Below are 144179 nucleotides of genomic sequence, written 5' to 3'. Positions count from 1 at the left end.
AAGAAGCAAAAAGCCCTTCTTATTCTGGGAACATGCAATGCTAATATATGCTGCAATGAAAGAAAAATCTTGACTTTTCACATGAGATGTAATGGTTTTCTGGTTATACATTGGAACTGAACCCAGTTTCTGACCCTCTGCCAGCTGTATGTAATCCATGGACAGCATTGTGTCATTCCTGGTTATTTATTGTTCAGGTCATAGTGTGTTGCTTTCTGCATAATTACTGATGAACATAACATGAAGCTGTGTGTGGCTTTCCCTGCTCACAGACTGCAGAGGTAGTACAGTTCTGTTCACGTGCACAATGCTGCAATGGCTCGTTTGCTGTTAGCCAGTCTTGACATTTAGCGTCGCCTTGGTGATTTTCTGGGTTCTGCAAAGTTAGCCTGAGTTTATAAAACATTGTCTTGGAAGTGGAAAAATTAATTTTGTGAAAAAAACTACCTGCTAAATCAACCTTTATTCCTTCTTGTTGCTCTCTCCTGATCCAAATCTGCTTTCCAGATTCAGCTGATAGGCAGAAGAGTTTGCTGAATAGCAGCAAATACATCTCAGCCGATGAATTGTTCGCAAATTGGGTGCTTTGATGATCTGTGGTGGGTGATGGGCTGCCAGAATCTCAATGCTGCTCCTAGAAGAAGCGGCTACAGGCTTTAAACTGGAGAATGCTATCAGATTATAGCAGGTGACTGGTGCAGAGGATAAGTCTGTCTCAAATACATGAAGGGTATTGGTTTTTTACAGTTATTGGAGTTATATTTTGTGCTATACTAGGTCCCAACAAGCCCACAGGCTGGGTTTTGTGAGTAGCAGCACTGTGTGAAGAAGTAGCCAAAGATAATACCTGTGCTTGAGAAGTGGCATGGAGGATATGGTAAGAGTAAGGAGAGGTGCAGCCTGAGAACTAAGTGGTCTAGGTAGTACCTGAAACTTCACCAATAAATTGGCAATTAAGCATTTGACAGTAAATGATAAAAGCTGGTGTTTTAGAGGACCAAAAGCTCTGTGCTGTTTGACCCAGCCCTGTGGAAGATGGACAAGCCCCTGTGCAGCCAGCAGGTCCTTGTCCAGCCACTGCCTGTCCTGGGGACCAACAGGAGGTAAAAGAGCTTGTCTTGGACCTTCTCCTTTTCTCCTCAGCTCCTCCAACCTGTCATTCCCGATTCTCAAGACACCTCATTATGTGGACCCTCCAGTCTGGGCTTCTCTGAGCTGCACTAGCAGCTCCAAAAGGGCCACAGCCCCCCTGACGATGAGCTACAGTGTCGCGTATTAGGGGAGACCTGGGCACTGTGGTCAAGCCTTAGCTCTGCAGAGCAAAATATGGTGACTTGTCACATGAAAAAAATATACAATATCTCTTTGTCTTTTAAATAATATATATTAATTAAGAAGCTTTTGGTATTGAAATCACCATCCCCATCTTATTCCCATAAACCAGTTCTCTGTGCCTCGTCCCCCACTAGGCAGAGCTCCCCAACTTGGAGCATGCTTAATTTCCCAGGGAACCTTTTGTACATGTCCTAATCACATGCATTAGTGGAATAATAAAAACTGCTGTTAGCCTGTTTCAGGGGCTGTTGGTGTCCAGAGCAAACTCCCCAGTGTGCTGCAGAATAAACAACAGGGCCCTCAATAACACTGATGTGATTCTCTGGCTGTTCAGTGGGATTTCACCTCAACAGGACCATTCACATGCTATCTCCTGGCCATGTTTACATTAAGTGACTGTCCCTCCAGCCCCCTTGTCCTTCCTCAGAGAATCTTATCCATTTGTTAGGCTTTTCACTTGGAACCATTCAACCTTGCTGCTTTGATTTTGTAACAGGACAAACTCCAAGTCCTAGCAGGAAAAACAAGATTGCATGGCTAATGATTTGTGAGCTTAGCCTGAATGCAATTTACTGCAGAAATTCCAGCCTATGAGACTTTGTGACCTGCTAATAAAGCACTTTTGGCAGAGGCTGTACAAATACAAAGGATTTCATAGCCTCTGATTCCGGGTTCATATCACTCTCCCAACTTGCAGGAACGCTGCTTTAATGTACAGTTTAAAAATCTAGTGACAACTGTTGGAATGAGGCAGGGTTTCACCCCCGTTTGAGTTCACTTGTGAGGTGTAAGGGATGCTCATTTCTTTATTTTACAAATTGTCTGCTTGTAGCCAGAGTCCAAAGATGCCTCACAAGTGGAATGCGATCCTGCCCTTATCAAGCACTAAGTAATAATAAGCATCATTACATAGTAATGCCGGACTAATCAACGTTAGGAACTGTGACTCAGCTTCATCTCAGTTTGGTTCCCTGGGCAGGGAACACGGGGCAACGGTGCACTGTGTCACATGAAGGTAATCTGCTGTGGCAATCCATTGGATTAGGCATTTCCTCAAGAGTCTCTGGGCTTCTGACTGGCTCTTTCCCTTCATCTTTGACCTTGGGCATGTCAGTATGCTTGGAAAGAGGAGATAATCATTCTTCTTTGTGAAGAGAAGAGCCTTGAGAGTCTCATAGTCATTGTTTTAAGTTGTTTTTAAGACCCTAACCATGGTCAGGGTCTGGGCACCCTGATGCTGAGTACCTAAATGGTGGTCCCTCTCCTGACCTCCTCGTCTGGTGAAGTTCCCACAGGCACCAGGAGAAAAAAGCAGACCTACAGCCAAAGACTGAAAATCATCAGCTGTCTTCTCCGCTTCTTTATACTGCTGAAAATCTGAGGGCTGACCTGGGATCACGGCTTTGTTTATTTGCTGAGATTCAGAGGCCAGCTTCATTTTACTGATTGCAGAGAGCCTCTCCTCTCATTCATGGACACTGTCCACTCCCAGATTTTTAGATGGGATGATGAGGAAATGTCTGGTTATCTATTTCTTTGTCAGAGTCAGAAACCTCTTCCAAACACAGCATTAGCTGACACAGGCAGACTGCTAGCTAGACAAACACTGGTCTGCATGTCGCGTTCGAGTAAATACCTGCATTTGATTCCAAAGGGCTCCATTGATTAAAACCGGCTCCCCCCGCAGACCCGGGAAACAATCGTCACAATAGGACACTGAGCCATTAAACATTACTACACAAAAATGCTGCTGGATCCTTTCATGTTTGTTGCTGTTCTTATTATTGTTGAGATCTGGAAAATTACCCATCAATCACTCCTTAAGCTGCTCATGGAAGTTTTGCTGAACACAGGGTCTGCGTTTGCTGCTGAATTTGTTAATACTTGCTCCTGAAAAAGAAATAAAGCCACAGAAAGCCTATTGCACTTCCATTAGGTTGTCTCAATAGCTATTATTTCCAGGCTCTTTCAAATGCACTAGTACTGGCATATGAGATAAGACACATGATTTTGGTTTCTTTATTATAACATTTCCTACAGATGTCATTTTTTGAGCACTTTGGGTAGATTTGCATGATGTCCATATTAGTTAACTATTTAAGCCTTTTGTTGCTAGGCCATATAGCAAATATCTTTATAAAAGCCTAAGAATAGAGTGCAGGTTGGATCAGACCAGGTGTTTACCTATCCCAGTATCTTCTCTTCAGCAGTGGTTCAGAGTGGATGTAATGTATAGAGAAAAGTATACGAACAAGCCAAACAGCCAGAGATAACTCCTTGGTATATTCTTTTAGCCTCAAGCAATTTGTGGCCTAAGCATAAATCCACTGCAGTTGAGACGGTTTTCGTCTATAAAATTGAAAACCAGAATAAAGTGGAAAGACATCTATCCTTGGAGTAATAGGGTTATTAAAGCTTTTATTTAGCCTGTGGCATGCATAGCATATGACGCCTGTGGAACGTAGCAGAAAAGTATTCAGGGACTCTATGTGGCAAACAAAACGCCTTTGGGACAAGGCAGGTAACTCAGGAGTCAGATCTAAGGCATGGGACTGCTGATCTTTTAGGCCTCGATCTTGCAGTGTGGGTAGCAGGTAAGATAATTATTGGGAATGACAGGTAATACTAAAGGACACTCCACCTGCTAATCGCAGAATGAGAAACTGGGACTGCAGTCCCTGCTGGTGTACAAAACCCAGGGAGGCTATCTCAGAGAGCCAGGGAAAGGAGGGTTTGGCCACACAAGGAGGACAGTCATGCCTGGGAGAGGATAAGGGCAAGCATTCACAAAGACGTATGAAACCGGCTTGGAGAAACTAAAAACGATTGAAGGGAACAGGGAGACAGTGGCAGGAGAGCTGGCATGCATTTTCCCAGGCAGTTTTACACACATGGCGTTTCCACCTCCAGCATTCACGATGAGCTGAATAGTGCTGGAGTGGCTGAACGGTTAAATCTGGAGATGGAAAAAGCCCTGCAGTTGTTGGAGTTTGGATCAAAGGGAGATGTTTGCTTTAGAGTCTTGAGATTTGATTTTCTCAGTTCTGAGTTAAATCCCAAAGCAGAAGCTGCTTATTTCCTTGTTTAGATGTGGCCAAAAACTTACAATAACAGCCGCTCCTACAAGAGTTTGGCGTATGATTTTGTGGGACTTACGAGAGCAGTGACTCTTGTGAGATTTCCATCATTTTGTGGAAGGATCTCTTAGATCAACTTTTATGATAATAACAGTGTTGAATCCGAACCTGAATTTTACGCTAGATTTGGTTCCAGATCTTTCAGTCATTCTAAAATTAACTTCCCTTTTCAGCTCACACGTACGTACAGGGAGGAAAGCGGAGGAATAAAAAGCCATCATAAAATGTTTGCTAATGAAGGGAATGAAGCACCTGTGATCTCACACGTATTATTTCTATTTTCAAAGACGAATGCAAAGTCCATTGGGTGGAATTTAAACCGCTGTCGCTGAGCTAACTGTAGGAACACGGCGTTACTATGGAAAATTCCTGATTAAAGTCTGCAAAGAATTTCCTATGCAGAGGCTGTTTATTAATAGGTACCTTAGCCTCGCATCTGACATTGACAATTCTGCCCTTTAAATGCATCATTTTGCAAGCAGCGTGATAAAATGCCGCACTACTTTTTTTTTCTATGAAGAGAGAGCCTGTCCCAGCCCTCCCCCTCAGGCCTCCACCAGCTGTAACTGCTACGGTTTGCTTTGCTAAGCACAGCAACAAAAACTGCAACCATGAAATTATTTTAACAAGACCATAAAAAAAAAAAGGCAACAACAACAACAACAACAATTTGCCCAAGCGATGCTTGGAAAAAAAATAAACTCTCTCTAAACTAATTAAACTGTACTATGTGTCCTTGTGCAGTTCCTGGTGTTTTTCTGGTTCACTCAGTTTCAATAGATGCACAAGGACCGGAGCCAGAGCTCCTGAGTGACTAGTTCAGAACAAAAGCAGGTCTCCTGAGTATTCTTGAGCAGCCAGCAAATTGAGGGAAAGTTATTTTGGGTTAATCAATGTACTTCAGTTGCAATCACATTTAGCTTCTAATAGAGGAGCCTGCAAACAAGGAATTACTGTTCTGAGCTCAGCTATGGATGGGACTGGAAAGTGTTACTGGCTAAACTGTGCTCTTCTCAATGCCTTCCCTCCCTCCCCCCAGCTTTTTTCTTTTGCGTCCTGAATTTGGTTTGGCAGTTTTACGTGTCCTCTCCATTTGCATTTCCCCCCCTGTTTATTTATTTATTTATTATTGGCACCGGGAGCATGGGAAATTATTGGCAGCTGCTTAAAAGTCCCCGCAGGGGAGAATTCTTACCATGTTCTAGCCAGGCCTACCGTATGGAGCTAGAGCAATTGTGATCAGTGCTCAGCTTCCCAGCAGTAAATCCCTGATTTATGCAGGTTTATGTTTATGAGGGTTGGCAGTCGAAATCACTGAGGTGTGGCGAAGCAGGGGGATGGGAACCTCCAGCATCCTGGAGACAGGCAGGATGCAGTAGAAGTTCTTTGGATCAGACTCCCAGCTGAGTTTAACAGTCTATACTTAGGTGTGTAAATATAAAATTATTTCTTTTGACAATCACTCCTCCTCTTGAGGATCCTGAATGTTGGAAAAGGTGACTTTTTGCAAACCTGGCCTTTTGCAAATCTGGCTGCTGGGTATGAGGTGTGAAGTGCTCGCAGAGACCACCTGGGTAAGGGTCCCAGTGCAAGGGGTGCTGCCGGGCACTGCAGTCTTGCCTGCCTTCTGCACCAGTTTTGGGGCATCAGTTCCGCTGCAGTGCCTAGACCAGCCCTACCAAGGCTTTCTGGCCCTGTGACCAGAAGCTTTCATAGGTATTTACAGCCCTGAAAGCCATCATCTGTTAAATGGACTCCTAAATTATTGCTCCTGCTGCAGTGTTTTATTCATTCAGCCACTCCTTACCATTCACGTATGTGCTATTACGCTACAAAAATGCCAGGAGTCCAGGCACTCAGGCTGTGCTGGAAGAACCAGTTCAATAGATCCATATCTATCAGTTCAAGCAGAGCTATTGCTCTCAGCGCAATCCCCAAATCCAACTCCTCCGTCCTTTTGGATTGCAGACTCTCCTACCCCAGTGAGGATCCTGCCTGTTCACATGCCAATAAGCCCCCCAATACTGAAGTTTCATTCACCCTTTCAGAACTTGGTCGGTTAAAAGGTTGAGATGCCCAAACCCCACTGAATTCATGCAGGAGTTTGGGGTTCCTGAAGCACAGGCAAATGGTCTGTGTGTTCCCTAATCTCTTGCAATTAAAGGTTTATCTGGACAGACAAAAATCCAGGCAGCTTCCCAGACAAGTTTGGATGTTTTACATCCCATCTATCCTCCTGGTAAGATACATACCAGTATATATCACCTTAAAGTTTTCGCTTCATGAGGTTGCCCTTCAGGCCAACAGAATACTGTTACTGGGGAGCCTTCTTGAATTAAAACATGTTTTCTTTCTGGTTTGCACAAGCCTGTGCCCTAGTCCAGCATTATTGTGCAACACAGTGTTCAGACACCTGGCTGTGCCTCCTTCCCAACCTGTGCCTCCTTCCCAACCTGTGCCTCCTTCCCAACCTATGCCTCCCCAAACGGATTGGTGAGCTGTCTTGCAATGGTCCGTCTCTCTCTGAACGGAAGAGGTGGGTCTAAACCATGATTTCACCTCCAGATACCAATGAACTCTGGATCTAAATCCCAGTTTTGCAGCTTTAGGTACCAGGATGACATAAGCACAGTGTGCAGAGTCCCGCTGCCCACCGGCCTGATCGGGACAGGGTTCCCTGTTAGGTATGTGCTCCTACAGGAGACCTTTAATCTGACTGCAGTCAGGTTTAAGGGATGTACTGTATCACAGCCACAGATCTGTGAGCCTGGCAGCACTCAGCCCAAGGAGAGTTAAACCTCCAAACTTGTGCGTTGAGACTCACAGTCTCGCAGAGGTAAGCGAACACGAGCACATCCAGATCTGCTTTTGTTGTCGTTCGTACTCTAAGGATGGGTAGGAACTTCTGTGGGTGAGGCCTTCTGTTTCAGAGACTTACAGTCCATCTGCTCTGGAATTACATGTGAACATTTTCTAGTTCAGCTCCTTCTGTTAATTTTTGTTTTGAGGGGCTGTTTAAAAATGTCTTTATCTGGGTTTGCTTGTGCCATGCTTGCAGGATTTTTGGGTGGAAGCCATGTCTTGGAATCCCATGACTTTCTCAGGCATGTTTTTCAGTGCTTACCGTGCTCTGCAAGGGTTGTCTCTGCTGCTGTTATTTTTTTGGCTCTGAAATAATTATTTTTATCTTTTTTCCATCCTTTTCCTTTAGCATCTTTTCTTAGAGCAGTTCTCTTCTAGCTTCCTTGATTAAATATATATTCAGGCATCCTGCTTTCTGGAGTTGCATCTGAACCAAGATTGTAGACCTGAGTGCTAAATGTCAGGCTGAGACAAAACACTACTTTGTCTTTGGCATTCACATTTTCTGAGACTGTTTTGTTGAGAACACATCAAAATGCAAAACAGAGACCTGGACCTGTAAGTGTGAAAACTTGCTTACTTAATTGCAGGTGGTTTTGAAGGGCTGTTTATAAACACTTGAAAACTGAATGTTACAAGAGTTGCTCTGATTTGTTGTGCCAAGTAACAAACTTTGAAAAGGCTCAGTGATTGAGCAAAACTAAGGGTTTTGGCATGGAGATCAAGCTTTAGTACCTCTAGGCAATTGTATAAGACCAAATCGGTTTGGCCTGAAGTTCACCCCCTTGGTTTTGGGGTTTTACACTACTCACACTGAAATACTCGATCTGTCAAAGCAGTGTCAAGCCTTAAACATTCAAAGCACTTCACAGGGTGTTAACCACACCAGCCCATACCTTTAACGCAGCAGGAAATTTGCACAACCAACCCCAAATGCTCTACGCACAGATTTGAAAGCAGGAAAACTTAAGAGTCTAATTTGAACTGGGAGATGAGAGGAATCGACTGCAGAGAGCAATCGCACGTGCTCAAATGCTGCCTCTTAAGTGAGCGCATGTCGTGCTGGCTGGAACAAAGAAGTGCCAGTGTCAGGCGGGACTCTGCTCCCAGCTCTGCCAGTGACTCACTGGGTGACCGTGGGACAAGTCACTTCACCTCTTTGAGCTACAGCTTTTCTATCCGTAATGTGCTAGCGTGAAGCTTAAATAATCAGTGCCAACAAAGCTCTCCTAGAGCCTCAATGAAAAATGCTTCCTGAATGTGAAGCGTTATTACTGCTGTGCCAGAGCGGTGCAGTGGTTTTGTACGTGGTCCAGGAGGCAGGAAGGGCGAGCAGAGGTGTCTGTCCTGCCTGTGACCTTGCAGTTTCTCACTTTTGGCGATTTAGGTCAGGTTCCTCTTTTCCTCTTCTTCGCATTATCTTTGCACAGTTGTCTGAGAGTCTTACTACAATGGGCATTTATTTTATTCCAATAAGTAGCTCTAATTAAATTAAGCTGCTTCTATGACCAACAGGTCAAATATTTCAACTACAATTGACATTTACATTCTTATTGTGTCTTCCTTATTGGATTAAGTCTTGATCAAGGAAAATCATTTACTGGGGCAGCATCCATAGAGGGACAAAACAACATTCTGAAGCCTGTTCTCTGCTTGTCTGGTTTGAAAGGCATTGCAAACTGTAGGGTGATACAGAGCTGTTTTCTACAGCTGTTTGCCAACTTGCTGGCCAGTGGTCAACACTAATTTTTCTTGACTGAAAGCTGTTAGCATTCAGGTATATTTTTTTATAGGCTTGTATGTTCTGACTGCGTCATGGATGTTTATGATTTTAGCTCCTCTGTTCTCTCCAAGAATGTCCTATTTCATTGGCAGTTTTCACAGAGGCCAAGGGGAGACCGTGTCTTGACAATAAATTCTCTTCACAAACTAGGAGGGACTTGCAAGGTCAGAGCTGAAATATATATTACATATATTGTATGATGTTTATTTTTATGTGTAATACTTACATATCTTCTAAGTGTTAAAAAATCAAGACTTGGTTCTGCAGCCCCCAGCTTCTCCCTGCAAAAGAAAAAGACTCCTGGTTAAAAAATGTCATGAGCTCTTGCTTCTCTCTCTTTTTCTTTTTTTTTAATAGGGATGTTTGGGCTGAGTTTAAAAAAGAAATTATTTAACTTCTGATTTATGAGGCTTAAGGGTCATGTTTTTAAGCTTTTCTTTGCAGTCATGAGACCTAGGAAAAAATGAAAGCTAAGACTTTCAGTTAATGAGAAGAGTCCAGGAGTTTAGACTTCATGAAAAATACCAAATTCCACAAGGCTTGCAGGAAAATTGCTAGTGTTGTCAACCCCAGCCGTCCCCCAGGGAGGGTTGTTAGGAAACACTGCCTGGGCTTCTACTCCTAATACGTAAGGATCTTTTAGGGGAACAAAGAGAGCTGGCTTTGTAACTCCCAGGGCAGCAGTACACCCCAAACCTTTCTGTCTCTCTGCAAATGAGGTTGTATTACTCACTGCAGTGTTATAATCCCATCCTAGGGAGAGCGCAGGTTCTCAACTAGATTATAGGCTGGCACCGGTCCAGAGACAAAAATTTTTCTGATCCCGAGGGAGGAATTTAAAGCTCTTGGCCCTGCTGTGCGCATCCACTGCCTGACAAGGTGTTTATCTCTTGGTCTCCCGCAAGCCTTCTCCATCCCCTGGCTTTGTGGCAGGAAGCAGGGCTGGTGCCCCTGCCGCAGCTCCAAAGCCTGTTTCCTGGCTGGCCCCTGAGATACCACTTTTGCTCCTTCACCAAAACTTTTCTGACCATTATCAGGGTTCAGTATCAGTTCTCCCAAATGGCACCAGGAATAACTCTGAGCAGATGAACACCTGCACACCCCAAGGCACCACCACCCTCATTACAGCTCAAGGGCAGAAGCAACACCCCATGGCAGGGATGCTGATGTGACAAACGATGTCTGCCTGCGCAGGCAGCTCTTCATTTCTATGGTAACACTGTTCCTCCTCCTGTTTATGTTCATCCGCATGTGCACACACAAGTCTGGGTTGTTTATCCCCATCCACACCAACAATTACACCATTCTCAGCCCTTCACCAGTTAGCCCAAGGAATTAAAAGTGTCCCTTCTCTTGCCATATTTTAAAGTCCTGTAGCAAAGAGGAAATATGAACACTTGGGCCATGGGATTTCACTGAATTATTAATCGTGGGAACAAAGGAGCAGGAGGTTTCCTCGCCAGAAGTAGGGCAAGCAGAGAGCGGCTTCTCCTTGGGACTATGCAGGAGGAAAAGGTGATGGCTCTGCTACTAATGGACTGGTTTAGCCAGCTTTTGATTGTTTTGGATACACTCAGGGATGCTGCAATGACTCAGACAAAATTGCTGCTTTGTCTGAGAGACACGTTTACTTCTCAGGGTAATGAGTTGATCTCCGCTCTGATTAGATTTCACTGCAGTACTCAGTTACCAGTGGGTGTTGGCAGGAATGGGAGTGGTGGAAGGTTTAGCTCAAAGGAGAGAACAGAGAGGAACCTGCTATGCAAAGGGATATTTTTTTTTTTTAAAAAAGGCATTAATTGCAGCGTAAGCTGATCATACATAATAGCAACCTCTTTCCACCTTCGCTCAGACAGTTTCTTCAGCTTGAAGCAGACTGATCTCTGGCAGCTCTGGAGATCAGCAGGAAGCAAAGGTGATTTACAGCCCTACCAACACCTCCTTCTGCCCTCCCACTCCAGCTGCGCGGGCAGACGCATGGGTCCTCCCGGGGGATGTGGGGGGGTGTGGGGGGTGTGTGTGTGAAATTCCCAGCACAGAGGGTGCAGAAAGGCTCTCCCCATGGCTCACACCCTGCGAAGGCGGCGTGTGGGGTGCGTGCCTGCCTCTGAGCACAAAAAAATCTCGGGAAGCTTGGGACGGGGTCAAGTTGAAGCACATCCATCTGCAGCTGGGAGAGGAGCCCGGCAGAGCTCACCCCAAGCTCCAGCCGCCGAAAGCCCCGGTGAATGTCACTGCTTCTCTGTATTCATCTTAAATATTATGATTCATTACGGTACATGGGAGAACTTTGTTTCAGGCAAACATGACATAAGAGTACAGCTGGGTGAATAATACCGGTGACATTTTCTATGGCAATTAATTAAAACTGAAATTCCAGTTTGATCCGGCCCTCTTCAAAGGCCTTCTCCAGGCATTCCCACACAGCTAAGTAGTCCTTGCACCGGTATGGGTGGAAATACTGAGCTCACGTATGCAAGTACCTGTGGAGGAGCAAACTTTATATGGGCTCACCGTGAGCTTTCACGGTGGGAAAACTCCACGGCAGTTTTATTTCTCACATTACAGAGCAGGAATGAATTCCAGCCAGATACTTGAATATCAAATAATGATTAGAGGGTAAAAAATAAATAGCTTGTCAAATGATTTTGAATAATAGAGAAAAACGCTGCCCACCCACGGGCTGTTTCAAATGGAGGTAGAAAAGATCTTTGCTTGCCACGGTCTCTTGCAGCCCATGTGTGACAGGGCAGCACTTCTGCGGGGTGCTCATAGATGGGTTTGCCAGCTCAGGGAGAAACCAGGACGGCCTAATCAGACCCTAGTATTGGAGCCCAAATTGTTGGTCGCTGCCAACTCCCACATGACACCCAAATTAGCTCCCCCTTGGCCCACATGTGTTGCAAGGTCCTCTCCTCTCCCCTGAACCCTTCACGCCATAGCTGGGTTGTTCACTCTTTCCTGCCCATGTGCTGTGCTGGGCTGCTACTGCCTGCTGCATGCAGTGAGGCAGAAAATAGGAGTGGAGCAGGAGGGTGCTGAGCTCCATGCCCTGCTGTGGTGATGCCTGTCTCTGCCAAGGGGTCCCTCTGGTCCTGCCTCGGGGCTCCTGTTTGGAGCCGTGGTCTGTTCTAGCAGCAGTGTAACCGCACAGGTGCACAGCCCTCCTGCCATCTGTCCCAAACTTGCCTGATGATAAATAATTGATCGCAAATGCTTTGCAAAGCAGCCTTGTGCCTCTGGTAGCTCCTCGCTCCGACACACATCTCTGAAAAGGGTCCTCTTCCCATCCCTCCCAGAAAACATCTGGTGACAGCACTCAGTCTTTCCTAAGCCTTCAGGAAACTTTTGGTCAAGGAGATCGGTGTCTCCTTGCTTCGCTCACCACCAACGGCCAGGTCAGCTCTCCACTGCTGTGTCAGTATAATACTTTCCACACCAACCTCCGCAGCCTCTGAGAGGTCAGGTCTGAGCATGAGTCACACAGTGCTGGCTAGTGCCATCACTGCGGGTTGGAAATGATATTTAGTCTCTTGGGCTTTCTGAGACGCATATATTTTAGTCTCAGACCCTGCAGGATATGGGGATCTGTTTCCTGGCTCATCACTTGGGCTGGAGCATCTCTCACCCTGGGCTCCCCCTTCTCTGGGGTATCCCAGAGAAATGACTGCTTTTGTACCCAAGTTCAGTCCTATCTGTCATGTCTGCTAGGCTGTAGAGTACTTAGATCCCTTCTATGTTTTGCCTTGCTCTTCCATTTTTAAACCATTTCTACACTACACCCCCATCTTTTTTTCCTAGAGCCTCTCTTGTGCTGGTAGGTACCTTCAAGGCTGCCCTCTCCCCTTCCACATTCTTCCTCAAAATCCTCCTTAGCCCAGGATTGCACCGAAAACCTCAGCAGTGGTTTGGCAGCTGACACGCTATCCGGATAGCCAGGCTTGTTTCCACGTGGTCTTTGCAGGGAGCAGGGTGAGATGGTTTGCCTCCACCCCAGCTGCTCCTTCTGGCAAGAACAGAAGATTTGGCAAAAAAACCCCAAACCAAACCAAAACAAAACCCAAAAAACCGAAAACCCATTTTGGTTAATTTTGAAAAAGGCACAGAAATGTCCAGACCATTTCACTTGACATTTCAAACATGGCTTTTTTTTTAATCCTTGTTTTGATTCAGGCTGACTCTTCATTTAAAAATGTTCTGGAGTTTCGTTATTACAAAGTCCAGCAGGAAACATTTTTGTCCAGTGCCAAGCTGCCTCTTTTTAACTTCTAAAATCTTGGACAAACAAAATTACACATTCATGTTTACAGAATTGCCAGCAAACTGAAAACTCATTTGCTCTCATGCTCCCTTGCCTGGTCTGTCTGTACCCACTTGTTCCTCTCATTCGTACCTCGCCACATTATTGTTGGAAAATGCTGATACACCACTTAGCGCAATGGAGCCTCTTTCATTACTAAGGCCCATTGGGCACTGCTGTATTACAATAATAATATGAAATGGTTTGAGCCACTTCCCTCTGAAGTCAGTAGATGTCCAGCATAGTGTTTCTTTCCCTTTCAAGTCACACGATAGAAGATGTCAGAAATCCTCTCTTTACTGTGGCTTTTCTACACCTGTGCTGCCCAGTGCTTCAGCACAGAGCTCATTAGCTGCTACCAGAGAGATGAATGCTGACCAGGGAAAGGGCTGAGTGCCAACCTGTCAGATGGAAATGGTTTCCAATAATTCTCCAGAGGGTATTTTCTGGGAGCATGTAGTTGTTTGCACCATGGTACACTCATTTCAGCCTGTATCTGCAATAGTACGTCACCATACCAAATCTTGCTACTGACTCCTCTGCACCAATGGGAATTTCTTCTTTAGCATTTATTTAAAAGTGCATCTATCAAGCTCTAGCTCTGAAGCCCAGTGAAAAAGAAAACAAGAAGTTTTACTAGGGTCAGGGCAGCAGAGATGATCCCTTTCTATCACAAAATGCATCTGAGTTAGGGGTTCCCCCAAGCTCAGTATTGCTGTGACTGGGTAAGCTGTATGAGCACCATGCCTTCAGCTGAGGACATGTTTCTCGTGGTAGGGAGAGCATTTTCTCCCTCTCCCCCTCTCTCTGCATGTTTTCCCTCAGCAGTGATAAACCCAACCACCAGCCCTTCCCAAGCGAGTTTTGTGTGTGAGCGCAGGGGATGTGTTTATTCGCCTGCGGAGTAACAAACCTGCGACTTAATCAGGCTTCTATTTCTTTCATTGCCCGAGGAAACCTGCAAACCTTAAATAGCTTTTCTGGTCTTGTTCTTTACATTCTAGAGGAGATTTTTACAAATCACTGAGCATTTTGCTTTCATGGGCAGGTTAGTTCATGTTGCAGTATTACCAGCTATTGCTGTTATGGCAAAGGATCAATAGCATTTTCCACTGCGAATGTGCCTCCCCTCTTTCTTCCCCAGCCCCCCCCCCCCCCCCCCCCGGCCTTTTTAACTTTGTGGACTTTGGCTGCAAGGCAAGCGGTTCCCTTCACTTTGGGAAGCAGCATCTTCTCCCACATAGAAAATCAGTTTAGCTTGGGATTTTCAGTGCAGCGTAAGATGTGTAGGTGCACAAACCCCAAAATTAGATTAATCTAAATCCCAAAGCAGCTTTGAAAAATCTCTGTTGAGGTCCCTTTTATCACTAGGGGACTTAAAAGCAAAATAAGTTGGTGATGACTTGAGATGTCTGATTTAATATCTAGAATGTTTTAGTTCCTTGGCTTTTTATGTATTTTGGTGGAGTGGATGGATGCCTCAGTAACAACTGGGTTAACCACTCAGTCTGCCAAGACAGCTGACAACAGGGTTCAGACCTACGGTGAAGTTTGGACAACAGTGTGAGAACTTGGTGGCACTGAAGTTGATGTGAAGGCCTGGGTCTGAAAGAAAGCAAAACTGGGGGAGAGCAGGCAAAGTGTATCACGTGGTTCTCTTTCGCATTACCGTGTCCACAGATGGACAGGAGACGTGTCAGAAGCTGTCGCTGCCTCTCTTCTGCTGGTCACAGACATGAGTGGGTCAGACCTCTGCCAGGCTGAGGCAGAGCAGGGTGCCCTTGTGGGCCGCCAAGTCGGATGCAGAAGTGCAAAGCAGCAGGAGGTGTTCTAGGCAAGGACTAAGGCATAAAAGCTTATTATGTGGGTACGGCCAGAGGCAGGTGAGGGAGAGCATTACTTTTCCTGGCATAAGTGTTTTGACAGCTGTGGGAGCTGGGAACTGGAAGAGCAGGTAGAGCTGTGTAGGACTAAGGGCTGGAGCGGTGGTACCTCGGCAGGGCTAAGCCAGCCCCTGCTGCCAGCAGTTCTGTTTTACTGCCCAAAACTTCCTACCCAACCCCCCGTCCTCACCCTGCATCTTCCACCTTCTTTTCCATAAGCACTGCATGAGAAGGGCATGAACATGAGGGCATAATCGGTCGGAGGCTGTGGAGCAACAGGAGGAACAATGTGAATGGCTTTGAACAGGTAATACCGGCAGCGTCGTGGCAGAAAGAAGTTTGCTACAGGCAAGTCACAAGGTGATTTGTCTTTGGGTTAGTTTCCTCAATGTGGGAATAGAGGAAGGGCTAAAATTGAACATACAGCAGAAGAAATGACAAGCCTTCGATGTAATGTTGAGTCAAAGACTGAGTCAAGAAGGAAACCAAGGCTCAGGCTGGTAGAGGAGGGATGTTAGTACTTTCTGCAAAAGAAAATGTGAGAAGAGAAGGTTTGGGGGAAAAGATGGAGCACATACTTGGTTGCATGGCATGTGAGGACAGTTGTCCTGTGCTATGACTGTGTGTTACCCAGTGAGGCAAGCTCTGGTCTGTCTCAGGGTGAGGTACATCTTGTTGCTGAGATGGGTAAAAACCACCACTGTCCTAACATGGAGCTCAGGGCTCAAAAGAGAGAGAGGCAAAACCAGAATCTCACCACTGAGCATGTCCAAACACAGTCGCTCACAAAGAGCTTTCCAAGTAGCTCAGAAAGTTATTCCCAGAGGCAATATTCCTCAGGGGACTGTCACAACACACTCACTCACTCGCTGAATTCACTTGCACATAATAACAGGTGAGGAATGCACAGAGTAACATTTTTTTCTGAAGATAACTGAGAAAAGGTGAGTTGTTTCAGTGGGGATCTGCAGTTTTTTACCCAAATCAACAGAACCAACAACAGGAACTGAATTGGGACCATCCTGGTTTGAAAGATGGGTCCTGGGAACAGGAACAGGTACCTAACCAAACTGGAAATCATTACAGTACAGGCTTGCATGTGTATGGTTTAAAGAAGGCATTCAGGTCAGTCTCCACCCAGGAGGGATCCAAGCACACTCTGTACTGGGAAGGGAAAAGTCTGAGCCAACTATGTAATCATTCTCCACCTTATCGTTGCCCCAACATGACTAATGAGCTAGGGACAGTCTGGAGGGAATGAGGAACATGGAAGCAACAGCAAAAACAAAGTAGGTGTTTGCAACACCGCTTGTTCTGAACAAGTGCACTGAAATTATGCGGCAATCCTTCCTGCAAAGCAGAGGAAATGGCTCTAGATTATGTGTTAGATGATTTTTTTTACTTTCTCCCTCAAATTAGCAGTTGTTTTTTTCCAATTTGGGGATGGGGGGAGAGTGGAGGAGTTGTTATTTTATATTTCAACTTTGATCTGATCTTGTCTCAAGACTTCATTTCAAATTCTTCTGGCAGACCCTAGAAATCACAATGAGATTAGTTTTATAACCGGAGTTGCTGGTTATGTACATCATGTGCTTACTACATACATATGGCCCTGTTGCTTATTGCTTTGAAAACCAGGTCTGAACTAGGTAGATTTGTGTGAGCAATCTGCAGGGCAGGGACATGCTATGTCTGCCAGGCGTCAGTGCTCCTCATCTTTCTTTTCAAGTGGTAGAACCCACAGGTCAGGGGTGAAGATCCTCCTATCCAGTTATTTATAAAGTGTCTTTTGACAGAGCTGTGAGTGAAGGAGAACTTGGCTGTATTGTCAGTGACCAGAACAAAAAAGCTCTTGCTTTCAGGAACACTAAATTAACTGCAAAATAAATAAATGAAATGAAGAGCTCGCACTTGTTATTGTGCTGCAGGCATCATTTATTAGATGCTGCTGTACTGCGGAGTCCTTATCTCTCCCTCCAGATAGTGTAAATCAGAACTCCTGTTGCTGACACCCCGAGAGTGTTCTCATCTGTCAGAGATTTAGCTGCCCTTTTCTTGTATGTTTTCCTACAGAGTGATTTTTTATTTTTACTTTAACCCTCAGCATACTCATCATTCATGGCTTACACACTCAGGGAATAAAGGGCTAAGGAGGGATGCTCCAAGGTCTTTTGTTGCTATTGATAAACGTTTCTTTCTGTCCTTAGTGAGAGGATCTCTGTCAAAGGCAGATGCTTTAGCCATGCTAAATACATGGTGCTTTATGCACTGTGAGAGTCAGGGCTCACAGACTGGTTTCTCCCTCTCTTCCCCATCCAGCTGCAGTCGTCAGGCTTCACCCCCCCTGCACTGTGGCTTTCAGTATTATTCCTTTAATGGGCTTAATGATTTTTCCGCTTCTGAAACATGAATCAAATATACAAATTACTCTTGAAGGTACTCAGAAAAAGCTGTGATTTAATTTAACTCCAGTGACTTCTCTCACCAAGAATCAGTGGTACCTCAGCCAGAGGCAGGAGAAGCAGATCCCATGTGGAGGGGTGATCCATCTCAGCAGGCAGTAGATTTGGTGGTTCATCACTGCTTTACCTCGTTTAAATACACTTTCCATTAATCCTGATGACTTACTGTGGAGATGGGGCCAAAAAATCTACTTTTAATTAGTTAATGGCTCTCAGACTAGAGTAGGGCTCTAGGAAATATGTTATCTTCTCTGCCCAGTGGATCCCTCCCCGATAGTAAGGAGGAGGAGTGGAGAAGTCCCTTACTTATACAGCATGGACTTTATGTGATAACTCTGCTTTTTGGTAATATTATTTAAATACTTGTGTGGGTACATACTTTTATGACCTTTCTCATCCTTCTTCCCTTGTGTCTCTCTTGTCAGTGGGTCCCTTGGCCTTATTAAACTTTATGTCTTTCTCTAACGTCACTCCAGTGCTCTTCCCTCCCTTAGCCATCATGCCTATGCCATCCATAACTTCTCTGTGAAAACTGCCAACAAGGAAACAGTTGAGTTTTCAGGAAAAAAAATTATAGTGCCTTCTTTCCAATAAGACTGTATGTTAACTATTTGGGTAAAAACCCCCAGATTTTGTTTGCAGCAAAGATGTGGTTTTAATTCGATTCTTCCTTTCAGCAAAGGTCCTGAGTAAACCAAAATGCTGTATCTATTTTTACCCATTTTTAATCTGTCTGTGAAACAGAGATGTTCTCAGATTCTACTGTCCAATCAGAAGAATAGAAATAAACTTTATGAAGAGCTCAAACAAATTAAAATAAATGTAACACATTCACAAACAATCTGACTTGTGGTATAGACATTTAAAAGTGTAAATCGATCATATGGTTTTGGGTTGGTGATCAAGGACTATGAAAAATTAAATGGTGCCTAGCTCTATTACAAGTGTTATGACAGCTAAGTTACATACATGAATGCTAAAAGGAGGTTTGTTTGTATACACTGTATATACATGTACATATATACACATCACTTTAAATATGAGTAGAAGTGTACATTGTATGTGTGTACTACATACATTCTGGACTGAGATATTCTGTTCCCATCTTAGTGCAAATGAACAGTGTCAAAAAATCTGTTTTTCATTCTTGAATCTTTCAGAGACAGATTCAAACAGCTGTTTTGTGCCCAGAAAATATTAGTCTCAGGAAATGGAGGGTCACCAAATCCAATTCCCTTTTATGGTGATTTTGATCCAGCTGTATTTAGCTTTCAAAGTTTCTTAACAATCCAAACAAAGCACCTATCATTTTAGGAGAACTTCAGAAAGCAGCTCTGAAGCCTCCTAGCAACAACTGCTTAATTATCTCTGCAGGTTGGTGTTCTTGTTTTAAGCATCAGTAAAGCAATCTGTCACCAACCCGAACACTCAGTGCTGTAATTCCTGGGCCAGTTTCTGGTGCTCAGCAGGAGTTGACTGTTGCAACACATTTTGCACAGAGAGCAGAGTTTGGCTTGAAGATCTACAGAACCTTGGATGAATTTCAGCCCACAGCCTACAGTAGTAGTTGACTCTGGGACAAGCTACGTACACCTCAGGAAAGCTGCCAGAATTAAGTTAAGGCTGCACAAGAAGAAATAAGCCAGTGGGTTTTTACTGGCCCGATAGGTCAATGTTCCACTTTTACCATCCTGAAGAACCATTTATTACAATGCCCAACCACAACAGCAGAAAGATAGCTTATTATTTCAGGTGCTAGCAGATGACCTGGGGACACCTGAATTGCTTTGCTACAGATTTATTGGGTGAACTGTGTCCAAGTCACCCAATTGGGTGAGGTACTAAAAGGTGGTTAGATGCTTGAATACTGTTGATACCAAGACAAATTAGATTCCTGGTTCTTGTTTAGGTGCCCACCTAATCTGCCTCCACTCCTACTTGTCAAATGTGTCCTGCTCCATTTCCTTGCTCATTTTTCATCAGGTGCCAGGTATAAAGGACGGTGAGGCTGAGGCACCTGCTTCAGTGGTAAACAGCCATTTAGAGGATGTGTGTACTTTCCCTGATAGGTCTAAATTGATATAGCAGGAGATCACAAAACCACAGGTTAAATTGGGCTGGCTTATAGAAGATTGGGATATAGCTACTTTTCCTTACTAATTTTGTCTTGTACTGTAGAATCTGGTTTGTTTTTTTTTTCTTTCAAAAGTATGCTTTTAATGCTATGGTTAAAAGATTATTTTCAGAATGCAGATTAATTACATGCAGTGCAATTGGCCCAGGTACGGTGAGAACTTGAAAAACTTCTGAGAGGCATGCTTATGGAATAGCGAGTATACATAGAAAAAGTACCAGGACACCAACCTCAGGGATGGTGCAAGTACACTGCAAGAGGGGACCTGCCTTTACTATATAAAATTGCGTTGACACTGAAGCTCAGGAAAGGTATTTGTAAACCTGTCAGTATGGTCTGGCTCGTATGATTAAATACTAGTCAGTGTGTCTTGCTGTCACATTAAAGTTCGGCATTTACTGATAATTGTTGATTTCCGTATGTTGTTGAATTAGCTATATTCTGCAGCTGAAAACATGGATAAAAGTGGAGGAATGATTCAGATGCAAAAGTCATCAGAGTCAGCTGTCTGTAATACAACCTGGAAACACAATACAGCTTAGAAATGGGCTTGTGTGGCCCAAAGGATATAGATAGAATCTTTTATCTCTGTCGGATATAGGCCAGAGCAGCAAAGTTCAGATCTAGTTTTGGATCACTGAACTAGTTCAATAATATCCAGCAGGAAAGTGACCCCACCAGATACCCTGTCTGTTTTGGGGGTTTTGGAGATCTGCTTCTCTTGCACACTTCTACCCCCATTAGACCAAGTTACAACAGTGTAAAGTGTAGAACTAGGTCTAGACCTACCATCCACAGAACTGGGGGACGCAAACCGGAAAACCTCAGAGAACGTCTTCTGCCTTTTTAGTAGGTGGACTTTAGACTGCAGAAATGGAAGACTCAGTTCTGTTACCGAAATATTTAATTGTTGTATTTTTTTTTAATTCTAGTGGCTTTTAGGGCACCAATATGTTGTGGCGTACAAACACAGGGGAAGAAATGACCCGAAGAAACCAGAGGGGAGGGAAGGGTTAGAATGAGCTGAAAGATCCTCCAAGGTAGAGAAGACGCCGAGGTATGCAAGACAGGTGGTTAGTGTAAGGGAGTAATACATGAGACTGTGGTGGAGGACACTTGAAATTCCCAACTGTAGGACTGCAGATAAGGGACATTTCATGTTTCTGATGGGGTTTTTTTTGCTCCTCTCCCTTTACATGGCACACCTTCCATTCGTTTTTCAGAATTTCAATTGTAAACTTCAAATTCTCCTCATCCTGCCTTTATCTTATTTACATCCAGGAGATTCTGTGCTTCTCTGAGGGCTGACATGACCTGGCTTAAACTGGAGCTGCCCTGAGGATGATTTTATATTTAGCAGCTTCTTATGAGCTGCTCTCATTTGAAGCAGCCCAGACTGCTTGATACAGTATTTACTGGTGAAATCTCTCTCTTGCCTCTCCCGATCGCAGTGTAATGATAAGCCTGAGCTTGAGAAGGGGCCAGGGCCCTACCCAAAGTGTGCCTGCGTAGCAGAGCCTTGCAGGGCACAGTTTCTAGCCCCTTTATGCCATCAGAATAACCCACAAGATCTGTGGTGAGGGATGAAATTCTGTCCCACAAAATCTGTTGCCAGGAGAGCACAGCTATCAGCTTGTATCATTCAGAATATACCTGTATAAAAGGCCTAACCAAGTGTAACCTCTGATATTCTCCCCTCGTATGCTGGGGTTTTTTCTCCGCATTTATTACAAGTTGGCCCCTTCTTAGAGTGGTGTATTGATTTGGAGGCCTTAAGAGAAAGAGGTCTTCTGCAGGAGTGATACAAATGCAAAATCACCTGGCTTCTCCCATCCTTTGGGTGTCAGGTTTTTAACAGGGAGCTTTCAGGAATCTGCTTCTCAGTTTTTACACAAAGCTTCTGGCTTTAGTATCCAGGTGCTCTGATATGACCATTGCTTCCCATGCCAAGTCCTTGTGATAGCAATGGGGTGAAGCTCTGACCTGCAGCTTTCCTCTTTCCAATGGAAGAGTCAGCAGTGAAGGTTCACAGGACTGTGAAAGACCCACAGCTCTCCCTCCAGATGCCCCGCTGGGCTCCAGTCTGCAGCAGACAGGCCCTTTTAGAATGGTCCCTATTTCCAGCCTGCGATGCTTTCCAGTATGACAGCGTGTGGGCGGGAAGCGGTGTATCAGATGGAGCACTGTCTCAGCTCTCAACATCGTGAGCCTGCAGAATAAAGAAATGACACAATATTGCTTCCATGGAGAGCAGCCTTTCCTGGAACATTTGACTGAAGCAGTGACATGGTAACACAGACTCTGGTCTCGCTAGATTGTGTTCCTGGAAAAGCCGTTCAATTATTGATAAGGGTCACACTGACATCACCAAAAGACAACGAGGCTCTTGCTTGTCTTTAATAATCTCTTACTCAGCAGATCTTTCACTTACAGCTCAGCAGAATCGGCATTGCAGACACATCAGCTGAAATACAATATGCATGCTGGAAAGACAGACAGGTGACTGCCCAGCTTTTTCATTTGCAAACTAGAAAGGAATACAGAGGCGGCACCCCAGGTCAATTCTGCTCTGCAAAATGCTAACTGCCATTATGGAGTTGGCACTACTAGGTTTTCTTTCCTGCTGATAACGTTTGTTCATTGTTCAGAGCTGCTCTTGAGTTCCTCCTCCCCCACTTATCACATATGCTGGAAAGGAGGATTTCCCAATAAAGGTAAAGAGAACGGACTGATACTAATGCTCCAGATCTAATTCAATTTAACAAGCACTACTCTAGCTAGTAAAGCTGCTGCTGTTTTGTTCAAAGTATAGTGCTGACAGCTTATGCAGGGAGGAGCATTAACCCCATCTGTTCCTTGTACAAGGTTTAATATTCCAAGATAACTTTTTTAATTAGTGAGAAAGCTTTAAGCCTAAATGTCCCTTTGAGACCTGGGACTGTCTTGGGTTTGTTTCTGTGAAGGTGCCCTACAGAATCAGCACCAAGGAGGAAGCAGGGTGAAGTTCTGGAGGACCCTCATGAGATTCTGGCACTCTTAAAACTGAACCCATAGCGAGTTTGGACCAGAAGTTGAATTGCCACCTAAAATAAATGCATGTGAAGAGTCCCTTTTTAAACTTGTTTTATTGTTCATAAACATTTCTGAGTCTCCTGGTAGTGGCTGCTGTTCACCTAAGTAATGGGATCACTAGCCGCCTGTGAAGTAAGGAGGTTAATGATTGAGACTCATTAGAAAATGGAAGAGAGAGACTCTCGTATCAGCAGATCTGAATGTCAGGCAGGGCTTCCCATCAGTCTGAAAACATGAGACCTGTAACTTCCCAGAAATTCCAGGCAGTGCTGCAAAATCAAAACCATGCACCAGAGCCATGCCTGGGGAAGGGCCAGCCCGGTCATGGAGTTTCACTTCAGCACTTCCATTTTGTCTGAGGTCTCTGCAGCTTCAGAAGCTGTCAAACCAACTGCTTTTCCACTTCCATGCAGCTTTAACAGCAAGAGGTACGTGCGTGTCTAAGGAACCTGTTTACTGTGCAAAGGTAAACAGTCAGATTCCATTTTCACAATTACTTCTGTGTTAGAGGTAGATGCAAACACTGGGTTGCCAGCGCTACTGCGTCACAGATGCAAACAGTTTTCATCAGGGTGAAAGCCCGGATGATACCACCATGGCAACCAATTTTAAATAGAAACAATAGGCCAGCTCCTTTGCTGAAATAAAGGCACAGGACCCGAGGATCTGGTTCCATATTCCTACGACAGACAGTACAATTTCTGAGCATTCATATTTTCTGTGTGTTTATTGCTTCTTTCCTTAGAGCATCTCAACATGCTGTTTGCAATTTATATGCAGTAAATACTAACGGAATGAAGCCATCTCTGCGGGGCTAGCAGCAGTCAGAAAACATCATGGTGGATAAAGGACGTTCTTGCCAACTTCTTTATCTTTCCAGTTACAGAATCTTTAAGACCCATGCAGAGAAGTCAGTCCAGTTTTTCCCTTGAAAATCTCAAAAAAATAAACAACACAGCATTACCGTTGGAAAGATAAAGTGCTGAATCATGCCTCCCACGCTTTAGAACTTGTGTTCCACTGAGTCTAATTATTTCACACTTGCTACATATATCTCTGAGCAGTCTCTTCCAAGAATATTCATGGTGAGGGTTGAAAAAAAAGTTCTGATGAACAGTCTAACATGGGGACAATAGTTCTGATCAAGCTCACTGGAACCTAATGTTGACTTATCTCGTAGGAATGGGATTTTATTTGGCCCCAAACAACCTCAAGCAAACTTGAAATTGCCATGAGAACAGTACGGTCAATGTGCAGCTGACAGCGTATAGAAAGCGCAAGAAAATGTTGAACATATTTTTAAGCATTTTAACCAGTCTCTTTTGTGTACCTGAAACAAAGTGAAAATATGTTGAAATCCCACCAGATTTCTCTCTCCATTGTTGCAGCCAGCATGGCCTTAACAGAGTCAGTGGGTGTAGAAATAGGAAACTACTTTTTGCTTTTGCCTGGGTATTGGGGATGGGAAGTTACTATTAAAAAAAAAATAAATTACTAACCTACAGCAAATTCAGGAAGGGTATGTATCAAGTACTCCACAGCTCTTAATTCTGAGAAGGAACTTCAGTGCTCTGGCATTGTTTTCCCTTGTGCCATTCTTATCTGACAGGTAGTATCAGTTGCCAGAAACGATGTGGGTTTATTCTGTACTTTGTATTCTAATATAAATGGAGCTGAATACTTGTCATAGTCCTTTGGGCAGGGCTCCTTACTGCTGCAGAGTTTAATATTGAGATTGGCAACACTAAGTTAGCTGATGTAATCCATTCCATTACAGATATTTACAGCACACCATATTACAATACAAAGGCAGAGCTTTAGAGACTAGAAAGTGTGTGACAAGCCAAAAAAGCCAACCCATTCAAAATTGAGGCTGACACTGCAGGGGTCTATTCCCTGCACTGTACATTCACAAAAATTTCTTTTAATGCCATTAGGAGGAGCATATGTGATGCAAAATTCAGATCAGGCATAAAGCAAACGGCAACTCCACTGATGGCAAACAAATTCACTGTTATACACACCACATCTGACTGTAGATCTGTCTTTAACATTAGCCAGTGACTCATGATCACCAGCATGTATTGTCCAAAGTCACTCCTAGGTTTCCCCATTCTTTGGCCAAACATCACAAGCCTTGGCTTATGGTTACGCAGGGGGAAGGAGCAGCATAGAGGAGTGTTTGTTCCTCTTTCTAGCAGCCTCTTTACACTCCTGCAGTAGCCCAGGAGCTGATACAGTGATCTGTGAGTTATTACAAGTCAGAAAACTATGTGCAGCTTATTTATGCTTTCAAAGTCCTGGATATTTCCTTCTTGAATTTCTTGCTTACCTCTAAGTCTCATCAAGCCTCATCAAGCAGCTCTTTCATATTCGAGGGTAGAAGCTGAGTGACTCCCTACATGTTTAAGAGCTCATTTCTTTCCTACAGCTCTCCTGGAGGATCTTCGGCGTCTATTGTGCAGAATCAGCACTTTTATTAGTCTTAATGGAGCCTCTTCTTGTGGAAGACACTGGAGAGGCTTCGCATGTAACTGAGGAATTTCTATTACAGACCATCGAGGAGATATACACTCCACACTGCCTGGTGCTTGTGATTTGAAGTGAAAAAAATACTGATAATGTGGTATGAATGCAGTGCTGTGTTTCCGATACAGATGGGCCCAACCCAAGAGCTTGTTTCCCTGAATTTCTTAAAGTTCAAGGGAGGTTGGAGCCAAAGTGCTTAACTGAACAGTCTAATTTTGTGTTTAGCTTTGTCATGGAAGTGGCAAAATTGGCTATATGAAACAAATGTTGTTGGCCATACCATTAAATCAGTTTCTTGCCTTTTGCAATGGCTTCTCAGTGCTGTTGGTAAAAATAATGTTGCTTTTGCAGCATATCATGTAAAGTGATTTCAGCTGCTTTCTTTCCATTCCTGACCTCTGCAATGCTTGCATTTTAGACAGTTTTATACACTTATTGATTACCTGATGTACTGTTCTAATTTCTAGGAAGTAAGAACATAGCCCTTAAATCATCCAGACTCTTTGAAATGTTTTAATTTCCTCAAGTAAATAGAGCTTATGTTGCCAGGAATCTTAAACATATGATACACGGATCTGATTCCACTTTTACACAGGTCTTGTATAACTCCATTCACTGCAGTGAAATTACTCCTGATTAGCATTGAGAATCAGGTCCAGAATACAGGGAGGAGAGTGGGTTAATGCCATTTTTTCTGACATTGAGTGCTTTAAAAGCACTCTGAGACTGTAACCCATTACCATTTCTCAGTAAGTGCCCTCTGAGAGGATTGGGAAGGATTGAAGAGTTTTTAACCAGTAAGTCACTTTGGGTCTTTCACAAAACAGTAGAGATTTAGCCATTTCTAGCTACTGGCTATTTGGCGATTATGTATAGTTGGTAAGCTGGTGGTCTCAGCCACCGGTGGACATGTGTCCACAACTACTGCTATCGAATTAGCTCCCTTGCTGGCAATCTGGAAAGAGTGTGAATGGAGCATGGGTCTGGTTCTCTTCCCAGGCTTTGCAAATTTTCCTGTCAACCAGGAAGGAAAGTGTTTTACAAAAATGCTTTACAAAAGTGTATTATTTGCCTCATCCAGAATTGTCATGCTCCAGCACCTAAATACGAAGGCTGATATTCTCTAACAGCCCCGTCAAACTCCCACACTGTAGATGACTGCTAGAAGTTATAAGCACTCCCAAAATAGGGCTGGATTTTCACAGTGATAATTGAGAGCCATAACTTTCCATCAGGGAGGCTCTGTAGGTGGGAGCAACAGCAGAGACAGTAGTATCAACAGAGTCGAGGCTTTTTACCAGCATGTTACCTAATTTTATTATAGTATATATACCGTAATCCTATCAATGTACAGCCTTTCTTTAGAGGATGTCTCCTGTACACAGTTATGGACCCATCTTTTGCCAGTGTGAAAAGAACCCTAGGGGAGCTAAGAAAAAGACTTTGTCCTTATGACTGCCCTAAGCCCTGGTTCAGGAAAATGTTCATATTCAGGACTGTGCTTAAGCTTTATGGACATTGTTGAATTGTGCTGGCTTCAGTGAACTGATGACTAGAAAAAAATGTTCATGCAGGGTTTTGTTTTCCTTCAAAAGAACTGAAAAGGTTACTTAGTGCTACCACTACTAAGGAAAACCTTAAACCACCACCAACCACTCATTAGCTCAGGTCTGATGTAAATATTAGAATATTGAAATGCAAGTTAAATAACGAGAAGCTAAACAGAGCAATATTCTCAGTCACTGTAAGCAATAATTGTTGTTCTTCTGGGACTACATGGCCAGAAAGACTGAATCAAAGAACACTTATAGGTCACATTCTTATCTGGTACACCACCACCTCAATCAAATAACACCAGAGTTGCATTGAGGCAATTGCTGTTGAGATCAGAATCTGCATATAGATGTTCTATCTCTCAAGTTCTAAAAGTAGTGTTATATTTCAAGTCAAAGAGAAAAGAGAGAACAAATAACACAATTTATTACTGCAGATTATTTTTATGCCTGTGTGCTCCATTTAAGAGAATAATCTGTAAATTACTTATTATCAAGAAAAGTTATTTGTTTGCACTAATCAAGCCTTAAACTTGGAGGCATAATACGGAACTAATTATTTTTAACTAACTAATCAACATGTTTCATTCATAAGTTGGGATTTATCAATATAGCACATGAAAGGAGAGAACATATTATTATTTCAATTTAGATAATATGCAAAAAGCACTGTGTTTGTAATGACCTGCTTTCACTGAATATAATCAAGCTCCAAAGCTCTATTACAGGCTGGAAATAGCAGCAGCTTACTTTAATGAGATTTCTGGCTCTGGGCCCCAGCTGTTCTACGCAAGGCTCTCCCTTTGCTCTATGACCTACCAATATGTGCTGTCATCAGTAATGAGACAGGACCTATTTCCTAACATGGGGAAAAACTGGAAAGCATGAGTTCATTCTACGCTGTTGGTGGAAACACACCCTCTTTCCCCTGCAAAGCAGAAGGAGGGGAACACTGAATATCCAACATCCCCCCCTCCTTTGCCAGTGGAAATATGACATGAAACCCATAAGGTAGAGAACTCAAAGGTAAGACCGAAACTCTCTTCTTAACTCATCCCCTTAGCACATAGAAAACCAATATTCATTAGGCACATACAGAATATGTCTCTCCCCTGTGAAGTACCCCAGCAGAGGACTTTACATTATCTGCAAGGCATGGGGAAGGGGGAACAGTAGCAGTCTCAGGCTCTGAATTTTATGGATTTTGTGGAATTATGCTCATCTCAGAGCCGTGCTGGGAATGTGCCAGGAGCCAAAGAGCTGCACTTAATTTGCCTAAAATGGAGCAGATTACCACTGCTCTCCTTTTTAATAATGGAGATGCAGCCTGGAGACTACAGATTCCAGCAAGCAATGCTCCAAAACGAGCCAAGCAGCCCAGGCGCTGCGCTGGAGACAGAGCATTGCACACTGGGACCCAGCCCTGAGGTCTGGGTCCTGCAATGCTGCAGTAAGGGGTACTGTGACTCCAGAGTGGAAAAAAAAAGACCTATCTCTGAATTGGACTCTTAATATTGTTCTCTTTGCCTTTTTATTGTTATATCCCACACTTTTCAGAAATTCTATTCTTGAAAATGTTTGCTTAGCTAACATTTGGGGGGTTTTATGCTATTTTTATCCTTAAGCTGTCACTTGGATTCATTAACACTTTGCACGTGAATCTGTTATTTTTAGGACACGAAGCCAGTGTTTTTTCCCCTGAATAGCATTGTTAAGTATTTCAGGAATCTAAAATCCACAAACTATTTCTGTGCCCTGAATATAAACCTCTTTGGAAAAAGCCAATGAACATTTTAGTCAGAAAATTGGAAGGTGTGTGCTTAATGCACTTTGAAATTAAATGATTTGGTGCTTTTCAATTTGTCTTTTTGCCCTTCCCAAATACCCAAAGGCACTAGCCCACTTTGTAAATGAATAGGCTATGAAATCTTATTTTGAGAAATGAAGGTGTCACCGTGTTGCAGTAAAAATGATACTTAGCACCAGTGCACTTTGTAAGCCCTGACTAATTGGCCCTTGCAACAGCCCTGATGCATTCCTCTATTAATAGCAATTAAATAACCAGTTATTTTATTTTAGAAGTGGAAAAAAAACCCCAAATCCAAGAGATTGAGAAGCTAAGTCTCCATAGCGTAAACAGCTTCTTTCCCATTAAATGCACTGAACGACTACTGCCTTCCAGATGCCTCCTGGACAACTGGTGGGTGCCCGTGGACAGGCTGTCCTGGCACGCCTGGGGCTGGCTCACCCACTGTGCTCAGGCTCAGCCTCCCAAATATTTGGAGAAGGGCACCCTGGCTGTGCCCGAGGCCGTGCTTCCAGGCTAACTGCGTTCAGGGCAGAGGAGCCTGTCTTGAAAGGGGTTTGGGGCAGCCCTTAGCATACAGACCAGGCGCCAGAGAGGCGTCTCCCTCTTGCTTCCCCCAAGGACGCAATGCTGTGACGCAGTTGTGATCAACGTTTAGGAACTTTCAGCTTCAGAAATCCCATCTTAGCACAGAGATACGCAAGGCTCTCTGTGAAAGCCTGCAGTGGGCAGACAAATACCCCTCCTGTGCTTTTTTCCTTCTACAATTTCAGAAATAAAATTAGAAAGTTAGTTTTCCAATTTGCATTTTAAAGCTCCGTATCTGTGCGGAATTTTTTGTCCAGCTTGAGGAAGCAGTATCCTTAAATGAAAAAAGAAAAACGCATTTTCAAAGGCTACATCGCCAGATTTTGAAGTACAGTGATAAGAACACCACCGCTGTCACAACACTACTATTTCCTCATCTAAATTATTTATGTATTTTTTGTATTTTACATGAGCCATGGAAGCTAGAGGCATTTTTGCAGTGTCAGGTCATTCTAAAGTACATTCCATACAAAGAATAGGGCTGGAAAATACAGTTGTACGTAATATTGTTCATTAATATTACATAATTACTGCACACAAAATAGTTCTCTGGGCAGTGATAAGGATTTTTTTCATAAAGACTAAAGACTCCAAGGCAATGTATTCCATTAGGGTGTTGCTTAACGTATGAGAGTATATCAATATATAGTACCTTCATCCAGTTGCAGAAAAATTATGAAGCCAGCTTAGCCAAATGAAGCCATTAGCATGTATAATGTGTTTTACACAAGAGTTAAATGGTTTACTGGGTTTATAAAATCGTACTTTGATATTGCAATGATCAAGCTGAGATATGATCTAGCAAACAACAGTTGCAGCTGCATCAGCACAAAAATGAACTGTTGGATTTTATCTGCGGCCTAGAGAACATTTTCTGCAGTCTTTGAAAATTGCTCTGAAATTAAAAAAAATTCTCTACGTGTAGGCTAATATTAGGTACTGACAGCTTGCCTGGAGTTTTTAGCTTAGCCTTCCTGGAGCAATTATTTAGGATAAAATGTTGATGCAGCTTTTCAGGTCTGTTCGTTGCCTTTACTACCATTGAACATGAGCAAGTCCTGTGTCTTACGTGCTACATTAGACCTAAAGTAATGTGGAGGAACACCTGAGTGACTAATAATCCCATAAATGATCCCTTTGAATTTTAGTACAGCCCACTGCACCCTTCCTAAAGTCCTTATGATGCAAGTATAGAGTTAATTTTTCCTTTTAATTTGATTTACTGAATTGTGTTAATATGCCGTAGACTGTTGTATGGACAAGACACGACAACCGTTAATATAAAACTAGAGATCTGGACATCCTGACAAGGCTTTTGACATTCAAGAAAACATTAGGCTTTGTTACAATTTTTGATACATAAGATCTCATTGATAATTTTGGTCCTAGAGAAAAGATTCTTATCCTCTTTCTGCTCCTTTTTTTTAAGGCAGAGGATGACTTTAAATGTACGGCTGTGGGACCTGAATTCTCAGTTTCCCCACCAACAGTGTTAAATAGGTGCATCAGTCTGATGTTTCTGTACTCGGCAATGTGTGCAGTGTTAACCTTTGAAGTTCATGTGTTGAGTCACCGAGGGTTCACCTTTCTTTCCAGATGACACCGTGACAGCTGCAATCAGCAGATGCATGAGAGATGACAGTCCTTTGATTTTTAAAAAAGAGGGTTGCTGGCAAGGCATTTTCCATAAGGAGTTCCTTCTAAGCTCTGTAAGTCATTTCATTTCTTAGCTCAATAGGACCTTGATTTGATAACACTCAGGGTATATATCACAAACCGCACATCTGTTCTCCCGGAGTCTCCTAGGATGAGCGCTGTGACCGAGATGGAGAGGCTTCTTCTTGGGGATTCCATTTTTTTCAGGTTTAGTTTATCTGTGAGCTAATTCTAGTAAATTATTGTTAATGATTCCACATCTTATGGGTCATATGACCTTACCAACGCTATGTGGTCTAGCTGACAAAATTGTTCTGTTTTGCCCTGAAGATTTTCCCCTTTGCTGTGTTTCATTGGGTGTGTAACACTGAAAGGTTGAATGGGTGCTACACCAGACCCAAGCAAACCACAGATCTCCAGATTGTTTCTGGCTGAGTAAAAGTGAGCAAACAGATTTCTCCACACCAGTTCAGCCATCCTCAATTTCTCCTGTGACCTGAGTCACAGTCAAGCACTTATTGGGTGACGTGTTACGGTGAGACTGTCAGAATAAAAGCAGGCTAAGAAATCTAATCCTCAGAGGAGAGCAGTATGTTCCCACTTGTGATTTAGTCTCACAGTGAAGAGGTTGTCAAGGGGTTTGCGATCCTGGAGATTGATTCTGGGGGGGAGCCTGCTTAGTGCACAGTGCCACTGGCAATGATCAGCTAAAGCTGCCTAATGATGTCAGCTGGAGTGGCCAGGGGAATCCTCTCTTGTATGGTAGCCAGAAGAGTTAAATTGCTTCTAGAAATGAATCCATTAGGTGCCAATAGTGATTAGTGTAAGGTACCATAATGACGAAAAGTACTTCAAGTGTAATTCCGTCTGAAATCCCTTTCAGGTGAAAGGTGTTAGATACATCACGACTGAGCTGCAGGTGGATGTGGCAGCACATCTGGGCACTGAATCGCACCGCTGTACGTGAGCAAATGCTACTGAGAAAACTCTCCCCCTTCCTTCCCATTGAAAATATCCTTGGATATTTATTGTTGAGGTAAAGGGAAATTTAGGATTAAAATTCTAAATTAGTTAGATTCACATTATTTAGATGCCTAAGTGGTGGTTTGTTTTTTTTTTAATTATTTCGATCGTATGTTTCAAGTTTCATCCAAAGTTAGGTCATGGTATAAGCTACAGGAAAATCAGCGTGTCACTTCCTACACAATAAAGGGTTGATTTGACTGTGCAAAGATTTGAGCTTATGGCTTGAGTGATTTAAAAAAATCTTCCTCATACCATTAGCTGTATGTGGAATTAGAGCAGTAAGAAATGCTTGTCACTATTTTAATGTGTCTGTAATTAAAAGAAACAACAACAATATCTTCATCACTCCATGGAAACTAGCTTGGTTTTGCAGTGTTAAGACAGCTGGGAAGGGAAGATTCTCTCCTGTAAAAGAAGGTGGCAAATGAAATTCTATTGCTATTAAAAGTAATTAATTTTAAAATGTTTGACCAATTTTTAAGCTAATCATGTAGCTGATTTGATGATTAGTTTCTGCAAAACTTATGTGACAATTCAAAAAAAATCCTGTTGGTTTTCATGCATTCCAAATAAAGCTCAGACACATTATCTGCGACTCTCTTTACGTCATCCAGTCATCAAAGTGGCAACTTCCTCACAGGTTGTTAAATGCACTTATTTATAGACACTACTCACTTTCTTTAGTGATTTGTTCTTCTTTGCAACTAAATGTAGTGACTGCAATCCCTGTATATTGTTCAGGCATTTTTCCTCAAAGAGGCTGAATAAAATGACACAAATCCTGCTGGGCAGCTGATACCATCAAAACGTCAGCCATTAAGAAACCTCCCATGGTTTCAGCAAACCATGTTTGTCAAGCAAAGTGATTAAAATCAGATTTTGGAAGTTCTGCTCATATAACTCCAGTTGATCTGCATCCACCCTAATGCATTGCAAGGGTGTGCCTGAAATTAAATTAAGGCCATCTACTCAGTCTTTCCCAAACTATTCATGTAATAGCAATCTACTGCTGGAGCCAGGTTCATAGCTTCTTGACAGAAGTGCTTGTTAACCCTGAATCTGATGATGATAATAATAACAGTATGACTAGAAAAATACAGAGGAAAATAATACTTAATATCAGATGGGCTCACATAGGTTGCAAACAGTAAACAAAAGGGAAAATTATAACCCAGTAATAACACATTCGCAAACGATGATGTTTTCACCATATGTAAACAAGTCTATTTGCACACATGGAAACAAGGTACATACAATTGCAAAGAAAAATGTTTATTTAATAAAATTGTTGAGAAATACTGGGTTTGGTAAAAATATCTGTATCATCCAAACTTGCAATCAGGTGACTGAGTAGGTTGGAAAGAGTCTTGGAGGAAGTAGTAGTGGACACTCCACTACTAAATGAAAATTATTCAGGAAATGTTTCTGCATGTTTCCTTTTCCACTTGATTTTTCTGCTGGTGTATCTACATACAGCTATTTTAATTTCACTATTTTTTGTTATTTAATTTTGGACTATATTTTATTTGCATATTTTAATTTGTAAATGTGCAAAAAGGGCACCCATCCCAGAAATGAACTATTTTACAGAACAGATCTGTAGTAGACAAAAAGTTTTGATGCTTGCTCTTGAACAATCCACATTCCTGTGCAAGAATAAATTTTAAAGCGCACGTCAATTTTGGACCCATGGTTGTGCCCATAGACCACATAACTGTATGTACAAAAAACCGATCAGATGTGCAATGTGTGGTGTTAGCCATCTAGTAACTGCAGTAGAAGTAAAACTGGAATTTCACTTCGTATGCCTGGCAGCTGGAGGCAACCAAGCCCATTGCTTTTATACAGATTTGCTATGCGTGACAAAGTAATAATCACTAAATGTTTTATAAATAACAGAGCTATATAAAATACATGCTGAATTAATATTTTATGTTGTACAACTTGCTGTAATATGCATTCACTTTCAATCCAGAACTTCCTACAGTATACTAGAAACTAGGGCCTTTGTATTGGTTACTGGGACAGAAATTCTCGCTGGGGCAATCCCGTCCTAAGCTACCACATGCTTGAGCCAGTTTTACACCAGGCTGAGGTGAAGGTATGGTGGTCCAGGAGGCACTACACGAGCCACAAGAAAATTCAAGATATCACAGTAATGCAACAAAGGCCCTCTCTTCCTACCACCACTCCAGCTCTGAGAGCTGCATTTCAATGCGGACGCATCTCTGTAATCCCCCTCCCCATAAACACCTCTATTTATAGTGCTTAAAATGTTGTAATGGCCTCATCCATCATCCTGAAAGACGAGACTTGCTGGCTGTCACAGCTCCAACCTCCTGCCATTGGCAAATACAGCTGAGAATCAGAAACATCCCCCTTCAGCCCATGTGATAGGTAGCAGTTCCCTCGCGCTGGATGGGGAGGACCTGGCTGGCACGGTGTGGGCCCTGCAGCAGAAACCATCCCTGAATAATTCCAAATTACTGCCCATTTATTTGCTTCTATCTGTTCGTATCGTTCACTATTTTTTTGCCTTTTTTAAAACCAACATAACACAAGTTATTTGGGAAAGCCTTTAAAATACCTAAGTGAGCTGGAGTTTCAGAAGACTTTCAGAATTACAATCTTGGAAAACTCCCGAAGTTTTTCACATATTTTTAATACGACCCTCTGTCATTGTATCCGATTTCTATTTTTCAAGAGCTAAAAACCAAGCAGAAGTCAGGTATTGTGGTATTTTCTCCACGTAAGTTGCTCTTTGAACATTTTGTTACATTTTTTTGCTCACTTTCCATTCCACGAGTGAGATCACTCGAACGTGGTGGCCCCGGCCAGGACACTTTAGGGAGGGGATGGTTCACTAGAGGGGCCTCAGCCCTTGGGTTCCGAAGGGTGTTACAAGCAGGCAGCGTTTCAGGTAGGATTTGATTTTTAGATATTAGCCATGATATTACAGCAGGGAATGACTGTCAATGGACACCGGCTTGGGGTGCCCCCAACGAACCCGGCCTGTCAGGGCCCGGCCCCGCCACCAGCCCTCCATCGAGGAGGACGACCTGCCCTGCCCAAAGATGGCCGCTCGCGGCGGGAACTGCGCTCCGCAGTCCAAGATGGTCGCCCCGCCGGCATCCGTCTGACCTTTTGCCCTTACTTAGGATGGCTACCAAGCTGGGGGCGACGTGCCCAAAACAAAGGTGGCCGCCCCAGCCAGGGTGTTCCCTGCCCCTACCAAAAATGGCGGCGCGAAGCGGCAGCCGGCGGGCGGGGCGGGGCCTCCGCCCGGGGAGCCGGACCCGGGGGCGGGGCGGGGGCGCGCCCGCCGCTGAACCGGAAGTGCCGCGCTGCCTCCTCCAGCTGGTTGTCATTTCGTGCGGCAGCTCTGTCCTGAGGAGACGGGGCTCGGCAGCGGCCGGGTGGGGAGGAGGGAGGCACCGGCTGCGGCACCGAGGCAGGAAGCGGCGGCCGCTGGTGGGGTGGGGGGAGGGGAAGGAGACAGGAAAAAAAAAAAAAAAGAAAAAGAGGCAAAACAAGGCAGCAGCAGCAGCAGCGGAGGCTTCGTGCGGAGGACCCGTCGCGGCCAGGCTCGCCGGCTACCGAAGCGCCTCCCGACTCCCCGGAGCCGGTGTCGCGGCAGCCCTCCCCCCTCTCCTGTCGCTCTCGCTCGCGGAGCCTCCCCCCTCCTTCCACCTCCCGGCAGCAGCGTCCTCCGCGGCGACCCTCCCGGTGCCCGGCCGGTTTACATGAGGGGGAAGGAAGCCCGCCTGGAGCCGAGAAGACGCGCAGCAGGGGAAGGACTGCTCCGAGGAGCCGCCGCCGCCGCCGCCGGACCCCGCGCCCCGGTTAGTCTGCCGGGCCCCCCCTGCGCTGCGCCCAGCGGCCGAGACCCTGTCCCGTAATCTCCGGGCAATTTGGGAGAACCGGTTAAACACCTTCCATGGGGGAGAGAGGAGCCCGGCCCCCCGCCGCCTGCACCTTCCCCTCCCTGCCGGAGGCTGCTCCTCTCCTGAGGTAAAAAAAATCCCTCCTGCCTTCCCCGACGCCAGGACTCTTGCGAGGGAGGGGGGACACCGCGGGGGGCACCCCACAGAGAGCCGGGGCCTGGCGAGCCGAGCCTGCCTGCGCCGCCCGCCCCTGCCCCGCTGGATGCCGAGTCCCTGAGGAGGAAAAACACACACACGCATATCCAGCCGGCCTTTCAGCCAGGGGCTCGCTCGTCTGCAGGGAACCCACGTATCTCGGTGGAAGGAGGCGAGCCCCGCACCAGAAACCACCCTCCCAGCAGCAGTGAGAGCAAGAAAATCTCCTTCCCCTTCCTCCTGCACAACTCGCTGTCCCCTCCCTTCCCCTTTCCCGAACGCTGAATGCTGATTTCTGAGATGAAAATCTTCCTCTTCGGCCAGCCAGGACTCATATGAAGGACACGCAAATATTGGATCATAAAAAAGAAGCGAGTCTGGCAAGCTCAGAAACCCAGCCCAAAAGGAGCAGCATCAAGAATCCACCCTTCTCCTGCACAACTCACTCCCCACCCAACACACATAGAATACTAATTTCCTGAGATAAGATCTTACCCCTTTAAACAACCACACACGCGCATACACACACACGCACAGAGTGTATATTATTACTAAATATAATAGGTTAAACCCAGCAGCACGGGAAAAAGCCTCTTCTGTAACTCACTCCCCCTTTTCACCCTTCTGAATGCTGAGATCCTGAGGTAAATTTTTCCCTTACCCACAGCAAAGACTCTTTTTGAACAGGACACAAATATATATTAGATTATAGAGATGTATTAAATTATTCCAGATTTAAATCTATTTTTTGCTGCCAAGGGGTCAGGGGACCAGACGTCATTGTATATTTTTTTTTTTCTTCCCTCTTAACTCATTTACGGGCGAGTCAAGGCTGCTGAGGAGGAAAAAACAGGATAGTTAGAATCTCTTTATCCTTATTCCCCAGAAGCTTTTTCTCTCATTGCTGTGCATTTCCTTTAGAAAAAGGAAACCTCTTATTTTGTGAACCAAAGATTTATTTTTCCCTTCCTCCTGGCCAAAGGAAGGAAACGGACACAAATTGACACATTTAAATAGTTGAAGAGATCTATCTTTTTTGCAAAAAACAAACATCTTTATCCAAATCTGAAATAAATAGTGTGGAGGGAGAAACTGGAATATCTAGCTAAAAACAGGATACTTACTAATCTCGCCTCAGAAGAGGACGAGGTAAACACTAAACATCAACTTGTTCTTACAGGGAGGTTTCAAACCCTAAATACAATCAATGGGGGATTACGGGTTTGGAGTGTTAGTGCAAAACAACACTGGAAATAAGTCAGCTTTTCCAGTCAGATTTCATCCACATCTGCAGCCTCCACACCATCATCAAAATGCAACCCCCAGCCCTGCTGCTTTTATAAATAATAACACAGCTGCCAATGGCAGTAGTGCTGGGTCAGCTTGGCTCTTTCCGGCTCCAGCTGCCCATAATATTCAGGATGAGATTCTGGGGTCAGAAAAATCTAAAACTCAGCAACAGGAAAAGCAAGAGTCCCTAGAAAAACAGCAGCTTTCCCCTGGTCAAAGTCAGGAAGCAGGCATGCTCTCTGAACCTGAGAAAGCTAAAACTGAAGAAAATCAGGGCGATAATTCTTCAGAGAACGGCAATGGAAAGGAGAAAATAAGAATAGAGTCGCCGGTGTTAACAGGATTTGATTATCAAGAGGCTTCGGGGCTAGGTACTTCGACGCAGCCCTTGACATCCACTGCATCTTCTCTGACTGGTTTTAGTAACTGGTCTGCAGCGATAGCTCCTTCTTCTTCTACAATAATCAATGAAGATGCAAGTTTTTTTCACCAGGGAGGGGTCCCTACTGCCTCAGCTAATAATGGTGCTCTGCTGTTTCAGAATTTTCCACATCACGTCAGCCCTGGCTTTGGTGGTAGCTTTTCCCCCCAAATTGGACCCCTCTCTCAACACCACCCTCACCACCCCCATTTTCAGCATCATCACAATCAGCATCAGCAACAGAGGAGGTCTCCTGCAAGTCCTCATCCACCTCCATTCACACATAGAAATGCTGCTTTTAATCAGTTGCCTCATTTGGCTAATAATCTTAACAAGCCACCTTCTCCATGGAGCAGCTACCAAAGTCCATCGCCTACACCATCTTCATGGAGCCCTGGTGGCGGTGGATACGGTGGGTGGGGTGGGTCCCAAGGCCGAGACCACCGCAGGGGACTGAATGGAGGGATAACACCCCTGAACTCCATCTCACCCTTAAAGAAGAATTTTGCAAGTAATCATATCCAGTTGCAGAAATATGCTCGACCCAGCTCAGCCTTTGCTCCAAAATCGTGGATGGAAGACAGTTTGAATAGAGCTGACAATATTTTTCCTTTTCAGGTGAGCATACTCTGTTATATCCATAAGAAAAATAACACGTAAGTGCATTAAAATGCCCTAGAAAGGGTTGGGGGTTTGAACAGTACAGTCTGATTGTATGACTTCTGTGCTTGCAACTAAAAAAAAATATATGGCTAACCTAAAATGCCATAGGGTGAATTATGCTCTGAGCTGTGAATCATGGTTGTTTGGCTTTTTTTTAATAGTGGTGGTCATATAAATATCTGTTGCCCACCAGACATCTGTATTAGCCAGTTTCTTTCAGCTTAATACTTGCACACATTCAGAAATAGCCAATGAACAAATTTATCTACAAGTAGCAGGTATATCTACAAAAAGGAGTAAGGAAAAAAGTGCTGCCTGATGAAGCATGAAAGATCTGAGGCCTTCTAAAGTATTCGAGAATGTACCACATCTGAGAAAAAGTACTGAGTGATTGTATTTTGTTTTACAGTATCATATGGACTTGTAATGCAACATAATTTTTGTAGCTTTTTTTTGGAAACTTTGATATTTTTTTTTTTACATGATGGTGATCAATGCAGTTTGCTTTCCTCAGTAATGGCAGCAAATTTTGGTTATAGGCCCTTAAATAATCACCAAAAATAGATCTGGGTGAGTTTCAGTTGGTGGTCTGCTATATTTTAATATGGCCTTATCCTGGCAGAGGGCAGGTTGTCTGGCAGTTCAACCTCTCCTTCTAGGCTGAGTCTTTATGAATTTGAAAAGAACTGTATAATGTTGAACCTAACTTGCAGTAAAAATTAAAACAGAAGTACTCTTCTCTTCAACTGACTGTTAGTTAAATCTAGCTTTTATGTGTGTGTCTGCCTTTTGTAAACTCCTTTATGGTGAATCCAAAAACCCAAGAGTTCTTTTACATTTAGTGGGTTGTCTTTCAAGATCTTGAAATGAGGGCAAAAGTAAAAATTTCAAAATTATTGCAGTATTTCTAGCCGTGCTGTAAGAACCAGGGTGACCTACTTTAAAATAATTTGAAAGATCTGTAGATAAAAAACATGCAGTATGTCTCATGTTATAAACCACCCTAAAGAAATAAAATATATTTAATAATGACTTTGTGGATTCAGACATAGGAACAGTTCAGTTCTTCATAAACTGTTCAGTTTCTGTTTGGTTTGCAGGGCCTGCCTATGCAGCCTTCTGACAGCAGAGCAGCTGCTGGCAATAACTTTCCATTAGAGACCTTTTTTCTACTGCAGAGCTACTAGCTGGTTCAATATCAGGTAGAGCCATTGTAAATTTAGAATGCGTAGTAATAATTGATTTTAATGTCAGGATTTGTAATTAATATAATGAACCTGTGTCCAGCATACCAAATTTACACACTGAAACCATTAAAAAAGGGACACAGCTGGAGTTGGTCTTTTTTCAGCCTCACTGCAGCGAGACTTGGCTCACAGTTTAATTCATTCTGTACCCTGACACATAGCTGATGTTCAGAGTGACAGAATGAGATCAAGTGTGTCCTTGCTGCTGTGTATAAAGCCCAAATATATACGCAGTGGTAGAAATGTGCTTGGTTTGACATCAAGGAAATTTCAGGAAATTGGCAAAGTCAACCTTGACTTCTGGGTTATGTTCCAAACATAAAATATCATGCACACGTATTTTGATCATGGTAAAGAAATACTTTTTGGGTAGCATGTTGGTATGTGTTTACATAAACACTAAGATGAAGCTGTACATGTCAAGACCAAGTCTGACACTTCTTCATGCCAAGAAAAGGAAAGTGTTGGAGTGAAGTGCTTTTCAGTCTGTTACTATCACTTCTGTGAAGAAAAGGGCAGGGCAGCAAAACAGGACTTCAGCACTGCAGACCTAGAAAGATGCTGATTAATTTTGAAGCCATCTTGGGCAACTGCTTTTTATAACTTTTTTTGTATAAAATCTTTAGCTCTTTTGGTCACTTAGTCACTTGTGGGTTGAAAGCATACTGAATTTTTGAATCGCTGGAAACAAATGATGTAAAATTTGACCTTTGTCTTTTTATTTTTTCTTGATTATGCTGATTGTATGCCTGAATCAAAGCAGAAATAAGGAGTTTTGCTTATTGTATATTAGTGTTCATGCATATATATATATGAAATGTCCTTGATGATGCAGTCATGTACTGGACAAGGCTATTTTGTTACTGGAATCTTCTTAGATTCCTATTTAGGAAATAATTCAAAGCTGTCTTTGCGGCAGCAACATAATGGAGTAATTTGATACAACTATCCCTTTCATTTAATATTTATGTTTTGCTGCTTAAATCATTAACAAGTGTTGCTGCAATCTAGAGAAAATTAGTTTCATTAGAAGGCAAGATGTAAACCAGCAATTGCAAATATTTGGGGATCACTTTTTTTCTCTCAAAGGTGATCTCTAGTCCAAAGCTTGGTGAAACACAGAAGTCTATGTTTTGATGGAAATCTTAGGGTAACCAAGTGTAAGTGCTCGTTTCCTCTTCGGAGAGGACAACATTGCATAATGTCCCTATAAGCCACTAGTGCGAACTACTGCTCACTTCAAATATTTCTGCCCACGGCCCTTAGACACTTGCAATGAAGTGAGCATTCCAAATGGCGCAGATAAAAGGAAAATACTGTGGTGATCTGTTTGATAATCTTGCAATTTGATGATTGCTTGCTTGGTATTGAGAGCTGCATGCAAAACATTGTACTTTTGTAAGTGTTTTTTATTTGGAATTCTGTCTCATAACATTTCAGAACTAGCATGTCTGTAGGAACCTCTTGTTGCAGAGATGGAACTGGAAGCAAGGTCAGAGAAGACTGTTACCAGATCTGTTAATGAAATTAAGTTTTGATATTGTGCTTTAGCCACTGGGCAGCCTTCCCCCTTCAAAGATCTTTTGAAAAGAGAAAAGCCATTGTTCTTTGTACGTTCATTTGAAAAGGAAATGGTCTCCAAATGCAAAAATGGTTCCTGAATAAAAAAATAAAATAAAATCGAGTCTTTTGGCTACAACGGCCTTCCCTGAGAATTAATAAATGAAAATGCTTTGACTGTGACTATTGCATCTTACAAAGTTACCAATTTAAAAAAAAATAATTCCTTCAGCAGCCCTGACAAACTAAGGGCTCAGTAATTGCATTTTACTGCAGCATTGCCCTCAAGATTGTTTTGGCTTTCCTTTTGCTGTGTACTTGCACTTCCTCATGAGAGTGGAACATCCTGCCTGTTATGCAATGCATAAATCTTGCTTTGATAGGCATTTCCAGGTTTCCAGATCTCATCTTCAAATGCGAGACGATGTTTTTTCAATTGGTCTTTGAAGGCACAAGCAAGTTAAGCAATAGTGTTCAGCTTTCTGTAAAAATGCTTCAAAATAATTTGTGTTTCTTCCTGGAATCAGGCTTGAAAATAACTGCCCATTTCAAATAATTTTGTACATGAGAGGAGGTCATTATATCCACTTGTTCAAAATGTTTTTTCCTTTCTTCTACAGTGGCTAGTTTCCAGGTATATAACCCCTTCCAAATCCATTGAGGGTCTGTGCCAGAGAGACTTTCTCTTCCCCCAGGCAGATACGGAATGTTTGAGAAAACACATACGTGATTACAGAATGTGTTTTAATTCTGAACTATATGTCATGATTTGTTTGCCCATAGAAATGGGTTGATTTAATAAGTGCATTAAACAAATTCATGGGGAACTGGGATTAAAAAATAACCTCTTGAATGCATTTGCCAGTCTTTCCTCTTGAAGGAATTTTGCAAATAAATTTCTTTACCATGCCTCTTTATTTCAATATTTGTTCTTTGTTTTTGAGGAACCTTTTCATAAATCATGATAGCTGGTTGCATAAAATGAGGCTACTTCTTTTGCAGAAAGTTTTGCAGAATTTTATTTTTATTCTAGCAACAGCAATTACTCCAAGGAATTTCAAGCTATCACTTTAAAATAGAATAAATACTTGAAGCTGGATCTTTAAATGTCTGTTCACCCATTTTTCTATAACTACATCAGCTGTGTAGTAATTAGTGTTTTGTATGCTGTTCCCCACCGCTACTGATCTGTGGAATTAGAAGCACTTTAATGTGGTATGACATACACAAGTTAAGTACTGTGGAAGTTAACACTGTTCTTGTTTTATAAACTTAACTACTGACCTTAATACTTCGGCTTTGGCCCTCCTGTGTTTTTGACCTCAGGATTTCTTTTTAAAGAAAGCTTTTGTTAGAAGCTATTTGAATTATGTTTGTATTTTCCGAAGATTAAAAGTACTCCTCTTATTAAGCATTTTGCTTTGAAAATTGCATACTTAGCAGCCCAGCACAAAGACTGAGAACATAAGATATTGTGGAAAATAATTTCTAGAAGATACATAAAAAACCTTAATATGTGGCTAAAATAGAATCAGACATGTTACTGGAAATTTTTATAAAGGTCTGTAATTTCTAACACTTAAAAAAAAAAAAAGTTCAAGTTTGACTAAACCAGAAGTGCTCCCTCCCAAAAAAACTCCTATGTTATGCGTCACTTAACTTTTCCAGCTTTTTCTTATTGTTCCCTGCTGAAGCTATAAAAGATGATCAGGGCAGCATACAGCAACATCCTTTCAGGAAAAACCTGTTTATTCAAAGCCTTTAATTCACTGGATACTGGACTGGGAGCTAGAATACAGCATTTGCAGGGTGGTGGGAAGGAGGAGAAGCTTACCCAGAAGCATAATCAAGTCCAAATTTGCTTCGCAATTAAAAGAAAAATGTGGAACTTGTGTTTAGTGCCTACAATATTACCTCTCCCTACACACTTTACTTTGCCTGAGACGCAAGGCTTTTTAATTGTGGGAAATATGTAAGAGGTTTCAGAAAGCTTCAGGCTTCCCATGCTATAATGAGAGTAGCAAATGTAGTTGTGAGTTTTCTAATTTTCATAGGTGTTCTGGTTTGACAAAGATTTAAATATATAAAGTAAGCCCCAGTTTTACAACTATACCTACTCCATAAATACTGATTAATCGCCTTCAAGAAATTGCTTAATGCAATGGCACACTTCACATTATTATTGCTGCCTCTGTCTTCAGAGGAATCATATAAGATTAGGCACAGCCTTAGCTACTAGCAAGTGCTCATACCTTGCCAGGCTTTACTTTTTGTACAGTTTGGGTTTTTAGCATTGGAAGGCCCATCATGGGGAACACTGAATAGAAACTCTCAGGTTCTGGAATCTTAATTGTTCAGGTGATGATAATGCTGTGGGTGCAGCATTAAATATAATGAATCTGAACTTTAATAGTTAAGTTAGATGTACATTTTTCTGATGTGCAAGAGAATTCAGGTATAAGATTTTAAAGTGTAAAGTATGATCTTCCTGTGCATGAAAAATTCATGTTTAGTTTCTTTTGCATAGGAGGATGTCCCTGTATATATCATACGTGCTTCGTACCAAGTGACTTTCTTTTTGGAATGAAATGTCTTTGGACTTTGAAAAATAAAATTGGAATAGTAATTAGAATTTAGTGATTTCCAGTTTACAGGTGGCTCCATTTTTTACAAGACCTCTAAACATAATTTGTCCGGGTGCTAGTGGGGAAACCACTGTAGTCACTGAGATGAAGTGGTTTGCCCATACTGTATGAATCCAATGACAAAGTTGTGACATGAGTCCTGAGTTCTACTCTCTATGCTTTAACAATGACATTGCATTATTATGAGCACTCTACATACTTATGAATGATTTCTAGACAGTAGGAGAATCAGAATAATTTTATTTTTCTGTAGACAGAGCTGGCCAGTGTATAGCTCAAAACTGTTGCGTTTGCTGTTGTAGAATATTTACAGTCTTGATAACAAGATCTGCTAGCTGTCACCTCTTGTATATTATTGTGAAAACAATACTGCTTATTCAAAATTATGTTTAATGAATGTCTTTTGAAATGTTGGCTGACATTTTAAACCTAGTCATGTATTAAGACTGCAGGTTGATTTCTTTCTTTTTGTTTGGCTTTTTTTTGTGGCCTTGTGTTCAACCTGACGTCTTTCTGCCTCTATTCTGTTTCCCAGGGATAAATGTGTGTGCCCTTTAAGTCCTCTGATAAAGCAAAATTTTAGGTGCCCTAAACAAACTTATGTAAAGCCAAGTTCTTGTGATCAACCTGGGTAAATAATATCAGGCTGTAGTTAACTTATTTTGTTACTGAAGTGTACATACTCCGCTTTATTACAGGGTAGTCATTACCCCTATATCTTTTCTTTGTAAATAAATGAAAAAGTATACAGTAAGCAATCCGGCTCCATGGAAAGCACTGTAACTTTGTGAATTGATCCATTAAAAACACCACTGTATTGTTATTAATTCTCTCTACAGGAAGTCTCTTGAAGAAAACATAACTTTTTTTTTTTTCCCTAAGTGCAGCATGGCTTACGTGCTTTATAACTCATAACTAATGTGTATCTGAGAGTAGCTCACATTTAGTTACCAGTTAATGATCAATATCTTGACTGTTACAGCTTTTTTTGATGTTATGGAATTAAATGTATAGTTACAGACTTCTTCAGCAATATGGCCACTACCACTAACCTGTCATCAGTCCTCTTTTTTATGTTAGGTATATAATACATATATATATATTTTTTCAGACATAATATGTGTTTTTGATAAAATGTGCTGGCCATCTTGGAAGTTAAGACTGGCAAAATTTGTGTTACTGTTTTAAAAGCAGTCTCAGAATAAAAGGCCTTTAAATTGTATAAAAATTCTAAAAAACTACCAATGGTGACTTTCTCAAGTAGTGTGGACCCTTTCAGTATCAGGGCAAGTAGTCAACTAAATTAACTGAGTTCTTTTCTAATAAGCACTGTGCAAACATCTGAACCAGTTGAGCATGGTATTTTGGCTGGTCTTTATTTAGGACATACATGACTGACATCTTTTCATTGGATAGATGTATACAGGTTTACTTATATAGCAAGTTCTTGAACTACTCTGCATTTCCAGAGAGGTGGACAGCTACATTAATTTCAGGAATATATCTAAATTCAATGTAACAGTAGTAGTGGCTGTTAGGGTTGTGCTTAACATGGTTTGCTGTCTTCTAATTAATAAGAAGAGACATGGAAGAGCAAACTCAAACAACCCAGGAACAAGACTGATCTTCCCAAAGGTGTTGAGGCTGGGACAGTTCAGCACCATGAATTGACGATGACGGGTAGAATCATAGAATGCTTTGGATTGGAAGGGACCTTTACAGGTCATCTAGTCCAACCCCCCTGCAAGAGCAGGGACATCTTTAACTAGATCAGGTTGCTCAGAGCCCCATCCAACCTGACCTTGAATGTTTCCAGGGATGGGGCCTCCACTACCTCTCTGGGCAACCTGTTCCAGTGCCTCACCACCCTCATTGTAAAAAATTTCTTTCTTAAACCCAGTATAAATCTGCCCTCCCTTAGTTTAAAACCATTGCTCCTTGTTCTGTCACAACAGGCCTTGCTAAAAAGTCTGTCCCCATCTTTCCTATAGGCCCCCTTTAAGTACCGGAAGGCTGCTTGCTATAAAGTAGATCTGCTGTAAGCACAGAGACCTTTTATTGGAAAGATAGGCAAGAAATAGGTAGTAACAGATCAGTATTTTGAGGGTGCTCTAGCCTATGGCAGCCTTCTCCATTGCTATGACAAGTTACTGGAACTACTGGACAGCATGAGTATGAATGTGGGCCATATTTTAGCCAGTCCTCCTTTTTATGTGATTGCTAATAGCTGCAGGTAGGAATATGGCCAGTTAATCTTTTGTATCGATGCGCAGGTTCATGTTTTAAAATGTCTGCAGTATGATTAGAATCTTATGGACCTTATACTACAAAAGTGACAGCTAGGTGGTTCACTCAGAAGGGGAAAACTATAAACTCCTCACCACAAAAAGCTTCCATTGGAGAATGTGGTGTCCCTACCAGCTAACTAGTCGAATTCCATTTTTTTTCTCAAAGGTTTAAACTCTCTGTTCTCAATATGAAAAACTTACCATTGCAGCAAAACCCTCTGTTTGTTACTATAGCTCAACTCAATACAACACAGACATTTTAGAGTCAAGAGACTATCTTTGGGCTCACATACTCCAGCACATACCCAGCACAATAAACTATAATTTACTCGGCTTGGGTTTCTCCTTTTGTGTCTCTCAGACAACTGAAATGTTAAGTGCCACCAATTCAACAAAGACTTGGAACTACTGAGGTTCTGCACTTTGTGAAATAAGAATTTTGTAGCTGTTCATGGGTTGGACTTGAGGTTAATTCCACACAGAGAAACACAATGCAGTATGAAAGCCAGAATGGAAGAAGGAGTAGCTACTAAGGGATGTCAGGTTTTCAGAAAATGCTCCCACCTGTGTTTTAGCCTATTTTTGTCATGTTGCGAGGACTGATGAAAATGTAGAGATCGTCTTCTAGATCCATTTCTGAGTTAGATGTTAACTAACAGCTGTTAGATCCTAGTGAGTCCAGGATGCAGACCCAAGGACTTCTATTCAATCCTGCTAAGGTATTTTAGTGTAACTAGAGTTTGAAATAGTTACGAACTAGTAATGTATAAACCAAGACAGCAAACTAAATGCTACTAGGAAAGGAAGAAACCAGTAGGAACTGTGTGAAAGTAAAACACAGAATTTAAGAATTTAAATGCTCGTGATGGTTTCTCTAAGGTGCCTCAATTACCTTGTAATATAAATGATCAAGGAAATAAATACTGTGGAAAGACAGGGCAGCGCTATGCTTTTTATGGCAAATTTGATATTGGGCTAGACTGATAAAGCAAATGGTTCCAAACTCAGATCTTTCTAATGCTATTTGAAATGCAGCACATCCAGGTAGAAACACTTCACCTGTTCTGTGTCAGTAATAAACTGTTCTGAAGAGAGGAAAAACATCAGAAAATTTCATTGAAAAATAGTATTTTTTAGTGGTCAGAATATAACTTATGAACTTGGAAATGGATCAGGACTCCAAGAGCTAGTGGATTCCTGCTCTTAAAATAGTATTAGGTGTTTAAAGTACAAGATGACTGATCACTGTCTTATATAAAGAATGTCTCTTGCAACACTGCAATCAATACTGCTTTAGCACTTCATCACTGGAAGTAAAGGATATTATAACTTGAAACACAAGAGTCTGTGCAATACTGTTTTTTATTTCACCACTGGTTTTAAAAATGATCAAAGCTGGATCTATGTGCTTTGGAGAAATTTCAGCTTCACAGCTAGAGTTAGGAGCAAAAAAAATACATATTCACTGCTGTAGTCATGATAGTTGTAGAGAAGCAGTTTAGAGCAAATGTCTGTCTTGAATTGTTCGTATTTTGCTTTCTTATTTGAACAAGTACTTTCCATGCTTGATCTCAGTTCAGAGGTGAATCTCTTAGAACATGAATGAAATAAAATCTTTAGAACTGATGTTAGAGTTCTTCTTCGACACAGAAAAATTAAATTCAAGGTGGATTAATATAATTGTATAAAATTCTATCCAGGTGTTTCTACAAATTTCCAAATGTATAAATACATAGATAACATGGATAGGTGAATAATTTTGGGAATGAGTGATTTTTTGCATCCATTAGTGACCTTTTATGATACTGTAAAGATTCAAAGTATATATAAAATTTCAGTTATTCTGAATTCACTAATTAAAATAATGCAGTGCCTGGATATTTTATAGTATCAGATTTGTAAGATGTGGAATTTATTGTTTTAGTTGGGAAAGTCTGAACCATACATGTGTTAAGTGATGGCTTTGGTTAATATGAAGGAGAAATATTTGGTAAGTGTACTTCAAATGGCTTGAGATAATTAAACAGTAAGGTACATGAGACATCTTGCCTCCCATTTGTTGAGTCGTCCTTCAATTCTAGTGATGCTTGGAATACCAAACTTGTGAATTCAGGGAATTGAAAATCAGAGCAAAGTTGTCACCTAGTAAACCAGACTATTTGGAACACTATTGCTTGTATGGAATACTTATAATTATGCAGAATTTAAACTGACTTGCAGAATTAGATTATTTCAGTTGTTGAGGTAGTAGTTTAGGTGAAGGGAATTCTGTGTGTTTCTGGAATTTAGATTTTCTTAAATTCGGGCTGAAATACCTGTTTTATGATTTCTCCTTGCAACTGCAGGATATGATCTTTACTTCCTAACTGTGAAATTATTTTTAACAAAGTTTAACTGTATAGCAAGGAATACAAACTAAATATCGAATTGGGGTTCTTAAAGGATTGGTTATGATAAATATAGATCAGATTCATATTTAAGAATATTCTAATTTTTAATATTCCTATATCAGACTGAATTTAGTGGTGTATGTGTTTTTGTTTAATTCTGCTGTAGTAACGTAGAACGAAACTTAAGTTTTTATGTTTCAGATGGTCTTGTTTAACACTATGTGTTGCCTAAACTGGCTTTGTTTGTATTTGCTTGCAGGATCGCACAAGGACTTTTGACATGCATTCACTGGAGAACTCGCTAATTGACATAATGAGAGCTGAAAACGATTCTCTGAAAGGTAAATTTAGAAAGAGACTATTTCCTGCAGTAAATAATTGGGAAGACTGCTTATTTAGAATGGGAAACTTCAGTTTTGTTTAGGAAAAGTAAAGTTAACATTGTGCACCTAATGCATGTCAGTCAGCTCGGGTAGGCCTCCTTTTTTTCAGTTGTCTCTAGATGAAGCTATTGCAACACATGAGCACTTACTTGAGTGTGTTTTGTCTTTGTACAAAACAATGCGAAACACAAACATAAGCTGATCTTTTGTGTAAGTTGCCAGTGTTGTTTTTAATAGATACAATGTGTGCAGCCTGTAAAAATGATCAACTTCAGGAATCTTGTGCAGCTCAGTGAGACGTAACTGTTTGCTTAATAGTGTTTTCCTGCTGAAGTCATAGTTCTTTCTGTCTTGGGGAAGAATGAGGTTTATCGATGTCATTTTGAGAAGAACACTGAGTATTTCATCACAATTTTTTTAGTTCTTTACTTCTCTTTTTGTTGCTGCCTTGAATTGCAGAATTCTGTGTACCATTGGTAAAGGAAAAGGGGGCTTGAACTGACTTGCACTTGGGATTTATCTCTTTTTTTTTTTTTTTTTTTTTGGGCAAAGGTAATCTTTCTTTGAAAATACCTCAACTTACAAAATATTCAAAGCATTGTCTACATATTTTATCTAAACCTGAATAGAAACTGCTTATGGTATACAATTCAGAAGTCTAGTTTCTTATTCTTGTTCTGTATAATGAGTAATCTATTTCAGTTCAGTGGTTACTTTTATAAGTAAAAGTAGTCAAACTCTTACTTATGCTCATTATCTAAGCATTCAGTTTTGTTACCAGTCATGAGACCACTAAATAAACAAGCCTGCATTTGCAGTTTCTGAAAGCAATTTTTTTTTTATATCAAGGCTTGTGGTGTTAATGAAATCTGACTTGTTTTAATAGTGATTCTTGCTCAGAAGACCAACCTTTGATAAACTGGCAATAACTTGCACTTGTTGCATTCACCGTGGTCTGAGATGCAGCTTGCATTTCACATCCCCAGTACTGTACAGCAATTCAGGGTGATGAGAAACACCAAGAAATACACTTTCCTATTGAAATGACAAGGAGAGCTTGGTGTAGATAAAAGTAATGCCAAATGAATTAACCAAAATACATTCCCTCCTTATGTGGTGGGGGCCAGGCTTTTATTAATGACAAGTAGTAATAGCTTTCATTTGTTTTATATGCTGTCTGGCACCATCCTGTGCCCCCAGCATTGTATACTGAACCAGGAATCAGGTGCCCTTCCTTGACTGCAGCACCTGGGATTTGCCCTGAGACCTTCTATTCAACTGTCAGGCAGGCCCAACCCAGGTTTTAGCTGCTGAAATCTGGCAAGATAACAACCCAAGGTGACATAGCTGTAGAACAAATAAAATTTCCTTTTAAATTTGAATTTAACAAAGTCAGGTTCATATGTATTCAGCAACTAAACAAGGGTAGTTCTGTACAGTAGTATGATGTTTAGTTTAAATGCTTTGAAAAGATTCTTTGCAATTAAAATTTTTTTTTTGAGTGCTCACCATATTTTGAGAATGATGGAATAAGTGTGTCAGCAAAGAATATGTGTAGTTCTGATACATGTTAATTCCTGCTTGAGCTTGATTATTAATCCCCTCTGCAGTCATCTATGGTTGGTCTAAAGTTTTGTGTGCGTTATATCATGCTGATTGGAACACAGTAATATCAATCAGGTATTGTTCTGGGAATTATTTCTTAAGTTCTTTATAAATTGTTCTGTTTCATGGTTAATAGTTGTAAAACTATAAAGAAAAAGCCTCAAAACTGAGATGAAAGATTTAAGTGATCCTACATGAAATACTTTGTTGTGAAGTCTCATTTTTCAAGGATTTCCTCAGCAAAAACATTAAATTTGCTTATAGTGAAATATGCAGTACACTGAATTTGACTGCTGCTTATCTGGCATAGCAGACTTAATACAGTAACTTATTTGCTGTAATATACTTAGGAATGGATCTTTATTCAAACTAGCATCTACCGTGTTCTGGTAATGCTGCAGTGACCATCTGTAAGTAGGGCGGGATTTGTAAGGAGAGGGAATACCTTTAGTTAAACCAACTGATACAGGTGGAAAAAAAATTGTAACTTGCTGGTACAAAACATATTTCAAGTCAAGTCTGAATAAGGGCTCATGTGATCACAAGCCTTTTGTGTTTTTTTCCATCTGTATCAGTTGGTGTATGATTACATCTTAACACAGATTCTGTGTCCTGTTTTCAGTTTTCTCTTCTTGCCTCACCTTTATTTAAACTGATTGGAAGGAATCTTTAAAAACCTTGGATCTAGAAATATTAAAATTTGACAAATTATGGTTGTCAGTTCAAATCTTGCTTGCCATTTCAAACACCTGCAGTTAAATAAGCAGATCCATAAGAAGTTTTTTGTTTTGCATTTTAAATGGATTAATGAGTGCATGCAGTGCTTTTAAACTAAAGTTGGATACTCTCAGAAAGGAAAAGCTTCTGGGTTTGAGACTTTAAAAATAGCCTGGGCAAGACACTAATAAAACATACTGTAGAGAGCAATCTCAGAATGGCATGGAAATAATTTAGATGATCTAATAGGTCTCACTGCTATCTTGTGAGTCTTTGAGAGGCTTTAATATTGACTCAACATGAGTTTAGTATGTAACACTAACACCACCCCCTTTCATATTGTAATGGACTTCAAGAGAAAGAGGTACTATGCTAAAATATACCTTCAAAACAACTTAAAGAGTATGGACATGATAATAGATACCAGTTATAGTTTGGAACCCGCTGTCTCTTGGAAATAATTTCTATCTTTAAATGGTATGTTCAGAGCAGCAGGTTTTGGATCCTGTAATAAAATTATAAGTAGGAATTCTTCCAAATTTAACAAAATCTATTCAGTGTACTTCTTGACTGAGGTGATTAGGCTGTGCTAGCCTTGGATTTGTTCAGGACAATAATAATTATGTTCTTGGGTTGTCTTGCTATAAATAGTGTTTCCTGCTTGAGGTTCAAAGTATCATTGATTCAGTACATTCAATATTACCTTCTAATGCTTTTGATAGGCATTTTACCATTTTCCCCCCTCCTTTTTAAGGTATATTTTTATCCCTGCTCAAATCCTCTTCCTTTGCTGAGCAGCTGCCATTTCAATATGTTATTTTTATCCACACGAGTGAGTGTGCTGCATGCTGCATAGCCAATGACAGCCTGCAGAAGCCTTTCCCTGGAGACTAATTGCATCTTCTTTACAATGTATTCGGCCTTCATGAGCTGAGCCTGGGATCCAGAGACCGATTTTTGAATCTGGGTCTTCCAGATGGCAATTTGAGCATTACTGTAATAGTAGTTGATTGACTAAATATTTCCTTTTTAAGTGACACTGAAATGTCTTTAAATACTTTATAACCACAGGCTGTTTTATTACTGAAATATCCTATGGTTCAGTTCAGGATATAAGGTTATTGCCTGGAAATTACGTAAGGTGAAATGGATTAAAGAAGCAGGCTAGCACATCTGCTTCTAGCACTGCGAAGCACTCCTGTAAAATTTAGGTGTGAATAGTTCAGTATCTGCATGAATGCTATGAGTGTGAAATAGTCTCTAAACACTAAACATACTTATGCACAAAAAGGAAGGTTTTGGAAGTAGCGTAAGGTCAGGGTATACCTACAGACACTGGGAGAGAGAGTTGAACAGCAGCTCTAAGTTTTAGAGATAAGAAAGCCAGAATGATGAGAACTGGCACTGTTCAGGATTTCTCTGAGCAAGTGGATACACCTAACTGTATTTTTAAAGCAATCATCAGCCCCTAACTATTGATCTGAAAAACTGTTTCAGATGTGAAGAAAGCAGGTAAACCTTATAAAGTGTTCTTTGATGAAAGGGATCAAAATAGTTTTGACAGCATTTTATGAATATTGGATAAGAAACTGAACTAGTTGTTTCTTTTCTAGCTGTATGGATTATGCAACATGTTCATATTAATTGAGTAGAATGGGCCATTTGGTTTCCTGTATGATCCAGAAAATTAATGAGAATCTGGTGAGAATCCGGCCCAATTTTTGCCAAGGGCTAAATAACTAAGGCTATGATTCTTTTTGGGGAAGTGGTCCTTTATATGTGCACAGGACAAAATCCAAGCTATTTTAAAATGTTGAAATAATGGATTTTTAGGCTTTTCTTAAATTTTAAAACCATCTTCGTTTTCATAGCAGTGAGGAATGCTTGAGGTTGGTGGCTAAGATGAGCCTTTCTTCCCTACTCTTGTTCTGTGCGAAGAGGTACATGATCTAGTTATAGAGTTCTGAAAGTCAAAGGCCTCTGGCCAATGTATACGTCTGTACTGACGCTGCAGTCATCTTCATGCCTCTGCTGCCTCTTGTATGTGAGCGAGCTCTCAGCGGAACCGTGGTGGTCGTACCTCAGACTTCTGAGAGCAGCATCAGTGATTGATCTCGTTTGTGTGCCTTGTCTCAGAGCAATCTTGTCTAAGGATTACTCATTTGCAACTTTTAATGTATCCAATTTAGGATGAAATGCACAAAAACTTTTGCTTCCACTGCACCATGCTGTACACAAATTTTTGTAGACAATTACGGTTTGCCGTATTGTCTTTGGAAACTGTCGATGAATTGCTGTGTTGAATGTTTCCTACTCAGACCTTCTTGAATTTTACCTCCTATGCAGTAACCAGGAAAGGCTAACAGGATTTGCAGATCTGAGTGCATATTAATTAAGAGGAAAACCTATTGTTTTATTATCTCAAAATATTGCTGAACTGGGTCTAATAGCAATAAACTACAACCCATGCTGATGGAGCCATGATGGGGGAAACACAGTCTGTGTGAATTTTATGTGAAATCAGCAGCTCCCATTTCTGTTGCACTCCACTATTTTCAGCTGGGCTAGAATAGAAGTGTTATAACTGCTGTTAACAAGTACGGGCATGCCTTCTTTCCAAATGCAGCTAATATTCAAAATTTTGGGGCAATATTCAATATTTTAATTTTTTAGTCTTTTGGTATGATTTTTTTCCCCAGTTCCTCTCTTGGCAATTGAAGTGTTCGTTGATTTATCCCTACCTTTCCAATATTCGGGGTTTACCAGAGCCTTTATTTAGAAACAGCCAACAATCTAGTAAGAAAGTGAAATCCCCTGGGCAACAGGAACGAACAGAAATCTTCCATTAATAAATACTGAGATCAGACCATAGATTGGATTCTAACCTTACATAGAAGTAATCACAACCATACATAATGTATGATTTTACATTCATTGTCTATTATCTAATAAACTTCCAGCTTTCTCATTTAAATTGACATTTGGTCTTGTGGCTTGAACTGCATGCTCCTTTGCAAGAGATGCTTAATTTGATGAGGCTTAGAAAGGCAAAACTTGATTTGGAAGAAAAAATCATGCCTCAAACTTGCAAAAAATATGAGGACTTGAACACAGATACTATGCGGGGAGAAATTAAAATAAAACCCCACCACACCAGCTGCCCCTGTGAGGGGACACGTTTCACTGAGGATCCCTTCCGTGGTTCTGAGCGGCAGTCAGCGGTCTCACCTGGCACTACCAAATACTCCAAAGTGGAGGTGAGCGCCTTTTCATTTCAGACAGGGGTGAAGAGAATTTTTTTTTTAAAGTGTCAGCCCACTGAAACACGGATTAACACACTCCAGTTCAAAAGCAAGCTCCCTCTGCGCGGCCGATCTCTGGTTTAGAGGGGGCCCTCAGAAAGGAGGGGGCGTAGGAACCCCCCTGCAGTTGTTGCCTCTGTGGACTATCCCGGGTACTGCCGCTGTGCCCCTCTGGCTGCCGCTGCCTCCTCGAGCCCTGTCCCCGAGCAGTGTGCGCCGGCCTATGAGGATTTCACACCGCAAGGTAGCTTTGCTCTGCTAGCGGGGTTGCTCGTGTTAGGGCTGTGCTCAGAAACAGGCGACAGCATGCGTTGCTTCGGAATGGTAGCCGAATCTTTTGCCTTTGCTGTGTTTTCAAGCTGCTGCAAGTTGACAAGATTTCTGTTGTAGTTAGGAGGGGAGATGGGAAAATACTGCAGAGTGTTAGCCTTACTGGCAGGTTCCAGTAACTTTGTTTGGAGCGTGCTCTGATTTAAAGGTCACCGTTTGTGTTGTGCTTCCTGAAGGCATGCTGAAGCCTGCGTGCTCTGCTCAGTTTGTGTAATACCGATATTAGACAGCAATGGAGACTTTTAATATGGCTGTATTCTTAAAGTCACAGGCAGTCCCTCTCTTCCCCCCTCACCATAATTCAGGCTCCTGATTCCTCACCTACAAAACCCACAGGCCCATCAGCAGCGTGAGTGCACTGGGTGTGAATTATTTCTGTAGCAAGAGAAAGAACATGGGTGTTTCCAGGATATTTTGGACAGTTAAAGCCTTGAAACTAGACTGATTGCTAAGTTATGGAATGATTGCCCGGTTTTGTGGGACTGTATGCCATAAGAAAATGGGGTCAATTTAAAAAAAGGTTTTTAATTTATAGCAGTCTGGAATTGGCACCATTTAGGTGGATGTAAATGAAACAAGAATTTGCCTGTTCTTTGGAAGACGTATGTGGACTGGAACACAAGTTGCCCTGAGGCAAAGGTAGAGTGTCATTTAGGTTAAGACTTTTGACTTTTTTTTTCCTGATTATTCCTTGGCTTTGACAGCTTAATTTTCTGTTTTAACTGTGAAAAGCCGAGACCCGTTTATACTATCTCAGAAAACATTGTGCATTACCTAACAGATAATTTAAACCATGTACACTGATGCATATGATTTAAAAAACAAAGCAGTATTTAAGTTACTGTTGTTTGGTTTACTATTTGTTGCAAATTCTCTTATTATGGTGAAAACTGCAAAAATCCCAGGACAGGGATGCAACATCTAAGATGATATAATAAACATTTTTGCAATCAACTGGAATAATTTGGGAAATTCTAGCACAATCCAAATAATGTAGTGAAATGTAGCAGGTTAGTATTTGTTTTCAGTGATGGAAAATATCAGTTGGAAGAGGTGAATTACTGTTGACATTAAATTAATTCCCTTGCATTTATTGATATTCTTAATTTTAAGTGTGTGGGAAGTAGTTTGTAGGTTATGGCGCTCCTCAGAGTTTGGAGAAATGTTCAAAATGTTGACATTTCTTTGCTTTGGAACTGCATTCAGAACTTAAGTTTGACTTATGTTAAATATATATAATATTAAATATAGTACTGAAAGAAAATAAGGTAAGGAAACAGGTACTGTTGGTTACCTATCCTGGTACTACTTTTACACAAGAATTACTGAGTAGTTTAAACTTTGTGATAATACCTGCATTTTTATAGAAATACAGGTCTTGATAATGCAGCTGTCGGACAACTAGATGTTTATACTTCACTACGGCAGGATTTTGAGGTAGGGTATTAATTCAGCTGAGGAAGAGCAACACCTTCATTTATGCTATCTGTCTAAAATGGAGCCATTGAGCAATAAGCTAGAGGGTATTAATGTAACCACCCTTTGAGGCCAGGAAATTCCTTCCTCTGCCACCACAGAGCAGTACAAATATCCCAGGGTTTTCTGATCCTGGTCCAGCTTTGAAATCAGTGTTAGGATTCCTGTTAACTTCATGAGAGTATGAGACCTACATTTTTTTTGTCCAATCCTGAAACATTTCTCATAGGCCCGTTGCCATGCCATCCCATCTCCAGAGTCTGTGTGGAAAATTAAATGCCTTTCATACTCCTTAGACAAGATACTTCCTAGGAACGTATGTGCTGCAAATGATATGGCAGAGATTTTTAGAACACAACAGAACATTTAAATACTCCTAAAAATTTTCATGTCTAAATCAGTGATTTGATCTTGAAAAGTGTTACAACCAACAAAATCGTGCTGAATTCCATGACAGCAAGGTTTTCTTGCTTTTTTATATTTTTGTCTTTGTTAAATTAATTCCATCCCTTTTAGAAGTGTGTTTAATCTTCTGCCTTATTCACCAAGTGTGTTTTTTGGGTTTTTTTGTGTTTTTCTTTTTTTCTTTTCTGAATTCTTGCTTTGATAATCTCTGACCATTCTCGATCATCTTCAAAGAAGCCTTTAATTTGGAGCTGTACTCCATGAGTAGTGTCTGTTCCTTGTTTTAGAAGACAGAGACCTCGCCCGCCTCCCCTCCCAAACTGCTGAAACTACCTGTCTTTCGTCTTTTTGCTCACTTTGTTCACTTTTTTCCTTGATGTTGAATTGTTAGCTCTTTGAGTCTTTTGTTAGCCATGTTTTGCATACTCTTTACCATCATGTTTATCAGGCTAGAAATGGCATGAAAGGAGCAGAAAGAAAAGCTTGAAGTGCTTTTCTTAAACCTGGAGATAAAGAAGAAATGGGAGGTATAATGAGAATGGGGATGAGTTTTGAAAAAAAATAAGGAGGTGAGAGATGAGGTGTAAGTGTAAATGGGAAAAAGCTCCCAGGAAAGTCATACCGAAACACTTTTTAGTAGTGGGCAGTCTTTGCGTATACCCAAGAGTGGCTGCAGCAGCCTGAAATCTGATTTTTGCATCAATTACTTAAGATATTTCAAGAAAGAATTGTGATGCATATACAATTTGTGTATTCAGTATCTACTTATTTTAATTTGGCATTAGGCAGAATGATGAGAACAATTGATGAGGCAAATCTGAAAATACATCTTACAGTAGATTTATCTGTACTTGGCTTAATGTATTGTTTGTTGGAATGCAGATTGGTTATCTGGGATGCTAGTTTTTGGGGTTTTGGGTTTTTTTCACTATAATGTTGATAGTTGGACTTTCAGATGAGTGGAGCAGTCACATGCTATCTCTAGCTATGCAAATGTCAAGTGTCTTTAGAGGTACAGGGAGTGGTATTCTTTCAGCTTTAGTTAGAAATCGTATTAACAACAATCCCAGCTCAGCAGTCAGATTGGGTAGGTCTAAGAAAAGGATAAATTCTGTGTATGGAATGTGAGGATACTTGTGATAAGTAAAATCAAATATATAAAACAATTTATAATACATTAATAAATTCTCAGTAATTTATAGTAATGCTACATACAAATCTTAATGTTGTAATTAGTGTAAGTGCACAAATGATGAGGGAGGTGGGGATAGCTTTCTGAAGGCATTCTGAAGAATGTCTTGTTTGTTCATGTGTCATTTTAAATTGTTATAATGAATAGTGCTGGTGTCTGGTCCTGTATACCATTTTGAATCTAGGCAGAGGAAATGAAGTGCTGATTCTTTTAAAATACAATTTTCTATTCCTCTTTCCATTTGGATTGGGTGTGGGGTGCAGTTTTTTCACATATATTTCTGGAAAAATTAGTGTCTTATATATGCTGGTTACTGTAAAAATGAAAAATGGGAAAATGTTATGCTGCAGAGACTTGGGCGTGCTTGATGTTGACTTGCTTGTGTTACTATTTCCTTGTTGTTTGGGAGTGAAGTAAGAGGATGCTTAAAAAAGGAACAAAGCCCTCATGTTGCATTCCAGGCTGTCTTGTGATCATTCCTTCCACAGACAAAAATAAGTTGCTTTGAACCTATTATTGTACTTAAGGAACGCTGGTTTTAAATCTTGAAGCATGTAAGTATATGCCAGTGTAAATCCAGCTGTTGCAAATCACATGCAGGAATTGCATTTCAGGTTATTCATTAAAGCATGGGCAGAATTCATGGTATAGGTAAGATGGTATAGGCAGATACCAGCATCTCTTGAGGCAAAATGCTACGTGTAAAGAATCCAGGAACATAGTGCATGTGAACCATGACTGCAAATGGGAGGTTTGTGAAGTTCTTGCACCTTTTCCATATGTTTTTATAAGTTGTTCAATAAATTCTATAATAGGTTCAATAAATTGTTCTTGTCACTTACAAAATAAATCCTGTCTAGTGACTTTTAGCATATGACATCCCATTCTTTCCTCCTGTCAGAAAGTCCATCATTAGTATGCATTTCGAAATTTACTGAAGTTACCACATTTGAAGTAGTTCTGTGGCCGAGAACCTGATATGCTCTTTGCTGGCAAAGCTGTATAATGCTTTCGCTTCTTCCAGTTGCAAACTCTGCCTTTCATTTTTTATTTTTAAAGTGAATATAGTAATAGTTTAAGTGTTCAAAAGATAAATGCTGCCAATTATTCCATATCATAAACTGGAAGTGTATTGAGGGGAAAGATTGGATGTTTTTATAACTTCTTATCTATTCTCCAGAACTCATACATTAATATAAAGTAAAGCTCTGTGCCACCAGCAGTAGGGTAGCTGCTTTTCTGAGATACATGTGTAATTCCAGCTAACATCCAGTCTCCAGCATAGGGTTGTGCTCCAGGATTTGCTTTTCTGCTTTTGGTTTCTTATCTCTCACCCTGGGGGGAGTCCTAGAGGATAGGGAAGAGTTATATTCAAATACGTATGATATTTAAGAGTTCCACTTAAATTGATTAGCAGTAACGCAGTGTAACGTAATTGGAAAAAATATTGATACCTTGTAGACAAAGCTGTAGCTATGTTTAGGATTTAAAGCACGTTTGTTTAGGAGGAGATTTCTTTGTATTCTGTTTGATAGCGAAGAAAACGTCAGCTTTTTCTTTGAAGAAACAGCAGCTTCTGTATTTTTATGAGGAGTGAGACTGGATTTGGTTTGTCACCTTTCATGAGTAGTCAAGTGGCTGTTGAAATGTATGAAACACCATCTCTTGAGGTTCAGTCCACATGGCACTGTTAGTCTGGCAGACTATCTGAGATCATCAGCAGCAAAGGAATAATAACGATGGTGGTTTTTAAAGCTCTTACACAAACCTAACTGCAGTGTTTTCATAGTTAAACTTTTTTTGTTTCTATTTCCCCTTCAGACTTATGCTTGAGTAGCATGCTGGAAGCATGTCTAGGACTTTTTGCCCCAGTTGCCCAATCTGGGAGTTAGCTTGAACTTCTCACAAAGGTGGATTTGAACTGATGCTGGGCTGGACTGGCTGAGTTGGAAGCACGCGTGCCTTTCTGCCCTGGGTTGTGCAGTGGCAGCATCTCTGGGTACCACTACAGCTGGGTTTGTGCAGTGCATGGGAATGAGAGCCATTAGGATTTTTTCCCGCCAAAGATTATTCTTTTCTGAATATAACTGCACAATCTTTTCAGTGAGGCAGTTTTGCTTGAGGCAGATTAAAGTCCTAAAAACTTGGAGCTTGTTGCACAAGCCTTGGAAACAGTAGCTTTCACTGTTTCTCAGCTTCTCTCCCGCGCCCCCCCCCAATCTAACTATTAGATGTTGTTATGCTGATAACCCACTTTGTGCCGTACAGTCAGGTTCTACCTTTTTACCATGTGAACCCAATTAATTCAACATAATCACAGGTAAAACAGTGTTACCATCAGAAGAGCCAGTGCTAAAAGGCTTTTATAGGTAGATTCTCTTCAGGGTTTTAGAAGAAAAGAAAATTGTTTGCTTTTTGTATGTCGGTTGTGTTTTGTGGCAGTGACCTGGAATTTAAAATGAAAAATTCTAGTCAGACCTGTACTTGAATGCTACGGAATACCAGAAACTTCATTTTGTTAGTGTTCTCAACAGAAGGAATGGGTAAATACTTGTCTTCAGGCATCTGGCTTTACTTGAAATAAAGCATAACACTTGCATCTACGATCGTACTCTTGTTTTTCAGCATTTCTTTGGTCATTTTGGACATAAACTAGAGCTATATTTCTCACCACATGCTTTTTTTTTCTATTGTGTTTCTTTAAAAATCACTTAGGAGGAAAAAAATGCAATTTTGGGCATCTCTGCCACTTAATTTTGCAGAATCAGTACTTCCAAAGGTGTTAATCCTTGATTTTACTGTGCAGACAAATGTAGTCTGCTTTTCTGGTTTCATGCTGACTTTGACATTGGTAAAAGTGTGACAAATATACGTTCTCCAGATGTATATATAGAGGTGTTTAATTTTTGTAAGATTGTCTTAGGTTAAGAAAATACTATTTGGATGTTTTTCATTCTTTGAAGTTCAGTAGTGTTTGAAATCCATGTAATAGAGAATCTCATATCCCTTTTTAGTAGCTTGGTTTTGACAAGAATTTTCAAAACAGGGATCTCATTTGACAATATCAAAGATGGCTGTGACTGTATGATGCAAAGTTCTGACATGGAATAAATTCACTGTCAGTGTAGATTTGTTAAAATTTTGATCAATTTATTCTATATGGACAGAATTTATCCTGGATCAAGTATCACGTGTCTGTGCCACTCTTTACCATGCCCCGGCTGTTGATTCCACAGTCAACATAACATGTGCTCGGGATAATTTGACAGAAATGAGATTATGTGCTTGAACTGGGCAAATTTTTGCACACCTGCACATGTCTTATGTTAACAATCATGGAACTGTGGCCTAATCCTTTTGTCCTTAATCTTTTAGAACTAAAACCAAGGAATGCATAAAAAGCAGTACTTTTTTGCCTGCCATGCAACACTTAAGACACTGTCTGCTTTCCTATTGAAAATGTCATCCAAGACTTAAGTTGTAAGCCTCTTCTAAATAGGAAGAAATACCTTTGTGTATAGATACATATAGGTAGATATGATTTTATGTTCTAATTTGAGAATATAATTTGAGAGGTATATATACCTCTCTAATTTGAGAGGTATATATACCTCTCTGAAAATACCTGCCTTGATCTCTGAATTGCTCCTTCATATACAGAGATAATTTAACCAAAGGTAGGTTAAATATAGATGTTCTTTATAATTTTCATTTTTCTGCTTTTGGTTTGGATACAATTAGATCCTTCACTAGTGAAACTGGGTTTGTGATGACCTTACAGAACTTCTTGTGAAATGTACCTGTGGTAGAAACATATGGTCTATGCATTACGTATGAAATGCATTGTGAAACATGAAGTGATGATAAAATCTCACTCTTGAGTTATAATCAAGCCTACCTGCCCTCAGGGAGTCATAGGGGAAAAAAGGTAATAAAATACTATAGTTCGTATTTTAATGGCCTTGTGCACAGCATTGTCAGTCTTGCTACAGTTACAAAATATAGTGTAGTGTAGAATAATTTAGAAATAAGGCTTTGCTGTTGGAATGGCAAAACCAGATTGTACTTGAATTATTTTTCTATAATTTAAAAATAAAACTCAAGAAAGCATAAATATTTTCTGTAATAGATTCAGGGATATCTAGCTCACATTTAGAAATAATCCTGTGAAACTTTGGTACTTCTGTTTCTCTAAAAGCTAAGTTCTAAGTGAAACAGAAGACAGACCAGCACCAAATTATCTCCCTATCTTCTGTTTAGGGGAAGGAAATGACTAGCAGAGAAAAGTGAAAGCTTGAAACTCTATGTTTGTGTATTGATCATATTTGCCTTCCGGCATAAGAAACTGGCCACCTATGACCATCTACAGTTAAAAGTTTTTTTAAATAATATGGTGAGGTTTCAAGATAGTCTTAGATAAAACCTTATTATCCCCCCTTTTTTAAAAATCTGGACTCATACACTTGTCACCATTTATATAATACTTGACAAATAGCCGATGATGGTATAGAGGCTTTGTTTTCCCTTCTGCTCTTTACTGCTTTCATCTGCAAGAGTTGTGGCCCATTTCCGCTGTCGTGGTTCCCTCATTTGTACTGCATGTTCTTGTTTGTCACTTTTTGTCCCTAAAAATCAGAAAATCAGCAGTTAAAATCATTACTTCAATCATGAAAGCTTATGAAATTGGGGTCACTTCAGCAAATCTTGTTCAGCTTGAATATTTTTCCTAGAGCCTGTATGATTGGTGTAGAATATGAAAGAGTATATGCAAATTGGTGTAAGTTTCCTAGCTTTCCTGGAGCTGGATGGTGGGAGGCTGTCTCAGTGGTAGAGCTAATGCCTGGTGGAAGGGTGTGATTGGGTCTTAGTTGTTCTGACAGTCAGGCTGTGTAAAAAGTCAACATGAATATTTGTCCCTTTTAAATTTCAAAAATATTTCTCTGGTAACTTCAGTGATTAATGTGCATAGAAACCTGAAATTCCTTGGAACTCACTGATTAAGCTAGTCTGGTTTAGTCTTTGAGAGGAAAGAAATGAGAGCATATCAATGACTACTGTAAAAGATTGCAGTGTGTTACTATATTGGCCTCTGTGCCAAGGTAAAGAACAGAATCCCTGCCTTGAGGAGCTTTTGGACTAAAGATACAAATTAGGTACAGAACTGGACAGATATTACATCAACCTAGATTTACATGCCTTAAAACAACTATAGGAAGGTAGTGAGAATGAAGGTACAACCGTAATTTAGTGTTGAGCATTCAGTTGCTCTGTCCATTCCAGGGTTTTATGATGTTTATATTAATATTAACTATGGATGCTTGTATAATTCTCCTAGTTGTAACTTGGCCTTAGAAAGTTGGGATGACATTCACAGGAGATACGGATCTTCTTGCTTGCTGGTCCCTTTGCTTTAAACAGTCTGCTCTTGAGCTGACCTTTTTATGTAAATCTTCCACAATTAATGGCACAAAATACACCTGAAATTGCTACCATCCTGCAGGTTGGAAGGCAGCAAGAACTATTAAAGAGCACCAGGTGCTCAGCCTGGGCACACTTTTTGCAAGACAGCCTTGTAGTAAGTTTGGGGTTTAAGTGATTTAGGACTCCTGCATACATTTTCCATGCTTCCTCAGCAGACTATCTTTGTCATTGGGAACTGTGTACTTTATAAAGAATTGCATGTGTGATGATACACAACATGCTGACAGTCTTTTTGGTGCTTCCTATAGAGAGAAGAAAGCTCAACACATTTAATTGGAGGTACGTTAGACACAAAAGATGTGATTTAAAAAAAAAAAAAAAAAAAGAGAGAGGGAGATGGCCAGGAGCTCATGAAGTGTCTCAAATGAAGAAAAGACACAAAAAATTGATGGGTTGCTTATTCATTAAGTTCCTTAAAATGAAAGACAGTAAAAGCGGCAGATTTTTGCAAAAGATCGTTGGCTTTCTGTATGGCTTTATTTCTTACATAGAAAGGAGTGTTGCAGGGATGGCTGAGGTGACAAAATAATTGAAGCAGCAGCTAATAGCATTTTAAATTTCAGACTGATTTTATCAGAAAAATATGTCTGCATAGGTTATTAATAAGAAGTTGAACGGTTGCATAAACACTTTGTATTTTTTAGGTTTTGTAACATAATTCTTGCTCAAATATCTTGTGAGATTAGTAAATCCATCCTAGGCCCTTTATGCAATTATCTGAAATGTTGAAGAAATGGGAAAAGGAAAAATAGATTTGAGGAATCCAAACCAGTGTTGTAGTTGTCTCATTTCTCAGCAGGGGATAGGCAAGCATCCTGATCTTCAGAATTTAATTTTTTTTCTCTGGTTGGTAACAGTTACCTTAAGGCTTCTTTTATGTTGCAGCTTAGCTAGGGTACTCCCATAGCAAAGATTTCTCTTAATATGAAATTATGAAAGCCAGAGACAGAATTGGTAAACCGCAGTTAGCTGTCTTCCTGGCCTGCCAAAAGAGCATTCTTTAGTTTCAGTGTTGTGTATTACATTGTGTGAAATTAATGGCATGTGATGAGCTCTGAACTCAGTGAGCAGAGAAAGTTTGTATCTGTGCTGCACTGGGGTAGTTTATAAACTGTGGCTCCTGAGAAAGTTTTGAAATGTCAAATGTTGGTATTTTGTGGGTTAGATGAAGCAAATGCAGAAAATAAGAAGCAAATTAAGAAGAAAAAAAAATCTTAGTACTTGGTTCTCAAAACCTCTTCAGTAGTATTTGGCACTGGAAATACTTCCTAGCTGGTGGCTGAGCTTTTGTTATTGTTTTGTGTACTGATAAAGGAGAAAAATCCTATTGCCTTGAGTGACACAGGTGGCAAAGCAGTGAGGAGTCTGCTGACCTAAATTGTGGTCACAGATCCGCAGTGGGAATTGTATCTCTGCTGCATGCTTCGTTGCCAAGAATGGGTGTACCAAGTGAAGGAGTTTGTGTGGTTTTGTTAGTAATTTAGAAACCACAAGCAAGATTTTTATGGCTTTATAGGCAGAGCTGTTTTTGAAAGTGCTTGATGTTTTCTAAAACGTGCAAGGGCATCTGAGCTTTGTCAAAAATGCAGTAAGATTGCTGATTGCTTTCCATGAAAGACAAGTTCCTTCAAACTTTCTACTTTGAGGACTATATGAGCATCTTGTGTTTCTAAATTCAAAATTACCATGGAAAAATTATACTTGTAAAGGTCCTCAGCCTTTAAGATTCTCCCATAAAGCGAGTACCTGTGTGAACACTCGAGAGTATGCTCCAGTCTGAAGACTAGGGCTTTGTTATTTTGTATTCTTGGTGTTCATTGTGAGTATCTCTATCAGCAAAAGATCAGAGAAGTAAAATGATCTTACAGATGTTAAATAATCATGAAATAAATTGGATTGATATGATTTCTATTTTGAAAGAGGAAACGACTCCTGTTGTGGTTTACAAATATTTAAATGCTTAAACTAATTGTCAGCCTCAATTTTGAATGAGGAAGCAAAATAAAATGCATGATGTGCTCTGAGTTTCTCATAGTACTTGCCAGGAGAAACCAAGTTTTGAAAACAGTTGGCCTGCTTTCAGACACAGATTTTAATGAGATTAAAAGAGAAGGAATGTGCACATTTGATTAGAAAGTTTGGCCATATTCTGGCAATGGGTCCTGGAAGCCAGAACAGAAAAATGTTGTAGTTTTTAGTAGTAGAATTGATTTGTTTTGGAAAATGAAAAGTAGGAAGCAGTGGGTAGTTGTTGAATAATCACAGCAAAGTGTACTAAGTTAGTGAGAGAATCTATACTGTTGTACACAGACTGCAGGAGGTCTGAAAGGCCCAGTTTTAGTGGCCCAGACGTTTTCTCCTTGACTTTCAGCTGGTTATTTTCCAGTAATAATTTAACCAATGATATTGTGGGTTGTGCAAAGCTTTTATACCAACCTAGTTTGAAAACAGAAATTAACACAATAGTCCTCCACTTTCCTTGTGTTAGGGCTTTTCCTACAGTTCAGATGAAGATCAGTGTTAGAATATGCTTGAACTTGGCAAGGTAGAGAGCATGGTCCGTTGCAGAATGTGTCAGGAGACCTGGTGCATGAGAAAAGATCCATTTACTTACAGATGTACACCCAGCAGAGGATTCAGGAATAGATTCGAAAATAGATGTGCAAATTAAGAACTAAAATTATTTTCAAAAAGTCTCTTTGAGTATACATATATACTTTGTCAGCCTCGTATCAACATGTTTTACCAATAAATAACAGAGATGGTGCAAGGAAGGCATGGTATTGTGGGTGGTGGGGGAGGTCAGCTTGGCAACACCATTTTAAATGACCTGGAGTATGAAAAGGCTTGAGAATCTCTGAGTTAGTATAAAGGCGATAAAACAAGGTCTTTTGGTCCTTATAACAATGTTTGAAAGGCTGTTTTCTTTCTCATTTAACATGCAGCAAGGACATATGGGAGAAGGCGAGGTAACAATATTCCTATTTAATTTTCTACTGTTGACAATGTCTCATGGGAGAAATAACATTAAGTTGTTACTAAAGGGCAAACTCCAAAATTTAAGATTATAAAGAATCAGTTTCACATAAGTTTACATAGTCTGCATGCCATAAATAAACATTTAAAATGAATTAGGTAGCACTCCACAGTAGTACTATTGAGGCTGAAATGATCACAGTACTTACAGTGGACATCATCTATATGATTTGTTACACTGGAGGGCTATGTTGCTGTGTTTGTGTGTATGTTATGAATGCCAATGCTGGAGAAGTTTACTTTGGTTCTTTTGGGTGCTGATGGTTTTCTTGACGCAGCATAGACTCTAGTGAATATACGTCCTGGCCTGCTAGGTTGAAGAACCAGATCCTGCAAGCATGCATGTTGAATTTTCTAACAGCAGTGGTAACGCTGATGAACCTGAAAAGGTTGTTTACGTATGGAGAATTGCTCTCTTCCAACAATACCTGCAGGACTGGGGTCTTAAGAGATGAAACAAAAGACATGTGCATCAGTTCATTAGGGGAAAACAAAATAATGTTTAAGTCTATATTACAATATTTTTATCATAGTTGGAACCAGGTTTGCCTAGCTACAGAAATAGGCCTGATTATAGTTTATTTTAATTAAAGGTGTACAAAGATTATTGAAATTTCAAATAAAGCAAGCTGACTGAGCCTTCCATTTTTTATTCGCGTAAATTCTGTGGACTGTGGATTTTATTGTATTTTTTTCTTTGAACTTGTTAGCTGTTTTGATTTTTTGCATGGAAAATGTCTGGATATTGGAACTGGTCAAATTTTCTGTTTTCAAGATGTTTTCTTTTTTAAAATAAATTTATTTCAAAGGAAGGAAGCAAGAGCAGGATAAATTAACCTTACTAATACATTACTGTGGTAGATTGTAATGCATTCTGAAAAAGCAGACATAGTAAATCACATCATAGGCAAAAGGAAATGTATGCTAAAACTTGTAGCACACCTCATTTATTTGCTTACTTTCCCTATATATATTTATTTATTCCTGAAATGCTCCTTAAATGAGTAGAAGTCTATGCAGTTTGTTGTCTAGATATTGAATCCTATAACTAAAGGGTGAATTCATGGAAGAGATCAGCTTGTGTGCTCTGTTTATGTTATTGTACAGTTGCATTTATAAATCAAAGAATCTTATTTAAAATTAATAAATATTAAGGAAATCTATGATAAAGGGTTGTCACGGAAGAATATTGGGCTGTGAGGGGAAGCATGCTTACAACATTTTCTCTTAGAGTGAGTCCATTAACGAAACTCTGTTGTAACATCTAAGTGAACTTGCTTCTAGGAATGACACGGTATTGCCTAGTTTTCAGTCTTCATTTGCAGTAAATTACAGTGGGACTTCCTGTTTTTATCAGGATATTTTTGTTATTTACAAGTGGGTGGTTTATTATATGTTTTGATATCAGGTAATTTAAATGTCTAATGTATTTAGCTGGTAGAATTCTTGTTTTCCCATGTGCACTGTGAAGTTGAACTTACCCATTGTAAGAAGCTGTTCCCTGGAAAATGATACATACAGCTTAGGTTTTAGTGATGTCTGCTATTGGGAAAGTCCCAGAAAAAAATTTGGCTTATATTCTCTTCTGCTTTTACACCTTTTTAAAAGAAATCTAGTTGGAAACACAAAATGTTATGGAAAATGGTCAACTTGAGCATCCATTAGAAATACTGTTTTGTTTCAAATTTTTATCAGTTGTAGTGCAGTTATGAAGAAGGTAGCAACCTTTTTTCTGAAATAATGCATTTGAGTTGTTGAATGAAATTGAAAACTACACGGGTCATATGAAATTGAGAACATAACTGCTCATTAAAAGGGAAGATTGCAAACAGTTCTACTGCTAATGCAGCAACTACTGCATTTTTAAAAAATTATTTAAACAGTGTGTGCTTTGTTCTGTTAGTATGTTTTTTTTCCTTCTTTTTTTTTTAACCCCCCCTTCAGGTCAGTCTTCACTGTTTCCAATGGAAGATGGGTTCTTGGATGATGGACGTGGGGATCAGACTCTTCACAGTGGTTTAGGATCACCTCACTGCTTCTCCCATCAGAATGGAGAAAGAGTGGAACGGTATTCCCGTAAAGTCTTTGTTGGTGGACTGCCACCAGATATTGATGAAGGTATGCCCAGAAAATCTTATCCAGAAAAACTCCTTCTGGCTTAATGACAAAACTGTGGTGTGAAACCTTTTATTTGTTAGCTAATGAATGATTGTTTTCCAAACTCTACAGAAAAGCTTTGGTACGTAAATGGATCTTTGCATGTTACCACTTTTACTTCATGGCAAACATGAGATAATTCAAACTAGCCTAGGCTATAGCAATGTTCTGCCATTGAAGAACAAAATCATATGTTACTACACATATAAGTGACTTTTACAGTATAAAAATTATAAGTAAGGGATAGTGGTGCAAAAATAAGCAAGTAAATATCACTTGTTGAAACTCATAAATACATTGCAATCATTTTATGGGCACCAGAAGCCAGCAGTAGGAAAAGCATTGCTAGTAGCTTTATAAAGTTTGTATAGCATAGTAAGTCATAGCTCTTTATTTGGATGCTTATGTGTAGTCTCAGAGGTTGTTTTCAGCAATGATTATGTCCTGTGGTAGCTTCTAACGTGTGCACAGTGAGGACTCAGACAGGAATGAATCTGTACAGAGGCAACTGCATACAGTGAGGAACCAGGAATTTGTGGTGGGTCCATCATACAGACTAAGGTGACAGAATACTGCAGTTGTTATTTAAAAAAAAAAAATCATGCACAAGTGTTGTGAAGCTTCATTTCACCAGAGTTCTGTATTTTGTATGTATGAGCGTGCTGGGATAGTGATTAAAAGAACTACAGCAACTGTAAATCTGAAACATTGCTTTTTCTTAATCACAGAATCGTTTTAATACCCGCTTTTTGTGTCATGGAGAGTGATTGTAATGCACTGCAGTGTGTACTACTGTGACGTGACAACCTGACTTTCATGTCAAACATAAGAGCTACTTTATTATTAAACGGTCAAATATAACATGGTGTTTACAAGAGGAAAAATGATCTTATGGTCTCTCTTTCTTTGTTGTTGTTGTGGTTTTATTTGTTTTTTAAATTTGTCACCTATGTTGTTTTAAAAGGAGATGAGCACTTGAATAGTTTGGTCTCTGTGGACCCTAGTTATTGAAGAATAGGACCTTTCCTAAACTTGTGCTAGGAGGGTAGCTTGAATTTTTCAGAGTTGCTTCTGTCAGCGCTGTTCCTGTTAAATGCACGAGTGTGAATTAGAATAAGGAGTATACGATTTAAAATCTACATCACAGCTTAATTTTTTAGGTTTTTCTGATCCTGTTTCTAGAAAGCATTTTATCTAGGTGCTTTAACATTAAATTTGTGTTAAGTGCTGTTTTGAATGGAGATCTATTTTAAGAGTAGATATGTAGTAAGTCTTGTTCTCCTTGGTTTATATCTTCATCAGCATGTAACCTTGACATGCTACCATTGCTGTATATGTTCCTGATGATCTGTAGTGCACAGAGAAGCTGTCAGTACAGTGGATTGTCAGTTGCTGTTTCCTTATCAATGTCATCAAAGAGTGTAAACAAGCTGAAAAATACATAATTAGTAACACCTTTTCAGATTTCCAACCACATTTGAGGATGGGGAAAATCCTCTAAATTGTGTATGAGGAACCCCCAATAGTGTGCTAGTATAGAAAGCCCTGTAATACCGTAAACAGAATACAGCTGAGCAGTTTGACAATTTAGATGATGCTCCAGCAAAATGAAGTTTGTCCTTTTTGTTTCAATTTTTTAATGAAAAATTCTTGTCCAGAGAAGTTTAACTAGAGATGGTTCAAGTGTGTTTGTGGAGAAGGAAGAGGGAATAATCACTCATTTTCAAGAAGAACAGAATTGCAACTAGAAGACTTCTATGGGACTAGCATATGCAAATTTATACCAGTAATTTGAGGTCAAAGGCAGAATTTACATGGATGCAAGAATTGCTTCTTGATATAGTAATATGTTCTTGCCATCTCTCCTATAAAGTTACATAACTATGTCCTGCAAGTTTACTCTGTTAGTTTGAGGTCAAGCTCAGGTGGTGTTTGCACATATGGCACTGGCATGTGATATGAACAGGCATAGCTGGGTCTTGTGATAGTCCCTTCATTTTTTTTCCAGTCTTTCTGCAATTACAAGGCATATTGGCAGAGCTGATTGCTTACTAGCAAGTCAGCAAATTGTCTCTAAACTCTTTTGTGGGAGAATAGTTGAAGCTGGGTTATTATAGCTGTATAGATGCAGTGACTCCCTTTCTGCGAATTAGTGGGTTATGACCTTTTCTTTATAATCATCAGTAGAAATAAAAGCTTGATCTTTCACCCGTTTTGTTTTCTAATGTGTGTTCTGACTTGTTATAAAGTTTCCTCATCAGCTAGTAAGCCTTGCTATGAGCTGCTGAACCTTTAGGGTCACAGAATGTTTATTTATAGGATGAAGCTACCTGGAAACCAGTGTTCTTCAAATGTCTTCCATTCAATTTATTTTAATTTCAATTCGTGCCTTTTCCCTTCTCTCTTTACAGATGAGATCACTGCTAGTTTTCGTCGCTTTGGACCTTTGATTGTAGACTGGCCACACAAGGCAGAGAGCAAATCTTATTTTCCTCCTAAAGGTAAATATCTGATAACCAATAACATACGAATATTTTAGAATCATTTTTCTTGACAAGACTGCATTTTAGACAAGATTTTTGTGACAATAACCCAATATTTAGGGGAAAAAAAGTTGAATTATTGGGATTGTTGTAAACTGGTGGAATTTAGAATGTGACTTTGCAATTATTCTGCACTAAAAGAATTCTTCCTTAACTTCCTGTTTTACTTTATTCCATTTTGCTTTTTGTCCCCCTGTTGTTCTTCATTTTTGTAATAATAGTCAGGACTAGTCCTCTTTAAAGGAACTAAACACCCTCCACAGAAGCGGGGAAGGATTTGTACTTTATATTAACAACCATCCTGGCAGGTTTGCCTCTACAGCTGTGGCTTTTGTTCAGTTCGTACTGCTGGCTTATACTTTTCAAAGGAAATGGGGAGAGAGTGTGCTGATCAGCAAGCTCCCTGCTTTCCTTCATGTCTCTGCAGAGGACTTGCAGGAGGCTGGGTTGGAAATGTGTGAGAGCATCTTAAAGTTTGTTCCTTACTGTATGGTAGCCATGATGACATGGTGCCAAGCATAATTCTGGGTTAAATTATTATCCTATAGGCAAATAGACAAAATAAGTTACGTGTTTGTTTTCCCTTATGTAGGATATGCATTTTTGCTGTTCCAAGATGAAAGTTCTGTACAGGCACTGATTGATGCATGTATTGAAGAAGATGGAAAGCTCTACCTTTGTGTTTCCAGCCCCACTATCAAAGACAAACCGGTAGGTAGAATTGTCAGGGCTTACACAGTTCCTGTATGATAACTGGAAATTGTTCTCTTCAGATGCCTGTTTTCCTTTTTTTCTGTCTTCAGAGTGCTAATGTTTAAATTTCTTTAAGGTGTCAAATTAAGTTCTCAAAGAGAAGACCAACTTACTTATTTTTAAACTAGACAGTATGACGTTTTTTAGTCTAGTTACAATTCATATTTTTGTTAGAAAAAGGTTTGCTAAATTTTACCATTGCTGATGTAATAAATATATTTCCAGACAGATATTTTTTATGCTTATTATTGAATAAAATGTAGAATTCATATTGTCTGAGTGTTGCATGTAACATGTTTTGACAAAGACGAATTAAATCCAAAAAACCATAATGTGGCATTGAACTGTAAATTATTAGTACAGATGGTTTTGGGGCTGATGTGAGTCTGCTTATAGTTGGAGAGACTTCTGTTTTATTCCTGTACTTCAAGTTTGGCCAGCTGTAGGCAAATATAAAGCAGTTAGTTTTGCTTAGTAAATAAACACGCATCTTTGCGCACTGGAGCCTGTTGCATTGAGATAACACTAGTCTAGTGCTTACACTTGGCTAGAACACCACAAATAGCGTAGATACATATGCACCAATGTGGTTCATACAGCACAGGTCAGTCATGATTAAGTAAATGTGTAAGTAGAGAGTGAGTTTTTTCCCAGAAATTTGGGTAACAGGGAAGTGGTGAAATTTAGTATGATCAAGTGGTCTGTCTTAACAGAGCTTATTACCATTTCATTTTGAGAAATGATTGCTGAACGAGTAGCAAATGAGTTCAGAAAATAGAAAATACAGCTGTTTAAGAGGTTTTCTTCTTTGTAGGATACTGTTTTAATTTGTATTACTGAGATACTTTGAATTGTGAATGGTTAAAAAAAAAGGCTTTTTGTCCATAGGTTCAGATCCGGCCTTGGAACCTTAGTGATAGTGATTTTGTTATGGATGGTTCACAGCCTCTTGACCCACGAAAAACCATTTTTGTTGGTGGTGTTCCTCGGCCTTTACGAGCAGGTACACTGCGTGTTCCGCAGCACTGGGCATGTTGAATATGCAGTCTGATTTGGGGAACAGCGGGGGAAACAAGTTATTTCAGCAAGGGAAGTATTAAGTGTTCTTGGCACTTATAATGGGGGACATGAATACGAACGGACTGTTTAATTTGATGCTTTTAGAAAAATTTACTAAGTCTACACCAATGTTTCGTTTTCCTGTCTGGTTTAGTGGAACTTGCAATGATAATGGATCGGCTGTATGGAGGGGTGTGCTATGCTGGAATTGACACAGACCCTGAGCTGAAGTACCCGAAAGGAGCTGGGCGGGTTGCATTTTCTAATCAACAAAGTTACATAGCTGCTATCAGTGCTCGCTTTGTTCAGCTGCAGCATGGAGAGATAGATAAACGGGTAAGGTCTTCAAGCATGTTCTATTTTTGCTCAGTGCTTTCTCTAGAAATGCTTTTCCATGTAAATGCGTGTCATTGTGAAGACTGTAAATGTTATATCAGATTAATTGCATATTTAGGGCTAGATTGTGCCACTTAGATACAACACAGAATAAAAATGAAGGAGTGGTACAGAGCTGTTGCTTCTGGAACGTGGGAGGCAACTGTGAAGCAGACTTTCTCAAATTGCTTAACATAATGGGAAGCATGTCAGCTGCCTTGCCCTTTTATAAGAATATTGCACTCGTCATATACTCCCACTGCAAGTATTTGCACTTGTAGTGTTTGTATAATGTCAGGGAGTAAGGTATCTGCCAAGGATGGAGCAGTTCTTATTCCTGTTCTGCATCTTTTGAGAGATTGGGCAGAATCTGGCCCTAGTGTTACACATTGTGTGCTGGGTGTTCCTAAAGAGCAGCATAGTCATGCATTGTAAACTCGCTAGTGTGCATTACAGCCTCACAGCCATCCTCCATAGCTTACATAATGTCTGTGTCCAGTTATTTATTCCTTTATTATTATAAAATAAAGGAATATGCCAAATGGATCTGCAGTCTGCTTGCCTCTGCCCGCTCATCTATATAAAATGTGATTTTGCCAATTACAGTGATCTTTGGGACGCAATTTTGAGAAACTCGGATCCTTACATCTATCGTTCTGTCTAATTCATGCTTTGTCTCTGGATTTTTCTTACATGACTGTCATTATTGATCTTAATTTTGTAATTACTACAGAGGAAAACCTCCAAAGTTGTCTGATCAGCTGATTATCATTTCACTTCTGCTTTGGCTATAAAGCTTGGGTGGAAGAATTGTAAAAACAATTTGACTGTGGGCCTGCGAATTGGAATGTCTTTGTTCTAATCTTGGCTCTGAAATAAGTTCTGTACAGCTTTGAACAAATAATTTGGGCTGCCCTTGTGCAACTCCTGCTTGCATAAGCAGACATTTCAGTGAATAGGTCCATTGAAGCTGGTGGAACTACAAATTTAAGTAAGTACTTGTGAACTCTAGCAAAGATTTTGCAATCTATTTCCCCTTCCTTCTCTCCTCCCACTCCTCCTTATTTCCCCATTTTGTGTGTAGTTAAGAAGAAATGTGGGGAGATAAGTGCTCAGAGGATTCATTATAAGAGGGGTTGGGTGCGTGAGAGATACAGAAGTGCAACAGTAGCAATACTACTTTTATTAATAATTTTTTCTAATAAAGTTTTTCTGTAAAAATAAAATTAGTAACAAGAAGGGATTTCCTGTAAAATTAGGCAAGGAGGTGCTGCTAAAGGGTGTGCTTTTCAAAGAGATAATGCAAATTAAATGCTCAGTGGCCTGCAGCACCCACCACTGCAGAGCTTCCGATGAGTCCTGCCACCCTAAGTGAGCCTGATGAAGTTGCTGTAATTTAAGCTATTTCTCTGTAGTTGGGCAACCTGGATAAACCTAGCACAAGTAACAATTGCAGGCCACATTTGGCATATGCACTTTAGCACACACTGAATAAATGTGCTGAGGACTCTGACTATTATCTATGGGTTGCAAACTTGCACAAAAACCAGTGCCACAGTAACAGGCTAAAGCAAGCAGAGGTATAATTACCTGCACTGTAGCTTGGCCTCTGAATATGTCTGAGTAGACATAATAGAGCAGCAGAATTGCCATGTTAAGGAGGCACACATAGCATATTTGTAGGTTCTCCTCTTAGCACTTGTAGAAGATGACGCTCATCAATGAATACCCAACCTCAAACTGTGCAGCAAACTAGGTGATGAAGGGAGAATGTGGTGTTAGGAATATTTGTCTGTCTCTGCTCCTTTACAATTTCATTCTTCTGAGTTGGCATGGAGGGGTGTTTGAGAAACAGAACTCTAGCAGTGGAAAAGGAGAAAAACTGAGGCCAGAAAAAAGGCTGCTGTACTGTCTCCAAGTAGTTTATATGTACTATAAGCACAAATGGCATCAAACTACTGCAGTGCCCTGTCTGGACTGTGATAAAATTGGGTAAGTTTAAAAACATAGGAACTTGTGAATTTCCTTATTAGAATGAGCTGGCATACCTCTGAGGTTTGTGAGATACAGAAAGGAGCATCCCTAAGCCAGATGTAGAGATAACAGGTTAACAGTAGAGACACCAGTCACAGTCTGGATATTTGGAAATGTTTGTGAAAACACCTAATTAAATGAGCTTGAGAGAAGGCTCGCAAACGCTTCTAGAACAGGAACTTGTACCTATACTTTTTTAACATGAAGTTTTATGTTGCGCTTCTGATACGTCACATGGACCTTTCACAGTTTTGTGGAGCGAAGGAATGGCAGTGGAGGTGATTACTGGTTTTGAGGTGAAACTGAGCCTTTAGGGGATGGCAGTGCTGCAGTTGTGATTTAAACACATAGGCATGTCTAAACGAGCTGTGCTGTAGCCAGCTTGGATACTGTGAGCAGCAAGCTTTGCCTTGCTGTCACAGAGAAAATGCTCTGGAGTGCTGTGAGCAGGGTTTTGTAGCCCACAGTACAGCAGGCTTGGTTTTGGTATGCAAATGCCTAGATTAGAAGCTAGTAGCCTGCAGATGTTGCAGTGTAGATGTATCCTTGAAGCACCAGCTGGTAAGTTCCTGTGAGTCATTATCAGTTAAGAACTTGAAGAAATTTTTCTTCTCCTTTCTTGTCTGCTGTACCTGAATTACTGCTTATCATCTGACCCTTAATGTCAACAGTGTAGGTGGCCATCAGTCCCATTTTAAGCTTCTCATTTGATCCCAACAAGATTAAGTAGGTTTCCTTTTGCTGAGAGGACTAAGCCACAGAAAAAGAAAACACAAATGTGCTGTTTATTAAGATGATAAATGAAATTTTTTAAAGTTGGAAATTCAGATATTGAAATTGCAGACCATGTGCATATTTAATCTGCAGTTACAGTGTTGTGTAAACAGTTTATATTCCTACCTGAAAGGGTAGGAGCTTAATTGTGCATCACCATACTTAAAAATAAACCCCCAGAATTCTCCAGGGTTTTGATGTGAGTCTGTGTATCAGTTCTGTAACAATAGGTTGATTGGTCCTTTCTGTAAATCAATGACAGCGTGTGTGATACTGATGGTCAGCATTGGTTTCTGGGGTTTTTTTTAAGGATCAAGGAGGACAGTGGGAGCAGGATTGTTCTCAAGTTAAGTGCCTGTCGTTTTGGGTGTTTAATGACGATGATCACGTGTAGTGAGGGGGAAAATTTTTGGGTGTGATGTTCCCTACTACAGAACTGTGATCGCAATCCTGCTAGAACACAGATAGTAAATAGTGTGGAATTCTCATTATCTACGTTGTTACTAAGAATTGTAAACTTTCTTCTCATTTTCTGAATACAGGTGGAAGTTAAGCCATATGTCTTGGATGATCAGCTTTGTGATGAATGTCAGGGGGCCCGTTGCGGTGGAAAATTTGCTCCATTTTTCTGTGCTAATGTTACCTGTCTGCAGTATTACTGTGAATATTGCTGGGCTGCTATCCATTCACGTGCTGGCAGGGAATTCCACAAGCCCCTGGTGAAGGAGGGAGGAGATCGCCCAAGACATATTTCATTCCGCTGGAACTAAATGATCACTGCAGTGCTCATATGCAGGCCTCAAATTAAGTGCACTCTTCTGTTATCCTGATTGTCCCTACCCTACCCCACCCTACCCTTTCTCTTATTCAAGATAGCATGTCCTTTTGTAGTAGTCTGTAATTTAACAATAGTATAATGAAAGAATGACCTATAATATGGGTATTTTGTAGAATCTTGTCATTGAAAACTGTATTGGGAACTCCTTTTCGTATTGATAACATGTTGCAAGTGAGTTGCATTCTCTTGTCTTTACTACCAAGAGAACACTTAATTTCATGCAACATTTTCTTAGAGGAGAGAAAAATATTAAGAAAAGAGAATTGAAACAATAGAGTATTTTGGTTTTTTAATTAAATTATTGTTATAAAGAACATAAGAATACTTTTATTAAAATAACCATGTAACAATAACACTATCAGTCTGTTCTGACACTTTTCCCCCAGGGAAGCCTGTTTTTGCCTCTCTTTTTGTTTTGACTTCGTTTTTTTCCAGCAACAGATGAAGTTAGCATTTACCTACCAACAGGAAAGAGCATGTTTAAAGCAACAAAAATGCATGAGCAAAGTTGAAGCAGCATTATAATAATGATCTTTTTAAAAATCTGTTAAGGGTTTTGAGGCTGAAATTTTAGCTTGGTGTGTATCTGACCGTGCCTCTGACTACCACCCACATCCAAATTACTAATGAGATAGGCAGAGCTTACTATATTTTCATCAAAATGATTACATTTTAAGAATTCCTGAATGTAAAAGTTGAGTAAAGTTACTACTGAGGGGGGAGTGCACTTTTTTTTTTCTTTAAGAGAACTCAATTGTCTGGTTACAGCCCTAGAAATCCTACCAAAGCTAGAGTAATGACAACTAGTTAACTGGCATTTCCTCTCCTGAAGGATAAATATATAGATTTTATTTTTGATGGCTATATATAACTCTATATCCTAATATACTAACATTCATCAGGGGCCAGCCTTTGCTCTCCATTTTGGCGTGAAAAAGTAGAAAACCTAAAGATACCTCAAGGATATCACTGATTTTTACTGAAGTTTTGATATTCCATTGTGTCACACAAACTAAAATTGGCTGCTTATTCGTTTCCCATCTTGGATGTAAAGTTAGTTTTAAATACCCTCTAACTTAGTTGTAACAGAAGGCATGAACCTAAGTAGTTTCCAAGTCTTGTTTTGCACTGTTTTCTGAATTTGTGCATGAAATGGTGCAAGTGTGCATATGCCTTTCTTACTTTTCCTGTAGAAAGAATCCCAACTAAGATTCCACCTCTTCAGAACTTAACATGGGGAAATAAAGAAACACAGGTATTTGAAGTGCCAACATTGCTAAGTTAATGCCTGCTTTATTATAAATAAGTTCTACCTTGAGAAGCATTAACACAGTACGTGTTAATTGAATGATAAAGAGTGGGTGCAGGGGTTTAGTTTGAAATAGTTGAATGAAGGAGTAGTTCTGAAAATTATTTTTATTACTTTTGAACTAATGCCCTGGCCAACTTCTCAAATGATTATTTAGCAGTGTGCAAGCAAACAAATTTAGTGGCAATCTTCTGAACTGCCCCAGTGGCATGGTACCATCCTAGACTCTCTCAAACCAAAGACTTGCCTCAGCACTGCTTGGAAAACATCTGCTCCGTTAAAAGCCTTTGTCAGCCCCCCTCATCCCATTCCCCCAGCCCAGATTATCTTTATGAGAAGCAGTTTTTATTTTCAATACAGGCTTTAATGAACTATACCTTACCAAGTTCCAAAGGTCAAAATGGAGACATTTGCTGTCTACTAGTCAAGTATAGAAAGGGAGCTGCTTTTAATGAAATCCCTGAAAATATTGACAACAGTAATGCAAATGCAGAGTGCTCTTGTGTAGATTGTCAGGGACTTTTTTTTCTCTGAAGTACATAATTATAGTTGGAATGTTCCTTTAATTTTTTTAATGCTTGTAGGTGGCTTGGGGTGTGCTATTGTGCCGATCCTACCCAGTAAACAGGTGAGATGGGTTACCATTACAAGAAATAACACTGTTTGAGAACTAGCTTTGAATAATAATTTTCCCTTTGTACATGACCTGCTGAATTTCGGTACAGTGTTTTTGTAGCTAACTTATTTTGTCATGCACATAATGTATATTTGTTATGCACTACTTTTGTATATCTTGTTTTTCCAACAGTGAGCATTTTTAGGCACACTTTTCACTGACGGGATATCTCTTTATGCAATACCTCAATTTTTCATATTGCAAAGAGTAGCTTTTTGTACTTTTATTACTGAGAGATCTTCATATACTTCATTTTTTAATATAAATAATTTTAATAAATTTTATTTTCTTATATTCTGCTTTTTATACATTTCAGTGCTCTGCATACATTTTGAATTATGGATGTTGTGCACTGGCAATGCTATTTTAGAATCTGCAGAGAAAAGAAAGCATGTTGCTTAAACATCTTAGCCCAGCACCAGGTATTTGGTGTACATATAATTTAAGAAATAGTATATGTAAAGTTGAGAATTAAAGAAGAAAAGCATGAAAGTGACAAATGACACTGTCTTTAGACCCATGAAATTTAAATACATAAATATAGTGTAGAAATTTAAAAGTAAAGAAACATCAGAATTGTCTACCGCTTCTTACTAAGTTTTTAAAAATTATACACAAATGCAGACGTTTTTGGTGAATGTTTAGCCATTTTTAATATTAATAAAAAATTGATGTTAGGTGTTTGATGCAGAAATGTGTCTGCTCTTTTAAATTATATTTAAAGAATAAAAGAGAGCCTGCTAAGTGGCAGGCGTGTAATGTTAGTATGCATGACTAATGTAAGAAATTGCTATTCTACTAATATTCACTTGTGATTGTGTGACAAGCGTGTTTACAGATTATTTGGTTACACTTCGATTTACAGGGCATAAACAATTATATACATTACTCTGTACTTAAATAGTGATTACATGTCCTTCTGATTACATGGGATTTCTAGTTGGGGTTACCATGTAGCTCCAAACATAATTAACATGTAATTAGGTTACCAGTCTTAGGGTATCACTTCAATTTGCAAAGGGGTTAATAAGCATGTAGTTTTATCACACTAGCATGGCACTGGCCATGTATTTACAATGTAGTTACAGAGTAATTACATGGTTATTTTTGCAATGTAAAATAAAGTGTTTCTGATTATTTTATATGTAAAGGAACCCCACTGCCCCGTGCTTTTTGGTATAGTATATACTTCTCCATACACAGACCTCTGCAGAATGCAAATTTAAAACTTGCAGTGAATGAATTTAGCGTTTTATAAGGATGCTGTTGGAAAGACTTGATAATTCACCCCTTTTGTTTTTGAAGAGTTAAAACCTTCTGTTAAAAGGTGATTTAAAACTTGAATGTGATGAATTGTGGCAAGTTAACTTCAAGTTATGTGCAATACCTATTTCAGACTTCTGGAAGATCTTTGCAGTTTAATTCTTTGTTTTTAATTGCAGACATTTAAAAATGTCATTTTCTACTGTTCTAGTAAATCCTCTTTCTTGCTGGTGTTTCTAAAGAAAAGAATCAGAAATCAATCTTTCTACTAATGTAAATTTGAGATTATTTTTAAAAAAATGGAATAAAAGGTTTTGGTCATTTGCTTTATTTTATTATCTTATTTTAAAGCTACTGTGATAGCATTGTAAGAATTGGGACAATATTGTATTCAACTGTTTTATTTTTTATATTTTTAAATTTTAAAGTATAATTAGTTTTTATAATTTTCATCAGATTTTTTTGTTATATTTTTTGGAAGTGAAACTTTTAGCAAGTGGGTGTCTAGTTTTTACTAATCCCTAATATGTTTTTCCCCCAATGTATTGCTCATATTATCAGAAGGAAAAGTTATTTAAGTATGTCAGTTAATTGTACTACTTGGCTGAATTTCCATATAGTTTTTACTGTGTATGGGGAGGTTGTAGTATTTATTATAGCATTTTAAATAAGGGTAATTCATTTTTTATTAAAGTCATTTTCACGTTTAAGTTCATATTTTTGTATGTTCTACTCTAAGTTATATAACACAAGTTACTTTTTTTAAAGAGTTCATTTGTTGAAGTGCTAGTGAAAATTAATGTTATTAAATAGTTTGCAAATGACTATTTATACCAGTATGCATATAATTTTTAAATATTTGTAATGTGAGATGTTGAATGAATAAAACTTTTAACTCAATGTTTCTTCTTAACCTTTTTATTTTAAGCTTTCTGTAGAAACATGTTCCTTTGTGGCTGAAGCTCATGGGGCTTGGGGAAGTGATTTTGATGAATTGTACAGCACACGTCTGGCTATATGGTGTGTGAAGTGCTTTAGGCTAAGTTCTGCAGTCGTGTTCCAGTCAAAACTTGGAGCATGGTTTTGTACGGGGTGTGTAAGGGAGGGTATAACCACTTGAGAGATGCTGAGTACCCTTAACACTGCATTAAATTGGTACAAAATAAATGTACAGTGTTGCAGAAATGGAAGGGACGATGTCTAGAGGACTGTTGAATCAGGATGTAAGAAGAACCCTTTTTACTGCTTGTGTCCAGATGTTGTCTTTACGGAATATTGAATGCTAACTACTTAACTTTGTGAATTTGGTGCTTGTTGAGTATTCATTAGAAATTATCTGTAGCTTTGGAAAAGCCTTTCAGCAGCTTCAGCACTGCCGTTTCTGGTTTTTTGCACAGCCTTAAGCATATCAACCTAGCCAAAGAATTGTAGTTGGATCACTTGTTTCTACTTCGTGCTCTCTGCTGCTAATTCATAGGTACAAAGATGAAAACCAATACACAGCTGTGAAATCAGGATAACTGGGCAGGTGACATGTTCAATGAGAAGAATACCTCTGAGGCACATGTAATGCATCATGTAAGTCAGAAACCACTGTGCAGCTGGGTCAAAAAGATAACTAGACTAGGGCCAGAGTAGAGCCAAGCAAGGTGTGGACAGACAAGGATTCTTTTTTAATTGTCTCGTGGTTGTGATTTGATACTAACAGAAGGAAAAAGTCTGGCATTTTAAAGGGCTTGCTAGTGCCAGCCTTTAATTTAAAATATCTAAACTTGAAATACCTAAAAAGTCTTGTGAAGTGTTACAACTTTATGTATCTGCCCTTCAAGGACTATTCAACAGGAACTCTGTAGGAAGGATTCAAGAGTTTTGCATCCTCGGTAGGTAGGAATTCCCCAAACTTTTTTCGTTTTCTTACCTTGATACAAACAGCTAAACTTCAATGAAGTATAATTCTGATTGGTCCGGAAGTAGCTCTGCTAAGTGGAACTGTGAGGTGGAATATGCACATGTACCTTGTGAGAAAAAACTGCTTCCCAAAATACAGTACTGCAGCAGGAATCACACTGTGCCCACTGCACTGACCAGCACTTTGCTGTTGGCGTCTGAGCCCCTAATCTCTTGTGCCATCATCTAATGGTGTTGTAAATGTTAAATAGATGTTGAGTATCATTCTTTTCTGTGGGTGCTTCAAGAAATGCAGATCTTACAGAACTGAGCTATAATGGGATTAAATCTGCAAGTTGCTAATCACTTCAATTCCCACTGGCTTCAGATGATGCAAACTTAGAAGCTAATGCCTTTAGAAATTAGTTTTTAACAAGAATAAAAAGTTTTGCTGGTGACTCCATGCAGATATTTCCAATCTTAAAATGGCTATTTAAAAATAAACAGAAAATGCTGGTACACTTTGGATCAAAAATACAGAGGCTAGAGATGGGTTGTCTGCCTGGTGAATAATGAATTCCTCAGTGCGGCGTTTTGTGCCAGCCACACAGCACCAGACAGCATTGACCAGTTCTTCGCGTGACTTGGCTGGTAACGGAAGCATTATCTCTCTGTTCTCTGCGTTGGTCTTGTTCGGAAATAGTCATAGTTCAGCCTCTCCCAATGTGATAACAAGTTCTTGATATTGTTTTCAAGTGCAAATGGTCTTTTAGAAAGCATGTGCTTATCAGTGGTTTATCTGATAATGTTTTTTAACAAGTATGATAGACTTAAAATTTGGTCTTGGAATACGGGGATTTTAAGTCTTTTGATGCCATGATGGTGGAATTAGCGATGTCCTTCACAAACAAGGCACTCCCTGACTGCTTTCAGTTCACAAATGCTATAAACTTAGAGGTGTTTATCAGGATACAGCATCTAATTTACAGTTGGGGATGTGTATATTCATTCTAAAATGTCCTATATGAAGACTGCAAAATACTGTGTTGAACGTTTAATAAATGAAATTTTATTACATGGCAGAGGCTAAAAAATTCAACTCAATAAGGTGAAATGCCAAAAGTCTGGAGCGTTCAAAACTAAAACTAATCACTCTTGGTAGTGATGGCCTTGTCTGATTCTGAATTGCTGAGAAGTGACTTTCTAGGAAAGAAGGTATAACAAATCCCTTTTGGGTTTCAGTTTGTCCTGAAACTATAAATAAATGCTACAGGCAGACTCCAGAAGATGGAGGTATGCCTGCTGGGTGGAATTTCAGAATTTCCACAGTGCATGAATCTCAACTATTTTCTTGCAGCACAAACTGCTCGTCGAGCAGAGTCAGCCACCAGCTTTCTTTTGGGTGCTACTTTCACTAAATTAACTGCTACATTCCACATCAGTGAAGAAACTCCATTTGGGTGGAGATGGATATAACCCATCTAGTACAGACTTAAAGGCTAAGGTATATTTTAAAGAGAGTCTCTTGGCTGTCAAGTCGTTGGACAGTTTCTGCTGTCTGTCCCGATTCTCCAGCTGCTGTTTATTCAGTACTATGAAAGCCTGCTCAGCCACAGTCCAAAATGCACATTGCTTGCCTACAGGAAATCTAAGACAAATAACAGTCTCAGAAAGGATAGAGGAGGAAAAAACACTGACATCTCTTCCTCTGTGTAAAATAAGCTGATTCAGTCTGTCAGTATGAAAAACAGCCTCTGGGATAAGAATATACTTGCAGCTGTCTTTGCAGTCATAGAAATTGCAGGGGGCGGAGGGGTTGAATTGGTGCTCTAAATACGTTACAGAACTCCCCATTTAAGATGGGGATAAAGTCTTTCTGAAACTTGATGCTCTGATTAATGCTATCAGATATCACCTGTTTTCGTGACACATGAGCTATAATTTGCTGACACTTTGTAGGGCTTGTCAGAGAGACAATTTGATACTAAAAGTTAATTTATTTGAATGTATATATCACTAAGGGAAGCTCCCTCAGTCACCTTGTTTATGGAGTTTGGGAGACCATAGTGCAGTACTATTCTGTTAAGGTTCCTTCACAAAATTTGCTAGTCAAAAGTTTTCAGTCCTTCTTGTATATATGAAATATGGAAATATATAAGGTCTGTGTTTGATTGTGTTTTTCTTCCTGAAATTTAATTTTGATGAGTCATGAAAGCTGAGATTAAATCCTCTGAACACAAAGCAGGTAAAGGGTGACTGTGAGAACACATTTTTGGTTTTGCATTAATTTAATGTTTAAAATGGACTTAGTTTTATCACTCTCAGCTGTGCAGCATTTTTTATTCCAAAACTGTATAGCAGGCTGAGTTGTTAGCTTTTCATGTGCGTGAAGAACACTGATTTTACTTCAATGGCAGACTGATAGTGTAGCTGCAGTTGACACGCGCTGTGTGCCTTAGTAATTCTTAACACAGTTTTGTAATCTGTGGAACGGTAGCAATTCACACAGAGAGCAATGCATTTTAGAAAAAGAAAAATCTCTGCCAACCTTCTCCAACCCAACGTTTGAGAAAATGTTTGCTCAGTCTAAATCACCAACTCACACCGCTGCTGACTCATGAACCAGGATCAGTTTGCTTAGTGATTGTTTATGCCTTGCTATGCGTGTGAAAGCATTAAGTTGTCAATTTAGCAAAGTGTCATTTTTCAAGACAGTGGTTGTCACTTTAAGCACATGCCCAGTACTGGTTTGTGTATGGAGTACATTCATGCCAAGTGTTTTTGAATTTTCTTTCAGTGAGTTAAGTGCGATTTTTTTTTTTTAGGTTTTTGAGGAACATTCTCATTGTAAGCAGCAGGCAGTAGCCCCTAGCTTTGCTTCAGTGGGCCAGCTGTTCACAGGCAGATGTTGCTCTGTACACACTGGCAGAATCAACTCGGCTCTTCAGTCAGTGGCAAGAAAATTTGCTCAAGGGTTGCTTTTACAGGGCGATGTCTTTGGAGGAATGTGAAGGCAGAACAAAGCAGTGACTGCTTCAATTTTCTCTGCAGAGCTAGCAATCCTTGGAGACAGAAGCCCTGCTCTCTTCCTTTTCTGGCAGCATCCTTATGTCTCAGGGGGTAGGGAGGGAGTGAATGTTCAGTATCTGGAACAGTTCTGCAAAGACCCTAGTACCATTACAAAGTGGACTTACTGCTGAGGAAGTTCAGTGGTATTTATACTGGAGTTAAATAGCACTGTCTTGTATATGCAGACAGATGTATTGGTGATTACGTTAGCCTGCAGGCACACTTTGGCCTGAGATCATGTTAGATTTCAGAAGAGAGGCTAAGAAAACATGAGCTTTCTGTGCTTGGACAGATGGTCTTGGAAGACCTACATTACTGCTGAATCTGAGGATGATTTAGTGATTTTTGCTTTTTATATCCTGTACCGAACCAGTATTCTTCCAGGGTGTGAGAGAACAGTATCTGGAGGTTTATCGCAGGTAGGACTAAACTTCCCCATCTGTGTGTTCACGTCAGGTCTAACTGCACATTCCCCAGAATAGCAGTGGTAACATTTAATATCATAGTCCCTGCAGCCTGAAATTTGAAAGAGCCAAAGTAAAGTTTTACTATCTCTGATTTGGAAACAAAGGATGTCATCATTAAATACCAGTAACTTGCACATTTGTGTGGAAAAATGAAATCAGAGAAACTGAAGTCCTTACCCACATCTTGCTGTTATCTACTTGAATACAAATCTTTCCCAGAAATAAGGCTGTTTAATTTTGGTGTTCTCTTCAGTGATCATTTTGCCTTTTTGAGTTTCCCCCATAGATTTATTTCAGATTGGGAATCTCTATTTAAATACTGCAACACAAAGTTCTTCTAAGCCAAGGGTTTCAGTCCCATTGACTTGGGTTTTGATTATGAAGTCTATGGATCTTCTTGGTGATTTGAAAATCTCCCAAGGGGAGGCTCAGGCTTTTATGTAACAAACTTAGTTTATAGTCTGCTAAATATTTTTATGTTTATGGAGAAATGGGAAAATATGCCTCTCCTTATGACTGGTGTGGATGAAGTGATTCCCACATGTATGGTTTGTAAAGCAATCTGAGATATGCAGGTTCATTAATATGAAATGCAGGTGTGTTTAAAAAGGCAGCTGGCCATTTTATCTCTCTGCTGCACTGTGTTGTTGCTTACATAATTAACTGTGAGATCCATTGTAAATTACAAAATTTTACAAGTAAGCAAAAACTGAAGGCATAATGAATTGCTTCGATTTACCAGAAGCGGTGAGTTTTGTTTTTATAGTGATTCCTGGTTATACTAATAAATGGTCCCCAGTGTATTCTGTAAAGTAACCACATTCCAATAAAATATCTCACTCCAGTGACTCTTCTTAAATATTCTGTGAAAACAAAGGAGATACAGTAATTGTTTGTGCTACTGCTGAGGGTGTAATTAACAAGGTTTGACTGTAGCTGTTGTCAGAATTAGCATACTTTCCACATAAAAATCCCTGTTAACAGTGTTAAGATTCGTATTTCAGATGTATTCACAATTTGCAGTTGATCAAGATAATGTAATACTTAATAAGCAATCTGCCTTGCCTGATTTATGTTGAATCATGCGAGTACTTCGTTTAACTCCATTGCAAAGAATCCTCATAGAAAAACAAATCTCCAACAGCAGAAGGAGTTTCCTTTTTGCAGGGAATCACTAAACGTGCATGCAGCAATGTCCCATTGGCTCCTTCCTTCCTTCTCCTTGGCATAAGCTGTAGGCTTGCTACCACCAAAACCTGCCTTATTTTAAAACGATAGTCAAGGTTAATAGAAGACAATGCATACTTGACCACAATAAAACTGATGAAACAATAGAATTCAGGAAACAATGCAAGTTCTGAGCTGGAGAAGCTGACATTTGAATACAAAACAAATGGCATGATGAGGTGCAGACTGAAAGCTAGAATCTGGTGCATTTTTAACTAGACAGTTGAAGATGTGGTGAAAAACAGAGATGTTTGTTCAAAGTGACAAATACAGAGATATTTGTCACTTTGGCTAGCTGGTAGTCAATTCACATATGTGGAAAGGAGGACGAAGAACAGTGTGCAGCTAAAATAGCTGAATTTTCCAGTTCTGCAGATTGCTCATAGATTTTTAGGTCGCATTGATTTTTGTCAGTAGTAATAGATCCTAAAAGGGATCTGATCTGAATTTGCATTTGAAATCAAAGTCCTGGCAACGTGCTGTTGGGAAAAGTGGACAAAATGTGCCACACAAGGCATGTGTGTTTGTATGAGCAGGGTGGAAGCATATTCTATAAATACAGATGTTGAGAAAACCACTGATTTGGCAGCCCTGATGCCCTGACGGGGCCATAGGAAGGAAGCAGCCTGCCAATTGGCAAAGGGAACTCCTGGCCAGGAAGATACAGCAGCAAGTGTTCATGCACAGTGCGAAGACAGTCATGGAATGAAAACAGGTGCCCTTTAGGTTTATGGGTGTGTGTTCACGGTTATTTTGTGGTGCGGACTGAGTGTTAGGTACTTCAGCAAAAGGAGCGCTTTCTTTACCAGGGCTTTGTGATTAATGGACATGACAAAGTTTGCACTCCAGATCAGTTTTTAATGAAGCTATTCAGTTGCCCCTCTCTGGGCTTCATACCCCCAGACTGAACTCACTGGCTGCTACCTCACTAGGCCAATTGGTTAGCTCAGGTCTTTGCAGAGGAGGAGGGAGTCCCTGTTGTTTGGGGGTTTTTTTGAGATCACAGTTGATCTCAAGGCTACTGACTTGGTGGTTGTGTCATATCTGTGACCTCCTTTTTAAGCCCATGCACCTTGGAGCCTGCAGTAGATGCCCTTTTATCATTGGGAGATAACAAATTGCTGTGGCAAACTGTCAGGCTGTGCCTCTGGCAGTTGTTTTCCTCTTTTTCAACCGGATACACAAAATGCCTTTTTCTGACAGTGTGTAAAATAGCTGGAAATCCTGGGATACTTCGCAGAAGAGTGCTGTGGGTTTTTTCCCTGCCCTGGACTCTCCGTCTTCACGTCGGGTCGCTGGAGGAGCAGGGACACAGGCTTGTTCGGTAGGTAAGGCTGCCACCTCGTGGGGTCCGCCTGCACAGCACCCTGCCCTGCCGAGGGACAAGGTGACAGCAGCCCTGGAGACCTTGAGGACTTTCAGCCCCCTCCGAAGGCTGGGGAAAGACTCCGGTTTGCTTCGTGGTCTTTTCAGATCCATTCGCAAGGGCGACAAATTGTCAGCACCATTCATATTGCTGGTGCTACTGAAGCAATTAAAAAAAAGTCTTTCTGTAGAATTTATTCTTTCTAATTCGTCATGCTTTCCCTCCTCTGAACAGCTAAGTGTGCTGAAACTCTGGGAAGTAATACAGAGCAGTATTTCAGTGCCAAAGCAAAAATCGGTGGCATTTGTGCTCTTAAGTGGTTTGAGAAATCCCACTTGTTGCTGGCTGTATCTCATAAACCTGCTGCTGCAGTGGGGCAACGTCTCTTTAGAGCACCTTCATGGGAAGGACTCCCGACTGCTATGGGCGTCCTCTTGGTGTCACACAACGCGCATGTACATCTGCTGTTGCTTGAGGGACAAACAGGTAATTAAACTAATGTTTCATAAATGTTGTCACCAGGTGGCTGGAGCCCACACAGGCACTAGCAGGTAAGCTTGTTTGGAGTACACCGGTGTGAAAATGGTATCAACGCAGGAACTGCATCAAAGAGATGTCGCTTGTTCCTTGTCTGTAAATTGCAGCAGAGACAGACAATACATCACTGCCTTCAGACTGCAGTCCTGTGTATCACTTTATCAATAACTTACATGAAGTATATCAATATATGACTTCAGGCAGCATACTTTGTGCTAAACCCTAACGCTGGCCAAATGCAACCTTGTGGAGCAGGTTACTGCTGTGTGTGTCTGCGTGTGTCTAAGAGACAGAGAGGCTGGGATGATACAAGGCCCACTCCTATTCTGCACTGAGCTCGTTGTTCCTGCCTGCTCAGAAAATTGTCACCATCCAGCCAGGACACTGAAATGGGACAATGACGATCTGACAGGACGAGGCAGGAGGGGTGCTCTGCCATGCCTGCCCAGAGGAAGGGGCCGCTGGTGCTGTGCACCCACAGTGTGGTGGCTGGGAGGCCTGCCCCCCCAGTCCCCATCTCTCCTCAGCGCCCTGCCTCGGTGGGGCCTCACCGCCGTCCTGCCCCACCACAGATGGAGCCTGGCCGCAGCCAGGGGAGGCCGCGCGTGCAACTCATTTATGTCAACAGCTTCGGCTCCCACCGCTGCGGCTCCGTCATCCGCTATAGCAGGGGCTGTCGACAGGCTGAGGCGGGCCAGGCTGGGCCCCCGCTTTCCCAGCCGAGCCCCACGGGGGAGGCTGGGGGGCTGAGGGCTGCCCCGGCACCAGGGAACAGGGCCGGCCCTGGGCCGCCCGCCGCTGGTGGCAGGGCGCAGGCGGTGGGAAGCTGTGGCGTGGCGAAGCCTGTCAGCCGCCATTGCGGTACGTGTCGTTGAGCCCCGGGGACCTCTGTGTGCCTGGGCATTGGAGGGCACAGAGCTGAGCCCCCGCCATGTCTTCTGCTTCTGGTGGGAAACTGTTTCCCTGTGGGGTGTTGTTGATACAGTCCTGCCAGGGTCTTCCCTTGCAATCAGACTGTGCACGCTGAGAGGTGAACATGGCACAATTTTTTTGTTAATGTGCCCAGTACAGTCGGACTGGGTATTTAGGCAGGAGGTGGAACATGGTGTTAAACTTACATGAGTGAAAAATTTAATGTTTTTACCCCAAACTCTTACACTGTTGAGCTACAGTGTCTCCATCCTGTAAGGTGAGGTGGCTGCCTGCAGTGCAGCCTTCCCTGTCCCTTTCTGTGATAGCAATAAGGCCAAAAATAAGCTATGTCCAACAGGGCTGCTCTGTTACTCACTGTACTTCTGGGTCCTTTCTGCCTTTTCTCAGGAGGTTCCCGCCTAACCAGAGAGCCACTGTGCTGCTGGATCCCTCTTTCTATGACAGCCCAAAGATGTTTCTTAATTTTCTTTCTTTGTGGCTGGGACCAAAGAAAGTTGGAATGGGCATGGGTGTGAGTGCCTTTTTTTTTTAAAAAAAAAAAAGGCAAACAAAAAAGATTAGGCAGTTTTCCACTGGCTGTGATCTGTTATGAAACGAAATGGGGTGAAAATGGAGAACATGACCTGGCTTCTGGAGAAGAAGCCAGGGTGTGAGCTGGAAATGATGGGTGACACAGATAGGGTGGTCCTGAATTTTACTAACTTGTTCCTCTTGAGATATTTTCATTTTCTTGTATTTTTTTCCTCCTCCTAAAAGCCATTTTTCTAACAATGACAAAGTGAAATGTTACATTAATCTGTAATTAAAAGCACCAGTTCTGCTGGGTTATTATCTAAGTGATGCCAACCTGTGGCTCAGAGGCAGCCTGTGACTATCGGTAACTCGAAGCCTTGCTCCTGCAATGTGGCCGCCTTGGATATTTGGTGGTGGGGCTGTGGTGGCCTGGAGGATGCTGGTTTGCCTGAAGCCCTGCTGCGGCAGGGGACGAGCCCACGGCTGTGACCGCATTCAGCATCCCCACATGGGTCATCCTTTTGCTCAGCTCATGCCATGCCCGGCCTGTCCAGCAGCTCCTTGGAAAGCCGCTGTCCTCACCCCACTGGGAACTCACCTGAGTCCTTCCTCCTTGCGGCTATGTGTGTCTTGAGTCCACAAGATCAACCTGTCCTTCTTGCTTCTGTGTTTTAGTGCTAGCAGAGGTGATTTGTCTGGTTTCTCGCCTCAGTTGACTCACCATTTCCTCTTTGAGCTCAGGCAGAATTCTAGCAGCTGCCATAGCAAGGGGGAAAAGAGGGATTTAAAAGCTAGTTGTATTGCCCAGAAGCCTGTTGTCTTCATTTTTGGTTGCTGTACAGTTTTGAAAGTTGTTTTGTGGAGTTTGAGACACCCACTTGCCCCGTGGTTATAATGGAGAAAATAAGCAAGATGACAGTCAGCACAATGTGAGGAGTGACATCCTGTAACCCGCTGGGACCAGAAATAAGTATCCCTCAGGAAGGTGGGGAATGTACAGCTTCCTCAGGAATATATTGTAAACACTCAGAATATGCTTTCTAAACTCTCTTCCTAGGTGACCTTCGACAGGATAAGGCTGACACCTTTGACTTTCCCTTCCCTTCAAGAAATGTTGATAAAGTAATTAAACGAAAGAAGCAAAAGGTATAAAATGTGGGAGCTGAATTAGCTGGCTTTGTATTTGAGAAAAATGGCTTCCTGCTTGTGGTGCATATGTCTATGTGAGAGCATAAGGGAGATTAAAAGATTGAATTGGTAGTCTGTTACTAAAAAACCTTACTTACAGAAAAGAAAAATGGTATTATTTTCCCTCTCTGGAGGCTTTAAAATTCTGGCTCTCATTCAATAAAGCACTTAAGTGTGTGCTCACCTTGAAATATGAGAGTATGCTGTTGACTTAAAGCCTGTACTGAAATGCTTTGCTGGATTGGGGCCAGGGTGCTGCACACCTTGCTGGGTGAAACCGGGCAGGGAAAAGCTCTGCAGCTCCTCTTCCCCTTCTGTTTTAAGCAAAGAAATCCCACAGGTTACAAATAAGTGAAGGCAAGAATCAGAGGTACTAACACTATACTAGTAGCTATATGAAATTACTTTCTGTTTCACGAATGTATTTCTGTTCCTGTTCAGTAGTTCAACAAATGCTTGAAATTTTAAAAGGCACATTTATTAGAACAGTAACTCATTATAAGATTTTGTAATGTGTGAAGTACAAGTAATCAGCTAGACGATAATGTAGTAATGTCACAGATACTTGATTTAAAACCAGCAAAATACTACTGACTTCAGAGGAACAGCTACTAACATACAGTAATATCGCTCTTCTAGTACATTAAATAGTCTTCAAGAAGAATGAGGAATATGTATTATGTTTTAGCAATAAATGTCCATGAGAAAGGAATTATCTTTAGATTTAAACTAGTTTCACGGATGAGGTCCAGCAAAAGTCATAACGTTAGCATGTTAACAGCCATTTATATTTGTTAGACTGCCTCTCTGTCTGAATGCCTTTGTCAACAGTTCCAATTTAATATTTTCAGTGCACAAGTTTGAAATGTGCCCACTATAGACGGAGCTGTATGCCTCTAAAATAAAGGTCATCAACATCTATAAAACAGATTAATATGGATTTGATATGAAATAGGCAAGGCTGTTGCTATTCTGGAATCTGAGCATGGGGTCTGCATTAAGCTGCTGTTGAGGGATTACATGGGAAAGTTTTTGCTCCTGGAAAAATAAGCCATCTTATTTTCCCCCCCATTTTGGATGACTTTGAAGAGAGTTTAATGGCTCTACACACGTTTTCATAAGCTCTTCTTATCTAGAAGGGCACTTCACAAATCCTGGATAAACAAGAGTTCTAGGCAAGAAAGGAGGAGGATATCTCATGTGGAAAATTGTGGAGTAATTTATGTTTTTTGACTTTTAAATAGAGGTGATTCTTCCATATATATCCCTCCTCCACATCTCCCCCTTCCCAATCCTCAACAAAAAAACCAGTTGGACTTCATAGTCATGCTGGAGAATTCAAAGTTCTGCCCTATAGATGTTTTAATGCAAACTTTTTATATGCTTCACTGAGAAAATTCAATTTTATCTTTCAGTCCAAAGTCTGGCTTAAGGTCTGGAAAGTAATTTCAAAAATGCTTGAAGAAAATGAAAAGTTCAGAAGTCGACTCTTGACTTGCAGTCAGTTTAATGGAGAAGGTAGGCAATGAACTGATAATGTTTTGAGAAAACAAATTATTAATGCAAGTGCTTTGACTTAAGATTCCTAGGTTTAAGGTCCATTCAACTGTTTGTTTTGGGTAGTAGGTTTTACAACTCACAAATTATGGAATTCATTGCATACTTTAGACGCTTCTGGCCATATTTGAAAAACCCTTGTGTTTCATTGAGGGTCTTATATGTATTAATTTGGAGGAAGGATGGCAGAAGCATTTGCTGCAGTCTGACATTAAAGGCATGAACATAAAATATCTGCAAGTTTTTCTGTACACATGAAATATGTAATTAAACTATTATTCACAGATTGGTCTAAGGCAGTACCGGTATGAATAATAATTTATTTTTTCACGTGGGAAAATAGTGTTTGGTTTCATACAGACAATAAATAAATTAGATGCTCCCCAAAGGTAGCTGTAACACAATTTAACATAACCATCGAACATGTTCTCACACTGTGCCCTGAATACAGCTATTTCATTACTGGAAAATGACTCGGGAATTAAAACTGGTGCTCTGCATTGAGACAACTTCAATTAGAGACATTGTAGTTGCTGCACAATTTAAGATAATACAGTGTATGCTTACAAAGGTAATTGGAATTTCAGGCCTCTCAGTCTGATGAGTTTTTAGGAAAAAGGATATACTAATCCATGAAGAGCTACCAGGCAAGTTTAAAAATGGCATATTCACCTGCAGCGCCTCTGCTTAACTTAGATTTGTGTTGATGGAAGTTTTCCACATGTTGGCATGTTAGGGTATATACCAAAATGTATGTCCATTGTTGCCAGTATCTTATTTTTGTAAAACGTTGTATGTTGCATACTGGTTAGATTTCCACATACATGTCAAGAAAATGCTCCCTCAAAAATTTTCTTCATGAGAACAAAAGAAGTGCAATTCTCATTCAAAACAGAAATCTGTCTACCCCAATGGATGTCCCCTGCAACCTACAGTGGATGTTATTGGAACAGTAGAAGAAATTCCACAATATGCTGCAATAATATATTCTGCAATTATTCTGCAAATATTCTGCATTATGTGGAAAAGCACTTCTTCTGTTTGCTTTAAAACCAATTCCTGATTAATTTGGTCATTATGAGATGCTGGGTATTAATTATGTGCTATTCATATTCTTTATACCAATCATGATTCCATTGGCCTCTGTCATATTTCCATTTAGTTGTCTCTCTCTCAAGCTGAGAAGTTCCAGCCTACTAAATCTCTCCTCATACGGAAACTGTTTCCTGGCTCTGATGATCCTTATTCTCGTATCTTTGTCATCAATTAAAATGCTATCTACTTCGCTATATGGTGCATGGTTCATCTATATTATTGCTCATTTGTTTGCGGTAATGAGAGTAATTATTTGCAACTGTAACGCTACATCTGACTCATGCCTGTATAAGTGAGCACCTGTGAAATACAAGAATTCCTCTTATAGTTTCTTCTATAACACCTGCTGCAGAAGCTGTTATAACACTATGCTTCTCTACCTAATCTAAAGGTTTTGATCTAGCAGCTTCCACGTACTTTCTCCTGCAGCTTAGATCATTGCAGAAGTTTTTGTGCACAGCTATTAATGTATATGTAGGACCTAGCAGTCACTGAAGAAAAAAATAAGTCTTCCAGGATTTTTGTTTGCTTGCTTTTAAAAAAAAGGAAAACAAGAGACAAGGAAAAATCTTTAATATGTGGTTGCCTCCAAAATTTCAAGTAATTGTAAAAAAGCCAAAAATTCTGCTGCTACAAAAGATCTCCTAGGTGGATTTACCATGTCCACATAATGGCTGCTAATCTGCTTTTCTGTTTGTTATGGATATGCAATGTGCTGCTTTGTCAAGCTTGTATTTATGGACAGGGCCCATTCCCCTTTCAGATACTAATTTCTTTTTGTCATCTGGAGGGAGTGAATTATCTTTATATATAATTTCCAGTGACTTAAAAAAAACCCCATCCAATCCAACCAACCAACCCCCCCGCTCCCCCCCAACACTTAATTTATCCTTAATAGTAATTGTACCTCATTTTTCAGGAGCTTTAATTGAGAATCTACTATTATGCTCCATTTAGGTGAAAACCATCAATTCTAATACCTTCTTTCTAATTAGCCGATTTTGGACAACATCAAATCAAGGAGATAAGTCTCCTATTCATCTGAATTTTTCATTAAACAAGAAGCAAATGGAATAATTCTAGCAGACATTTAGATATGGATCAACAAATCTGAATAAACTGGGTTCATTTTATTTTTACTAGATTAATAAAGCTAAAGAATTAATGCTGCACTTTATTGCTCCTATAAATAGTTTTCTTGAGAGAACAAAAATCTACTTGAATTCTAATGCTACCTATTTAATCCTTGGAATGCTGCAATTAAGATTAGATTCAGTGTGACTGAAAATGACGATGTGCCTCCACATAATATTCTTCCACAGGCAATGATATGAACCAAAGTTCACAGAATGAGGCATCCTACCTGGACAGGGTATGTATGTAGTCCATTAACTGCCAAGCATGCTTAAATGCTAAAATAAACAAAATAATCATAGTAAAAAGACACACTGATATTGTTTAATGTTATTAATAAGTACTGGTTGTATACTTCAGTACTGACATTGGGCTTAAATGTTTTTCAAGATTTCAGTCATGTTTGGGAAGCAGAACAGCTCTGTCCTCAGCAGGAAGGGCTGTGTGTATTGCCAAGACTGGGAGGTGAATGTTGCCTTTTTATTGAGCTAAATCCTTCTGTGATTGTCTAAAGTAAAATCTGAAGAATCTGAATAGGGTCTTTATTTGTCACACTTTATATCTGACTTTTTTATATTAAAGGGAATGCACCACTTCTGTCATCTTTTTTTCTCTAGGAGGAGTCCATCTTTGGCTGGGTATAGCAAGAAAATAAAGGAAGATTCAACCTGAATGGAAATATAAAAGTAGTGGAAGTTTTTATTTTGATCTAGTTTTCACTGAAGCTGGTGGCAAGACTGCAAGTAATTTCAGTGAACACAGGTTCTCTTGTTTGTTTGGTATGTGCTTCTACTGTTTAAGAGGTTTGTTTTTACAGTGGCTTAAACAGCTCTGTTGCGAGATATTTATTTCAAGTCATTAAGTCTAGTGTTTCACTTAGCTATTAGTTTTCAAAAGCTTTTTAATGAGCATAATATTGTGACAGTTTGCTTGCAAAGGAATAGAGATACACATTTAGCGTTGTCTCTGTATTTATATCTATTTTTTTGTAGCTTGTCAGAATCATAAACAAACACAAATTCAGTAAGGCAGAACTCCACACAAGATATGAAGAAACACTTTTTTTCTTACTGATTTGAATAATTTTGGCTTTATTATATTAAAATAATACACAATTACCCTTCTGTTCATTCATCCATTTATACATGAATCTCAGCAAGTATTTTGAATATGAAACCAGGTGAATGTTTTCTGTCTTACTGTTCATCGTGAAGCACATAATGATATCATCATAATCAGAAGGTATTGTTTATCTAGCTGACTTCAATAACATGATATAATTTTCTTCTGTTATGGAGTTTCATACCTGAACTCTTGATTGATTGTTAAACCCTTTTAAAGTAGCAAATTGTGTAAATGGAACACGAAGACTGCATAAAAATCGTATGTATATGGATTTCATGTCTGTAGATAAAACATTCACCTGTCACAATTAGATGTCCTTGGTTTCAATAAAAGGATTGTTTTCTCATTGCATAATGTTTTAGTGTTTGCAGAGATAATGACTGGAAAGTCAGAGTGTTGAGCTTTAATAACCTGCTAGTGACTGTGTCATTAAGCAGCAAAGCATTTGGAAGGGTTTAATCTCTGTTTTCTCAATAGCAACACTGCAAGTATGTAACTGGAATGTGCCTTTTTGATTACAGCTCTGGCATCAAGGTTCTTTTCTGATTTGTGGTTGAGTAATATTCTGATTTTACTTAAAATAGTTGACATTTCAGCTTGGAAAAGGAAATGAGAAAGCAAAGTATTCAATCAAGATGTGATCATTCTTCTGGCAGAGAAAAAATGTCATAGTTCTTTGGTATTTTCAAAATACATGTTTGGAGTCACACTTTTTTTTTTTTTTTTTTACTAAGGGTGGTGATCTCCCTGTTCCCACAGTTCTTTCAATGAAATGTTTCCATGGAGAATATTTAGTTTATAATCCTGGACTTTAAATTGTAGAGTTGTTGCTCTAATGTTTCTTTTCTTGTAAACTACAGCTGCAGTTGGTACCTTTACTGCCAAAGGGGCCCTGGAACCAAGGTTTTTCTTCCAGGTGCATAATTGCTACTTTTACAGGATAGATGGGATGCATTAACCTAAATCTCTGAATGAAATTCAGCCAACTCATTAAGATTCTTTGGATAAATATAGACCTTCGTCTGTGGGACTACGCTAAAGGAAGAAATTATAAAAGATAAATACGGGCCTAGATCATCCCTGTCTATATAGGTCTTAAAATCTGAAAAGCCTGTACAGGTTGGTTGTCAGTAGCTGCCAGGGCTACCTGATAGCATTCTACCTTGCATGCTGCAGCCAATTCAAATGTGTAAATGACCAGAAGGGGCAAGGGAAGAGTCAGACCCTATAAAACAGATTTGATCTTTTATTGGTACACATCTGGGAATGGAGGGGTGGTAGCTTCCCCTTTGTGTGTTCAGGGACCAGTGAGGTGTGATAGTCTAGCCCCAGCATTGCCCAGCTTCAGTGGCTTTGCTAGATTTTGTGGGGACACAGAGTAGCCTGGACTTATGTGCTGTGCTGCTCTGTTTTCATTCAGGTGTGATTTGAGGGGGAGGGCCTATGCAGCATCGACTTTGCCACATGGCTTTATACTTGTTAACATCCTGCTAATTAAGAGAAAAAAATAACTACTGCCTTCCTTATTAATGCCAGCAAATCTGTCTTCTTGCCTACTTGCCTTAGCCCTTGTCCAACATGCCTTCGCTTAACTTGCAGCTCACTCCGGAATGCAGTTCATATCCAGAGCCAAGGCTGGTGAGCAACAGTGCTTCTCAGCCTGTGAGGTGTGTGAAACTGCAAGTAAGAGCCAGCAGCCCCTTCCCCAGAAACCCTGTGGTGCTGATGATATAATTAATTGGTTGGGATCTACTAATAGAAAAGAACTTTCAGTTGGCAGTACTTGAAAGGGATCTTACATTTCAAATCACTTAGGGACAGAACAGCTAATGCAGTGGGGCAAAAAGATATATGCTGATTTAGGTTCAATTTCTAACTCTTTGGGTGATGAAGTCTAACTTATTAATGTAGAGACCAGATTTCAAAGGTACTGTTGTGAACAAGGGTAGTCAGAGCAGCTAAGCTGCTGAAAAAAGCCTGGAGAAAAACCTAGCTATACAAACCAGACCAGCTGACACATACACCATCACCATCCGCTCAGACCCCTCTAGTAAGGTATTCTTTTTTTTTCTTCATATGGCCATTTAAGTGTAAACTGCAGAAGAGAAAGTAATTGTTGTGTTGCATTAAAATATGCTTATATGATCCAAGTAAGTAACATCTTCAACAAGAAAAAAAAGGATTGGTTTAGACAGGAAAAACTTTATTTAAACCCTCTTTGTTAAAAGGAGTCAGAAATAAATAAGGGGACCTCAGGATACTAGATTATATACTTGAGATTCAGAAAGCAACTGATCCTCCTCTCAAGTCCTTAATCATCACTGCAGAACCAAAAGCAAGTGTCATACCATCCTGCTGTGGTTCCTGGGAAGCAGTGTTGTTCTTTCACATTCCTCAAAATGCATATCAGTTACCTGAAGTTTTTAATAACGAATCTCACTTGGAGTGTGAACCGAAGCAGATGTGCAAATACAGAGGTCATGCTTTGTCTTTGCTTCGCCTTGTTCTCAGTACATGATTTACCTTTCTACAGAAAACAAAAGCTCTAGCTTAGTCTAAAAGTTTGAAAATTTTTCATCTCAACCCTATGAACAGTTGCCAAGAGATCTGAGGAGATACCTTGTGGCATAGAGGTGGGAGGGAGCAGCCAGGGCACACAGAGTAACTAAAGGTATTGCTACTGAATTTTTGTTATCCGTAAATAATAGTGTCAGACACTTGTCTCCAGATCTTAAAGTTGGTCTGAATAAGCATTCTTTTGTACTGTGTTTTCATAAATACAAATGACTCTATATGAAGATAAGCAATGGAGAGTAAGGCCTTTGGTTTTTATATTGCTGTTCCATGCTAGTTAGAGTTTTATTGGTAAAACAAAGTTTAGCTGGACATAGCACATCTGTTGGGCCTGAAATGTTTGATTGAAGTTATCCCATTCAGTGAGTTCTTGCCAAATTGAGCTCCCCTGGTTCCTGGAGCACTTCTTGGCAGGTCAGCCCAGAAAATGCAGCCGCCTCTGTCTTGGAGTAATCTGTCCAATGGCACCGAGGACTGTCCAGGTCTTGGGGGCTTGAGGCTCCAGCCGGTGGTCTTGGGCTACCGCTTCCAACCTGCTGTAAAGTTAAAAGCAAGAAAATCCTGGGAGCTTGAACTCCACTTTGATTTCCATGTCTGGAAGCACTCTAAGAAGCTTGGCTGAAGCAGGACTGCCGGAGCTCCTGCACTCCCTGATGTGGAGCTGTGACTTTGGGCAGGCTTCCCAGGGTAGACCTCAGCATCAAGGCTTCACTGGAACCAGAGGGTCTTGGGAGCTCCCACAGCTACTGTGTGGAGCTGGCGTTTGCAGATGCTGCTGCTATTGCCAGAGACTATGTCATTGATGAGCCGCAGGCTTGGGAACTTGGGAATTGTGTTTTGGAAGTGTTTTGATGTTTCTGAAGTGACCTTTCTGGGAATTTCCAGTTTGTGGGCATTTTCAAAAGAGTTTGTTTCCTGCTTGATTTGGACCAAAGCCACCAATTCAGATAAAATCCCATTTCCTGCAAACTGGAGGCTTGGCTTGCCAGGTAGCTCTTCTGCTCATGCCCCATCTGCTCTGGTGTTGTGATGAATCAGATTCCTCTGTCCTAACAGCAGAGGTTCTGCAGTCCCATGGCCTGTGAGGTTATCATAACTTGGCCATTACAACATAATCAATCACCAGGGTTAATAATATTTCATTGCTGATTCCTTCCATGAAAAGATTTCAGCTCTTGAGCAAAACTTGAGGACAGGATGTGGAGTTTCTAACATGGTCAGATTTCGGGAAAGTAGAAGGTGACCTTTGTCTTCACTGAACATTTACATCCAGTAAATGTCTTTGTCTTTAGGGCCCTCTCTGGTAGTCAATGTTCATGTTTTAACTTCAAAGCTTCTAATACAATTTTGCATGGACTCTGACTAAAGAATAGCCTTCAGCAGGCAGTTCAGTTCTGGGGGTTTTGTTTGGGGGGAAGTGACTGAAAGCAAATTTTGGGCATATGTGACATTTTATGTGTGCAGTAGGCCCTTAAATATAAAACAAAACAGGATGCAACTTTGATTTATAGCTCTTGTAAATAATTCTCAGTGACACAGGCAGGTTTGTGTATTATGTATATTTTCATTGCATAAGCACTTATATAACTATGATGATAAGAATTTGCATAAAAACCAAAGCAGCCATACTTTGATGAGTTTAACATTATAGGCTTTCCAGCAAATTGAAGTAGCAGGGGAACCTATTGCTTAAGTGGAAGCTTACTTTATGAGGAAAAGAGCAAAATTTACTGAAGCATATTAAGGCCACAGTGAATTTTTAATAAATATTCACAGGAAGCTGCTCACTTGTTAGTGACAGCATTGCAACCATCTGATCTGATGCAGAAAAATTCATGTTTGAAAGTTTCTGCCTGCCTAGTAGCTAGTGAAAAATCATTGTGTGTAGCTGCAGTTTCATTTTGTTAGAAACAAAAGATATGGAGGCTCCTAAGGAAAAAGGGAGTATGTCTTGATCCAGAGAGAGGCTGAATACCTCCTGGAAGATGCTGAGTACTTTCACCTCCCATTGACTGTGGCATCTCTTAGAATGGGCTATATTGCATCTTCTGTGCTGTATGTATGGGGCATATTAACGAGAAGCTCTCTCCTTCTTCCTCTAAATTGTGAACCCACATGTGTCTCATCCGAGTGGTTCAGCTGAACTGCGGATGCTGCTGGGCTGCTTGTGAACATGTCTGATTTGTGTAGTCTCCCAAAGATCATGACAAGAATACATTCATGCTGTGAACGTGTGTAATTTATTGCACGCCTGGCATTCCTGCTTGGACAAGGAATGGAGGCAGATTAAAAGAGCTGTGCAGGAAGGTTCACTAAGGCACTGAGAAGTGCTCCCTCTCTTCCAGAATCTTTGTAATCTCTTGTATTTTAAAACAAATAATGAATTGACATGGCTTTTTTTCCTGTTCTGCTGTATGCTTATTTTCTTGTTCCTAATGTGTGTGTGACAGGAAGTCAGCGGCACCGATGTAATTCTGTATAATGGATGAGATCCTTCCACAGCAGTGACTACAACTAGTTAACCTCAACTTAAAATGTACATGATCACTTTTTACATCCCTTGGTATTTTAAATTCCTTTAACTACATATAGAGTAAAAATTCACAACTGTGGTGCTAATTTGTGGAGTGATCTCCCAAGGAAAAGAACAGAAATGCCCTCCTTGCCTGACTGTTGTCCTAGACCAAGCAAATCAATGGAGGATGAGCAGTGAGGAGCAGTTTGGAGCATGAGCAGGGAACAAAGACTTGTCCTTTTGTAACCTCTACAGGTCTGCAGTTCACTCAGGCAAGCATTTTAGTGGTAATAGTCCTGTATTTTGGGTTTAGGTTGAGGTTGTGGTAAGATTCCTTCCCGTGTTGATGTGCTCTGTCTAAATGTTACTTTCCATCCACATTATGGTGTTTTCTCCAGGAAAACACAGATCTGAATTCTGACTGTATAGATTTGGTAAGTCACAAGACTCAGATCAGGGCTGGGTTTGGCCTGAACTGTCTCCTGAACTTCTGTACTGGTTTTCATTGTTGTATTAGACTAATTTTGAAAGGAATTAACATGAATGTTTGAGAAACAAACCTGATCTTTTGGTAGAAGAGTCTCAGGTGCCTGATGTTCCTCCTAGGATTGCCCTACCTTGACTACTGTGACTGGTCAGACTTCCTGAGACTTTCTCCTCACTTTGTGCCTTCAAGTTTTGTTGTTTCTCTTCTTAGTAATTGCTACTGCCTGCTCCTATTTTCAAATACTTTCATTGAAAGCCTGATCCCAGTTTTTCAATATATGAAAACAGATAAAAATAATGTTACTGATAATAATGAGCAAGAACACTATAGGGAAAAATGCACGCTGTGCTGGAAATATATTTTATGAAGAGAGATGAGCATAAGAACTTCATAGATCAAGGAGCAAGTAAGATTCATTAACATTGAAGAGAAGTTGATTTATATGTTCAGGCTTAAAGTGGGTAGAGGTTGAACTATTCTGTGACTGACATTTTGTTTACAAGTTGCAGAATTTACAATACAGTGAAATGTTATACCCAAGCCCTATTACAAATATTATGCTTCTTAACGACAGCCAATAATCTTCAGTGTAAACTGATAATGAAAACAGTAATTCTGCTCTGATTTGTTTAACTGGAAATAGGAAATAATATATCATGGGAGTCTTATTAAAAGAATAAAAAGAGGCATATATTTTTGTTGACAGAAGAAATATATTGTTTATTCCTCTGGGGTCTCCTGTTGCTCATATTGCTGCTTTATCTCATTGCCAGTCACTGAGCTGCTCTGTGTGGGTGGAAATGTCAGACTCTGTATTCACTCCATAAGAAAATTTCTATGTTACTCTTTGATTTCTCATATTCAGTTGGGTTTGCTTTAATGTTGTCCCTAGAGAATGTTCACTTTTAGGATCTTGCTGGCAACTTTAGGCATCTATTTTTTCCATAAAGCATCCTGCTACATAAATTTACTCCTGATAGTTTCTCTGTTTGTGAAAGAGGCATTTTGCAAAGAGAAATTTCAAACTGAAATGGGGCATACTGACACTAAGTAGTTACAGGGCTAGTTTGTGGAGGAAATGGAAGTTATTGGATGTAATGCCAAGGAGGGTTTTGAGAGATTCAACATCTCTCTGCACATCTCTCTCCACCACACTGCCAAAATTCTCAGATGGTGCCACTGAAAGACGTTGCTTAAAATGTGCTTCTACCCTGAAAAGTCATTAGGCAAAAGCAGCATCTGCTCACTTATCGCAGGTTCTCGCTGCTAGTACTCACAACTAAAAGTCTTCTAGTGAAAAAGTGGCTCTAACTGCCAGTGCTCGAGTGCTGGCAATGTTGAGCTGCATTCTCTGGGTTATATGGAGTATCTCCAGCAGAGTTTAGTTCTGTTTAGTTATCAGTAGATTTGCAGCTACATGAAAGGTATTTTACAGTGGTAGTAATGGACAAGAAGGAATGGGATTCACTTCATTGCCCCTTAGCTATGTTACTCTGAAGAGTATTCAAGTATAACCAACACAAGTTAATATATTGAACTCTGCAAGCATATCAGTGTGTTCAAGTGAGTAGACACGCTGAGCAAGTAGATAACCTTATTTGCAACCTTATTTTCCATTGTGTAACCATACTTCTCATGGGTTTGCACAAGTGATTCTGGAGGTTTAATATCAGTGTGTTTGTGAAGTGTTGCTTAAGACATCTCTTAAGTCAGAGGATCTGCCTAGGTGTTGCTAAGGTAGTATTTTGGCTAGCAGGATATTAATTACTAATGTTGATGTGCATAAAAATGATTTGGTTTTCAGATCTCAGAATGCCTTTGCAAGCTATGAAGGACACCACTTTGCTTTTCAACAAAGAGCTCTCATGTTCCTTGGTAATTACCAGATAAAGGTGGAAAACCACAATGTCATTTCTATGGAGTTACAATGCAATGTTTCCTTTGCATTTTTTAATAATATTTCCTAGTCCTTCAGTTGAAAATAGCCATTTTGCTGACAGTGGAGCTGGAGTAGTTCAAATGTATGCATTCAGTGGATGACGATAACTATAGAGTCTCTGAATCTCTTTGGATGGTCAAATCACTTCAGATGATATAATCTGTAATATATTGAAAGTTGGGGAGAGAGTTGCTGCAATTGCACTTTCTTGCTTGGAGCATCTGCCATAAGGGGAGAGGCTGAGAGTCAGGATTGTTCAGCCTGGAGAAGGCTCAGGGGGCTCAGAGCAAGCCTCTTCTCAGTTGTGCCCAGTGACAGGACAAGGGACAATGGGCCCAAACTGAAACACAGGAAATTTCATTTAAACATAAGAAAAACTATTTTACTATGAGGGTGGCTGAACACTGGAACAGGTTTACCAGAGCATTTGTAGTGTCTCCATCCTTGGAGTTATTCAAGACCCAGCTGGACACGGACCTGAGCAACCTGCTCTTGCTGCCCCTGCTTTAAGCAGGGGGGTTGGCCTGGATGATCTCCAGAGGTTCCTGCCAGCCTCAGTGATGCTGTACATGAAAGAAAAGAACTACTCTGATAGGAGCATGGTCCAGTGCCCCTCTAGGACCAGAGGGCTTCTGCTCAGGATCTGGAGAGCGGGCAGTGTCTGAGACAAGACTGGGCTTCTGTCAACATTTGCAAAGTATGTGCTTTTGGATTTTCTTACCACCTCCACATTTTGAAGGCCCTAATTACCATCCTGAGCCAAACTATCACAGTGACTTTCATCTCTGTGCAGAGCATGAGCAAAGGACTTCTTTGCAGGGCTTATAACTTGCTATATATTTGCACAGATCCTAGCCCAGATGGGCATTGATGGTTGATCTCTGGTATTACTACAGTATTAAATCATTATATTGTAGTAATCAATAATCTTTAGTGTTTTTATGTGCTTCTTCAGGCCTATGGAGTGTAGGTCCTACACTTTCCCTTATGTGCGGGATACAACCTGCCAGCTTTCTTTGTAGGCGTCTATTCCTGGTCCAGTCTGCAGCAACCTGGAGTTGTAGTTACAGGGAAAATCTTGAGCTGAACATGCCTCTAATGGATGGGATCTGAGGGGAATTCTGCTACTGAGCTTAAGAAATCTTTCCTGAATTTCCTGAATATGAACTCCCAAAACCTTATGATGTGATCAATTTTTTGCAGATGATTCTGAGCACATCAAAAAGCTACCTGCTGACAATTTTTAACACTCTGAGCAAAAGTTTGTCAAAGTTAAGTTTTCTATATGGCAGAACCTTATTCTCAAAACCAGAAGAACTCTCTCAGATGGAATTTTCTGTAGAAGTTTGGCCTTATGCAGAAATGTGATACAGAATATTCCAACCCAAGCATTAAAAACTGGTGAAGCTACCGGAAACAAGCTCTTTAAGGGACCATGTAAGATGATAATAGTAGAAGATAGTTTTAGCTGCCCCAGCTCTACTGACTGCTTCTCAGTACTTCTCGCTCCAGACACTGAACTGCCGTACTGTGAACAAGCTCATACCGATGCATTAAGCACTTTCACTTGCTCTGCCAAAGTACGGCTTTAAATTAATTTTCACAAGTCGGTTCTAAAAGGCTTTATTATGGAAACAGTTCACGCCTTTTAGGAGTATATTTAGGTCTTGCAAAAGATGCCACGTTGCAAGCTCTGGAGGCAAATTCTGTATTTATAAACAAATCAGGCTAAAGTAATCCCAAAGTATCCTCTGACTCCAAGCAAAGTGCTTCAGCCTCCTCCTGCAGGGGCTGGTGGTTTCAGGGAGTGTGCTTGTTGGCAGGCCAGCCTGGCACTTTGTGGCTGTACCTCCTGTTGTGGGGATGTGTCACCAGGCTGGCTTCTGGAAATAGGAAGAGAGTCCTGTACAAAGCCGAGCAGGGCCAGGGGCTCGTTCCTGTCCTGCTGTTGCAGCATTTGAGTGGGCACCAGAAAGCGGTGACTGATCTTGTGCAACGCCCTGGTGAGGGACACAGTGGTCAATGGCAATGTGGGCCAAAGCGGGGGAATGGGGTGCCCACTTGACCCAGTAGCAGCACCAGCCCCGTCTCCTTGCAGCACCACAGCCGCCCTGGGACCCTCTCCAGCCCCCAGCCCTCTCTGTGACTGCGTCTGTGCCCGTGCAGTGCGCTGCGGAAGCGTCACAGCTTGCTTGGGGCCCTCTCTGACCTTCATGCAGCTGTGTGCGTGCGTGCACGGCACGTTCCTGCAGTGCCGCGGCTGCCGCGGGGCCCTCTGCAGCCCACGCCCCCGTGCAGCCGCACCGCGCCCACGCGACGCCTCCCTGCGGCTCCGCAGGCGGCCCCGCGCTCGGCCTGCAGGGGGCGCCACCGCCCGCCGGGGCGCGCGGCCGTGCGCGGCGGGGACGCCAGGGGGTGCCCGAGGCCGCGCGGCGGCGCGCGGGGGCGCGGGGCGTGCGCGCGCGCGGCGGGCGGCGGGCGGGGGGGGGGAGAGCTGCCGCCCGCGCCCGCCCTCAGTCGCGCTTGCGGAGCCGCAGCCGAGCGCAGGGCGCAGCGCTGTCCCTTCAGCACCGCTCCCCCGCGCGCCTCATTACCGCCAGTAAAAATTAACGGAAACCTTTCCCCCCTCGCCTCCGCCTTCCCCCGCCCCCCCCCGCCGCAGCGCCCGGGCCGAGCCGCCGCCAGTGACCGCGTGGTTTGCAGTAAGTAGGGGCTCGGGGGCGGCGGGAGGGGCGCGGGGGGGTGCCCGCAGGCCCCCCCGCCCCCAGCATCCCCCCTGCGGCGCGACCCCCAGCCCCGCCGCCCCCGGGGGAGCTGGGAGGAGGGGACCCCCAAGTCCCCCAGGGTGTGGGGTTTGCAAGGGAGGGTTTCTGTACCCTCAAGGGGGCTGCAAAAAATAATGAGGGGGGGCGGTGGGCAAAGCACCCCTGGGGCGAGACCGCCAGCGGGAGATGCGCCCCATCCCTGTGAATGTTTGCGGTTGTTTCGGTGGTGGTGGCAGTCCCGGTCGGTAATGCTGTTTGCGGTGTCGGTGCGTTGGGAGCAGCAGTGCTTGGGCTCACAGCAGGGGCTTTTAAGGGGTATTCGTGGGGTGCCTGCGTAAGGCACGGCAAAATGCATGTGTGAAGTCAAGTCACGGTGTGGTATGCGGTGTGTCTAAAAACCCAGGCGTAAAAGCCCAGGTAACCGATACGCTAAGTCAAACCGAGCAGGGTAAGGCAGAAATCCTTCCCTTCCCGCTACCCTTGTGACATTGATCGTCTTGCTGGTTTTAGGTCTGGAAAGCAAGGTCCAAGAATGGTGAAGCTGGGGAGTAATTTGAACGACAAGAACAACAAACAACCATCCAACGAAGATGGTTTTCAAACAGTTCCTCTGATCACACCTTTGGAAGTAAATCACCTGCAGTTCCCGGCTCCGGAAAAGGTAAAACAAAATCAAACAGTGCTCCTGCATGATTACACACACATACATGCCCCTTGGTTTTCACTGCCTTGGTGACTTACTGGTCTCTGATGATATGAACCGTGGCATAGTATTTATTCAATAAATAAAAAGGGGTTATCTTTTGTAGTGTGTTTATCTGTTTTAACACGGCAAATAAGAACGCAAGTGTCCCCCCAACTCCTTCCCTCCTCAAAAAAGCCCCAAATATACCTTCATAAATACAACTGGAAAAGGCTTAGTGTGTTTCTCTTGCAAGTGCTGGAGAAATTGAGGAGCAGCTTACAGTGCGTTATTACCAGTAAGATTAATTGCCTGCATTGAGAGTAATGTGATAACTCTTCCAAAATAAGTAGCTATTTTAATTATCTCAGTTAACGTTTGTTTTCTTCTCCATGGCTTTGCAAAGCTTATTTGGGCATTGAGGATGCTGATTTCTCTGAAGAGAGCGGCTGAGTTCCCCCAGGCACAGGGTGGTGATGGAGCAATCCAGGGATTCGTTTCCCCGATTGGCTCCAGCCAGGGGACAGCTTTCTCCCCTGCCCACTCAACACTCTCAGAACTGAATGCAGCACTAAAATGTCCAGAAATGTGCATCAGCGATTGGCTGTGGTTTGGGGTGGTTGGGGTTTTTTAGATGCAGTATGTACTAGGAAATCTTTTGTCTATATCGATGCAGTGACGATGCGTATCGATATAACCTGGTGAGGACATGATGAGACCGTAAAAATCCGTATGCCCCAACAGTCCTTACAAAAACAAAGCCTGTCTGCAATGTAGTTCCCAGATACCACAGAGATGGAGCCAACTCACCCGAAAGTACAGACAGAATGATTAGATCTTACAGGATAATGGAATAATAGTAAAATTAACACTGATGATTATTGAACATATATCCTGTTTTTACTGTAGTACAAAATGAATTTTCTCTGAATACATTAGGAGAACATGATGATGGATGTGATAAAATTGTCTAGATAGGCAAACTATGTTTATTTTATGACAGAGCCGAGTCAAATGCCTTGATATCCTGGGAACCAGAGCCATGCCAGACAAAGGAGCTGGTTTCATTCTCCTTGTGCCTCATGGCAATCAGGATCAACTTTGCTGCATCCAGGAGAGTTACACTTCCATGAATTGTTGTGAATGAGAGAGACTAAACGGGCCCTTATCTATGACTCTGATAAATAAGATTAAGGAAAATAATTCAGGCAAGCAGTATGATTTATCATAAATGTCTGAAAAGTTCAGAGGAAACTATAGGTGCGTAAAAGTAACTCATTTGGTGCTAGTACAAATGGTGCATTGAGATCACACAGTGTCACATGACATGAAATTTAAATGACTCATGTATCAGGTGAGACACAGATAACCTATCAAAAATCCTTTCAAGCTAATAAAGTGGTAATGAGTGTTCTCACGACCACCACGTTCCAATTGCCTGTTGGTGAACAAACACTGGAGTGTATTGGTCTGGTGCGATTCCTTGCTGATTTTTCTGTTTAAACATGCCTACATCAATAATTCACATGTTGTTAGGTTACATTACCTTCATTAGCATACATTACTGTCAATGCATCTACTGACATCCATATTTTTCTTTGCTGGAACAGTGGGATGTATCTCCAAGAGTGCTAAGCGTGATTCAGAACTCATTAGAGTCAATGGTATTGATTTCTGCAGGCTGTGGTTCAGCTCCTATGTGCAGTAGGCCTGGAGTTAACGGCAACTGGAGATCCATTTACAAGAAGGAGAGGTTATTTACGATAAAAGCAAAATAATTCACAATCTTTTTCCTTTGCTCTTTGTAGAACAGATTCTGTTGGGGTGAGTTCACCCTAGGGCAGAGGGTCTGTTTAAAGATCTGCTAATAAGGAGTTGAGCCTCAGGTGAAAAGCTTGGGCAAAGGTTAAGTGATAGGGGGGAAATTTCAGCTTTGTACTTAGGAAAGCAAAGCTGCTACTGAATTCAGGCAGACTGTGAGCCTGAGGAATAATAGACATGGATTTCAAGTCTTTCAGAGAGTATTCTTGTTTGGACTTGCCTTGCAGTGAGGAGGCAGGGTTAAAAAAGAAAAAATAAAAAATCGATTTGACTTTTTTCCTATCTCTTCTTAAAACCTCCTAACAGTTGATTTTTAGCTTGGGAGAGTGAGAACATAAACCAAGGCACTTTCTGTGCCTCTTGCATGGGATGCCACATAAACGACCAGAGCCAAACCAGGATTGGTGTTGGGGGTCTGTGTGCAACAGCTGAGAAGGGCTTTGCTCGCTCGTTTTCTTAAATGCAAACCCATTGCTGCCCACTTGAAACCACAAGGAGGCAATGCTCCCGGCCCTGCTCCCGCCTGGCCCTCAGCTGCTGCACCACATCGCCTGTGCCACTGCAACAAAGAGCTGGTGCGCCCTGGCGTCTTCCTGTAAGTGAAATCGGGGGGGGGGGGAAGAAAAAAAAATCCCTGCTAAATACTCCAATTTCTGGACTTCTCTTCACCATTAGATGATATCTTCATTTAAGACAATGTGAGCTCTCAACCTGGATCTAGCCTTGGGTCTGGGGCAATCCAGGGTGCATCAAAACCAGAGCAAGAGCAAGGAGGTTTGACTGCAGCCTGGGGCTGTGTACTTGCTCTAGCTTCAGTCTGTCTGGTAAAGGAGGAGTAGTCCAGGCTTTGGCTGGCAGTCCAAGAGTATACTAGATCTGTGCAGGGCAACCCAACTGCTGTTATTACTGGTGTGCAATAATGCCTTCACCTGGTGTATGTATATTGCATGGCAAAGGTTTGCAAGCTCTGTCAGTTTATAGGCTTCTTCCAGTTGAGTCTTAGACACCTGCATGCAAGTTGAAGAAAAACAAACCTGTTGTTGTCAATATACCTACCTTTGCAGATCCTTAAAAGCACAAAGCCTGTGGAATCTACAGACTGAAAATTGTGTTTTAAAGGCTTTAAATACCTGATTTTTCTTCATTTTAAGGATATTTTTGTAACTGGATCACTTCAGAGCCACTCGAAGTGACTCTCAGCATTAACCTCTGTAGGTGTTTCACCACAGCTTCATCTCTTTCAAGGTGTTTTCTGTGTCTGGCTCCCCTTTCAGAGAAAGGATACAGAGAAAGAATATAAAAATGAGGCTTTTGCTCATGTGATGTAATCCCTGAAACCCATCTCTTTTCAGACAGTTCCTTGATTATAAGAAATAATGTGGGAGGTGATAGGGGGAAACACTTTCTTAAAGGTATACTTAAACTTACTGGCTGTTCTTTTGGGGATGCTTTCCTAACAGGCTTGTTTTTTCAAAGTGCTGTGAGCTTAGCAGCTCCCTCTGACTTCCACCGTGATGCTGTTGAAAAAATCCAGGCAGAAATTCAGGAGGCTTGAATTTGGCAACCTTTTTTAAAAATTATTGGCCACTGGACTGACTATCTCTTTTTCCATCATATGAGGATGTCGCCTCCCAAAGGTCATGCTATTCCTCCTGCAGCATCAGCATTCTCATCGTTCTGTCAGCAGTTGTATGGCTGCAAGGGGAGAAATGTACTTGGGACAGTAATTTCTCCCCTAGGGTGCTAAACCTGCTGTGTATTTATATTTATTGACTATCTTCAAGCATTTCCCTTGCCCCCTGTTCTCTTGCTGGGGCGGCATTTGCAGGAGACAGACACAGATGCTCTTAAATAATTTTTGCGTGGCCTTTTTGCTGAAATCCATCCATGTAATAGGAATAATAGCCATCACCGGTGACAAGCCCTTGACCTGGCTTTTTATGTCTCTGAATTTAATTTCTTCTTATTTAAAAAGGAAAAAAAAAGAAGTCTTTTTTCTTTTAGGACTAAAGGGGAAAAAGCTAGCTGTTCAGTTGTTTTCCTAGGCATAGACAAAGTGCTTTGGCTGTAATTGTTACGTGTCTCTGCAATGATAATGCTAAAAGATATGCAGCTTTTCAGGGACCATACTGTTTCACTGAAATTTTAAATGAGACCAACAACTGGGGACCACTTGGTCTCATAGGCCTGCTTCAGTATAATCCAGCAGGAAATGCCTCTGTTCTGGCAGTAAAAATCCTAATTTTACATAACACAAAAGTGCATGAAAGCTATTGTCAGGGCTGAAAAAAAACATCCGGCATCTCTTTTGTGGGGAAAGCTGCAGAAGGCTTATCATGTGGTCCATTGTTCTTTATTTTGAATGCATCTGGAGGCTTGAGAAATAATTTCTCTGGTGACAAATTCCTGCCATACAGCCCAAGAAAGAAAAAAATAGATGTAATTGCTCTCTTCAAATGATTTTCCCATCCCATGCTCCTGCCCCTTGCCCTCCCTGGCCACACCCCTCTCTGAGTGGCCGAGGCCATGCGTTTACACAGAGTAATCAAGAGTTCCTGAAAATCAGGAGGGTCCCTTGTGTTCACAGCCTGTCCCTATTGGTTTAACAGAAAATAATGTTTTGTCGTGGCCAGCTGAGCAGGCATAATTAATAGTACACTGGATGAGTGCTTTTGTACCTAGGGGACTACTTGCAGCTCTGTCCTGAAATGCCGATGTCAGTCTGCCCTCTGCAAAGCCCAGCAGCGCACGGTGGCTCTAGCCAGCCTGAAGGCACACGCCATCAGGGCAGCGTGGAGCTGGTTTCGGGGTGCTGCTACATGTGGTGAGGCCAGAGGCAGCTCAGCCTTCCTTGCCGCTGTCTGGGAGGGCTCCTGATGCAGCTGGGGGCAGGCATCTGTGCTCCCGCTCCCACTGCTGGTGAGTTTGGTGGGATGGAGCAAATGGCAAAAGGAGAGATGGGGCAGGGCTAGTAATTGTGACAGCTGAAGGAAGGAAGAGTAAAAGGGAGGAGGAGGAGGATGCAAAGGGAAAGAAAGCATGAATAAAAGAAAGGAAGGGAATAAAAAGAGAGCATTGCAATATGAAGGAATGGGCAGGCTGTCTTGCCTTTCCCCGTCTTTTCCTTTCTCCACTTGGGATCCTCTGCCTAAGCCCCACAAATACCAAAGTCTGAGCCTTCCTCTCCTGTGACATTTGTCCCCCGTCTGCACTGTACAATTCCATTTGTCTTCTAAATGTGTATTTGAATGTAAACACCGCCTCTGCTCATTAAGCTGTAATAAGTATTTGCAGCAATGCTCACTCTGGCGGTGCAGGGGTTCTGGGGTAATCTTTTTTATTTTGTTTGTGTGTCTTGGACAGCCCTGCTTGAGGTTCTTGGCACTTCATGATCCTCTTCTTTGGATATAGCCACCGTTGGGCTAGCCTTCCCCTAGCATACTGAACACCTCCGGGCAATCCACTCGCGGCAGGGCTGTGCTGCAATCCAAGCGTGTGCTCGCAGCCTTTGCAGACACCCAGGGTAGCATTCAACTGCCTCACTTGCATACAGATAACATGTTGCTACTGCAGCTCTTGAGTATGGAAAGTCTTGGGATTTATGTAGCCTGTGCAGAAATTTCTCTCCTTAACTGCACTGCTATCAGTGTCTGAATTAGATTGTTTAAAGCTAGCTCATGTCTGGTTTTGTGAGCTCCATTGCCTCTCTTAAACCCAGTTATGTCTGCAGTGCAATGCCTAGAGCTGCATTCTGCAGAAACAGCAGAAATGGACACAGGAAAAGTGCGTTTGGGTATGGAAGTTTGGCTAAGCCTGTTGCAATCTATTCTAACATGAAAGCCCATTGCTGCAGGTGGAAGTTATTTCAGCAAGACCATGAAGTGAACCCCACATACTTACTGGTCTGGAAAGTGAGACTGGGTAAGATTCTTGACTGGTGTAAATCAGTGTAGTTTGGATGAAATCAGTGGAGCTCTGCTAATTTACCCTGGCCAATTTACCATCACTACAGCCGAGTGATTGATTCTTTTGTCTGCTTTGCTATACCCTCCCTTGGCTGAACCTACTGAAGTCAATTTGTGTCACCCCTTCACAGCCTCCTGTGGGTTCCTGATGGTTATGGTCACCTAGGGATTTGTAGGGAGACTTAGCTGAACAATTTCCAAGCTCCCTTTGTGCTTACGAGCTATGCCTTTCCCTTCCCACCTGCTTTCAGCTCCCAGTGCAGCCTTTGCATTCTGTGCTGCCTTTCATTGGTGATGCCAGGGCTGATTACATTTGCTGTCTTTGTCCTTTTGTGATGTTCCTTATGCCTGGGATATCCTCTTGGCACTGATTCAGGAGACCACTTTTTTCTACCACCCTCTGTGAAACTAATTTTCAGCACAACACCCATTAGATGAGCTGATACGGGGGGGAAAAAAAAGCAGACTTTTTCTACTGACTGTGGCTTTCTCCATTGACTATGGATTTGATCCCCGGGCATCCCTTTTTTTTTTTCTTTTTTTTTTTCCTTCCCTTTTTTTTTTTTTTCCTTATTTTTGCTGCTTGATATTTCAGGCATTTCATGTATTCAAATAATGACTAGGATGCCATGGGGTCTACCATTACATACGTCCCAAATGCCAATTTTAATACCAATCTCTGGGAAGTCTGCCTGCTGAGACGTGTTCATCCTGTAGATTTGGAAGCATAGCTGCCTCTCTCGTGGGATGGGACATACTCATAATTATTTGGGAAAGTTTTTAAAGACCTAATTGTCTAAAACTCTGGGAATTTGCAGCATGATGATTGCCAGGTAGTCTGAGATTACTGGTCCACCCAGTCTGATGTGTCCTGTTTCTAGAAGTAGCCAGTGCAAGAGTCAGAAGGAGGTACAGGAGATGCTGCAGCAGGCGTGGAGCTGCTCATGTCTACAAATGTTTCATCCTAAGCCTGCAAAGAAAGAGATTGTCTTAAGCCCTGAAACATGATTTTTCCATCTCTTTTCTTATACTTTTTTACTGCTAAAGTATTTTAACTTCAGTTACTGTTGGCAATGTGCACATCTCATTTGCTCTTTGAAGCTGGCAGTGTGTGAGGATTAGAACTTGTAGGTCACTGGAGGATTTTGTGTGTGAGGAGGTGGTGAATTGTAGCCATCCCTTGGCTTGTAGCATGTAAGCATAGAAACCGACGCAGTCAAAGCAGGTTTAGTGCCAAGACTGGGGGTCACCATTTTGCTATCAGTAACCTGGACAGCATGCTACAGCTAGGACTTGGTCTAAGGTCTTTCTCAGCTATTGATGCTCAGTTGGGTAATGAAGGCAAAGGAAACTATAATGTTGGTGCCAGTGATGAGTTTATATTTTCTGTTCTCTCTCTGCAAGGAATGAAGACAGACATGTCTTTGGAAGCCAAAAGTCTCATTTTAATTTAAAAGTGAGCATGAATAATCCACATGGAAACTGATGGGTATGTTACAATCATTTTGTGGGACTACAAAGTCCAGCTTTGAACCTGGAGGAAACCTTTCTCCTTGGTAGGAGAAACACATTTTGTTTATCTCTTCTGTCAATCTGAAAGCCACTCTGAGTGAGAGACTCTTCATTATTAATAATCCCAGGAAGTAGTATTTTAAATTTTTATGGTTCGCACTTTGCGGCACCTGAACCACAATATATTACATGCACCGTGGCAGTGAAGTGGGAATTACAGCAGGGCTGCGTGTCCTTTTCCAAATGAATAATTTAAAGTTTTCACAATGCCAGTTATGTTAAATATTATTACTCATTTCTTCAGGGAAAACCATAGAGCTCAAACGCAAATATAAAGTGGCAATAAATGATGTTACATTTAGCCAGTCTGAGACAAGACTCAGAATTCATATCAGTTCATTTTCTGAAACACTTACTTCATCCCATTGCAGGAAAATCCTTTTTAAGGTTCCATGCTTAATGTGATACTTTTTCATTTGTCACATTTCACGTCTACTCTGCTCCTTCCTCCTGAAAGCAAATGCTTTTAATATAGTCCACTTGGTTAGAAGCTTGCTTTCTTTTTCTTTCAGCATCCAAAATATCTAGATTTCCCAGCACTCTCCTACTGTTTACTTTCTCAAGGTTGTCAATGATGGATTTCCTGCTGGTGTACGCAGACTCTCATCTGTTGTTTCTCACCTCAGTACACCTATAATTTTCCAAAGCATCACTACAGAGAAGGTGCCTGGTCGTGCATTCATTAAAGCCAAGGAAAGGTTTCCTATTGATTCCCATGGTGTCACTAGCATTAAGCCTAGAATAATAAGTGCATTTAGGTTTAGGACTCGATAAATGTATTAGCAAACAGCATCATTAGAAAAATCTTGCTTATGTGGAGCAGCATGATAAATATGGGTTGTTGTCCTGTCATGTTTGGGTTTTTTATAAATTTTACAGGCCATTCTCTATAGTCTGCTACTGAGCTCTTGCAGGAAAGTGTTTGAGGGATTGGAGTGAGGAACCAGAAGATGCAAGAAAGAGAATAGAAAGTAAAAACCTTTCAAGACATGGAGAGTGTTATTACATCTGCTAAGCTAGGATGATTGAGGACAACAATTCTGCAGAGAGCTGCCATTTTCCATAGAGTGTCTGACTTCCTACCCACCCCAGCCATATCTCTTGCTAGCCCCTAATCCCAAAAATGTTATTTTTATATGGAGAACGTGCTGGAGCTACTGTTATCGCTCAGTTAATGAAAACCTGAGAAAACATGGTGCACTGCAAGTAGCAGCGAGCCATGGTCTGTCTTCCTGACTCAGCCACCAATTGCTGGTGTGACTCAGCACATTACTAAGCTTCTTTTTTTTCTCTTTTTTTTTCTACTCCTCCATCAGTAATATGGGAATACTGGGGTCGTGCTGGTATGTAAAGCGCTTTGAGTGGTCTTGCTGAAGAATGCCACAGGAGCCCTGAGCATCAGTGTTACGACTGGCTGTGGGAAGGTGATTGAAGCCAGCTTAAGCTCTGATCTGGCCAAAGCGCTTAAATGCACACTTAACTTTAAATATCTGACTAATCCTGCTGATGTTAGTAGGACTACTTGTGTGCTTAAGTGCTTCCCTGAATTGGAAGTTAATGAGTTCAAATGCTAGATAAACCTAGTTTTGGAGGAAGCTGCAAGGTCTGGCGGTGTGGATTCCTGTAACTAGACGTGTCTTTTTGCTGCTCTGTGGAAGCCCTTTTCTCTTTTCTTGTATTCTTACAATCAGTCTGCAAACTTCAGCCAGGAAGCAACTTTCAAAGAACGGTTTTATGTTGGATGTAAAATGAAGAAAGTCCCAGGTAATTTATTTGTGTCCCCTTTATTGCATCTGTCATAAACAGCACAACCTCTCTGCAGTTTAAAGGTGGAGGATCTCTGGGAAATAGTGTGAAAACTTTAATGAAGAACAGGTTACAGCAGCAACATAATTTGCAGGTAGATCACCTGAGCTAGTATTCTTCTAACTCCATCCACAGTACTGACTTTAAAGCGGTATAGATAGGCTGGACTGAGCTGGCAGGGAGGCTGCTCTCTGGTGGACGGTCACAACACACAAAGTGAGGCACAGGCATAAACTGCTGCTGGATCAGGGCCTAGATAACGAAACACAAAGGCTGACAAGTGTCCAAAAAAGCTCAAAGGGTATTCATCTGGCATTTGCAAAGGCTTAGACAATCAAAAAAGCTGATGGGACTGTTCTTGCTTTTTAATATTCATTTGCAGGTGTGCAGGTTGCTTCATGAGGTTAATAACAACAACAACAACAATAATAATAATTATTATTAATAATAATTATTATTATTATTCTCTGCCCTAGTAAGCTCACGGTTAGGGATGCCAACCTAAAACAGCCAGACCCTTCTCACCATGAGGAGTATGAGTTAAGACAAGGCTTAGGGAGCGTCCAGGAGGAGGTGAGAGCTCACGGAGGCAAGTGCAGAGAATGGGCAGAATGGTGTTGCTGCAGTGGGGGTGGAGAGGGTGCTAATTGTCTTTTTGGGAGTATTCAAGAGACTACTTGTCCATTTAAGCAGTGGTTTGATTGTTTGCATTTATTGTCTGTACTCACGAGGCCAGAGCACAGCCAAGCAGTGCTGCCAGTTCTGGAAGTTACCCCCTTACAGCAGTTTATTTTCCCCGTAACAGCATTGCAGAGAAGGGAATGAGGGGATGGGCATTTCTTTCACTTCAGTTTGCTTTGAATTGCAACCTACACAGGACCCCAATTTTGTACTCCCTTTCACCAGTTTCAATCAAGAATAACTCTACTGAAGTCAGCAAAGCTGCAAAATGGACAAGAAGAGGGAATGGGGATCATTCTGTTTGCTGTGGTTTGTAATAAATGCCAGTAGCTCTCGCAGGAAACCTGTCGTGGTGTGAGATGAATGTACCTTGTTTGCATTGAAACAGTGGGATCCTGGGCTCTGATGGAACTGCTCTGGGGCAGCCGTTGATAGCTGAATGCTGATCGTTGTGCTGACTGTGGAGTCAGTGGGGTTTTTATTACTGTACATCCAACAGCAATTTGGTTAGAATTTCTGGAAGACTTTACTGCTAGAAATTTTTTATCGGTGACAAAATGGAAAGAAAAAGTGAAAAAGGAGTGATGGCAGGGAACGAGGGAAGGTAAATCTTCTTTCCCACCCAACCCAAATCAGAAAACTGGAAAATGAAAACAGAACAAGCAACCAAAATAGAAAAAAAAAAAAAAAAAAAAAAAAAGGCTAAAAATATAGAAAAAAGTCTTTATAAGATTAATTATTCATTTTCTAAATTTGCACTTAGATTAATACTTGGTGCTTTAGAAAAGTTATTTTGGGGTTTGACCAGGTCTCATTTAGACTTGTTTCAGAGACACTCACAACTGACACATGCATGGGAGGCTGTCAGTGTAGCAAATGCTCCGGTAAAAACTGGGGTGGGGGAGTGTGTGTGTGTATTTGTGTATCATCATCTGACAGTGTTCACTTCTGTCTCTGGATACTGCTAAGGTAGCCCTGACTGAGGTGGTCTCACTAGTGCAGGAGGCTCAAGGAGTGTGATGAACACAACTCAATTTCCAGAAGCCTTTGCGTGGGCTTCCCGATGGCAGCTTGTTGGATGGAGAGGGGGTGAACGTCACTGCAAATGTGGGATCCGTGCTCAGGCTTATTTATTTAGACTGTAGGCGACTGAACAAGAGGTAGCTCTTTTCTTCTAAATGTGCACCCCCTGCCCTCAGCAAAATTGCATTTTTGTTGTTACTGCCACAATATTGAATGCTACCCCCACACTACCGGTTTTCAGTTTTCTATTTGTCCTTTGTCATTTTATTTCTGTGCTCTCCTTTAAAGAGGAGACCTTACTGACTGCCCTGTCTTTGTTCTGCTGAGTAGTTCCACCAGGTGTCTGACAAAGATACTTCTGGAGAGCAGATATTTAGCTTTTGCAATGCCAAAAGGCATTTAGCAAAGGTACTTCTTACCTCCTCTACTGAAGCTTTTTGATACCTCTGCAAATTTCTCTGCGAAACACTGACCAGCAGGATGACTATGGCCCTGCACGCACACACATTTCACTGCTGGCACAGTCAGCAAATTGAGTTTCAAGTAGCTTCTGATCTGGCTGGGGACTGAGCTTACTTATTTATTCACAGACATGATAGACATTGCTACTGGACTTGAATCTGATGCCATGTGAAGGGCTGTGTGGGTTTATTTTCAGTCTCCTGCTGTATCCCTGTAGACAGCATAATTCAAACTTTCCTACTTATAGGATATTGGTTGAATGTAATGACAGTTAAAAAATACCTGTAAGAAAACTGGTGTTAATGACAAGGAGTGGAAGAAAATGTAAATTATATGTAGAAACAAGTAAGGCTTTTACTTTTTTTTTCTTATATTCTGGCTTCATGGTCCTTCATTAAGACCTAACATTAGAGTTTGTGGAAAAGCCCTCATACATATTTAAAGATTTTGTCTGAAATGAAGATTTATATCAAGCAGGAAACATCAATTTGGGGGAAGGGGATATTGTGGCTGGTAGGTTTGAAAACAGAATGAGTGCAATTTCTGAACACTGGTTGGCAGGTGTTGATGGCTGACACTCTGTAATTTACTATCCTGGGTTTACAAAAGGCCAGTAAGGAGGCTGAAAGCTAGGGGCGAGCTGCATGGAGCTCTGAGTGCACTTGCCTCCTTTTGAGTGAGAAAATAAGGTTATTGCTTGTTCTTAACTCAGAGCTAACCTGGGCCAGCTTGTCCTGGCTGGAGAGGGAGCTTTGCTTTATTTGGTCCACAGTGTGGTGGGCTGCTTTTCAGAGCATAGTGGGGTTAGGTTCAGTAGTAAGTTCATAGTAGGATTAGGGTTCATCCCAAACCTGCTGAATCAAGCTTGTCCCCATGTGTCATTGCCCGTCATCTATGCTGTGTCATCAGAAATCCTGAGTTCCAAAATGCTAATATAAATACATTTGGGTGGCTTTTTGTCACCTCTTCTTCCCAAGTTTTAATGTTGCAAATGCTACTGAAATAAATATTATTGAAAGGGATTCACTGAAGGGTGTAAATATTCATCAGTCTTTGCATTTGAATCCAGAGAATTGGCTTATGACTCCACACTGATTTTCTCTCACTCTGATTTTGACATGGCATTAAGTGCAGGAGGATTAAATACCTGGGGTTTTCTCTGGTCCAAACCAGACTTTGCTATCTTCATTTGGAAATAAGTTCTTCATTAGCTGGTAACTCAACCTTGTGCATCACTTAATCTTTTTCAATCCTGCAAGAATTTTTGTTTCTAACAAAGAGCTTGAGGATCACTCTTGTCACTCTCATATGAACCAGTCACCACTGTATTATTTGAGTATTTAATTTTCACCTTGGCGAGGCTGTTGGCTGCATAGTCCTGCAATTCAGAATGGGAGGCCAAAAAGTGGAAATGTTGGCCCTGGGATTGAGAGCTTCAATGTTCTTTCTATCCTTTTGTGTTTAACCTATGTGAACCTTGCAAACCACACCAAATTGCTATATGCTTTGTGGACCTTGTGTCTGGTCGGGGAATCCTGTGCAGAAGCGCAGGGGTAGTGTGTGCTCACAGCCACAGCTCCCTCTCTAGGGATGAGCTCCAGCTCTTGGCCAGTGCTGAAGACAGGGCCATTTTGTCTTCTCTTGCATTTTCCAGCTAGATTAAGATAGTGTAGCTATGCTGGGATGCTCTTACACTGCTATTTTGCTGCATAGGCTCATGTATGGGTAGTCTTTTAAGATTCTCATGTCTAATGGGATGGATACGCTCACTCCCCTGAAGGGCTGTTAGTTTCAGAGTACAGCCCCGATGCCAGTCCCCTCCAGGAGCAGTTGGCATTAGGTGTTACCTTTTCTGTGTTTGCAGTGGGTGGATTTTACCCAAAATATTTTGGGTCATTCTGGGTTACAATTAAATTCAATATACATTGACAATGCAGTTTTGGTAATTTGACCGTACCCTTTTAAAAGCCACTTAGGGCTTCTCCATTGGTGTAAGCCACCTCATTTTTATAAGATTAGTAGGGTCTGGATTAGTCAGCAAATGACACTGAGATCTTCTCAGGAAAACCCAAGGTGGTAGTATGAGATTAATATTGATAATCTAGAGCCTGAATAAATGAGACACCAAATAGCCTAAATTTAAATTGGCTTCAGTGAAACTTGTTAGGACGGGGCTTTTAATAAGTGAGGCTCTTCTTTAGGATGGGCTGGTATTCTGCATGTTCTGCCTGTTGAATATGATATAAAAATTATATACCTGGTCCTAAAGAAAAGTGGGTGTTAAACATTTTGCTGTCAGCTGTTTTAAGACTCAGTGTGGTAAGCTCACTGTCCTAGGTCTGTGTATCTGCCTATTTATCTGTCTGTCTTAGTTCCTGAGCATATGATGAGTTTGTGTTAATTTATGGTTCTAAGATACTTGTGTAGATCCGAGGGATGGTTTATATAGAAAAGCTCAGATAACAAAGAAAATGTATACTGTGTGCAGAAACCTTAAAGGTGTTGATATTTTCCAGGTAATTGTGAAAACAAGAACAGAATATCAGCCTGACCAGAAGAACAAAGGAAAACTCAGAGTGCCCAAAATTGCTGAATTCACAGTCAGTTTCACTGATGGTGTAACAGAAAGACTAAAGGTAAGAAATGTGTATTCTGCTGCCTCCTGATGCAAATGCCATTCATTTTAAAATAACTGAATCAAAGTGACAGTAAAGACATAACAAATTTAACACTCCACTCATCCCTAGGGTCAAAGAGAGGTTTATCTGCATGAGTATAAAGGTTTGAGCTTTTTTTAGGACAAGCATGAAACTAACTAGATCTAAAGTAGGAAATGTTTTTCTTTTCCCAGGAAAAGTTACGAAAATGTTTTCCAGCCCAAATTGAAAGTAAAACATGTTTGAATCTTTTTTCTTCTCAAACGTTTGTGTTTAAAAAGAAAAAAAAATCACAGTGAAGATTGATTGAAACAGTTTGTTTCATCTTTTAAAAATTCTTTTGTCTTGTAGTCAAGCAACCCTTTCCATAGTTAAAATATTTTATCATTATATAATTATATTATTATGGATTAAAAGCCATTTCAAACTGGACAAAAGAAGAGATATTGGACAAGTATCCAAGCATACCCTGTCCTGTAAGCAGTTTTGGTTCACAGGAATGGGAATTTTCTGATGAAAAATGTTTCCTTGAGAAATTTTCAACAAGCTCTACTCAAACATGGAAAGAAACTCATGAATTATTGAGTGCCCTCAGTTCCTGTTGACTGCAGCATATTAGAATGGCTCAGTTCCTCCTAAAATTAGACTCCAAGCGTGTAGCTGCTAGTATTTTCTGCCTTTTCATTGAGAAGATATGGTGCTTTTCCTAAACCACAGAGCATGGGAGTGATAAAAATGTGAGATCTGATTCCACATTTCCAAAGTCAGAGGAAATATCAATGATTTGAGTAGAAAACATAGACAGTAGGCAGTGCCTAGCTGTAGTCCTGCTCCTTGAAAAGCTAGGATTGGGCTTATAAATTTTTGTGAAAGGGTATCATCCTTGACAATTAATAGGAATTGACTCAAGGAATTGAATAGTCTTTCATTTGGCCCAGTTGTTCTTAGTTTTGCAAGAAATAAAAAAGTTTATTGTAATTATTTTCTAGTAATTTAGAAGAAAACTATCACTTTTAAAATTGGAATGTGATACAGGAAAAATTGTTACCATTCATCCTTGATAAACTTCAAGATAAGGCTTGCTCAACTTATTGAAAGGAGAAATGTTTAGCTACTTTCTTCTGAAGTACTACAGAATGGCACTGTTTCTGTTTTTTCCAGAAATTCACTAACATATATTTCACAAGGACAATTCTGTTGCTTTCATCCAGGATATTTAAAGCCATAATTTATTCTTAAGAGGTCTATGAATCAAAGTTTATAGCTTCTTGGGTTTTTTTTCAGTGGACATCACATGTTTTGATCTAAATTACTTACCAGGGGCTTACGTGCTGTTGGTTTTGACCGAGTTCTTCATTGATCTTATTGCGTGCGTATTTAGCACCAATAGCGACTCTCCATTGGTACCGCTAGTAAAGTAAACAGCAAATTAACCACAGTTAAATCCCCAGTCTTGGAAACTGTAGCAGACATTTTCCAGTGTGAACAACGTACAAATCAGAACCAGACACAATATGCCTGAGAAACAACAGTAAACGTAGAGTCTCCTGGAAGTGATGTGTTGGCTTGTGACCTGCAATAAATGGCATTATTGTTGATATTGTAAGTAACGGTGCTTCACTGGGTATTTAAAACTTAATCCTGCAGCCCTGAACAGTGTTAAGGTCAGTGTAAGACCAAGTTTTAATCCCATCAAAAGATCTGGCCCTGTTATTTAAAAAAGCAATCAAGAACATCTCATCCTTACATGCTGTGCATGCTGGAGGCCCGTAAGTTAGATACATAGCTCATCCACTGCTATGGATAAATCTCATTTCATCTACTCCTTCTACAGAGTATCTTATTTTTCCCATTCTTCAAACCCCCAACTTGCTGTTGCATTCAAAGCTCTCCTTTTTCCTCTCCCTTTCCTATTTTTGGTGCGGTTCTCCCATTGCTCTCACTCGTGTGTGCACAAGGACCGCACAGCAGCAGGCGAGGGGGAGCTGGAGGCTCCAGCTGCGTGCACAGCACTGACAGAGGTTTAAGCTGCCTTCCCCTTTGCTGCACGGTGGGGGTGGCTGTGGGAGCTGTGCCTCTTCCTAGGCAGCCTGGCAGCATGACAGTTTCATTTTTATGCTATTTCCTTTCCCTAAAGTCCATGTGATTTCCATTCTCTGCTCTTCAATGTCAACTTATTAATCACTCAGCCTTTCGTCTAATACTGGTTAAGACTATAAGCCTCTCCCTGCCTGCTTTTCATAAGGCTTCCATGTATCGTATTAAGTTTGTAGTATTATTTCCTGACAAAAATGAGCTGAGATAATAGGTAATATTTCATTACCTTTTGTACTTTTTTTTTATTGCACCACATTTTTGTACCACTGCATATTTTTAGTGAAGTTATTAAAAATACTGCCCTCTGGTTATAAGCAGGCCTATTATCTGGTACTGATGAAATCATTTTACATTTGTTTTTTGTAAGAGGAAATCATAGTAAATACTTTACTTTTATTATCTCAGTTTGGCTACACTTTTAAAAGCTTAAAAAAAGATAATATAAATGAGATCATCATATTTTCTTTTGCTGGCTGGTTGCTTTGTATAGCCTTCCAGTATGTGGTGCATTGGAAATATCATCCACAACTTCTTCCTAACACACCGATTAAAATTAAAGTATTCATCTATACTTGAGCCGGGCTGTTGGTAGCTATACACTGGCAGAAGCAAGTAAATCATCCTATTGATTTCTGCAAGAGAAATGATGGAGGGAAAGGCCAATAGTCCATCCAAGTGTAGATGGTCCATTGGTTTAGTGCACTCCAAATATGTGAGAGCTGTATGGGAAATGCATGTGCAACTACTGTAAGCCCACAGCAATGCTTGAATTCAAGGGTTTTCATAGGGAACTGTTTTGGTACTACAGCTCTACTAATCTGTATGAGGAGTAATAAATCTCAGCACGTGGTACCTGTACGTTGGGGAAAGAGACAGGACAGTAAGAGAATGCGAAGAAATAGCCAAGAGGTCCTCTCCTATCTGCTACTGCACTACTTTGGTATCCTGGAGAATACAAACTGAGATGTCTTGTATTTTATTTTTCACCCAAATGGTACAATTATCATCAATTCAAACAGAAATATGGCAAAGTGAATATCATTAATGAGTGTGTGTGGAAAAATGCTGCTGGACTCCATATTTATGACTGTGCTCCCCACCCACTAATAACCTCTCTGGAGGGGTTTTTAACATTTCTGTTTCAGTCTATGAAGTGCTTTTCTTTCCTCTCTACTTCTGGACACTTGGTATGGGAATGTTCTCAGGGAAGAAGGAAACTCTTCCCAAGTTCTTGTTTTTTTTTCTGAGTCATGTACCTGAATTATACAGAAGAGCAGGATCTCGGGGGGGAAATTTTGGGACCGTATGAACATGGCAGTCAAATCCACAGATGCCCTTTATTCTGCCTTTTGGGTATCTTTTATTGAAGAGGCTAATGAATTATTAGACAACTTTCTCGCATGAGCAAGCCAAAGCCAGAATTTAAGCTTATGCATGCATATTTTTCATCCATCCAGAATAGCACAGATCTGAGCTTTTTAATTATCGTAAAGAAGAGACTGTCCCTAGGCAACGGTTCTTATTTCACACTACCTCTTCCAGGAATCGTAGCTAGCTTCTGCAACTTGTCACATCTCCTAATAGATGAGATTATGATTCTCTATAGCTCAGCACACAGTGTCCTGGAACTTTGACCAATTAGGCTTATTCTTCAGCTGGATGAGTCACCCCATACATACTTTATAACAAATGTTTAAATAGTTGTGTGTAGATGGGTTGCAAGAAAATGATGTTAAAATAGCGTTATGGTTGAGCCATCCATACATAAAAGAAATTTCTTTTATTGTTTCACTCCTCCACAGAGCAGCAATGACAAAATTTTTTCTAAGCTGACTGGCAGTGATTTATAGACCTTGTGTCCTCCAGACTGTTTATGCCTTCGGAGTGTGTCCCTCTAGGAAGTTTTTGAACTGCAAAGATCTTATTTTGAAGTAATGATGTGTACCAAGGTTTCTTGGTCTGGAGGGGAATAGTGTCTGGTGTTTGCCTTCCATTTTGCATGCTTTGAAGGTAGTGCATGTTACCATGCTTTGCCATCCAGTGATGACACCAAAGTGCACTAGAAAAGGTCTGCAAATGTGATGACTCTCTCTCTCTTGTTCCTTTGTGGGACAACAGATCTAATCCTTTGCATTTGAGGTAGGGCTTGCTGCTTCTTTTTGCCAGTGATATCCTATGTTACAGCTTTAAAGAACAATCTCTCATATGCAAGTATCTTCATTCCTGTGAGTTTCTGCCCTTACTTCTTTCTATCAATACTGAAATGAGATCAAATGCTCTTTTGCTTTTAAAGCAGATTATCCACTGAATGAAGACTTATTACTTCTGGAGGACAGGGTTTCCAGTGACTCCTTTTGTCTTCCAACCAGTCCAGATAACACAGAAAACAACCAGAAGCATTTAAAAGGTGAAGAGTGGGTTTCTACCCACTTTCTTGACTGTCACTTAGCTGAAGCTTGTGTTCAAGACATCAGCACCCAGCTTAAGAAGAAGAAAGCTGGAGAATAGTTGCTGGTGGATTTTGTGCTTGATCCAGTCAGACCCAGTGAGTGTAGGTAGACCTGTGCTAGCCCTGAGTTTGCCTAGATTTTTCTATCTCCAAATAGCACTAGAAAAGATACCAGAGTGGTCTTTCAACACAGGCTTACATCATGGAGCGTTGGGTTGACACATGTAACTGTCTGTCTGCTACTGGTTTTGCGCAAATTGCTCTTCTTTATTACACAAGTAAGTTCACGTGCAACGAGTTTGACCTCTGTTATCACTAAATGCCATAGAGCTATTCATTACTGCCTTTTCAGGGAGACAATGATTTAATGACTATTAGCTGGGTGATAGTTACCTACCATAGTTATCTGACTTCTCAAGTCTTCCACAGTTCTTTCCTTTTCATGGATCATTTTCTTAAGAAAGTTGAAGTTATCGGTCTTTCAGAGTTAGAATAATTAAACTATGTGCTTGTCTTTAACAGAACAAGTTGGGAGTGGGTGTACGGGGGAGAAATTGAGATATTTAAGATGTTTTCTTATGAGCAATTTATCTACCTGGAAAAATCATCTGCAAGTATTGATCATTACTTCACTGAAGAAGACTGGGAACTTCACTCTTTTTGCTACAAGTTGGCAAGATCCATTTTCAGAGTCACTGGCTGTGTAATCCATTCCTGTTGAGTATCCAATGACAATATATTTCTTATCATGAGATCAACCCTCTCCTTCCTCCACCCTGAAACTGCTCTGATACATGCAGATCCAGTATCCAGTGGATGTAATTACTCACCACACTTTTCATCAGGTTCTTAAAATATAGTGGAACCCATTCAAATGTTTCTGTTATGCTCAGACTGAAACAATTATTTTCCTCTGACCTAATGTGAAAGACTTAGAACAAAATCGGTTTGTCTCCAGCCACACCCTACAGAACAGACATTGATGCAATAACTGTTCATTATCAAAACCAAACCGGTATCTGAAATGCTTGGCTCCTAATTAAGAAAGATTTTTCTGGGCCAGAGCCAGGGCTTGATTTGCTCTTCGTAACAGCTTTGCTGAAATGGAAGATGCTTCACCTGCTTGCACCGCTAGAATCTGACCCATCGAATCCCCAGGGCATTCAGCTATGTCTTGTAGTGGAAGGATCCTCATGTGAAAGGCATTGCAGTTCAGAGGAAAGGAGAGTCCTAGGCTTATATGCTTGTGGAGGAAGGTGGGGAGCAGGTCTTGATCACTTACTTTCTGTAGGTAAGATCTGCTGAGACGTTAGCCCAAGGTGTCTTGTACAGTGTGGTGCAGAGAATTGCTGTGTGGCCTCTGGACTGCCAAACGACTGCACCGTGAACATAGCTTTGAGAAATGCCTTGTTTCCCTGAATGCATACATTTATCTACCTGCCCACTCTGTTCTTGTTTTTCAAGGGCACATCACCATTGCCGCTGTGTAGGTGGCAACTCTCCCTTGCTCTGCTGCACACACACCCAGCCCCAAATGTGGCATTCCTCCCAAATGTGGCATTGCTCCCCCCACTCCCCCTTCCCAAACTCCCCTTCCATGCCATGGTTCCTGCAAACTTCTCCATAGGATGTTCTGCTTTCACCTGTAGGCTATTGCTTTGTGTTGATAGTTCTTCCTCTAACCTGCAAAGGAATGAATCCCAGAAAAATGGCGTGGGGCTTTTCATTGTGCCTATTCAATAGCTAAATAAATTTAAAGATTCCTTTAATTGTTAAGTTACCACAGGGCAGGAGTAACTCATAGAGAAAGGACTCTGAGTGTGAGCAGGACAATTTTCCTTACTGCTTTTTAATACTAACAATAACAATGTTACCATGGCGACTGACACATCACATTGGTTATCTGGAAGATGCAGAGTGGCTGCTGAAAGATCCCATTACACTGGCTAATGTGAGTGGTGCTCGAGGGAGGGAACACGCTCTAATACACAGAGATTTTTCTCACTTTGGTGATAATTGCTAATGTGGCTGAGATGTTGTTTCCAGGCTACACAGCACTCAGATGAGCTGTGTGATCCAGGAGAACAAGGGACAAAGCGAAGGAAAATCAGAAAGCTAGCAGGCGCAGGGGATCAGTGGCAATAGCATTCAGGCATCTTGTTGCACTGGCACCAGCATTGGGGATGGTATAGTAGTTTCCTGTTGAGTCTTGCATTCAAAGAGGGGCTTGGAGAGGTGTCAGTATGAAGGGGTTGATTTCAGTCTCCAGGGATGGATTTGGAGTCTTATTCACTCCCTTTGGGCGTTCTCAACTATCATCAAGCAATCTCCTTTCCCAGTGGGCTCAGATGCAGTGGGCATGTTCTTCTTGCAGGCGTGTCAGGCAGCTCTCACTACACCTAAGTCTTCTCCAGACAGTGATGGAGTGACTTGTCTCTGGAGCCTACGCTTTGCCTTGTCTTTGGAGGTTGAACATTTTCCACTGCAATGCAGAGGGTCACAGTTTCTCCTTTCTGAAAAATCCACTGCCCAGCCCTGCCTGGCCTTGCATCTACTTAGATCTGATGCAAACTAGCACCTGCATGGATTCAGACTCTCACTTGTGGTGTGTATGAAAGGAAGTGAGAAATGTTGCTCATCATCTTTCTGCCTGAGCTCAGAAATCATTCTTCTCCTCCTCTGGCTGTAATGGGAAGAGAAGAGGATAGGTCATATTTGTCCTAGTTGGTCTCACAGCTTGCATGGAGATAGATTGATGGAGCCATTTGTGATCATCAGTGACAATTCGGAGCTGTGAGGATGAACCAAATGTGGATTTGTGGCTCAGCTGCCAGAAAACAGATATTTCTGATCACATCCCCAGGTATGGTACTATAAACCCTGCAAGCTTTTTGCTGTCTGGGTAAAAGTCTGTGGTTTTTGTGAGAGTTCTCAGCTAATACCTGGCTTTCTGGTACAGGCTAGGTCCCAAGAAGGTAAAGCCAGGATGAGCTTCCATGTCTAAAACACACACAAGAAAAGTATATTTTGATTTAACTAGAATTCTCTGTATGACTGGCTTAGGGACCACCTAGCAAAGCAAAGAAAAAAAAAAAAGGCATAGCTTTTCTATGAAATGGATCATTCCTTAAAGTGTATTCTTGTTTTATATTCTTTTTTTACAGAAATACACACACATACTCTTTTGCAAAGTCAGAAAAAAGACCTCAAATATATTTTATTTTTGCCATCTGGGAGCACTGGCAGAGTAATCAGCTGAAGAGATTTGTTCAGGGTTATTTTTTTCCTTTAATTGATTTTTGAAGAGAAGAAGGAAGTTAATTGCTATGCAGAAAATGTCTAAAAATGGAAGTCACAGAGAATATTCACATGACTAAGGGTTTGTGGGGTAGACCTGCTGAATCTAAATTCTCCAGACCATGATATATTGGAGGAAGAAAGGAGTAACAGAGCAGAAACCTCAACTGACCCTTTGCTTTGGAACAAAATGCTTGGAAAAGATTTTCATAAGCGACTGCATGAAGATACCCATTCTGCTAATTACAAAATGTAATTGCAGTTTCCATTTAGTCTGAATGATTTCTTACACTGCATCTTTGTCTTCAACAACACAATGCCATGTTTTGTTCTGGTACCTCTGCCACCCTACAGTAAACCTTATTTGTTGGGTAATTTTCTTGTCAGCATTTGAGGTGGAATGAAATATGCTTAATGCTAGTTTGGCTAATGTAGCAAAAGGGACTGAATGGGATGGAGGAGGAAAGAGTTTTCAGCTGACTGAAGCCAAGGCAAAGTTTATTGACTGTCATGAAGTGCATTTTGAGTCTGGTAGCCAAACCACAGAATGCTAAAAAAAAAATAATCAGGGAAGTGAAATGCTTCACTCATACTTTTTTTTTTCCATGTAATGTTTCATTCTCTCTATTTATAAAGCAGCACAGGCTGCTGATTGAATGTTAAACAGACCTGAGCTCCCTGTTGTTAGTACTTGCAGATGTATTAAGCCTGTTGGGCCAGATCCACAGCTAATGAAACTGGCCTCATGCCTTTGAAGGCATCATAATCAGCTAGATTATTTATTTTTGTTGTTTGTTTTTAAAAGAGTAGTTTTTGTAAGTAATTTGCAGCAATAAAGCTTCACATTTCTAATTTAAAATGGAAAGGCTTTTAATTCTTCATTTACCCAGGAGACACTTTGCTCGCCAAGTCCTCACTTCATCCTTGTGTGAAGCACCCACATAATAAGTTTTTTAAGAGAAACGGGTGTACTGGACCGTGAATGCTGCCATATTATTAGCTTTATTTCCTGACCTGTCATGGTAGACATAGGTGCTGAAATGCGTGTGAATATGTTGACCTTCTTGAACGAACAAACTTCCAATTGATTTTTTTTTTAACCACAAGAGTGCACTGAACAAAGGTGTTTTAATTTGTGCAAGCTTGACCTTCGATTTAATTTTATGTAAGAAGTCCATGGGACTGGGGAGTGGTAGGGGAAAGTTATCTTGTGCCCTGGCATATAAAGAGCTTAAATTGTTCTGGGCATTTTTAAATCCAGTCTTCTGTTGTTGATGGCTGATGAGGAAAATGGTAGTGTCACATGTAAAATCAAAATATAAGAAAGTGATGGGAGAGGCAAATACGCAAGAAAACATGGCTGGAGGAACACCATTTTGTGCCTTAGCCCCGTACATCAATACTCGAGTCTGAAAGGTTTGCTTTGAAAATTGCCCTGTCTGTGGAAGAAGGTAATTTCATAAAGCAAACAGACCTCAGCTTTTCCCCAGAACCAGCCTGATCCTTGGCTGTGGGATGGTGTTGGTGCTTGGGTGGTTTTGCACACATGGGCCCAGAGAAAGCCAAGCTTTTGGAGACTTAGATGCTTGTAGCTTTGGGTGGATCTCGCTGGAGTGTCTGTGAGTATCAATGGGGAGCAAGCCATGGAGCTGGACCTGAGTGTGTGTCAGCTGTCAAAGAAAGCTAGCAGCACAGCAGGGAACACAACCTGCATTTCCCAGGTCTGTTGCCATGTGCTAATCCCTGAACCTGTACTTACTCAGGGTTCCTAATGCTTTCCCTGCACCAAATCCAATGTGAGGGAAGCAGGGAGGGAAGATTATTTTGCATGTATGAGACTCTTCAGAGGTTGAGTCTTGGCAGGCAAAGGGTAGGCAAGGAGGCATTTTATTGATTACTTGATTTATCTTGTATTCCTGTTAATGCATTTAAAAAGGGCCCTTGATGAGCTGAGGCACCCATTGTCATATCCCACGTGAAATGACCGAAGGAAATGTCACAGCCAAGGCTTTGCGCAATGCAATGGGAAATTGCAGCATGCCACTGATGAAGGGTTAGCTGTGGAGATGATGCGTCTGTCTACTGCAATCCCACTAATTGAAAAACCATCTCAAATTAGTGATCTGGAAGGAAGCCTCTTCCAGCATTGCTCAGCTCATTAAATGGTATGTCAGGTGTGTTATTAGGACCATGGGTTTGGGAAGAAAAGCACCTTTATAAGCAGTGTTCCTGAGTCACCTCACTTGTTTAATTTTGGGGTTTTGCTTCTTTTCTTTTGAAGGTAGCAGAGGCACAAAAATAAGGAGGGAAGGCTTATGATAGTTGAAAAAGGAAGAAAATATTCTTGTAGGAGGAGGGGAAAAAGACATTTAAACACCTGTATGGTCTGACAAAAAGGCCATGTATTTATTTGGTGTTCCTAGAAGCAATATTATAGCATCTCAACATACCAGCCTATTCTGATGAAGGATTTTTTTTTAATGGCATTAAATGGCAGAAGAGAAAAAGAAAACCAAACAGAGCTTTTTATTTACCTAAGTGGAAATTCACTAATATTCAATGGTGGAAGCATCCTTATTGGAAACGGCATTTTAGAACTTCCATAAGGAACGGGGGCTTGGAAGCCAAGCCATGAATTTTCCTTTCAAGGGGTTTGACTTGGCACAGAAAGACATCATGCAGATTGCAGCTGGCACCAGACACAGTTAAAAAGATCTGAGGCTATTAGTGCCTAAACAGCCACTAGAAATTATATTACATGATGGAGACTGGCTAATATAATTGAGCCAGCTAGTTATTGTGTGCATAATTTAATTATTTGACAAATTGCTTAGAAACATGGTGTTCTTCTTCCACACTCGTGGTGCACTCACACTATTACAAGGCGCAGAGCAGAGGAATTGCTGGTGGGTACGTAGTCATCTCGGAAGACAGATGTTTCTTTTTAAGATTTGCAAATTTGGAGAGGTTCACTGGTGTAGTTGTGGTGGGGTGGTGTATGCAGAGATGAGTAGAGCCAATGAGGACATGGCTGGGATAGCAAACTGACTCAGAGACAGCTAGTGCCGTTTCAAATGGATACCTTTGAGGCGTTAGGGTAGTTGGAGAAATGTTCCTCTCTTTTCTCTACTCTGTGAGTCTTTTGGACATCGATTGCTGGGCTGTGGGGGCTGAAAGGAACCCATGAAATAGTGGAGCAGATGTGAGATGTTTTTGGACCCCAAGATTATACCATCCTCATGGATGGTGTTCAGTGTTCTTAGGAGAATTGGGGCCAAATTGGTTTATGGTTATGAATTCTAAGGTAAAGGACCAAAAAAAAAACCCCTTAAGCTTCATGTGAGAAGCCATGCATCACTAAGGAGTATTTTGCCATAGCTCTGAAGATTTAGGTACATGACTAAGGACATTTCCCTTTTAGAAAGCATCTCCTAAGAGATGCTACTTAAGAATCTGGACACCATCTGGAATAAAGCTGTGCTGTAATTATAAAGGACAAATCCTACATCTTCTTGAACAGTACCAAGCAAATACGAAGACCCGATTGTGTCACTTTTTTTCAGTTAGTCTTTCAAAATTTCAGAGGCTAGGATGTTGCCATAAAACCAGCAAAATCAGCAACTTATTACAAAAAGATTGTTAAAAATCAGAAGTGAAATGCCATTTTCAGAGAAGTGCAGCCTAATCACTTTTACCTGCAGAGCAGATTAGGCTGTGTAACAGGGTGCTGGGCAATGCACCACACCATTTCTTTGGCTGAGTCTAAAGAGTGCAGCAGCTTTTCCTGGGGTGTATTTCAGAGTCCTTATCGCCCTGATTGATCCGAGTGACCTGTTAGCCTGTGGCTTCCTCCCTGCCTATGTGCCTAGGTTTTCTTACATTAGCAACCTGGATTCAAATGATGGGCTGGTTCACACTTGGATTTCATCCTGGCATACAGGTGGGAGGCAGCCAGGATAGACAGCTGGATCCAGGAGCTGGGAAGCGCTCCTGAGTCTTTCCCTTTAGCCGTAGCTTTCATGTCAAGATCTAATGTTGTCAATCTTATATCTAATTATCAGCTGGAAGAAGTTATGGGTTATGAAGGGGAAAAAATTACTCTCCTGAATTTCTCATTGTCACGCAAAAATCCTTATAATGAGATCATGAATCTATGAATGTATACTGAGATGGCCGTACAGCTGAAACCTTTCTACTGAGCAGCAGGACTTCTGGGACTGGCCCTGTGGCAAATGGATTGATGATTTTGTGATTTTTTTTCTTGCATGTAAGTTGTCTAGGTTGTCAATGGATTGATAGGTTTCCAGGTGTAACTATGGAAAGAGCCTTGTTGCCTGTCCAAGCATAGCTCTTATGCCCTTCTATGAAAATAATCTTGACAGAATTTCTGCCAATTTTATTTATAACAAATTTTGCCTCATTCAGAGTCCTTCTTCTTCTACAAAGAGAAAATTAAAAACAAGATAATTTCTTCAACTGAGTTACCTATTAAAGGTTACAAAATTTCCCAATACCCAGCAACACTGAAGGTATCGTGGAGAACCAGACATGGCATCGTCAGTGGCATCCTTTCCTGACAAACTTGAATGTGAAGAGGGTGAGACTGCAGTGCAGGAATGGACAGAGGCATCTAGCTTCTGAGGTCCCTTATTCCCATTACAGCTGGTAAGACTAGGAAAACTGTGTAGAATTTTGTAGGGATTTTTCCATGGTAAATGATCTTTACCTGGGAATTAAACTGATCTCCTTCACAGTAACACACAACTCTACACTCTGAGAGCATTAAACTCTTCTCTGGGTGCTGCTTGCCTGGCTGTTTTTTCTATAGACAGCAATGCTTTTCCTGGTTGTGGAATCTTCTTGACTGTACTCCTATTTTGAGCGTATATAAGCATATATATTGCTTGCTCTGAGCAGTGGGAAAGGTGTCCAGAGTCAAACATTTATTTGCCAGGTTTAGAAAAAAAATCATGCTTGATATCTAAGAAGCGCCACCCACACTGATGAAAATCCCTGCTTGCTAGCCTCTCACAAGAGTTGCATGAGCATGGAAGAGATATTCTGCGCTGTTTTCTTCAGACAGATTGATAGAGATCACATAATCTGTTTGCACCCTGAGACTTGCTCCATTTAGGTGGCAAATGGAGGGCGATTTCAAATGCCTGGGCACCCGGGGCTTGTGCCTTGTCCACAAACAGCAGGCAGTTCTTGCTGAGTTCCTCCAAAGCTGGACTGAATGCAGCTGTTTTCCCCCCGAAGAAAGGCCAGCACAGTGATTTTCCAAATTAATTTTAGACAGCAGATGATAAGGCTGCTGCCTGAGTATGAGCAGTGATGGGACTGAGCTTTAGTAGTGGAGCACAGGGATTGCAATGCTGTACCAGACTAGCTGAAACTCATTGTAATGACCCAGAGGCAGATGTGACAGAGCAGTATGAAAACCCAAAATGGACAATTTCTTACCCCTCTGAAAACATCTGAGCCTACAGAAGGTGCCTACTGAATTTAGTGTCCTGGATTTAGAGATTTAGACACCTGACTGCCTTTGTGGATCTGGATCTGAATGACTGGTTCATGCCATCAAATACGAGAACTTGGTGGGGGAAGAGGGGGGGCTGTGCCTCTTGTTTTGTTAAGCCCTACTTCAAGCCATGTGGAGGCTCTCCATATGAATGTCTAATCTTTTTGGAATCTTACTGAGCTCCTTCTGCCGACCATATTGTACACAGTAAATTTGTTAGATTAATTGTGATTAATTTCATAGAATAATTGTGGTTTGGGTTAGAAAAAACAACCCTTCTTCAAAAGGTGTGGCTTCATAGTTTTGTAGGATGTCTTCTTCTGTGTTTGACTGTGAGGTGGCTTGCATTTGAATGCCCATGTTATTTTCTCTCCCTATCCAGTATTTTTTTTTTTACCATTTTTATGCTGAGTCCTCGCAGTATGTGACACCATCAGCAGAGCCTGTGAACAAAACATAAAGGTGGTATGACAAGCCATGACACCAGGGCGATGATTATAAGTTATGTTCCTCCAGCTGCTAATGCAAGTAACATGTGGCTTAAGTGGGAACAAAACCACACCCCCCCACAACTCACCAGCACAGGTCAGATGCTGAATACTAATAGAGAGCCGTCTGCATCCAGTCCCCACTGGGAAAAAAAAATATTTGTCAACTCAGTTCAAACAGTGCATAAATTTGAGGGAACTGCCATCTGCTGACAGACCCTTCCCCCACCTACACTGCCTGAAAAGCCTTCCTTATGAATATCTGCTCTGTGCAGTAGTATTCCCATCAACCTCCATTCAGGGTCTGCCTTTCTATGCTTCCTTTTTTCCCCCAGCTATTTCCAGAGAGTTCAGGTTTCCCTGAACCGAAATACCTCACTGGTTTGTGTGACAGTCAGTACCAGCTCAATGCTGGTGTGTAGCTACCTGCAGGCTCTGTAGCTCAGGAGGTTATCAGTATTGCTGTCAAAGCCCATGAGGCTCGATTTTTGGAGGGACCAGCAGCTCCCTGCTCTTGTTGACTTCCATGGGGAGTGAAAGGTGCACACCCTCTCTGAAAGCTAAGGGCACAAACTAGAAAATTTTTGCTAAGGAAAACAAGGAATAAAAATGTAGAAACCTTGCAATGGAAAAGGCCATTAAAAGAATGCCCTGCTGTTTGGATGTGGCATTGTTCTCTGGTTTGCTTTTAAATAAGTCTTTTCATTGTAGCTAGAGAGGGAAAAAAGGAGTTTTTGATGAAAAAATATCATGAGCAGCTGTTGAAATCAAAGAGAGTAGGAAGGCTACTTCGATGGACAGCATGAAAGCCAGGTTAACTGGAACATCATTGCAATTAGATATCATCTCACTGGAACAAAACCTAGTGGCAACTTATGTCCTGTTGCTTGATGAGGATATATCTTTTTTTAATCCGTGCTGTTGCGAACATGCAACATGTACTTCATCTGTGGGAAAGGTGGGGAGGAACCAAGCCAAGTGTGCTGTCGTTGATGAGAGGTTGACATCATCTTTCACTGATGCTAAGGGCGTCTTTCCATGTTCTGTGGAGGATGGGGAGTTTTTGGTATGGTAATGATGTTCTCTCTTCTCCATTCCAGCAGATACTCCCCTTTTAAGGGAACCTTTGGGAACCATATAAGACTTTGGGGAAGGGGCAGGCGAATCCCCCCCTTCTTTTACCCACTCGAGCAGTCACACGTGACAGATTCATGCCTGCAGCACTTCTAGGTTTTATCTGCTCACTAAATTTTATTTCCCCTCTGTGAGTGTTTATATTGCTTAGAGACTGCCAAGGTTCATGTTAATCATAAAAAAAAGTGGAGGTTTATTAGGTATTACTGCTCTGTGATTCTTTGGTGTTTGAATGTTAATGAAGCTTTGTATGCTCTGGAGTAGCTAGAGAGGTGGATTTTAGCTCTGGCGTGGCAAAATATCTGAGGGTGGATTTTTCTTCCCTTTCCTCTGGGTTTTAACATCTTATGTGACATTTCATCCCAGAGCAGTTTTACACTATGTATCATCATGTGTAATATTGTGTCACGCTGTAATTTTGCAAGTGCATGGAAGGGCAGGAGGGAGGTGAGAATGGGCTCAATTACACCCTGAAGGGAGGGGAGAGCTCAGTGGAGGGACCTGCTCCTAGGAGGTAATGAATTGGGTGTCAGCACTTTGCCAGAGCAGAGCAACAGAGCAGAGGGGAATTTATTATTTTTAGGGGCTCAGTGGGCAGACAAGAGGAAAGGAACCAGTCAAATCGCATTACTAATGGTCATTTCCATAGGCTGTACGTGTACATGGGATTTAACAAAAGAAGGGACATTCATTCTTGCTCCAGACAGCTCATTTCTTTCTTTTTCTGAAGGCTAAAGGAAGAACTTGGCCATTTTAACGGGCTCAGAGTGAGAAGCCTTCAAAGCAACTTTGGTCGCAACTCTTGGGGAAGGCAGACAGAGTCATTCCGGGTGAGGGAGACATCTGACAGTTCAGGGATATTCCCCTTTCACAGCCTCTTCTCTGGGTGCAGTCAGCCCTGAGGGATCCCTCTGGGATGGAGGAAATAATAGGAATGCAGAGAGGGAGAAAGGAACCAGGTAGGCATTAGGGCAGAAGGAATCATAGCACAGGGTGTATGCATCCTGCTGGTATGTGGCTGTTGCTAGCCCTGATGATGAAGGTTGTATTTACTAAAGAAAGCTAGACGATGAGCAGCTTCTTATTTCTCAGGAACAAGAGTTACGCTCTATGCATTCCCAGGTGGCATTTGGTGTAATATCATTGCCCTTTGTCTCTTCCTTTGCCTTGAGCACAAGTTTGTTCCTTCAGCTTAACCCAAGCAAGATTTCTTTTTTCATTGTACATTGTATTTAGGGCAGAGCAACCAAAGTGGAGAGCTGAGCATTTCTTATTTTCTGAATTTCTAGCCAGGGCTGCCCTCTAAGCATTGGCTTTTGTAGAGCAAGATGTATGTCTTGCTTTAGTGCCTTCAAACTAACCTCAAAGGGCACTTGTGTCATTGTCATCTTTGTATTACTACATAAATTGTTATTGGAGGAAGTACCGGGCCTAACATGCTCCCCTTTTAAATGGGGAAGAGTTGATGAACATATATTCTACAGAGGGAAATGCTCTTCCACATTGGCCTGCCAGAGCTGGGCTGTGATGGGTCTTTTTGGAGAGGGGTCTTTTTTCCCAGGTCTCCTGTTGGAAAAAGTAGAGAGTGTTGGTATAAAAATCCAGGAAGTCTCTCCTTTTGACTACTTTTTCAAAGTAACTTTTATTTTCATTTTTTCAGGTGTAATATGACTTCTTTTGGGGGCAGAAATCATGGCAAATTCCATTCCCGTATGCCTTGAATCCAACTGAGACTTCTTCCTCTTCAGCACTATGAAAAGGGACATGGCTTCCCCAGGCTGGGAACCCATGGGCTACCATAAAGCTGGTCTGAAATATTTCTATGCAAACTTGCAGGCAAGTGTGCTTTGATGGAGAGGAGGTGGAGCCCATATTTTCTTGGTCAGACTAGTGCAATTCATACAACTGTACTCCTTTCCTACCAGCTACCTTTTCAGCACACCAGGACTCTCTTACACATGTTCTCTGATGAGATCCAGCAGTAAGTGCTTCTCCCTCTGCAGCTGCCTTTTGCCTAATTGACCCATTTTGCAGCAGATTAGGCCCCAAGGAGGAGGTTAATATGAGCAGTTATTCTAAAAGGCAGGTCGGGGCTTCAGTGAACTGTTCATCACTGGAAAAGCCTGTTAGCCCCAATTTTCTTACCTTTTTATACTTTATTCTAATATATTCTGACTTAACAATGAACTTATGAATCTCTCCTGCTAGATATAGTCTCCACACCTCTGTCTTTCCTGACTTTTGAATGGGATGTGTTGGGTCAGATTTAACACCATACATGCAGATTTACTTTCACTCTTTCTTTTTGTCTTAAAACAGCCACCAAAATTGTATCTCTGGGTCTTCCAGCATTGCAGGTGGCATTGCCAGGGCTGCTTTAGCTTCTCTGAGTAATAGTCCCAATGTGCTGTGTGAGATGTAGGAATACATCTCATCAGGCAGTGAATCTTTCTGCAGGATTGATGAGGATGAGAAGTCTTTTCCTGCACTGCAAGCAATTACAGTGGCCCCTTTGAGTCTGTGTGGGGATTGCATGTCATACAGGTTCTCAGAATTACAGCTGCTACAATGACTGAAGGAGAGAATTAGAGCAAAATTCAGTGTAAACCAATATTAAGCAATTAGTATATCTTTATTGATATAATATTACATAATGTTATTGTTATATTAATAATATTGTATTGATGAATTCTGAGATGTGGCCAGCTTGCTCTTTATTAGCTGCTCTTCCTGACAAGCCTGTCCAGTATACTGTAGGAATTATCTCTGTATTTCCCCACTTTCTACCATCAGCAGTCTCCTACATTAGTTAAGGAACAACTTCTGCCTATACCTACTATTCAATTTCCTTGAACACCCATACAAGAAAACAAAGAGGATTGTGACATAACTGTAACAACAAAAGGGTGGATGAACCCTGAATGACTAGATGGAGCTGAAAAATTTGTGTCTCTTCCTTGCTGGTGCAGTAAATTGTAATGATTGCCTTAGTACAGGTAGGTGCAGCCCTGATACTGGGACGGGGGCATGTTTTGGAGGATGAGCACATGCATGGTATGGTGGTAGCATGCCTGCATGCAGGGGCATTAGCTGGGGTCAGGCACACAGTCCTTGCCACGTCCTACCATTGTGGTTCTCTCAGTGGATGGCTTTTGATGTGACCAGGGAAAATTTGCAGCCCTGGGCTCAGCTTCTGGTGCCCTGATGAGAAAGTGGGGTTCTGAAGCAAACAGATTGAGGTTGTGGGTAGGAAAAAGCCTCATTGATTGCTATCCCTCCTGTAAACCCATTTGCTGTAGGTACTTCTTCAGCATGAGCTCTCACAGGCTCACCAAGCACAGGAACATTGCAGACCCTTCCTCATGCAGGCAAATATCCTGCAAAATGCGTACTGCTGGTGCTCAGTCCCAGCGAGCCAGAGCAAGCTGGGGAGCTGCTGCAGCTCCCTCCCCATGCTGCTGGCCATGCAACAGCTTTAGATGTTTCCCCTACTGCTGTTCCCACCCCCATCATCTCTGTAAGTGAGTTCATTTGATTAGGAACTCTAGTTTGCATGGTAACACTGGAGCCCCAGGGATTATGATTTTTTTTCATGCCAATCCAGATCAGTGTGAGACAGCAGTCTTGACAGGATGGGTTGCTGTAATTTAGGCAGTAGAAGTCCAGAGCCATTTATGCTGCATTTGCAGAATTACCAGCTGGGACCAAGAAAGCTTCAGGGAAGGGGAGAACGAGAGTGCATTTGGGACTATTGCTCAGTCCTTAGGGAGGACACAGCTAAGCTAAAATCAGTCCAGACATCTGAATGGGGCCAGAAAACTTGCTGTCGAATGAACTATTTAAGAGGGATCTGGAAGGGCTGGAGAGGAGAGAGCTACAGCAAAGAAACAGAATGGTGCAGCAAAGTAACCTGCTTGGGAATGAGGAGAGGGGGAATATTTGAGCCCCAAAGAGGGTATTGTGTCTGGTACCTCCAACACTGGCATCTGCTGTTGGACATGCTGCAGGATTTACGTCCTGAGCTTTGTCAGTGGGTATTCTCCTTCTACAGCTTTGATAAATGGAGAAGGATTCCCTTTCTCCCACCCTCCCTTCTGCAAGGTACTTGAGGCACAACTTATCCTTGTCACATCACCCAGAACGCACGAAGGTATGTGTGCTACAAAGGCTTCATTCTTCCTACCTGCTCACCTACCTCTGCTATCAGAAAAGCAGGATCTCTCCATGGTTATAAGGCAGCTCAGCTGCACAGATTAGACCCGGAACATGGACTCTGGCTGCTGGTGGATCCTGCTGGGCCAGCAGGTGATGCTGCCGGTTGAATAGCTGAGAGCATGGGAACACAAAGCCTCCGAGAACACCAAATGCCTGAGCAAAATCCATACATTTGCAAGGGGTTAAACACAGGAATGTGCACTCCTGAAGGTCTGTGGGGGAATGGAAATGATGTGAGAATTCAGGGCTATTGGATCTAGCATTCATTCAATTACCATGCTTAGTTAAGTACTGCACAGTGGAGTGAAGACTGCAGTCTGTTAGGATGGCTGTTACTATAAGTCATTGAATTATGAGGTTGCTCATATGCCATTTTAACATATGTAGAGTAACATTATCCCTCTTTTGTAGGTCACTATTCTCATAAGTCTGGCTCTTGCATTCCTTGCCTGCATAGTGTTTCTTGTGGTATACAAAGCCTTTACTTACGACCACAGTTGCCCAGATGGATTTGTTTATAAGGTAAGAAACTTCAGGCGGATGAATTGCCTGAGATAATGATAGACTCTAATTGACTACATGGTTACAGTCTAGTCTGCTTTTTTGACCAGGCCCAACAGAACATTTGGCAAGAATGTATTGAAGTAGGAACAGTGTTATGGGAAACGTGGACTTGCATCTGCCTCCATCAGCTACTGTTACACTGTAATTGTTGGGATTAGCATTTGGTGAACACTACAGACAGATGTTCAGGAACAATCCCTCATATTTGTGAATGGATTTATTGCAGCTGGAATCCCACATTTGCTTCCCACACGTTCAAGTGACTGAGGTTTACTGGCATACATTTTAATGCAAAGCAAACTCCCAGAGTGCTGGCACATGTGTCCTTTGTGAAAGAAATCCCGATTTGCCATGTAGTTAATTTTTAGGTGCTTTTGAGCCTCTATCAAGAACAAAACCATGTAACTTAATTGCTGAAACCCCACTGCCCAGTGATTTTATATTGAATATTCAAAGAGAACTATTTGCCTGGTCTGGTGAGATTTAAAAAAAAAAAAAAAAGTTTGCAAAATAGTTCACTGACTCCTTACTGTGAATAAACTCTTAAACTCACAGGAGTCTTGACCACACTGGGGATAGTCTGTGGGCTGGAAAATAGAGTAAGGATATTGGTGTATTAGTCATTGTGAATTATTCTCTTAGGTTATATAAAAATGAAGTTAGGACAGAGTCATGAATTTCAGAATCAGATCCAAACCTGAACTTCTGAAAAGATCAAAGGTTTTGGACTCAGATTTCAGCTAGTCACATTGAACTGGGAGTTGGGGTATATCATAATTTAATAATAATTGTACCTGGGGCCCTTTGTGTCCTTGGTGCTACTTCGACTCCAGTGAATACCAACTGGTCCGACATTTGTTACCATTTGATTGCTCTCTTACGGCTGTTGCAAAGCAAATTGTTTTATCTGTGCAGTTCTTAGCACACAAGTGTCCGCACTAGCACAGCGGAGATACATGGGCAGTGTCTGCACAGACAAGAAGCTCTGACAAGGGCTGGCCAGTTGGGCTACGCTTCCTACCATCCCCGACCGAGGTGGTTGTCCTACAGGTCAGAGATAACACACTGTTACAGAGCAGCACGTAAGCAGCTTACTCTGCCTTTGCCTGTCCTCTACTTGTCTGAGGATTAATTCTGGACTTCGCTCTACAGAGCTTTCAGTCCAGCATGTGATAAGAGCTGCTCAGCCAGCCCTGCTAGGACTCCAGCAAGGGGCCTCGGTCTCTGTGCATGCCAGTAATGTACCAAAGCAGTCAGACCTTCATTTTACAGTCTCCATTTCCCATCCATGGATGAAATCAGCCTGCAATCAGGGTTGCCAATAGCAACAGGTTTGAAGGCTGCTGCCTGACTCTAAACTTTGTGCATTCCCACAGCGCTGGAAGGCAGTCGGGGCTGTGCAGCAGACGCTCTCACTGCAGCAAGTCTGAGTCAAACGTCATCCATGCAAACAGCTAACCCTGAGATTTTTAAAGTGAGAACCTGAGGCTGACGGGACCACTCTTTACTTCCTTTGCTTTCTTCCCCTTTCCAGCACAAGCGGTGCATCCCGGCCTCACTGGACGCATACTACTCGGCACAGGATTCCAACTCCCGGGGCAGGTTCTACACTGTCATCAGCCACTACAGCATGGCCAAGCAGACCAGCTCCCGGGCCGTATCGCCCTGGCTGTCTTCAGGATCGGTAAACCATGAAGCCAAGGCTGCCAAGACAGAAGGTCATTAAAGTTAACAAGTGGTGATGGGCAAAGTGGGAGGGTGGGGGGACACCACCATGTCTATACTGCATTGCTCTAGCTGAGGGTGCTGTGCTAACAGCACGACAGGAATAAATAAAACCCAAGTGCAGGAGTCATCTTAATGGATATTTCTTTTCGTGCATTGTTCTCGTTGATTTGTAATCGAGTCGAGCTCTTGTACAAAGGCATGTTTGATGTTGACTGTACCTTACGATGTAAAAATATTTTTAAACCATTGCTTAACTATTTGTTAGAAAAAGAAATTAAAAAACAAAAAAAGCAAATTAGATAAACAGCCAGAGAAGATAAAAGCAGCAAAGAGAATCCCGCAAAGTTTATCATTGCTGGAAAGCTGTGACATGGCTTAACATGCAGTGAAGGAACAACTGAAATCCTTTCGAGAGAGAGGGTAGAGAGAACCTGTTACAAAGACATTGTGATGTTGTTTAGCTTGCCAAAGGGGGGATATGTTGCTGTCAAATTGAATCTAGCTTCAGTGTTAATTCGCTGATACAGAAATACAAGCATCTCCTCCTCCCTCAAACATACACATGTGCAAACACACATGCACACACAGCCCTGCACAGTGGCCTAAGTAAATCCAGAAAGATGTAGGCATTTGTAATGAGCCACCGCTGTGCTGGTGATCTTGGCTGGGCTCTGAGGCTGAAATCCTGGTTGGCATTTGGGAATGGAGCAGGATGGAAGCAGACAGAGGCTGCCATAGCGAGATCAAGAATATACTCCTGAGCATCTGGCTAGGAGTCAGGAGATCAGGGCTTTATTTCTGCTGCTGGCACAGATTTCCTGCATGACCTTTGGCAAGTTACATGAGGCTTCATCCTTTGGGACCTCCCTCTGGAGGGTCAGCAAGAGACAAAGAAATGCCGTTATAAATTGAGGAGCCTCTCAAGAGTGGCAATAGTATAGAACAGTATTAAGCCTCTAACTTTTCAGCCCCTAATTTTCCCTCATCCATGAAGTGGGATGCTCCTGCTTCCCTCCTTCAATTTTAGATACTTCAGTATTTAATGTCATTCTAGGTAATTAGAGAGGGATGGCCATAGCATGCGCCAGAGTATAAGGGTCCCATCAAATCTCTGCTTGCAAACACAGACCAGACCCCAAGCTTAATCCAGTCCTGGCCAATGTAAAACATCCTCTACCCCCAAATGGCATGTGCAATTAGTGCAGACTGGTGGGATTTAAA

At 41.1% G+C, this 144179-nt stretch overlaps 3 protein-coding genes across 5 annotated transcripts; all 3 read left to right on the top strand.

The window, feature by feature from the left end:
- Nucleotides 1–35541: 35541 nt before the first annotated feature.
- CPEB4 (cytoplasmic polyadenylation element binding protein 4) lies at nt 35542–81318 on the top strand. 2 transcript variants are annotated; one of them, XM_072872147.1, is made up of 8 exons: nt 35542–38535; nt 48970–49051; nt 68582–68755; nt 71206–71295; nt 71930–72048; nt 72979–73093; nt 73304–73485; nt 76875–81318. In XM_072872147.1, exons 1-8 carry the CDS (start codon nt 37414–37416, stop codon nt 77100–77102), a joined length of 2112 nt encoding a protein of 703 aa, XP_072728248.1. In that variant the 5' UTR covers nt 35542–37413; the 3' UTR covers nt 77103–81318. The 2 variants fall into 2 exon arrangements, with proteins under 2 accessions (XP_072728248.1, XP_072728249.1); XM_072872148.1 differs by having other exon boundaries at nt 35552–36138.
- An 8090-nt stretch (nt 81319–89408) lies between these two features.
- Nucleotides 89409–96035, top strand: C9H5orf47 (chromosome 9 C5orf47 homolog). The gene is made up of 5 exons (XM_072873048.1): nt 89409–89832; nt 91475–91563; nt 93021–93123; nt 95580–95629; nt 96009–96035. The coding sequence occupies exons 1-5, from the start codon at nt 89409–89411 to the stop codon at nt 96033–96035; spliced, it is 693 nt and encodes a 230-aa protein (XP_072729149.1).
- Nucleotides 96036–107328: 11293 nt separating this feature from the next.
- On the top strand, nt 107329–142957 carry NSG2 (neuronal vesicle trafficking associated 2). Of its 2 annotated transcripts, none has more exons than XM_072873011.1 (4): nt 107329–107457; nt 121325–121408; nt 141078–141188; nt 142765–142957. In XM_072873011.1, the coding sequence occupies exons 1-4, from the start codon at nt 107329–107331 to the stop codon at nt 142954–142956; spliced, it is 516 nt and encodes a 171-aa protein (XP_072729112.1). In that variant the 3' UTR covers nt 142957. The 2 variants fall into 2 exon arrangements, with proteins under 2 accessions (XP_072729112.1, XP_072729110.1); XM_072873009.1 differs by having other exon boundaries at nt 121325–121444.
- Nucleotides 142958–144179: the final 1222 nt, after the last annotated feature.

Source organism: Ciconia boyciana, chromosome 9 (assembly GCF_034638445.1).
Source record: "Ciconia boyciana chromosome 9, ASM3463844v1, whole genome shotgun sequence".
Classification (NCBI taxonomy): domain Eukaryota; kingdom Metazoa; phylum Chordata; class Aves; order Ciconiiformes; family Ciconiidae; genus Ciconia; species Ciconia boyciana.
Note: the sequence above shows the minus strand (reverse complement) of the source record. Positions and strands in the feature narration are given on the sequence as shown.

Coding starts and splice junctions, on each gene's coding strand:
- CPEB4 (XM_072872147.1), top strand. CDS start 37,414: ATGGGGGATTACGGGTTTGGAGTGTTAGTGCAAAACAACACTGGAAAT. Junction 49,052..68,581: donor TGAAAACGATTCTCTGAAAG/GTAAATTTAGAA, acceptor CCCCCCCTTCAG/GTCAGTCTTCACTGTTTCCA. Junction 72,049..72,978: donor CCACTATCAAAGACAAACCG/GTAGGTAGAATT, acceptor TTTTGTCCATAG/GTTCAGATCCGGCCTTGGAA.
- NSG2 (XM_072873009.1), top strand. CDS start 107,329: ATGGTGAAGCTGGGGAGTAATTTGAACGACAAGAACAACAAACAACCA. Junction 107,458..121,324: donor AGTTCCCGGCTCCGGAAAAG/GTAAAACAAAAT, acceptor GATATTTTCCAG/GTAATTGTGAAAACAAGAAC. Junction 121,445..141,077: donor GTGTAACAGAAAGACTAAAG/GTAAGAAATGTG, acceptor CCTCTTTTGTAG/GTCACTATTCTCATAAGTCT.
- C9H5orf47 (XM_072873048.1), top strand. CDS start 89,409: ATGCCTGCCCAGAGGAAGGGGCCGCTGGTGCTGTGCACCCACAGTGTG. Junction 93,124..95,579: donor CAGTCAGTTTAATGGAGAAG/GTAGGCAATGAA, acceptor ATTCTTCCACAG/GCAATGATATGAACCAAAGT. Junction 95,630..96,008: donor AGGCATCCTACCTGGACAGG/GTATGTATGTAG, acceptor TTTTTTCTCTAG/GAGGAGTCCATCTTTGGCTG.